Below are 144,179 nucleotides of genomic sequence, written 5' to 3' on the forward strand. Positions count from 1 at the left end.
CTTAAATTTGATTATTAAAATGTTGGACTAGGGAAATGACTCAGTGGTTAAGCACTCCTGGGTCCAATCCCTGGTACTAACAAATAAATTAATAAATAAATATTGGAAATTTCACACGTGGTAGAATGCAGAAGGCTTTCTAGTTAGCAGTTTTTATCAGCTTGTGAGAGCTTATTGGTCATTTTTCAAGAATTTTGCAATTTAATTGTTACACCCAGAATTTATTTAAACTAACTTTTTAAATTTGTTTTTGTAGTTGTGGATGGACAGAATGCCTTTATTTATTTGTTTATTTGTTTGTTTATTTATTTTTTTATGGTGCTAAGGTTCAAACCCAATGCCTCACACATGCTAGGCAAGCGCTGTGCCACTGAGCTATAGGCCCAGCTTTTAAACTAATTTCTATAATCTAAAATTGCATTAATTATATTAAAAGCAAGCTAATAAATAATCAAAACTCATCATTTCCTAATCATTGTACTTAACTTTATGATTATTTATACTCAGGTTATTCATATCTATCTATGGTATTTGAGTGGTAAACATCTCTTTCCAAATCTACATTCAATGAAGCCATATTGTACTTGGAATCACCTGTGGTGGGAACACTGAAACCACGGAAATTGGCACATGCTACAAAGCTGAATTTGATTTATTGTTTTGTGGATTGCCTAGATGTAATAAAGTCATGCAGAAAATGTTACAGATACAAGCTTTGAGAAAAATCCACTAAAACATTTTGTGAAAACCAATTAGTCATCTAACAGTGAGGCTTAATTTTCCTTCCTTTAAGTATGAGTTATACCTAATGACTCTAATTAATTGAATGTGGTAGAAGTAACAGACTTTCAAGACTAATATAAAAGGATATTATATATTTTATTGTCATTTGAAAATTGTGGGTTACACATTCTTTACATCAGTAAAATTTATGTACATGTACACACATCCTTACCATTTGTTTTCTAGAATTTCAAGTGTTAAATTTTAATGTGTACTACCCCCAGAGATAGTAATAGGCAGGCAAAAAGTTAAAAGAATTCAGGAAATGACATCCCAAAATATAAGGCCTTGAACTGAAGATGTTTGGATAACCAGATTCAGATGGAGACTCTCTCTGAGTGCCCCTTATCTGCCTAAAGAAGGATTTTCTGAAAGGAACTCAGCATTCCCGGATTCCTTCCCTAGAAATCTTATTAACCAGGGAACATTAACACAGATCACAGAAGAGAGGAGAGGTTGACATCATGCCCAAACAATTCTCTTCTTCCAAGGCTCCTCAGAGATAACTTTTATTACTCGACTGACTTTTTACCTGCATAACAAGACCACCCTTATTTACCATGTATTTCCTGTTCTTTCTGTTTCATAACTTGTTTTATTGCCACCTCCAGAAGCCCTAGGACTCTATTCCTGTCTGTAGCGTGGGATGGTATATAAGTTTTTATTACCCAATCCTTCTTTGAATCTCATATTTTGTGTTACTCCTGTGTATATGTACACAATTAAGTATGTTTTTCTCATAATCTGTCTCATGTTAACCAAAAAAATGTATTATAGTGGAGAGGAATGCCACTGGTTCCTCCCCAACACAGTCAATTCTGTGAAGCTTCTGGGGGAATCCCTGACTTAGTACCTGCCCATCCTTACGAGCAGTGCTGTGGTTTTAAAACAAGTCCACAAATTCTTTAATATATTTTCTGTCTAAAGGGAAGCCTAATTTTCTTCCTCCTCAATGTGGACTGTACCTAAAGACTCTAGTTAATAGAGTGTGGTGGAAGTGATGTTAGACTTCAAGGCTAATCCATGAAAACCTTGTAGCCTCTGACTTGCTTTCTCTTGGATTATTTACTTTGGGGGAAGCCAATGACCATGTCATGAGGAAACTCCAACATCCATGAAGAGGCCCCATGTGCTTTGGAACTGATGACTCTTGGGAAGCATATTCTCCAGTCACAGGCAAAGCTTCAAATGACTGTGACCCCAGCACACATCTTGACCTCAGCTTCATCAGAGACCTTGGGTGGGAACCTTTCAGCTAAGCAACTCCTAAATTCCTAAAGCACAGAAACTGTGATATAATAAATGTTTGTTGCTTTAAGCCACTAGCTTTGGGAGTAATTTATTAAATGGTAATAGATATCTACCATAATTAAGGAATGCTCATTGTTCTCACTAAATTTCCTGGGCTTTGGAACTCATAGTGCACATACCAACTTTGTTGAAGGGAGGTGTCTGTCCTGAGATCACTAAAACTAAACTCCAAACAGGGTTCAAGATGTTCAGAAGCCAACATTACTGTTCTTCCCTTGCTTTCTGAGTTCAGGGGAGAGAAAATCTTACCAAATTTCTCATACCAGGATCTCCAACACAGTGCAAAGTCTCATTTTCTAGTCACGTCCCCTAGGCCCTGGCCAGGACTTGCTCAAGATAGACACAGGAGTTGAAATTGTGAAGAAATGGAACAGAGTTATCTATAAGTTGTCATATTTCATGAATATCCTGTATGGTATATACTTAAGAAAAGATATTATTAATCTTTTATTGCCACAAAATAAAGTCATTAAAAGTTAGTTGAAAATGTTTCAAAGGCATACAGTAAATGAGAAAACAGAATAACAATTTTTTTTTCACTTTTTAGTTTATACATTTTTCAAAAACAAAGTATAAAGAGTGGCCAACGTTTCTTGTATTAATGCCTTTGGACCCTCAATAAATTTTAAAATACTCATTGCAACATTAAAATTATAGGAAAATATGCAAAAAAGAAAGAAGGAATGATGCAAAAGCTAGCTAAAACAGTGATCATGAAAATCCTTCAGCAGCCAGATGTAGAGTAGGAAGTATTCTCAGTCACTAGTAGCTTGGCAAATCCTTGCTTTCCATTTGTGTCAATCAGTAAATATATACTTGCATAGTCTTGAAACAAAACAAAAAAAAAAAAGAAAAGAAAGAAAGAAAGAAAAAAAGATCAAAGTCTTTGTGTTTTTTGCTTTTCGTAACTACCAAAATATACATTTGCCATTTGCATCCAGCATTAAAAGCATTCCTTTAAATTTTTTGTTACTATATATTCATATTTTCGTAGCTAAAATATTGAAGAAACTAATGCATAAATAGTAATGTGATTTGATCTTAATTTTGTAAGGCTAGGTTGTTTTTTTTTTTTAGTTCTTTTTTGAAGCATTGGGGATTGAACCCAGGGGCACTCTCCCACTGAGCAACACCCCCAGCACTTTTGATTTTTTATTTTGAGACAGGATGTAGCTAAATTGCTCAGGCTGGTCTCAAACTTGCAATTCTCCTGCGTTTGCCTCTGGAGTAGCTGGAATTTCAGGCATGCACTTAGTTTTTATTTTAATATTTTAAATGTGAGGCTAGTTTTTATTTTGACATTTTATTTCAGCCTATTTTCAATTAAATAGCAATTGCATTCTATTAATCAATAAATCCTGAATTGATTGTAGCTCTGGATCTTATAGTGAGTAACTTGTTCTTCTATCACTTTTTGAAGTGACCTTGGAAAAGTCATTCTACTTGACTTCTGTTAATTTTGTCTTCTGTAAATATGAAGATAATGATCTAGTTTGTCCCTAATCTCTGAAGCACTATATAAAATTTTAAATATTTATTGAGTGAATTGCTAATTATATGCAAGGATATAAAGAAATAGGAAACCCAATTCTTACCCTAAAACAGATTTAAATCTATTTTGCAAAAAAAAAATTCATGTTATTATAAGTACATGGTCATTTAAGTATTAGAAATGTTTGGAGGGAGAGGTAAATGGAGACTGTAGAAGTCATGGAAACTCAAAGGAAACATAACACAATATAAATCTAAAGAATCTGAACGTTAATGAAAAACCCCTCAAACCTTGTAAGTTCATTATTTCTTCATCATCTCCTAGTAAATCTTATACAATGGCAACTTGCATTAGTTTTGAGTATTGTTGTGTGCTTTTTGTGTTTTATGATTTAAACTTATCTTTTGAAGCTCCCACTCTAACTTAAATTAATATTTACTGTCTGAAAAATGATGTGCAAACATGGATTAATATATTAAAGGAAAAAAATCAATTTCATTCTTGTTAAAATATTGACTGTTTTAAAGTCACATCTTTTAGCATGCCAAATAATCTTCTAACTCATTTTGTAATAAATTCCTCTTTCTTGGTCAAAGAGACAGGCAAAGTCAATTAGATTCTCTATCCCCGTAAATTTGAGTCTTGAGCAGAGGTTCCCTGGGTGGGAGATTGTCACTGAATCATTTGAATGCAAGAGAATTCTACAGAAAAGTTCCATGAATAGATAAATTTTGGTTGCTATGATCCTTAGGGGTGTGTTGGTTCCTGTTGACTTGAAGTCTTGTTCAACATTTCCATTGAAATTATGAGTTACTTAAGTCGTGTTCAAAAGAAGAATCTTTTTATGGAACAAAATCAACTTGAGTATTTATTAAATTAATGATGGAGTGAAATTAAAAGCTGTGTCACAAGCCTCGGTCTGTGTTTTTTGGGCTATGTATCAATTAATGTGACTTAGTGACTTAAAAACATTTTATTACCTCTCACCATTCTGTGAGTTACTGGGGAGTTCTTTTGGTTTAGGCTGGCTGGGCAAGTTGGGGTTTTGGTTTGTCTCATTCACGTGACTGGTGATTGGCAGATTGGGTCTAGCTGGGACTCCTTCACATGGTAGATCTCCATTGAGCTCCTGAGATGACAAGCCCTAATGTGCAATCACTTTTTAAGATGTTGCTTGTATCACATTTCTTTTTATAACATCATATTTACTTTAATCTGATTAGCCAAAATATATCACTTTGCTAAGTCTAGAATCAGTGTGGGAGGAAACATCTCAAAGTCATGAGTATGGGAAATATAAACATATTTGGAGGCCATTAATGATAGTCATTTACCAGGGGCTTAGAAATATGAATATAGATAAGCTTTAAACTCCTTTACCTTTCTAGCCCCTTAAAATATAAATCAATTCAACAACAAACAAAAACTTTGTAATTCTTTTTAAAAACTAGGGTTTTTTTTGTTGTTCTTTGGAAAATGCCAAATATCAAAGGAAGGCTATTTTAAAAAAAAAATCTCTTTTCTAGACTAATGTTCTGCTTTGTGGCATCTTCAAAGACAGATGAGTGTCAAATAACATGAGCATCATTACTACTGCAGAAGAAAAGTGATAAATGACAATTTTAAAAACGACATATGTATTACAAGTTGGATTCTGGAAATAAAATTGTGTATGGAAAAAAAGCTTTTCCCTTCAAGGAATCTAATCTTTTCTAAAGTTTAAAAATTTTACTGATACATTATAATTAGTGGGATTTGTTATTACATATTAATAATGAACACAACAATAATTTAGTCAATTTTATTCCTCAGTACCTCCCCTTTCAAGGAAGTTAATGTGGTAGACAGACCAATATTAATAATCTGGTATGACATCATTATAATAAGGATAAACACTCTCAACTTGGGCCCCCTAGGAGAAGGTTTCCTGGGGAAAGTGATTTTGAAGATAAGTCTTGAAGGATCAAGAGTTAAGGGAAGAGTGTGATTGGTATGGTAAATGTTCTACACATATGGGTTACTTGTATAAAGAATGGAATGGAGGGGCTGAGATTGTAGCTCAGTGGTGGAGCACTTGTCTAGCATGTGTGAGGCACTAAGTTCCATCTTCAGCACCACATTAAAAATAAATAAATAAATAAATAGAATAGAATAGAATAGAATAGAATAGAATGGAGGATATCATGGACTGTTTATAGGAAGAGATTAAGGTTTTACAGGTCTTATACACCAAAATATTATATGGCTTTCCCACTTGAAATTGAAAACAAAAATAACACCAACTGTAAAATACAGGTAGGAAAGTCCTTCTGTCTGATTTTTGTCATGATTAGTTTGATATTTCAAAATATAAATTCTCTCTATATATTCATGCTCTGGTTTCTTCACAAGTGAGTGTTCATCTCCATGCAATAATTCATCTGCTAGTAAGTAGCCATCCTTATTTAGTATTTCACCAAAGGGAGACAGTGGTGTTCTCAGTATTGTCTGGTTGTCTTGCACATATTCTTCCCAACTTGAGTCTTGTCATACCTGAACTTTCCAAACTGAACAAAGGCCAATGGTGTTTTCAGCACTACTTTTATAGAAGGGGTCTAAAACATACCAAAGCAGTACATAGCAAGAGAACTAGGAATTGTGCTATTTGTACACTGAGTTCTTTATTTTATTCCAAAGGAGAGGAAAAAAATTCTTACATTTTAGAAAAACACTAACAAAAATGTATGTGAACCTCACATACAGTTTTAAATTTTCTATTGGTCACATTAAAAAAATAAAACCAAGGCACAAACAAAAAATAGGTAAAATTAATTTCATTAATATTGTATATTTTATTTAACTGAACATATTCAAAGTACTATCATTTTATTGTGTGAATGATATAAAAATTGAGATTTTTTACTTTATTGTTGCCATTATAGTTTCTAAGTGTTTGAAATCTGGTGCATATTTTACACTTAATACAAACTACAATTCAAACTAGTAACATTAAAAGTGCTCCATACTCACACAATGCTGGTGCAGCTTTAAAAATTTAGATAGTGTCTCAGCAGGGAATGGTGGTGCATACCTGTAATCCCAGCATCTCCGGAGGCTGACAGGATTGCCAGTTTGAGGCCAGCCTCAGTAACTTAACAGGACCCTATGCAACTTAATAAGACCCTATCTCAAAATACAAACTAAAAAGGGCTGGGGATGTAGCTCAGTGGTAAATTGCCCCTGGGTAAATCCCTGCTACCCCCAAATGAATAAACAAAACTCAAGAGAGTGTATCATAAGGACATTTAATTGTGCCTGATATTTGTTATTCCAATTTTATTGGATGTTTTTCTCTGTTCAGGTTCTGGTCCCCAAAAGAATGGATGTAAATTTCAAAAGCCCTAATACAGGTTCTACATCATTACCTTTGTACAGACAGTTTTGTCCTAAGGCTACTTAAGGAGCCAAAAAAAGCATGCAGAGGTGAAACTTCCTCAAATGAATATTTATTCCTTCTCCCACTCCAATTAGAGAATGAGAGGATAGGATATATACTTTGTGCTTTTAATTTTTTCTTCTGATTTTGGCGCACAGATTGAAGGCACTTTATACAATGAATGTTTGTTGAAATAAACAGGAATGAAATATGATAGAGACCTTATGAATAACTCTGTAGGGATCAATATATATGTATATGTATGTATGTATGTATACACACACACACACACACACACACACACACACACACACACTCATGTTAATACCTACTTGTTAGGGAACCCCAAGATGAAAGTTTGTGAATCGCCTTTCTCTTGGGTTTGGCTTTCTTGAAGTATTTATCCTTACAACAGCTAATAGAATACCATATGTTGTAGGATAGATGAATAAAGTCCAGAGTTCTTGCCCCTCAGTCTGAGATGTCAGACTCTCCTCCAGGATCACATTTTATTCTCCAGTGTTTATTAGTTCCATGTCTATTAAGAATATACTAAGTAATACAAATTTCTCTAGTCATTAGAGAAAGCTGTAAACAAGATAGGCGAAGTCTCTTCTCTCATGGTCTAGCCAGTCTGTTAGGCATTCCCAGATCTTTTTGTTTTTTCTAGGTCTCCCTGCCTTAATAAGTTTTTTAAATAAGTTTTTTAAACTTCAAACACATTTAAAAGCTAACAGAAGTGTAATCTCCCATTACCCGGTTTCACCAATAATGGACTTGTAGTCAATCCTGTTTCATTGATACTGTCTCCTCTTACTCCATTTTGAATTACTTTGATCATACACATCACATCATTTCACTGAAAGTTTTTATATTGCCTCTCTCACACTAAGATTTACACTTACCTCTATCATATTTCATTATTTGTGGCAATTTGTACAAGATTTTATATATAAATGGGTGTTTGTAATGAATCTGCAATATATGTACATATGAATCTTTATCCTTTTTATGTTTTGATTACTACTCATCATGGCCATATCCACATACAATATTTCCACAACAACTCTGCACTGGAGATGGAATCATTTTAATTAATTATGGATATGAATAGATCGCCCACTGAGGAGTTGGTGATTATCCCCAAACTCTTTGATACCAGAAGTGCTCTGGTTCTATGAGGGGAAAATGGCAGTAGGTCTTCTGATCCCAGTATGTATCAATGACAATTGCTAAAGCATCTCCTACCTATGACATACTGATGAACCCAGCCTAATTCCATCTTAAGTTTGGGAGCCATCTTGTCACAAAGTCATGAAAAGTTAATTTCTGTTTTACTATAAATTACTGTGATTTCTAAACTTGTTTGGAATTGCTGCCTGTGCCTTGCACTCACCCATGCCTGGCTTTCCCTGACCAGATAACAACCCTCCCTGAAACCTCAGTCGCGCCTCATAAATTCTGGTGTTGAGATCTAAATTTATTCCCTTCCTTGAAATGTTAAGCCACGTAGATCATTAACCTACTATCTGCCTTTGAATTATGCTTGTCAAAATCCTGTTATCTGTAAGTTCTCAAGACTCCCCTATTTTGCAACTTTTTGTGCTATAAAACTGTGTTCCTGGAGAGCTGGGGTACTGATCTCTAGCTCAGGGTTTTTGGGAGAGATAGCCCTGGCCAGCTCCAGTGCACAGCAATACAAGCTTGCTTTAATTTGCTTTAAAATTGGAGTTGGTGTTCTTTTCTTTGCGTAAGGGTTTAACAATACCTCACCCCAGCAAGCATTATTCTTCTTTGCATTCTCAGATTAGAAAATATATTTCCTTTGTAACATAACCTTGATATTATTTCTAGGGAAATAAAAATTCTGGGTTATTATATTAAAGGACAATTACCTCCTTTATGTTTTTATTTTTAAAATTTCAAATTTAATTAAGTTCTCTGTGTGGTGTGCTCATGTTTTTAATTGATTTTGTCACACTGAAAATCCTTCAGAGCCTATTTTATTTTAAATAAAATTCAGTACAAAAATCTTAACATGATCTTTTTCCCCCCTCTAACTTGACCTACAGCTGTCCCACTCCCCAACCTTGATACCTCCCACCTCTCGGACCTTCTTTAAGATTCTGGATCTTCTTTACCTCAGGAACATCCCACAAAACTATTATATGTGCCTGAAATGTTCTTGTCTCTCTCTTGCTTTATGTGGCTGAGTTTTAAAACAATATTCCAACAGCATTACAGAGAGTAATACTATATCATTTAGAACAGAAAACTGGAAGAAATAAGAAGGAGGTAAAATACCATAGAAAATACTCCTGGAATCAAGTTAAAAGATGAAGACAACTCATGGTAAAAAAAAAAAAAACATAGAGATACATGTATGCTAGATAATACATCATTATCTTACCAATCTAAATATTTTTTCCAGACTCTGTTTCCTTCCTATTTATAATGAAGCATGTATCCTTCAATAAACTTTTTTTCTTTTTCAGATATTGTGTTAAGTGCAGGAAGTACAAAGAAGAATAAGCTTGAGTCTGAGTCCTTAAGGAGCTGAGAAAGATGAGAAAACTAAATAAAATGTTTTAACTCATACAGCCAGGAACAAAGGGGGAAAATACCTTGGTATAGGTTATCAGTGAGGAAATGGCATTTGAGAAACAAGGAAAGTCATCCCAGACAGAAGGAATAGTATGAACAAACTCACAGGCCTTTCAAAGAGCATGATGTGTTGGAAATGATAATTGGTTAACTAAATACTGAACATTTCAAATGTTCATGTTACTGAAGAGAGAAAGTAGTCTATGGTGGTTGTTTTGTCTTCTTTGAGTAGTACCAATTATCACATTAGCTATTTTTCCATCTTTGAAATATCAAAGAAAATGAACCAGTGACATAATGTGGGATCAATAATTGATGTTTGAGGAACAGCATGCTAGAGAGCAACAATGACTAATGAGGGACTGGTAGCAAGCACTGTTCTTTGGATTTAGCTGAAGAGATTGCTATCACCTATAGTGGGCAGGAAAGATTTAATGGAAATGATAGGGTTTCCCTTGGTTGTTCAAAAAATATAGTTGAACCTTATTATTTGCAGATTCTGTATTTGTGAAATATTGGTGAAAAATTTGAGTCACCCAATGTTCATGTTCCCCGCTGAGGTTGAACAAGGGGATCCTCTGCCTTATTTTTTTAACTCTCATACTGGAGACAAGTGTCCCTTCTCAGTCTCTTTATTAGCATTTAAAAACAAAATTTTGTGCTTTTTTGTTGATAATTTTACTGTTTAAAATGATCCGCAAGTATAATTCTGGAGTGCTGTTTAATTATATGCAAGAAGCCTGTGATGTTTCTTATAGAGAAAAGTACATGCATTACATAAGCTTTGATTAGGCATGAGTTATAGTGTAATGAGTTCAATGTTAATGAATCACCAATATATATTAAATAAAATGCTTTAAACAGAAACACAGAAATCATGATTATTTGTTGACCAATTGACAAAAATGTGACTAGAGGCTCACAGGAATCTAACCCTGCATTTCCCCTAGGAGAAATGGTTCCATATTTGCTAATTCAGCATTTGCAGATGTTTATGGAACCCAACTACTGTGATTAAGAACTGACTCTATATATCAGGGGCTGATGTTGAAGTAGAGAATTAAAGTTATAGTCAAAAGAAACAGATAATAGGATAATTATTAAAACAATGAGGGCTTTATTCATAGAAGCAAGCACAGGCTGATGTGAGAAGGACTATAACTTTAAAGCTGGAAGGTCAGGGATGGATTTTTGAAGATGACTATATGCACTGAATTTTGACAGGTAAGTAGGAATCTTTCAAATGACAAAGAGAGGAACATTTTGCAATGGCTCAGTTTAGTGAGAGAACACAGTTCTTTCAAGGAACTTAAACTAGTTTAGGATGACTAGAAAAAAAGGCTGAAAGGTTTTGATAGAAGTTTCTAGGCAACTAGGAAGGAGTTTGATACAGGAAAGGCTTTATATAGGATGTTAAAAATTCTGTTTATCCTGAAGACAATGTGGAAGATGATGAAAATTTTAAGCTCTCTTTTTTGACATGATTAGAGCCAAGTTTTAGAATTATTGCTGTTAAAGGCAATGACGATGATGGCAATTGAAGGTGAACTAATAGGAGGGCAGCTTAAAACACAGAGATTAATAAACTATTGCTATTGTTTAGGAAGAGCCGGAAAAGACCTTAAAACATGACAGTAGCATTGGTCTTAGAGAAGGATGGGAAAAGTTTGAGCAGTTAGAAAAAGAAGTGGAGGCATTCTTTGTGGGAAATAACATGAGCAATCAATTTACTGGGACTCTCTGGTATTTGATAGACGTTTGAAAGGCTTGTGTGGAGAACCAGAGTTATGGAACAGTTAGTGACTAGTTTGAAAATATTGGTGAAGTCAGACAGTGGAAAGGCTATAAAACAAAATAAGATTTCATTCTCTCAACAACATTAAAATTATAAATTTTATTATAACATATGCAACATAACACTTATCATTTTAATTATACAATCCAATGGCATTTAATATATTCAAAATGTTGTGCAAACAGCAACACCATTCCTCTTTATAATAACTCTTATCATCCCAAACTGAAATGCTATCTCCAATGAAAAATAACTGATGTCCTTTTCTCCCTGCCTCCTTTTTCATGTCTCATTCTTGGGAACCACCTTTCTATTTTTCTCTCACTACAATAACTCTAGAAACCTCAAGTAAGTAAAATCATGAATGTTTGTACTTCTGTTTCTGGCTTATTTCATTTATCTAAATCACTTAACACCCCGGTTATTCAGTAGCTGGATTCTAATTTTCATTCTACTCTAGATTCTATATTTTAGAATAAATGTCTAGCTTTGTACTTGATATTTTTTTTTTCACTTAATGCTTAAGGGCATTTCATTCTAGGAAATTATAAACTCAGAGTTAAGAAGGACAATTTAGTCTACTACTGGGTCTCCCATACAGAACTTTATTGGTCTATTAAGTGTCTTCAGTTTGTGAATATTTTCATTTCAATTATAGTTCATGAATTTTAGACCCTTTGCAAAGTTCCATTTAGTCTTAACGGGAGCATAAAATAAATAGAACTCAGGAATCAAACTTAAAGGGAAGTTTACTTTCTGAGGATGTGATATGAAAGCTCTCTTTTTTGATACAAGGTAATTTCTCTTGAGATAGAGAATTCCGCTCTACTTTAAAAGAACACCCCACCGCTTATCATACTTTCTGGTGGTTGGAAAGTATCCAAGAGCTGTCAAAGTTACTTCAAGTTTTGTCTTGGGGGCTTCCCTAGGTCATTAGGGTTTTGTCTGTAACTCGAGTAATTTTGGAGAGGACACTAATCCTTTGGAGAGTTAGTGGTTTAGCTTAGGTTAGCCCGTGTTTTCCAATCTTGTCCACAGCGCGCAGTATAAGGTTTTGGTAGGATACTAAAGTAAACATGCGCAGCAGACCGCTCTCAAGGGGCTCTCCACCCCGCTTATTCTTTCCAGTTGACACGCGACAGCCCTCACACTGAGGGTGAGCTGAAGGTCTCGCAGATTCTGCCTTTCGGATCTCGTAATCAGGTTTCGTCTTTAGCCTTTAAGAGAGCCACAAGGTAAAACGGAACCAGGCACGCAAACCACGCAGACACGCACAAACCAAACCATCCTACTTGTTCAGGGCGCACTCCGCCGAATTTACGTCTCTTCCCGACAGTCTCCGGGAGTCACCGCGAGACTTCATTAATTCTCGCGAGATTTATCGGCAGCCATCTTCTTGGGGGTGCTGGGAGCCGGGAAGACCCCCCGAATCGTTCCCATTGAGCTGCCCTTCGTCTTCGCTTTTTTTACTTTTGCCTCTTGCGTTGCCAACAAGCACCTAGTCCCGAAGCTCAGAGGAAGCCCGGGTCTAAGCGCGTTTCGCGCTCCCGGTTCGGGAAGACTCGCTGGGGAGTAGGGAAGGGGGAGGGCCCGGGCAAACCGTTGCTGCCTCAGCCCAGGCCGGGGTCCGGGAAGGGGGAGCTCCTAGCACCCCGAGGACTCGCGGCCTGCGGCGATCCTCCGCGGAGCTGTTCGCCGATCGGGGCTCGCGGGAACCTGCCACCGGCGCCTCCCACCGCGGCCCGCGCGGGCGGCGCGCGGAGGAGGGGGCGGGGGCAGCGGCGGCCGTAGCGGCCGCGACCTGGGCGGGCGGAGGAGTGTGACGGGCCTCGGGGCCCCTGTGGATGGTTTCTAAAATGATCATTGAAAACTTCGAGGCACTCAAGTCCTGGCTCAGCAAGACTCTCGAACCCATGTGAGTATCCGGGGGATATCTCCTTGCAGGGATAGCTGTGGTGGATAGGCAGACACTTAGATCTGTGGTGTTTCCCCAAAGTGCCTGCGGTGGAGGCCGAAACGGTGATCAGAGGTCCCAGGGCGGTTTTCTCCTCGGCCACTCTCGCGTCCAAGGTCCTAGTATAACGCCGAGAGCCTGAGCTGAGCTTTATTTTATCAGGGAGCTGAATTTTGAACCGGTGTGTCTCTCGTTTTCCCGTTATGTGTAGACTGACCTCAACCTCCTGGCACACACGTTTTCTGAGGGCCTCAAAATCCGTTTCTTTTTCTTTTAGTGAATTCGAGCATAATTTCCTGCCCTAAGACTGTTTCACTTTTTAAAAAATGAAATGGATGGCCTCTATTAGGCATCAGGACAGTTCTAGTTAAACATCTCATGTTTCACCTAAATACAATCACTAAAAGAAAGGCCACGTCTCCCATGTGCTGTCTGGCTCATCTGCACCACTTCTCTTAACTGATTGAAGATGTAACAGGTGCTAGGGTTCCCAGTAAAATTCCCTTTTCCCGCCTACACGTTTGTTCACTTGGAGAGGTGGGAGAAAATTCAGTCTCCATCCATCTGGAATATTAGTTTTAAGTGGAATGCTGTAAGTGGCCTGGGCTTACGGGTGAGTTTAGAGTTCCGACATGTCTTCTGTTGGAAATTTTAAGGAGTGTTTCAAACACTTACCTGTTAATACAAAATAAATCATGGACTGAGTGCTTTATCGGATTTGGTTGGTTTACAGTCAACAAATTAAAATACAAAGGGGAAATTCATTTATTTAAGACATTTATTAAGCTCCTGTTATGAACTGTGAGAGGCTTTGGGAACAGAGCTTTTAAGTTTCAAAGCTACAGGGTGTAATAAATAAGTGAATAGGTCCATTTCAGATATTGATAGTATCAATAGTGTTATGACCATTGTAATAATAGAGGATCATGTAAAAGAGTGATTAGAATTGGGGCTACTTCACATAGGATGGTCAGACAGAAGGCCTTTGAATAGGTCACATTTTAGCAACATTTAAAGAGGGGAAGGAACCATTTGTGTGAAAGTCTGAGCAAGGACCATTCTTTGCAGAATGGAGAGCAGATGCAAAGGCCCAGTAGCAGACATGATCCTGTTGTGTTCCAAGGAAGAGAAAGGCCATTGTGGCTGTAAGGTATCTTGTGATGGGGAAGTGGAAAGACATGAAGTTGGAGAAGTAGCAGGGCCAAGTCATATAGAATTTTTTAGTCCGTGATGAGGAATCAGGATTTTATTTAAAGTGTAATACAAAGATATTAGAAGATATAAAGCAGGCAAGGACTGATTTAACTCTGCCTGCTTTGTTTAAAGAAGATTAAGGGGGAAAGAATGAGATGAAGGAACCTATTCTGACGGAGATGTGGTTGTTTGCATTAGATAGTGGAGACAGAAGTAACCAAATATATTTCTTAAGTAGATCTAATAGAATGTGCTGATAGATTGGCTGTGGGAGATGAGGGAAAGGGAAATCAAGGATGATGCCAAAGAAGTTAGTCTAAGCAACTGGATGGGTGATAGTAGGCTGAAAGAGAACAGGTTGCGGGAGGAGGGAAAAGTGATTGGCTTTGATTATTAAGAATGAGGTATTATACACCTAAATGAGATGTCAATTAGGAAGTTGGATATATGATTCTAGAACTCAGGTCAGCACTAGAGAAATTTGTAGTCATGCAGGTGATATATAAAGTCATAGTATTGTGGGAGATGTCCTAGGAATCGTGCTTAGGGAAGAGGAGAGGCCTAGAACTGAAGTAGAAAAACTGGGCTGTATGTTAATTAAAGAAAACAAATGTGTGACAGAAGAGAATCATTAACTTGATAGAAAACTGCAGAATGGATGAAAAAAGATAGAGGCCGATAAGTGGCCCTTAGAACTGGCATGGTGGAGGTCATTGGTAATCCTGGCAAAGTAGTTTCATTTGAGTGGAATAGTGCAGACGGAAGTTTTATTTCAGGGGGCTGGAATATACAGCCTAGTGATAGACCATGTTCTTAATGTGTTCAAGGCCCTAGGTTTAATCCCCAGAACCCCAAGAAAACCCCAAATCAACAAAGATAAAAAAAATAAAGTAGTTCTATTGCAGTGGAATGAAAAGAGCACAGCATAGGAGTTGAGAGGGAAGAACTCTAGGGCCTAATGGCTTGTATCTCTGCCACTTAACTAGCAGCTGTATCATATTCAATAAGTTAATGCCCGTGTTTCCTCGAACGGGGAGAATAATATATATAAAGAAAATCATAGAACACTGCCTGAAACGTGCTTAGCACTTGATAAGAAGTTAAAAGAAAATTTGGGAAAATGTTTTGGGTTGACATAACTTCCATTTTTTTGTAAGCATTCAGTTTTTAAATTTGAACAACTGAGTATTCAGTTTCTAATCAGCTGTACTGTCTGTTCCCCTTGTTTTCATTAACCTGAAAGAGATTATTTGCAACTACTTGTGTTGCTCTCTCTTTAGTTCCATTTCTTTTAGATGATGACTTAACTTATCTTAATTCTTTTTAAGACAAGTGGTTTCTAACTTTAGTTTGTTATCCAATGGGGTTTTTTTAAGTCAAAATATATAAATGATGTGAAAATACATGGGGAGGTAAGGAAAGGCCTTGCTAGCATGCGAACATTTGATCTCAACTTGGAAGGATGAAGAGCAGTTTGCTAGGGTAAAAGAATGGAAACAGAGATCCATGAAAGCATGCCATTCTCAAGGTTTGGGAGAACAGATTGTACAGAAGTCCTAAAAAGAGAAAAAAGGTGTCTTGGAGGGATTCAAAGAAATCGAAAAAAGAGCAAAATAAGAATAGTAGTACAGAGTTCCAGAGAGAGGAGCCAGATCACATAGTACTTTGTTGAGTCATGTTAAGAATTTAGGATGTTATTGAAGGATAGAGGGAAACCAATGAAAGGTTTTAGGGCAGATGAGTTTTCAGATTGACAGAGATGAGGTTGGGTGAATGCCTGGTTGCATTTTTAGCATGAAATAAAAAAGTTTGTAAGTCTGTATTTTATTTGGTTATGAGTTCTGTAGTTGGATCAGTGTTTTAAGTTTGTTTTTTAAATTATTGAAAATGTAGATATTAAAATGTCATTTGTCTCAAGCATTTGCTTAGTCATACTTGTTAATAATAATGTAAACCTCGATGTTAGTCTGTCCTCTAACATTCATGTGAAGTCCTTGGACAAAAAAATTAAACTCTTGTTCTTTTTTGTTTGTTTTTTAAATATAAAAGTTTTCTGCTCTATTTTAAAAGTTTTTTTATAGGCTTACAATCACTAAATGTCCACATTTTAATAATATTATAGACTTTTTTTAAAAATACACCTCAAGATGTAGTAATCAGATTCTTCAGTTTTTCAGAAAACAGCAGGATAGATTTAATGTTGTACTCGGATTCTGGAGTTTAGTTGGGAAGAATAGAATACCTCCTCTTTTGCTTTTGTGAGATGCTGTGGAGGTAGTATTGTGTAGTGGAAAGAGAAGAAGCCTTTTGTCTACATAGATCAATATTCAGATTTCACTTTTGCCATTTATTAGCTGAGTGCTAGGCAAATTAATTTGTCCTTTCTAGGGAGAATTATACTGGTTTCTGTCTGCAATTGCAAGGATTTAGTGAGACACATATTAAAGAACCTAACTTTTCCCTCTTTCTTACATACTGGTTCATTAAACACTAATAGGTTTCACTACTATTGTTATTGTTTGTATTGTCTCTCCTAATACTGCTGCCACTACCATCTTGACATTTGCATGCATTTTTAAATGTTTTGTATTCCAGGTTTTATTAGACATTGTTACCTGTGTTTTGCAGAAGATGACACTGAGGCACTGAAGCACAGTTGATACTTCTTCACAGTGGTTTGAACTCAAGCTTTTTAACTCTAGAAAAATGACTATTCTTAATTTACTACTACACAATAGTGTTTTTTTTCAATTTCTATATGTACTTTTTTACTTTTATATTTTCCTAGTAACTTTATTGAAAAAGACAAAATTCTAGCATAGTGGTTATTGATCCTTAGCAGAGATTAATCATGAAACTTCCTTGGAGTTTTTGTGGTGTTTTCCCCATTATTCACAATTGTTACTATCAAGTATACCTTTACCTTTCTCGCCACATTAAAGTTTATTTTGTTCCTAACTTAGAGGAATAAGTGTTCTTTGGAGTTTGCAAAATGATCTTTTTCTTTCTGAAATTTTGATCATGTTGACCTCTTTGTATCTTTCCCTTTCTACTGGCTCCTTTTGGCAAAGTGAGTCAGTTTTCTATTCCATAAGGAAGAAAGACTCAACAAGAGTAATAGCAAAAATAAAATTGTATTTTTCTTCTAGTCACTTTTTTGCTGGCTTCATTTTCCTTTCACTGTTAAATTGTGAAATCCAATACTTTTTGCTTATTTGCCCTATTTCTTAATCCCTTGTAATATAATTTCTTACCATGCATATTCAGCCAAAACTGCTTACCTCAGTGTTATCAATGAATTTATGTTTACCAAATGTAAAGACTAAAGTTTTAGGGGTTAGGGTGGTAGCTCAGTGGCAGAGTGCTTGCCTTACACATGTGAGGCACTGGGTTTAATCCTCAGTACCACATAAAAATAAACAAATAAAAAGGCATGCCGTCTATCTACAACTACAAAAAAAGACTGAAGTTTTTATATTCTTTGACCTATGTGTGTAACATCAGACAATGTTAATGATGATTTGAGGTACTGAGTATTGAATGTAGGGTTTTGTGTCTGAGGTATACCTGCAGCCCTTTGGTGCCTTTTTAACTTCATATTTAACTTCCTATTTTCTTGGATCCCTGATACTTTGGCTCTCTTTCTTTTAAATTAGTCTTATGGACTTTAATTCCTTTTTTTGACTCTGAATTGTATTTTTCAAAGTCATTACATTGATTTTTTTTCTTCTCATGTAATCATTTCATTTTTACTCTTGATGTCTTACTCATTTCTGCTGTGGTTTGAGTGTTTTGTCCCCTCCAAAACTCATGTTCAAATTTTAATGGTTCATATAACACATAAACATGTGGGACTTTTTTTTGGGGGGGGTGTGTCAGAAATTAAACCCAGAGGTGTTTCATTGAGCCACATCCCCAGCCTTTTTTTATATTTCATTTAGAGACATGGTCTCACTGAGTTTCTTAGGGCCTTGCTAAGCTGCTAAGGCTAGCTTTGAACTTGTGATCCTCCTGCCTCAGCCTCCCAAGCTGCTGGGATTACAGGTGTGTGCCACCCTGCCCAGCTAAATTAGGACCTTTTAAGAGGTGATTAGGCCATAAAGACTGTCTTCATGGGTAGGATTAATGCCTTTTTAACCCCCTTTTGCTTCTTTGCCATTCTGTGAGGAACAGTGTGTTCCTTTCTTCTAGGCTCTGCCTTGGGATCAGACTTGCCAAGCCTTCTAATGCCCTTATTTTTGACTTCACAGCATCCAGAACAGGGAGCTAAAAAGTCTGTGTTCATTAAACATTACCGTGTCTGGAATATTTTATTATTGCAGCCAGATGGACTAAGATAATTGCTATAGATGGTTTCTGTTTAATAATCTGCCATTGGTGCTTAAGATCCAAAGAATGATTAAAGACTCCCTTCCTGAGCATAAATATACTTAAAACATTTTCTTCAAATTTCAGAGCTTGTTAATGGACTCCACGTGAGAACTTCTACTGTGGGCGTTTATTTTTCACATAAATGTTTACTAAACTACTTCTCAAAACTTTAAGCTCTTATTTCCAATTGCCTGCATCTGTCACCTGAACATTCAGTTACATTTCTGAAAAGAAACATTCTCTAGGTTCACTTCATTTCATTTCATTTCTGCAGATTATCCAGGCTTGAAATTTTACATTTTGGCATCTCTTCCCTCCATTTCTTGTCCCCCTACTTAATCATCAGGTCCTATCTCATTCTTTTAACAATTCTTAGTGACATTGCTTAATAGGAAGCTCATATTCCTTATATCTCTACAAGCACAATTTGTTTCCTAACAAAATCTTCCTGTCTTTGGTCTTTCTCCCTTCCAGTTCTTTTGATATGGATACCCAACCTTTTTTATTTTATTTATTTTGGTAGAAGGGTTTAACCCAAGGATGTTTTATCATTGAACTACATTCCACAGTTTTTTTTTTTTTTGGAGACAGTCTCACCAGCTTGCTGAGGCTGGACTAGAACGTGTGATCCTCCTATCTCAGCTCAGCTTCCCAAGTTGCTTGGATTTTGGGCATATATCACAGCATCTGGCTCCAACCTTTTTAATATCCTTTTGTTTAATCCAGATTTTCAGCATTTCTAGATAATAAATTGCATTCTTTTTAGCTTGGCTTATAGAATCTAATGATCTGCTTAAATTGTCTTTCTACTTATATTCCTACTTTTGTTTTTCTTTTTATGTAATCATTTTTACTCTTGATGGAACTCAACTTCCATCCTCTGTCACGTTGAATTTTGCTTCAGAGAAATACTTATATGAGCAGTTTGCAGTTTAAATAATCTGTGGACCTATTTCTCTATTTTTACTTCATAGTACCTTCAAGAGGAGAAAATGTTTAAGCTTAAAGTTATTCAGGTAACTTAGTTTTTGTGGGGGGGAAGACATTGAAGAATATTAATATCTACTCAGTAAAGTATTATTACATGGTACAGTGTTCAGGATTGCTGCTTTCATAGAGCTGCACAAAAAAGAGTTGCTTTCAGTAATGTTAATCTGATAAATTTTACAGTTGGTAGAAGAGCTAATATTAATTATTGGCCAAAATGCTTTTTATTACCCATTCATTCCCTTAACTTTTGACAAGTTGAATCTTATGACCACATTTTACTTCTACATTCTTATTTGATTTTTCACTGTGAGTTCCTGACTAATTAAATTTAAATTTAGCATTTTTTTGTTTCAGTATTTTTATAGTACTTCTCAAAATCATTTTATATGTATAAATCAAGAGACGGTGATAGTATTATCAGTAAAGTGGAAAGAAAGATATTCTCATGTGTGATGTGAACATACTGAGAATGACATAACTCAAGCTTGAGCAAAATGACTTCCAGGAATATTTTTTTTTCTTCATAATACTTTCTTTATCCCCAAGAAAAGGGAATGAATAAAAGAAACAAGATACAGTAAACCCTTCCTACTAGGTTTATTACTCTCTTACTACCTTATTTATGTAAGAAAATGCTTTTCACTTTACAAACTGTTAAATGCCTTTTTTGGGGGGGGGTACTGGGGATTGAACTCGGGGGCACTTGACCACTGAACCACATCCCCAGATGTATTTTTCTTTTTTTAGTTGCAGATAGGTACGAAACTATTTATTTATTTATGTTTATTTTTTTAGATGCATGGACCTTTATTTTATTCATTTATTTTTATGTGGTGTTTAGGATCAAACCTAGTGCCTCACACTTGCTAGGCAAGCACTCTACCACTGAGCTACAATGCCTGCCCCCAGCCCTATTTTGTATTTTATTTAGAGACAGGGTCTCACTGAGTTGTTTAGCACTTCACTTTGAACTTGTGAACCTCCAGCCTCAGCCTCCCAAACTGCTGGGATTACAGGCATGTGTCACTGCGCCCGGCTAGAAGCTTATTTTTAATTTAGGATTATATTTAGTGTCTTTGGTTTGTATAAGTAGTGGGGTGTTTGAGATCTGTTACTTATGATTCTTTCTGAGAAATTTTACCAATATACGGGCAAATTTTATTCTTTTCTGTATCGAGGTCTTACAGATCTTCTGTTTTCTTTTTCCTCCCTGGTACATATTCTGCAAGTGGTATATTACCAGATTGAGGAAATTCTCTTTTAACTGCTGTTTTTGTCATGTAAGGGTATTGAATTTGTTAAATAATTATTATTTTTTTTTGCATCTGTTAAAATGAGCATATTGTGTTTTTTCCATTTTATCTGTTAGAGTGGTATATTTACATGGGTTGACTTTTAGATGTTAATCTAGCCTTGCGTTTACTGTGATAAATCCTCCTGATCATGGTGTATTATTTTTAAAAAAAACAATTGCTGGATTTGATTTGCTAATACTAAAAAAAAGTGGAGAATCATTCTGTCCTATTTTTCTGAAAAATTTTACAATTATTATTATTTTTTCTTAGTTATTTGTGTTCTTCACCAGTGAAGCCATCTAAGACTGAAGTTTTGGTTTGGGGAAGGTTGGTTGATTACACAAAATCAGTCTTTAATAGGTATTCTGTGTCTTTATGTGTCATTTTCAAGAATTTTCCTGTTTAGCAGTTAAAACTATTAACAAAGTTGCTTACATTGTAGTCATTCATTTAATGACTATAGGATTTACTGTGATTTACTTTTTTTGTTGATAATTTTGTTCTTTTATTTTCTTTTTCTTTTTTTTTTTAAAGTGAGAGAGGGGGACAGAGAGAGAGAGAGAATTTTAACATTTATTTATTTTTTTCTTAGTTCTCGGCGGACACAACATCTTTGTTGGTATGTGGTGCTGCTGAGGATCGAACCCGGGCCGCACGCATGCTAGGCGAGCGCGCTACCGCTTGAGCCACATCCCAGCCCCCTTTTATTTTCTTGTTCAATTTTTCTAATAGTTTGTCAATTTTCTTCATTCTAAAGAATGTTGTTAGGTTTTTTGTTGTTTCCTTTTTCTCTTTCACATTTTTATTTTTGTTTCTTTTTTAATCTATTTATTATATGTTTAGTTTATTGTCTTATTTCCCTCTTACGGGGGAACCTTGGTCACCAGTTTTTCACTTCTCAGCTGTTTTATAACATTGTCCATTGCCTCTGTCTTCTGTTGTTTTTGGTGAGAAGCAGACTTGTCATTTAAACCTTGTTCATTTGTGTAATGTGTCTATTTTTCCCCCTTTGGCTGCTTTTAAGATTTAGTTCGTTTTATTTGTCAGCAGTTTGACTGTGGTGACTCAGGAGTGTGTGTGTGTGTGTGTGTGTGTGTGTGTGTGTGTGTGTGTGTGTGTTTTCTTTCCTGGTTTGCTAATTTGGATCTGTTTTGGTGCCCTTAATCAGTTTTCATCAGTTCTTGGTCATATGTCTTCAAACTTTTTTTCTGCCTCATTTTTCTTTCCTCTTTTTCTGAGATTTCAGTTACTTGTGTGGTATATTCTTTGATATTGTCCTACAGATCTCAAAACTATGTTCTTAGGTGATCTCTTTTGGTTCTTCTTTACTACTCCTAGAACTACTGCAGAAGTTTTAGTTGGCAAGTGCTGATGAGTGGTTGTAGATGTAGTGATTGTGACTTAGGGATGTGGGGATTCTGGTCTATCAAATAGCCAATATGTATGTGACTTAAAAATAATTTAAAGTTTGGTTGATACCTCCATGTGTGGCAGATTTTTCTTGGCTTTTTATCAGGAATGAAAAAAAAAACGTGGTTTGGGTTTTCTTTGATGCAAGGTTTGTCGCTTTCTAGAGTTTAGTTCATTTGTTAGGTATATGTGTGTGTCCTCTCAGCTCTTGAGGCTTTAAAAAATATTGTAGTTTCCCATCTTGAGTGACTTGTTTTTGTAGTTAGGGTGAGAGGAATGGTATCTTTTGATTTTTCTGCATCTATCCAGAAGTGGAAAGTCTACTGTAGTTTTAATGTGAATTTGTTTTATGAATTATGTTGGGAGACATTTTTAATTGCTTCATCTATCTGTATGTTTTTTTCATGTCAGTTCCTCATACTCTATTTTTTTCTGTTACATTGTTGCTTTCCTAAAATTTTTATCTGTAGGGATTTTCATATATTAGAGAAATTACTATATGGATTGCAACTTCTCTTCCCCCTATTGACATTTATGTTGATTCTGCTTACAGTAATTTGTCTTTCTTTCCTTTTGGAGATGAAGTCTCACTCTGTTGCCCAGGCTGGCCTCAAACTCCTGGGCTGAGGCAACTTTTCTGTTCTTGTCTCTCAAGTAGCTGGGACTAAAAGTATGTACTACCATGCCTGGCTTGGAAATTGTTTTAATATAGAGAGTGGAGTTATTTCATGGAGTCTGGATTTGTTTATAAGCTACACAAAATCTTTCCTATTCTGAGATGAGGATATTGATGATGGTGGTAATGTATTGATAGCTGTCATTAATAGTGCTTACCAGGTTGCTCATTGTACCGACTGATTTATCACAGTGAATGAACTTTAATAAATGATAGGCATACTACACACATACTGAGCCAGAGATTAAATACAGTCTTTCAGAGAGTCCTAGTGGTATCATCCATGTGCTTTATAGTCTTTAAATTTTTTTGATACTGAGAATTGAACACAGGAGTGCTTAACCACTGAGCCACATTCCCAACCCTTTTTTATTTTTTTGTTTTGCAATCTTGATAAATTGTTTAGGGCCTAGTTGAGTTGCTGAGGCTGGCTTTGAACTTGTCATTCTCCTGTCTCAGCCTCCCAAGGTGCTGGGATTACAGTCATGCACCATCACCCCTGACAGTGAATACCTCAGTCTTATTTTGAATACCTCAGTCTTCTACCCACCTGAAATATATTTGGATCCAGTGCTCTTGATTTATTATATTCACATGTGTACAAATTTATCCTTATACAATTAACTGCATAATATATGTGTTTTCCTAATGATTTGGGAGACTACCTTAATTCTATAATAAATTTTTATGTACATTTGGGTTTTTTCTAACTTTCTATATGTGTTATTGATCTATGTCTATTATACCACAATTTTATTTTGGGGGGATTTATAATTACCTGTAAGATTAGTTCCCTGTTAATAATACTCATTTTCAGAATTTTCTGCCTATTTTTGCTTAACCCTCTCCCCCACAGGATTATAGTATATGAGAAGTCAAATATATAAGAAACATGTTTTGAATCTTACAGTGATACACCCATTGCTTAGATTCTGCCATTAACATTTTAGTGTACATGTTACTGTGTCCTCTTTGATTCATTTAAAAGTAAATTGTAGACATCAGTGCACTTTACCCCAAAGATGTATATCATTACAGTTCAGTATTGGTTTAGTTTTCTTTTTAAATTTTAGAGTTTATGTACAATCAAATATACAGATAGATATTAAGTGTACCATTTAATGAATTCAACAAATGCATCCATTGTTGTAACCCAGTCTCCCATCAAGGTAAAGAACATTGACATCACCCTGAAAAGTTTTCATCATTCTCCTTCTTATGACCACACTTGTCACTAGAAGAAAGCACTATTCTGATTTTTTTTTTGCCATTATATATTAGTATTGCCTGTAAACACTATTCTGATTTTTTTGCCACTATATATTAGTATTGCCTATTTTAGAACTTCTTACATATGGAATCATTGAGTATGTATTCTTTTGTGTAAGACTTCTTTTAAAAATAATGTTTAAAAAGTTTATACTGTCGCAAATACTTTGTTTCATTTTATTATTGAGTAGTATTTCATTGTTAGAGTAATGTATAATTATTATAATAATGTCAATACTATTTTTAGTTCAGATTAACACAGTTTCTTGTTAAATCTTTTACTTGATAATAATACATGCTTACTTTAATTAAAATAGTATAAAAATATAAACTAAAAGTGAGTCTTATGTCCCCTTTCTTATTCTCACATATACTTATAAACATGTAAAACTTAACACACACTTATTACATATTTATGTAAGTAGATAATTTTTAAAAATTTATTAGCTCATATTATGCCCATGCTACTGCAACTAATATTCCAGGTAACACTGCATATCCTGCCATAAGGGTATATTATTAAGTAGAATCCTATTCTTTCCAGTGTCTCCATAGTGTTACATTTAGTGAACATAATGCAATTTGTTTGAATAGTGTTGTATTTACAGTATGACCTGTGTGACCAGTCTTAGTCCATTTCTGTTGCTGCAACTCAGTAACACAAATTGGGTAATTTATAAAGAAAATAAACTTATTTCTCACAGTTCCAGAGACTGGAAAGTCTCAGGTTGAAGGACCATATCCGGTGAGAGCCTTCTTTCTTCTTCTTTCTGATGAGTATTGTCTGAAGTCTCAAGGCAGTTGGTATGGAGCAGCACATAGCAAGTCCAAATAGGCTCATTAATGCAATCATGAGAGCTCTACTCTCATGACTTCATCTAATTCTGATTACTTCCTGAAGACCTTGCCTGGTTCTACCTCATGATGGGGATACAATTTTAACGTGAGTTATGGTGGTGACATCCAAGTTATAGCAGATGCTAGCCTCTTAAATTAATTTTTCACAGTGTGAAAAGATAGCAAATATAGCAGAAGGGTTTGAAATGTCTTTTCTTTTGGACTTTTAGTATAACATATAGTTTTTATGTTTAAAATGCCTGAAATTTAGTGTCATTGTGTGGACATACTACACTTTGTATAACTATTTTGTTCCTGTCATTTAGGTTGTTTTCCTATTTTTTGACTCTATAAATATACATCTTTCTCTGTGTATTTTTCCATGTGTATATACACTTTGTTCTCATTAGTAGGAATTGATTGCCAGAAATCATCTAATGTTATTGTTGGAGGGTTTTTTAGGATTAAGAACTGGATGTTTGGCTGGGTGAGGTGGCTCAGGCCTATAATTCCAGCTGTTTGGGAGGCTGAGACAGGAGGATCACAAGTTCAACCCAACCTGGGCAACTTAACTAGACCCGTCTCAAAATAAAAAATAAGAAAGACTGGGGATGTGTAACTCAGTGGTAGAGTGCCCTGGGCTCAACCCTAAGCACCACAAAAAGAGGGGGAGATGAATGTTTGGAAGCTTGGCCAGGTATTTTCTTGTTTCTTTAAACCTATTAGTCCAGATAAACTTACTTAATTATGTCCTGTATTGCATTTTTAACCCCTCCCCATGGTTTTAAAGAACCATTTTTAACAAGTGACTGGACATAATGTAATGAATGTCATTATAAATTCTAGACTATTTTTGAGTTTTTTATAGTTTTTTGAATTCTCATATCCTATACACTCTATTGCTATACATATATTCTTCAGTTATTTATTTTCCATTGCTTGTTGGAAGTTTAAAAGTTGATATAAAAATTATGAAATTTAAATGAAGTCAGTTGTAAATAAAATTTTGTGTGACTATAAATTTCACATAAACATTAATATGCAGTTCAGGAGATGATTTATTTGTTGTTCCTTGTATGAGTTTAAAAGATAACAGGTACTTCATGGCCTGCTATCACTTATGACTGCTATACTTTGAATCTAGAGTGTTCCCAAAAGGCTGTGTGTTAAAGCTGTGGTCCTCAGACTTAGTGTTATTGGGAGGTCCTCCTGGAAGATTTTTAGGTCATTGAAGGTGCTGTGTTTTCTTGAAGGAGATAGTGGAACCCCATCCACTTCCTCACTCTTGTTCACTTCCTAGCCATGAAATGAATACTTTTGTTCTGCTTCCAGCTTCCAACATGATGTATGATAATAGGCCCAAACCTCTAAAATTAAGCTAAAACAAAACTGTTTGTAGTTGATTATCTCAGGTATTTGATTTAGCAGTGGAAAACTGACCTTTTAATGCTTATATTATGTTCTTTCATGATCTCAAGTACTTAAGTTACCATTTTAAATAGTTTAATTCCATAATAGAATATTGATTGGAAGAAGTAGATCTGATTTTGAAAACTGCTCTATATATTAACAGTAAATAAAGAGTGGGGTGTGTGTGTGTGTGTGTGTGTGTGTGTGTATTTTTCAGATTGAATTTTGTTAATTTTGGGGTGCCTCTGATGAGATTAAATAGGTCAAATTGAAATAAAAGTTAAGTTCTGTGAGGATACATGAGGTTTTGAGGAACCACCTGTATTCATTAGGGCTAAGAAGAGGCTTCTGAAGCCACATAGCCTTTATTGATTTCAGATTAAGAGGAGGTTTTACTGCCATGCTGGAATTTGGATATTTTGGAAAATTGGAGAAGATTGAAGTAGGAGCAACTCGATCAGATATTTTTTCAAGAATGCTGCTTATGGTGTGTAGATAATTTAATTTTAATTTGTATTGTGGAGACAATTTTAGCAAGCAGTTGATCATTCTAGTTTAGGAGTGAATTGTGAAATAACTAAACTTGGACTTTGTAGGTGGTACTTAGTCTAGGTGCTTAGCAAGAGAGAAGGTGGTAATCTTGGAAAATGTGTGCTAAATGTGCACAGGAGGTTAAGTCTGAGTAGTCAGGATATAGGAAGAAAAGACAACTTGTCAAAGGAAGAGGAACTTGTCAAAATGTTAGAGGCATTTTTATTTACATTTTTGTGTCTGTGACAGATTTATGAATTCATTAGTACACTTATACATTTGTCCTAATTGTGACATCAATTAAGACATGCTTTTTCTGAGTTTTGGTTGCTTTGCCTCTACTTCTATATGACCTTTTGTGTAATGTTGGTAATTAGTAGATACTTCTCAATACATTGTGGTTGGTTCTAGGAAAAAAGGCAGACATAGTTACCTAGAATCCCCTTGAGGGGAAACAGACAAACATAAAACAGTTACAATTTAGCAGTGGTAGAAATATGTATAGATCTTTAGGTCTTCAACTTAGGGGAAATATATAAAATGTTTCTATTTAGTAGAATTTAGTTGTTATGTATCCCTCCCAGAGCTTTAAAATTTGCTTGCATATGCTGAGAAAATGGCATCCCATGGTTCTTGAAAAAAGACATAAAGGGAAAAATTTCTTTTGCCCCTAAAGATTCTAACAGTATACTGAATTTTAAAGTTCAGTTAGCTAAAAGTTATTAGGAATGGGAAGAGCAGAAAACAGAAAAGGTGCATTGATGGGGAAAGCTTAACATTTTACTCCTTGAAATGACCCACTTTTTCAAATGTTGTAGTTTAGTGTTTTTATTTTAAAAATATGTAAACTGAAGCCTGGAGAAGTAAAATGCTAACCCAGGATTATATACTTAGTGAATAAGTAGAATTAATGCCGGATTAGAAATTTAAAAACCCCAGGTATTTTGGGATTCAGTCCATGCTTTTCTTTTCTTCTTAAACAATACCAGACTTCTTCAAAGAAAGGCCAGCAATATGGCTTAGGACTAAGTGGGTGAGCTCGAAAGCAAATATATTACTTAAAATGCAGCCAGAATTTAAAATAAAGCATATTCTTAGAAGTAAGTATAGACATTTTATAACTTTCAAATTTTTATTGTAATTTATTCTTCAGTAATTCTTGAACCTGTGTTATGATGTTTACCAGGTTAATGTCTTCTTGCTGGGCATGGTGGTGCATACTTGTAATCACAGAGATTTTTGGAAGGTTGAGGCTGGAGGATCTCAAGTTCAAGGCTAGCCTCAGCAACTTTAGTGAGGCCCTGAGCAACTTAGCTAGACCCGGTCTCAAAATAAAAGATAGAACTGGGTATGTAGCTTAGTGGTAAAGTGCCCCCAGGTTCATTCCCCAGTATAAAAAAAGAAAAAAAAAAAAAACCTTCCTTGAACACATTTACAATTATTTCTAATTTGACAAAACAGCTGTTTCCTCAGATGAAGAAACTAAAGATTAATTTCTTAGTCCTGAGATTTCTGAATCAAAAAAGGTCTATAATTACTCCTTTTAAAGGAAAATATTCAGCATCATTATCAGTATTAGAAAATTTTGTTGGCAATATTAAAAAAGACTTAGAAGTGAATGTGTATTAGGTGTAGCCTACCACACAACTTTAGCCAGTATGTTGTTTTATTTTTAAATATTTAAGAAATAGATGTTAATGGTTTAACTGACTTGGCCTAGTTTATACAATAGAATGATAGTTTATATTTGTAGTCCTTGGTACTCTTTCTCTTGGAAAATTCTGCCTTTGCTTGGTCATGAAAGAAAATATTACTAGCCTTTTATGTCATCTTTTAATAACAGAAGGGATGGATTACCTGAGATCTCTATTTTGTAACTAGGTAGAATGTAAATAAAATGATGACTATTGGAAACTATACTTTTTCCAGAAAACTCAAATACTTCTTCAACTATGAATTAGAATAAAAAATACCAACAAATATCTAAATGTGGAATTTTGTTGTGTGTTTCCATATTGCCATTCCAATTTTCTCTTAAGAGTTTTTTTGCTGGGCATCATGGCACATGCCTGTAATCCCAGCAGCTCAGGACGCTGAGGCAGGAGGATCACCAGTTCAAAGCTAGCCTCAGCAACTCAGCGAGACCCTGTCTCATTTTAAATAAGATATATTAAAAAAAAAAAAAGGCTGGGGCTGTGACTCAGTGGTTAAATGCCCCTAGGTTTAGTCCCCCCAGAAAAGAGAACTAAGAGAGGTATGATGTTATGCCCACGAGTATGTGTGCTTAATTTGCTATTTGGGTTACTGCTCTTTGCACTGAACAGTACAAACTTTTTCTTTGATTTTGTGATCTGATTATTGGGTCTTTGAGATTGTGAAGATATTAATTTGTCTTGAAATTAGACAAATGTCTTAATCACTTTTAAAGCAGTGATTCTCATGTGTGGTGTGAGGACTCCTAGAGTTTCCCTAAAACACTTTCACGTCACCCGTGAGGTTCCCATTTTTCTTTCTTTCTTTCTTTTTTTTTTTTTTTAAACTATAAATCTGTGTAGGACCAGATTTTCTTCATGTACTTCCAAACAGTGTCACAACAGATGGAATGCAGAAGTATTGATCTGCCTTCTATTAACAGGATATTTAAAGGTATTTGAACAAAACGTGAAATATTATAATTCTTGTAAAAAATCTTTTGTTTTATAAAATATAGGATTTCCCTCCACCCCTGTAAAAAGTACAGTATCTAGTTTAAGTGAGGTGGTCAGTCTTGGAATTCTATTTATCCCTGACCTTGCGGAGGGGATATGACCCAGACTGGGAGGTTGAGTCATTTTCAGTATGGGCCAGTACAGACCCTGAGGGAGAGAATGATAGGTTCCTTTCTCTGGCTATGAGAATAACATAGCTGTGGGTCTATTGTTGCTTCTCTGTGGTCTAAAAATGAGATGCTCTAAAGGGAAAGCAAAGTAGTATCCTGGTAATATCTCTTGAACTCCTATTTACAGCTATGCCTAAAGCTGGTGATGCTTTTGGATTTTTCATTTATTTGTAGCAATACTTCCTTTGATGACTTCAAGAAAATAATATTCATGCTAAGTTGTAATTGGTTGTTAGTTTAAAGGAATTAAAAACTTTCTCACTTTCATTATTAATATAATAAATATTGATAGTTATAGCCCTAAAAGCTCTTTGGAGTTCTAATTTTTACGTAAAGGGAATCTGAGAAAACATTGGAGATCCCCTCTTGTAAAGAAAGGTGGGAGGAAATTAAGTGGATTGTGTGAATCTTATGTTCAGATCATGTTTCAATATGTTTTGGTGGTAATTTTATTTTGTAGAATGAACTGAGCATATGATAATTCTTAATGAATAACATGTACTTTAACAGTTAACCACAATCAATCTGTTTTGCCTTACTTGCATTATATGAAACTGCACAATAAACTACAGCAATTAAAAATTTCAGTGTGTGTATCATATTTGTTGCTTGAAATTTGGGTTTTTAAAAGTAATCATAAGTACAGAATAAAGAATTATGACTGATGCAAATTAGGTATTCTTCACGAATATAAAATGAAAAATTGGTAGGAACAGATGTGGGTGTATATCCGTGTTCTTCAGTTACTGAGTTAACATATTTAAATTTAATTTTTAATTCCCACTACCACCTCCAGCTCCTTCTTTTCAAGATTACTGAAAATGGAAGCTGGGGTTAAATTCTATCAGTTATCTTCCACTGAATTTCTAAAGCCTCCAAGAAACTTGAGCAAAACAAACTCCTGAAATATTATTGTGGAGTGTTATAGTTTTCTTTGTTTCATTACTGTTTTGAAAAATTCTAAATCATAAACTAACACAATTATATGATGAGTATGTTAGGAAAAATTGCAACCCTTATTTCTAGGGGCACTTTGATTCATGTTATTTAAACAATATTAAGAAAGTCCAGTTCTTTGGGGGAGAATTTATTATAGCATTTGATATTCTGTATTACTTTGACTTATCAAATTTATTTAGTTTGTATACTTCCTCATATATAGCTGGAAGAAAAATAACCCTGTTAGATAGTCACCCCTATGCTTACTAAAATTATACAAGAAGGTGAACCTCCAAAATAAAAATGGCATTCTTATCTGTTGTATTCTTCACATGGCATATTCAAAGATAAAGTTTTATTTTTATGCCTTTAAATCATTATGTGAATGGTTTTAAGGTGATCTGGATGTTTAATTTGTCAAAATTCACTGAAGCAATTAATTTGAAATCCTTGAAGAGATGAAAGATTCGAAATTTATATGTTGGTGAATGCTCATTTTGCTCCATTTCACTGGAATCTCTTTCCTTGTATTATGTCAAATAGGCTTTTGCCTTAGACTCTCTTTCTCTTGGGTTCACTGGGTCTGGACTGTTCCCATAAAACATCTTGTTGTACTTCATTGCAATCCCTGCCTAGATTCAGATCTCTATTTAAAACAATTTGTCAAGAGTCAGTCCTGGATGATCTCATCTAAGATTGTAATTCTTCACTCATTTCCTCCCTCCCTGCTTCCCTCTCTCCTTTCTTCTCTCTAGTTTTTCCTCCTCCTCTATGCATTATCTTGCCCTGAATTAGTTTTCTATAGAGCACTTATCTATATGACAGTACATATTATTTACATAAATATGTGTGTGTATATGTGTGTCCTCTCAACCCTAATATAAATTCTGTGGGGACAGGTACTTTATTCTTTTCAAAGTTATATCCTCAGTATCTAGAATAATGTCTGCCATACTGAGTATATATTAAGTATTTGAGTATTGAATGCAATATTGGAAGATAACCACCAAGCCAAACATAATAAGTTATTTTATTTTATTCAAACTTTATGAAGATGAAGATGATCCATGATAGGCCCAGGTTCTAAGAGTTAAAAAAATTAGTTTTTGAATTTTTATTTTTTCAGTAAAACATCTTTTATGGTATGTGATTTATAGTGTAATTTTTTAAAGATATTTTTTATTTTTCACATACATATAGCTAGGTAGGTTGGTAATGAGAAGGGATGTTTCATATGTTTGCATGATATCTTGTGAACAAAATTAAATCTAATGATTATGCTCTTTCAGGTTTGTGGGGCATTTACTATCTAGTCCAGTGCTTATCTGCCAGGGATTTTTCAGTCTATACTTGAAATCATTCTAATAATGAAGAATTCTCTTTCAGGTAGTTTATTGTACTTTTAGGCAGTTTATTTTGCTTTGGGGAGGCCTTTTTTTTTTTTTTAAGTACATCTATTTTAAGACAAAAATCTGTTTTTATTTACTCTTTGTAATTATATCCCATGGAGGACATTTGAATAAATGTAATTCTTCTTTCTTGTGATAGCCGTCAGTTATTTGCAGGATTACTGAGTTCTCTGACATTTCTATTCTCTAGGCTGAGAATCCCTCATAAGCCATCTAATAATGACATCTATTTACCATCTTGAGCATTTTCTAAGAATCTGTTTTTTTAAAAAATATAAAACGTGACACCTAGAACTTCAAGCCGTAGCACTCTTCTACATGGGAGAGCCGCACTATTCTCTCTCTGTTTTATTGCATCATTATGAATTATGTTTCCCCCTTACCGTTTCACACTTTAATCTTATTTTAATATATTTTTCACTAAATAGTTAAGGTATTCCCCCTTTGCCTGCTTTCTACCAATGTGGTTGGTAAGTAAGGTCCTGCCTTCTTATTTTGTAGTTTCTGATTTTCTTTTTTTAAATTTTTGTTTTCTTTACTCTTCTTCTCCCACCTGTACCCCCAACAGGTGATGAGAGTTAAAGCAGTTTGGTCAGAATCATTCTTTAATGGCAGATTTTATGATTGTTTTGCAGGGGTGGTTAAAAAGTACACAGGGAAAATAAAACCGGTTTCCTAAATAGGAAGGAAGTATGTCACATTTTCAAAAATTGATTTTCCTTGCCCCCTTTCTTATGGTTTGTAAGAAGATTTTAGTCCCACTTTTAGTAGAGGAAATAATCTAGCTCTGATAATTTTGTGTCATTCACATCACAAACCTGTTAGTAGCAGTGGCAACTAGTATAGCAAAATATCTCCTTAACAGTCTTGCTTGCCATGGAGACTATTTTTTTTAATAACCCCTTACTATCTGAGTATGATTTTCTTTTGATTAGGTAAATTTAAATGCTTTCATTAGCTTTTCATAGCAGATTATCATTACTAGGTGTTCAGATAATGTAGTATTGGTACTTCTAATTAAGTAAAAAAAAGTAGGACATCTTTAGCCTTTCCATTCCTAATCAAACATTTTATTTTCTGCTCAAATTTGCCAAGTACATACCTTTTCTTTGTTTTCAGAATACAGAAATAATGATGGAATGACATATATAACTTGAAAAAAATTGCCTCCCAAGTGCAAGTTGTTTTGGTTTTAGATATGAAATTATAAACATTGATTCTAGTTTATATTTTGAATTCTTAACAGATTTTAAAAAGTAGTTAGCCAGCTGGGCATGGTGGCAGTTCTAGGTTGGGATTTCACCAAGCCCATGAGTTAGAAGGATGGTAAAAGGAAAAATATCGGAGATTGAGAAATTGGTTAGAGACTGTTTTAAATAATGGGCTTTGAAAATTAAACTGAAAAGGGGAGAATAAAAGAAGGAGGTAGGTGTCCTTCAACAGATGAATTGTTAAATAAAATGCAGTACATATACACAATAGAATATTACTCAGCCATAAAAAATGAAATTATGGCATTTGCCTGTAAATGGGTGGAAATGGAAAATATCATGCTAACTGAAATAAACCAACTAGATGTGAAAATTGGAGGTCTGGTTTCTGGGCAACTTTTTGTAAGAAGCAGTCTAGTGTTGTGGTTGTAAGTGTAGACTTTGGACAGTGAAATTTAGGGTTAAATCTTGAACATGATTCACTCATCAGAAACTTTCCTTCCTGTCCTTTCTGCTCTTGGATCTCACCATCACTCCCCTGACACAAATAACCATAGTTATTAGTTGTTTTTTTTAATCCTTCTATCCTTTGAATCATATATATATTATTCAAACGTAAGCAATCTGAATACCTGATTTCTCCTCCTCCCCAACAAATGGTAACAAACTGTATAAAGTTCTTCTCTACCCTTTTAACAAACTGATTTCTCTAAGATGAAAACTTTGTCATTTTTTATGTGTATCATTTCTTGTATGAATAATAGAATTTATGATATGTAAGGTGTTTTAACATAAGGAGAACATATTTCTTCAGTGCCTTGTATGAGGCAGTATTTTTACACATATTAATTTACAACTGTAATATCTTATAAGTCAGTTTGTACCTAAAATTTATAGGATGTGCTGTTATTTATAGCTAAATTTTCTTCAACATTTTTTTTTTTTTTAGAAATTTTTTTTCTTAGTTGTTGATGGACACAGTACCTTTATTTTTTTCATGTGGTGCTGAGGATTGAACCCAGTGACTCACACATGCTAGATGAGCACTCTACCACTGAGACGCAACCCCAGACCCCTCAACATTCTTTTTTTTTTTTTTTTTTTTTTTTTAGCTGTGACGCAGATCCATCAGCCCTAGCAAAATATGTTCTGGCTTTGGTAAAGAAAGACAAAAGTGAAAAAGAGTTAAAGGCATTATGTATTGATCAGCTGGATGTATTTCTTCAAAAAGGTAAGACCTTTGGTTTTAAAATTAGTATTTTGTTATTGTTTTAATAAATTATTTATAGTAAGATTATTCATAGAGCATTAAAGGAATTTAGTATGAGATAGGTTGTAATTGTAACAGTTAAACAGTGTTGTTTCTGATTATATCCATAGCTTTAAAATGGAAACTTCCTCATTAATATGCTCATTCCTTCTTTCTTTTTTTTTCTGGTACTAGGGATTGAACCCAGGAGCAATTAACCACTGAGACCTATCCTTATCCACCCCTTTTAAATATAGAACAATTTTGGGGGCTGGGGTTGTGACTCAGTGGTGGAGTGCTCGCCTAGTACGTGCGAGGCCCTGGGTTCGATCCTCAGCACCACATACAATAAATAAAAGTATTGTGTCCAACTACAACTAAAAAATGAATTAAAAAAATAAATAGAACAATTTTAATTCTTTGAGTTATACATGACAGCAGAATGTATTTTGACATCAACATACATGAAGTATAATTCCCGTTCTTGTGATTGTGCATGATGTGGAGTTAACGCTGGTTGTTTATTCATAAATGAATGTAGTAAAGTTATGTATGATTCATTGGGTTATCTTTCCTGTTCCCATTTCCCCCAATCCAGTGAACCTCCACCCTACTCTGCCCAATTGTGAGTCATCATCCACATATCACAGAGAACATTCAGTCTTTGGTTTTTTGGAACTGGTTTATTTCAGTTAGCATGATATTCTCCATTTCCACCCATTTACTGGCAAATGCCATAATTTCATTTTTCTTTATGGCTGAGTAATATTCCATTGTGTATATGTATCACATTTATTTATCCATTCATCTGTTGAAGGACACCTAGGTTGGTTCCATAGCTTAGCTGTTGTGAATTGAGCTGCTATTAACATTGATGTGGCCTTGTCACTATAGTATGCTAACTTTGGGTATATGCTGAGGAGTGGGATAATGGGGTCAAATGGTGGTTCCATTCCAAGTTTTTTCCTCAATCCTTTTTTATATTTTATTTAGAGACAGGATCTTGCTATTTGCTGAAATTTGCTTTGAGCTTGTGATCCTCTTGCCTCAGCCTCCTGAGCTTCTGGGATTACAGGAATATGCTCATGCATGCTGATGTTTTTTTCTGACATAGGTTAAAAGATTAAGAAAATGACTAAATGTTTATTCAAAACTAGTATCACTTAGGAAACCACTTTGATTCTTTTCTAGCTATGTTGCTTTTCAACTTTTACACTTTGTCAATATCTAGATAATAATAGTGTTTGTGTTACATAGTGGGTGGGCTATATCAAATAGACTATTCATGACTAGGAAGTGATTGGCCCAGAAGCTCTAGCCATTCCAGTCTCTCCTACCTTGAAAACAGATTAAACAAATCATTATTACCATGGCTATTATATAATGATTGGGAAGCTGTTGGTTTTAGTATAATTTCTAGATTTATATAAGTCAAGATATATTTTATCATATTGGAGGTCTGATGTGTAAGAGTGCAAAATTTTTGTCATGTCTTTTAATCTAGTTTATTTATTTATTTTTAGAGACACAGATATTTGTGGAAAAACTTTTTGATGCTGTGAATACAAAAAGTTATCTACCTCCTCCAGAGCAGCCATCATCAGGAAGCCTGAAGGTAGAGTTTTTTCAGCACCAAGAAAAAGATATAAAAAAAGAAGAGGTAAGAATTTGTGTTATCCTTTAAGCACAATAGTTTTCTTTTCTGTATCTTTGTGATACTAGTCCTCAAGATCCACCTCTGTTTGGTGATATTACCAGGAGCACCCATAGGATTCAGCATGCAGTCATACTTTTGGCTGTGACTTCTTAACAGAATACAAATCAAAAATCTGTAAAAGGAAAAGGTATATTAGGTGAAATCTGGTGGAATATAGACTAAAGTTTCCAAAGTCCTTAAAGTCACATGGGATATGTTAATTCCCCAAAATGAGTTGTGATGATGCAAGTGAATCAGGGAAGCTAGTTAGAGACTCTGTTCCCAGGGTTTTTATTTGTGGTAGGTGCCCTCTACCTAATATGTACCAAGATTCTATACTCCCAAAAGGAAAGTAGGTACTGGGCATAAATCATATTGTTACCACAAATAGACTTAGCTTTTTTTTTTTTAAACCACTAATTGACCACTAATTCCAGGAACCATTTAATTTTGGAGACAGAGTCTTGCTAAGCTGCTTATTTTGGAGACAAGGTCTTGCTAAGTTGCTGAGTGAGTCTGGCTTTGAACTCCTGCCTCAACCTCCTGAGCCATTGAGATTACATGTACCTGGCCAGTGAGTCATTCTTAATCAGTGAATGGTGGAAACCCTAACAAAATCGAGTGTTGCAGAAGCTAGTTATATTAGTCAGCTTTTCATTTCTGGATCAAAATATTTGAGAACAACAACTGAGAGGATGAAAGATTTATTTTGGCTAACAGTTTAAGAGGTGTCAAACCATTATTAATTTGGCTCCATTGCTTTGGGTCTGAGGCAAGGCAGAACATAATGGTGGAAGGATGTGGCAAAGGAAAGATACTGACCAAAGAAGAGACAACTGGAGGAAGGGACTGGGGGCAAATATGGTCCTTAAGCACATGCCCCCAAGGATCTACTTCCTTCAGTTAGTTCCCATCTCCTATAGTTTTTACCATCTCTTAACAGTCCAGTTGAAATCATGAGGCCAACAGTGGATTAATCCACTGAAGAGGTTAGAGCTCTTATGATCCCATCACTTTCTGAAAGTCTTAACCTCTGAATGCTTGCTACATTGGGAACCAGGCCTTCAACTTATGAACTTTTGAGGAACATTGCAGATCCAAAGCGTAACACCAGCCAAGGACCAGTCTTACAAGCATGCTCTCCTGAAAATAGCAGTCTAAACCTGCTTTTAACTCTTCTGTGCACAATGTCTTAAAAACATGGAGTCTCATCATTTATGTCCTATGAAAACAATTAGAATGACAATAGACTTTTTTACTTCTATCCTTTGTTTGTTTATTAGTAAGGAACTATTTAAATTTTTTTTTTTTTTTTTTTTTTAGTGTAGATGAACACAGTACTTATTTTAGTTATGCATTTATATGTGATGCTGAGGATTCAACCCAGTTCCTCACATGTGTGGGTGAGTGCTCTGCCACTGAGCCACAACTCAGCCCAGTAAGGAACTATTTTTAAGGTAGTCAAACACAAGGGAATTATGGTTGTGATTTTTATTATTTTTTCCTATTCTTTTCCTAGATGATATAAGCAGTATAGTTTATTATGTAATAATATGTACATATATTGTGTAATAATTCTCAAGTGTATTTTTGTCTTTCTGAATATATTTATATACATGTGTACATACAGAAGCTATTTACATGTATGTATAGTTTTATATATAGTTACACCTACACACAAACATTCCAGTCAATTCTATGTGCAGGGGAAGACAAGAATTTTAATTTTGTAACTGAGCATTTTCATACCTACCATTGTGTGGGATATATTAGGAAAAGACCTACATATTTTGTTGGCAATTTCTTGTTCCACATAAATATATATATATAAAATAATTTTTAAGCTTTTTTCATTGATACAAGTTTGGGTTGGTTTCAGATTTTTGCTGTCTCCAAAAAAAACTTGAGTAAATAATGGGCCCTTGGTTTAAGAAATAGTCTTTTCCCAAAGCAAGTTATCGATAAAGCTTAATCTTAAGTCTATTGATGCAGTAATACTTTTTACTTGGCCAGTTGTGGAGAATATTTATCCCTGATCTTTTAGAACTGTCATAATTCCAGGTGGCAATTTGGGTTTAAAATGCTGTGGTGTATTAAAAATTTTCAATTGAGCATGTGCTGTGGAATATGGCTGCCAACTTAAATTACTTGCAAGAGGACAATTGAGGCAAATAGAAAGGAAAAGTGCACCAGGACGGTTGTATTAGTTCACAGTTTTTTTTTGTCTGGGTTGAGAGGGGAGTTGGAGTAGGTGGGAAGAGAAAAGTACTTGATGAAGAATTAAACTATTGAAAGCATTATAAAATATTCACCTAGTTTAGTCTATTGGTAGAATTTCCATTTAATTTATTCAAATGGTACACTTTTGATAGACGTTTTTATCCAAAGGAATTCTGAAAAAGGTGGTATTAACTGGGATACCCTGCCTGTAGATTTCTTGAATCAGAATAGGGTTCTTTATGCAAATGAGTAATTTTAAGCCCTGACACATTTGTAGAAACTATGTTCAGTATTAATTCCTTTTTTTCTTATTATACATTAATATCCTATGAAACTAGTGTTCTGGGCTGTACAATCTGGAAAAAGTAGCACTAATCAAGGGAATGTTTCCTTATATAGTTGATAAGATGCAGTGAGAAACTATTTAGCTCTATACATATTTTTCTCAAATATTCTCTTCACCATTTCCCTCCTTTTATTTTTCCTGTGTTAGGGATGAACCAGGGCCTTGCACCCATTCCCAGTCCTCAAATATTTTCTTTTTTAATACTTGGTTAGTTTTTATGCATTCTGTTGTATTCTTTGATGTGTTTGGTATAAGACTAAATCTATGAAACCAAAACATAGCATGAATGTTAGATTTTTGAAAGAAATTGTAAAGTGTTTTTCTGTTAATTATATTAAAATGAGGACAATTAAATATTTGTTTTCTTACCACTATTATTTAAGATAAACATGAATTTTTTTACTCTATACTTTAAATTTGAGCAGACTCCATTATGGTTAAATGATTATATTTAATAGTGAAATTTATTTTGTTTGCATATCTGCATATTGTTTGCATATCTATTCATTTTAGCTTTTTTTTAACATAAAAGTGACCATATATCTCTGTAGAAGTCATGATGAGAGGAAAATATTGCTCCTATATTATATAAATTAATTTAAATATCATAAATTATTGAAATAGTAATATCGCAGTGAATAATTGTTGCTAAATTTGTACTTTTTAAAAAATATCAGATTACAAAAGAAGAAGAGCGAGAGAAGAAGTTTTCCAGAAGGCTAAATCACAGTCCTCCCCAGTCAAGTTCCCGATACAGAGAAAATAGGTGATTTCATTAAATCATACTCAATGTTTAGACTTTGAGATTGTCTTTTATAAGAATGTATAGTCTTTGATTATCTTTTACAAAAGGGCTATCCTGGAAAGTATAAGTAGGTCCTTCTCTACCAAGAAAATCTAGATCATATTTGTATAGCTTGGAAATATTGAGAATAATATTTGACATTTATTAGTTGTTGTTGATTATTTTTATTTCTAACTTCAGATTGCAGGGGAATCCAACTACTTTTTGCTTTAATGTAATTAAATTAATTTTTCCCTTATGGTTTCAGCAGTGTTAGTATATACATGTTGTACATGCCTGATTATATGTATAAGACTATTTGTACTGTATGTAATGTAAAGACAGGTATAGAGGCCTTTATGTACAGATGACTAATTGTGTAGATGTAGATGTGTATAAGATTAAGGTTATGCTGTTAAAAAGGTTTTTCCTTTTAAAACATTTTTAGAGTACTTAAAGTTTTCTGGTAGTTCCCATACTTGTATTCTGATGGTGAGATAAAAAATAATGATGTTACAAGAATTAAATGTAACTTTTTGCATGTAGAGATTTCTACCCTGTCCACTTTAGCTTTATTTACATAAAAGTGATCATATATCTCTAGAAGTCGTGATGAGAGGAAAAAAGATGATCGCTCTCGCAAAAGAGATTATGATCGAAACCCTCCTCGAAGAGATTCATACAGAGACCGGTACAATAGAAGACGAGGGCGAAGTCGCAGTTACAGCAGGAGCCGAAGTCGGAGTTGGAGTAAAGAAAGGCTTCGCGACAGAGATAGAGATAGAAGCAGGACTAGAAGCAGAAGCAGAACACGAAGCAGGGGTAAATAATACAAGTTTATATATTTTTTGGTTAGCATTTTTTTACTGTGAAAAAAATTCACATTATGGGTTTTTAAAAATTGTTCAACATTTTGCCAATTTTATCTTTATTTTTGTCTGTTATGATGCATTCTGTGGTCTAAGTGTATATTTTAAAACAGATTACTTTAAAAGTTTATTCCATGAAAGTTAAAACCATAATTATCACTGTACATTTAGCAGGATATCTACAGCAAAAGACTGTATTCATTCTTTGAATGTAGACTACTTAAGTGGCTATTTGGAAAACATTTTGGTGGAGTCTTAAAATGTTGAATGTGCATCTAATAAAGGACCCACCCATTCCACTCTTAGATATTTATCTAAAAGAAGTGAAAGCATATGTTCACACAGATTTGCATATAGATGTTCATGGCAGCTTCATTTGTAATAGCCAAAACTAGAAACAACCCCAGTGTCTATGAGTAGTTGGATAAACACATAGTTGTACCATAACATGGATAAAAAGGGGGGGAAAATATTGATACATTTAACAAAGTAGATCAATCTCAAAGTAGTTATGTTGAGTGAAAAAATACAGGTAAGTATATATACATATATGGTGTGTGCATGTGTATATATATATTTTAGAAAATACAAGCTTTGATGACAAAAAGCAAATCAATTATTGCCTAAGATGAAGTAGGGAAGAATGGATTACAGATTACCAGGGAATATGAGTGTATTTTGGAGGTAATGAGTATATTTAGTTTGATTATGGTGGTGGTTTGAGGTATATACATGAATCACAACTTTTTACATTGTATACTTTACATTTAGATTTTTATTTATCAGTTATACCTCAGAACTATAATAGTTTAAAAGTCTTATTTCAGATGTGTATATTTGCAAGAACCTGTCATTTCCAACTTGTGATCCCCCTCCCTACCCCCAGTATATACTATTGAAAGAGATATCTGAGTAAAACATCTTTGAATAAAATACTTTAACTCAAACTTAGATTTTTGTTACTTTTAATACTGTTAATGTGCTTTGTTTGAGCCCTGAACTTGTTTATTCTTTTCTTATAGCCTTTTCTTCTGTGAGTAGGTATACTAGGTTCTTCACACATTTTGCCATTTAACCTCTTTAATGTACTTTCTCTTGCTTGGCATCATATACAGCCTAGTTTTCTTTATATTTAGTATGAACTCCTTTGTTTTCCCTCTTTTGCTACCAGGAATTTAACCCAGGGGTACTTAACATTGAGCCACATTCCCAGCCCATTTTCCTTTTTATTTTGAGACAGGGTCTCACTAAGTTGCTCATAGTCTCTGTAAGTTGTTGATGCTAGTCTTTAACTTGTGATCCTCCTGTCTCAGCCTCCAGACTCATTGGGATTATAGGTGTATACTATCATCTCTGGCTCTATTATTTTATAAAATATTGTGCTCACTATAAAAAAGCCATATCTTTAGGTGGATAATAAGAAAATATTTATCACAGGAAAAATAGCCATACTTTTATACTTTGTTTTGTAGGCTGCAATTATACATACTAGGATTGCAATGAAGAAAATAACAAATTTCTCTTTTTCTATAAACAAAATGCATAGGAAAAACTCATTAAATAAAGCATCTTCATGTAGTTTTATAGTTTAGTTCATACTGAAATTACTTACCTTGGAACAGTGTGTATTAATTGAATAGTTTTTAAAATAAAACAAGGATTGTGCAAAATTTAAACTTTCTCTCTGTTTAGCAAAAATATTTATTATATCTTGTACAGTTTTTTTTTAATAGGGTGTAGTTTTATGAGTCATTTATATTTTGTTTGCAGAAAGGGATCTAGTAAAACCTAAATACGACCTGGATAGAGCAGATCCATTAGAAAATAATTATACTCCAGTGTCTTCGGTACCCAATATCTCTTCTGGCCACTATCCTGTACCTACTTTGAGCAGCACCATTACCGTAATTGCACCCACTCATCATGGTAATAACACTACTGAAAGTTGGTCTGAATTTCATGAAGACCAGGTGGACCATAACTCTTTTGTAAGACCACCAATGCCAAAGAAAAGGTGTAGAGACTATGATGGTAAGTGTTTTTCAACTGTTTTATAAAGTATTAAATTAATACTTCAGCTTCCTAACTTCTTTCAGTTGTATTGTTATTCAGACACTTAATTTCTAGTAGTAGAAATAGTCAGAAATTAGTTTTTATCATCTCTTAAGTTCCCTAATATTATTGTACTTTGATAGTCACCTCTGATAACTTTGTATCAGCTTAAAAATAATATTTATTTGTATGTAAGTCTTAATATATTGTTCAAGTTTACCAAATAAGAATAAATATCTACTGAGTAATTTTTAAAGAAATTGGCTACTAAAACATTTTTGGCAAAACTGACTTCTTTACATATGAGTGATTGCTGGAATGTAAAAAAGATCTTGACATGTGAGACTTTTATGAGAATTGAAGACTTATAAGGATTTGGTGTAAAAATTTTATGAGTGGGGCTAAAACCATAGTCACACTATTCTTTTAGTTTTAAACAAGAGATTTAAATGAAGAATATGTTTTTAATAAGAAAAACACTAGAAATTATATATCAGTTTTATGTTATTTGCTAACTGGGTATACTTATTTTAATTCTGGTGATTTTTTTTTTTTAAGTGTGTATGTTAGATGTATTTTCACTTGATTATATTACTGGAAAAGTGCAGATTATTCATGTGAAGTGGTTAATTAATTACATTTTTGCCCAATATTTAAAACAGTCACCTTGTAAGTATTTTAGTTTTCTTAATTTAGAGACAATTTATATTTCCAGTGTTTTTCACATTTCTTTTTAACTTTCCTCACAGAAAAGGGTTTTTGTATGAGAGGAGACATGTGCCCTTTTGATCATGGAAGTGACCCAGTAGTTGTAGAAGATGTCAATCTTCCTGGCATGTTGCCTTTCCCAGCACAGCCTCCTGTTGTTGAAGGACCACCTCCTCCTGGACTCCCCCCACCTCCACCAATTCTTACACCCCCGCCTGTGAATCTCAGACCCCCAGTGCCACCTCCAGGTCCATTACCACCCAGTCTCCCACCTGTAACAGGTCAGAAGATATGTTTGTTTGTCTGTGTTTATTATCTGTTTGTTTATACTCTTTTTATAAAGTCAATAGTTTGATACTTGCTTTTGGTAAAAGCATCTAAAGAATGTCCATAGATGCCTAACAGAAACTAAGCAATATATTCCTATTTGGAATATACCTACATCTTGCATCCTATGCCACTTTTCTGTGGTTTGGAATGACCTTGTGAATTATGTATGTCACTGATATATCCCATCTGCCTTTAGTCCTTTATAGTTTAAAGAAAACCTCTTTTGGAATACATTAAAAGGATGATGTGCCATAGAAAACTAGTTGTAAGATTTTGGTGTTTGTAGAAGATTACAGTTTGATAAATGAGAATATCATGTTTGGATATATAATAATTTATTTTATTTGTTTGCTTCCAGATGATATTTCTTATTCTTTGGTTTTGACAGGACCACCACCTCCACTTCCTCCTTTGCAGCCATCTGGCATGGATGCTCCCCCAAACTCTGCAACCAGTTCTGTTCCTACTGTAGTAACAACTGGCATTCATCACCAACCTCCTCCTGCTCCACCCTCTCTTTTTACTGCAGGTGCAGTTTTGGCCCTCTATTTTCATAGTGTAATATAGTTTTAAAGCAGAGTTTTTAGATGAGGAATTTAAAAATCTCTAGAAAGTTCAATGCTGTCTCAGGGCAGTTTTTCTTACTAAAATAAAATAGGATACAATGTAGTCTTCGTGAATATATATCAAATAATCCCTCAGTTATAATTATTAAGAAAATTGTCAGTTTTCTTCTTAGTAGCACTTTCTATAAAACTTTTCATTTTAATAATATAAAACATGTTAGTTAAGTTTTATGTTAGTAATGTTATCTGAGTTACTTTTTCTATTATCAGTATTTTAAAAATTACCACATAGAGTTTTATAATTGTTTTTTAATTACAGTTTTTGTATTACCAGATACATATGACACAGATGGCTACAATCCTGAAGCCCCAAGCATAACAAACACTTCCAGACCTATGTATAGACACAGAGTGCATGCACAAAGGCCTAACTTGATAGGACTAACATCAGGGGATATGGATTTACCACCAAGAGGTACTGAATCTTCTTATTTTTATGATATCAAAGTGGGAAATCATTTATAAAGAACAATTACTCCTGCACTTATTTGGGTTGAATTAGGGATGGTGATTTTGTTGCCTGAATCCTTTGGTCTCACGTGAGAAAAAAGGTAATGTGTACTTTTATATATGTATCATAGGAGCCTTTATTCTGTTAAAGAGGGAAATTTCCCAAAAGTATGTTTTTCTCAGGTAGCTTTTTTTGGGGGGAGTTTCTTATATTTTATTCAATTTGTAGTCTTAATTGGTTCATTTAAATTCCTGACAGTAATGCTTTAATTCCTTAATTCTGTCCTTGCTTGGATAATGAAATTATCTTTACAAACTTGGGCTGATGTATATTTTTATTTTTGTTCACTTTTGAAATGTTAAAATCCTGTATAGGTTTGCTTATGGTATTTTTAAGCAGCAGGAATTGTGTTAGGAAGTGACTGATTTTTAAAAACGTGTAAATAAAATTTCTAAAAATTAGACTGATACCATCACAGGCCAGGTCACCAAGAAAAGTGCTAAACTAGAGGTATAAATTATTAAGTAAGTTTAGAGGAAGGACAGAGTTCACACTAATTTGAAAGAAAAACATTTGCTACCGATAACATTCGATACAGGAAAACCAAGGAATTACCAGAAGTAATAGAGACTGTTTACCTGGAATTAACTTTAAAACCTCAAGTGTATTCCAGGCTTTTCTTCTGTCTTACTTAGCCAGACTAAACAAAATCAAAGCTCATTGGTTGTGAATAAAAGTTCAACCTAAGTAACAATCATTGCCTAATGTGGTTTAATAAACTGTAGTTACTTATACTTTGTGCTTTTTATTTGTTCATTGACAGCTATCAATCAGATTCTGAGCATCTTTCTTAAATTTGAAGAACCTCTTGTGATGGGAATGTGAGGAATATTTTAATTCAAATTTATATTCTCTTTGAGATGAGAGGATATTTAATATATATGCCTGTATTCTCACATCTGTCTTTAAAATTCACCTCAAGGCATTACAATAATTACCATTACCATTAACAACAGTAGAAAAAAGATTTTAAAGATAGTTTCTGTGTAGTAATATGTAAATTGTTATAATTGAAAAGTAGACATTTAAAATCGTAGCTATTTGTGATATTTACCCATCCTCTGCATGTCTATCCTGTCTGACTAGTTTATAGAAATCCCCTTTCCTTCCTTAGGTCACTATTTAACACTTACTTTCTTTTCTTCATATTAATATTCCTTGCCATCTTGTTACTTCAAATCATGTCTTTCTTACCTTGTTGATTTGGAATGGCATAAATATATGCCACTATAGACTGGGATATATATTAGACCCATTCCAATGACAGACTGATTTCTAATTGTGATTGAAAGAAGGAAGAGCCATTAAAACACTTGCATATAATTTTTACTATGTAGAATTTGGAGTTAATGGTAATTTCAACTCTTTCTTGTTTATTTCAACTCTTAATATAATTATGTTACAAGAAGTGATGGAGAGGTAAATGTCTTCCAGTCTGGCATCATTACTTTGAAACTTGAATGCCTTTTCTCATAGAAACATTGTAATTCATAGTGATTATTTTAGTGCTCTTTTTTACATTGTGCACTATTTTTGTGAGCTAATTTATGGATATATTCTACATTAATAACATTGATATTAATGTACCAAACAACTAACTTTGTAGCCCATTTAAATTGAGGGTTTCCTGTACTTCTGTTTTCATGTCTTTTTTCAGTATTCTCTTTCATCCATATGTTCTCATCTTTCTCCTATTTTGGTTTCAAATGTACTGTTCTGGATTATACACGTATTACTGACTATGTACCAAGAGGAACTTGCATCTTTGTTTTTTAACACCCTTCTTTTAAGTAAATATTAATGAAAGGGAATCTGAGTGAGAGAATAAAGGTGAATTGGCACAAACCCATCTCAGTTACTGGAAGGAAAACACTACCATCTCCTTTAGTGAGTTTTCAGATATAGAATATATTCAAATGAAAAAACAAATATTGGAGAGCTCAAAGATTGTTCAAAAGGGCCAGTGAGCCTGAGATAGGAAACAGGAATAAGACTAAAAATCTCACTGCAGAATTGGTCATGGCAGTGTTCTAGTGGGTGGAGAAACTGCTGCTTGCACCATGACCATCATTAATGCAAGTCAGAGATTTCTACCCCTTCTTCTGTGGAGATGGAAGATAATTCAACTAGAGTAAAGAAATAGATAAAGAATGTGCACTGTTTATATGATATTTTTGAGAAACTGAAACAATTTGTTTTTGGAATAGGAAGAAAGAGATATGGAGGGAGTCAAGAGGCCAGTTGAGGCATTTGAAGAATTCTGTAGTAGAGGTGATAGTACCTGGGTTAGGGTAATAACAGTGGGAATTGCTAAAATAGGTTTGATAGAATTGACATTTACAACTTGCTGACTTGTGTGTGGGGTATAACATAGAACAAATGGAAAGGATAAAATTAGGTACCTGATTTCTGCCCTGGATAATTAGGCAAATGATAATATCATTCACTGAGAAGAACGGATTTGATAGGAAGATAAATTTAGTTTTGGAAGTTTTTAATTATTGTGCCCATCAGTTATTTGAGTACAAATATCCAGTAGGAGGTAGGATTTAGAAGTATGAGGTCCATGAGAGATAGCTCACTAGAAGATAAAGATGTTTGAAGTCACAAATATGTAGTACATTGGCTTTTAATCTTTTCTTCTGTTATATTAGTAACAGTGTGACGGTAAGGGAAGATCAAAGAAGCTGTAACAAAGTTTGCCTGAATATAAGTTCTAAAACCCTTTTTTGTGCTTCTGATAACTATCCCCATGCCAGCTGCACATACACAGCCTACTCCCAGAATCATTGAAAAAGATGAATGAAGCCATGGTAATGGACACAAGATATCCTAGAGACTACATAGAGTGAGAGGAGAGAGACCAAATAAATAGGGGAAGATACATAAGGTACTGAAGAAAATGAAGCCCAAAGGGTACAAGATAAAAGCAGTGGGTAGGAATTTCTGAAAATACAGTGAGGATAATATCTAAGGAGAGGAAGGTGATCAACAACAGCAAGTGCTCCTTAAAAGTCAAGTAAGAGGAAGACTGAGAAGTATTCATAGACCAAGCAACAAGTTATGACATCATTGATCTTAGTATGAGCAAGTTAAGTGCAATAATGGAAGCAACTGTCAACATTGAGAGGATTAGTGAGTGAGAAAAGTAGGTAGTAAGGAAGTTAGCCAAGAGTAGAATTCTTAGGAAATGGCTGGGAATGAGATATGGAGGGACTAACAGAGAGAGAAGAGAAAGTAGCTGAAGGGGAGATTTGTTTTATAGGATTTTGTTTGTAAAAACGGAATAATTTGAGGTGTGGTGTTAAGAGTTTATTTGTTGATGAGAAGTGCCATGAGAAAGGTAGAAGATAAAAAGAAAAACAATCGGGCTCTAGAGTATTGATTTTGGGCCTCCTTCTGTATAGATTAGTTGACAGCCAGAAAAATCTAGAAACCAAAAGTCCACTTAGAACAGACCAGAAGAAAGTAAGACAGTTTTGTTCCAAGGCTCTTTTAGCAGGAAATGTGTAAAATATTGAAAATAGATGATATTTATAGCTCTTTTGCACTATATTTCAGTCTCAAATAATTTCCTTTTTAAGTGGGGACAACTTTCATTATATTAATGTTCCTCATTCACAGCTCTGCTAAAGGTCATTCAGTCAGTGGTCAATTAAAATCTTAGATTGTGCATTTGACTTTAATACTGAATTTCTGCTTCAAGGTGATTTATTTGTATATTTTTATATGGAATTGTGGTGAAAGTGATGGCAGATGGGAGTGGTGACATGGGTTTTACCGTTATTAAAGTGGCCTACAGACTAGTAGAGTAGAGAAGGGGAATAGAGGAAGGTGAGAGGAGGGAAAGAGGAAGCACTAGGGACTGAAATGGAGCAAAATATATTACATACATACATAATTATGCCAAAATGAACCCCACCCCACTATTATGTATACTATACGGCAGTAATAAAAACATTTAGGGAAAAAAGTAGCTTACAAATCACATTTTTATTTGGCTTTTGAGAATTATTGATTATGTTCTCGTGCATGTGCGTGCGCGCACACACACACACACACACATATACACACACAGACAAAAAGCCAGAACTTTTTAAATATAAATTTAAGGAAGTAGCTATAAAAAACTGAAATATTAATCTATACTTTCTTTTCTTTTGTTTTAACACAGAAAAGCCTCCTAATAAAAGCAGTATGAGGATAGTAGTGGATTCAGAATCAAGGAAAAGAACCATAGGTTCCGGAGAGCCTGGAGTTCCTACAAAGAAGACTTGGTTTGATAAGTAAGCTGATAGGAAAAATTGGAGAATTATATTGTACACAGATTTTTGGGATTATTACTATATCACAATATGTTACATTTTTTTCTGTTCTATAAGCAAATCCCCAAATAAAATTTAAAGTTTTTTTCTAGAAATTTTAAAGTTCATTGTTTGGTACTAGAAAGGCATTTTCTTGTAAAAGCAGTATAGTGGCTAAGAACCACATTGCTTTTTCTTCTGTCTACTTCCCCTTCCTCCAAGAGAGATTACTCTTTACTTGACATGTATTTTAATACTAGCTATATGAAGGGTGGTCATAATACCATATCATTAGGAAAAAAAGGTATGGATTAGATCTGGAAAGATCTTAGCATATAGGCCATTTCTCTTTAAGAGCTAGAAAGGATTGAAGAGGTAGGAAAGGTTCAGAGAAAGGTATAAGGAATCAGAATGTTGGGGAGGGTGTCATGAGTCAGTTATAAATTTTCATTTATGAACTGAGATGAGGACCATGCTTTTGAGCTTTAATATTTAAAAATACATAGTTTCTAGTTCTGGCTTTGTGATTATTTCTGTGATTTAAGGCCAACAGTACACTCTGGGTCACACTTTTGTCCCCTTTTCAGATGTCAAGTGTATTGTGTGTACATTAAAAAAACAAACCTGGAAAGAGGTTGAGGTGGTCATTATTTGTACCAATAACCAATAATAACCAAATTTAAAATTTAACTGAAATTTTTAAATAGGATACATTTCAATAAACTAGCTTTGGCAGAAATGGAACAAAAGTTATCTGTGAAAACTGACTAAATTGGGGTATGAGTTAAATGTTAAATAAGAGCATGTTAAATAAGAGCAGATCAGAAGTTTGAAAAAGTAACCAGTGTTATAATAGCAGAACCATGAAAGATGATAACACTATTAATTTAGAAGCTGTTTGGAAGATAATTATTTCAGTTTTTATTAATTTTTAGTTTTGGGGGAAAATTTGGACTTTTGTTTTATATTTAAAACTTTATTCTTTTGTACTTGATAGGGCTCGGGATTTATAAATGTGTTGATCAACTTGATTTTTGTTTATAGGCCAAATTTTAATAGAACAAACAGCCCAGGCTTCCAGAAGAAGGTTCAGTTTGGAAATGAAAATACCAAACTTGAACTTAGAAAAGTTCCTCCAGAATTAAATAATATCAGCAAACTTAATGAACATTTTAGTCGATTTGGAACATTGGTTAACTTACAGGTAAGAGCTGTAAAATGATTCTCTTGTCCCTGCTTAATTATTTAGGGACCTTAATAAAAAAACCACTTTTATAAAGCAATATTATGGAAATTTGTTAATATTCTAAAGTTGGGGCATTATAATAGTCTGTTTTCAGTTACTGTAGTGAAATACCTGATGCAGGCTAACAAAAGAAGCATATTTAGCTCTTAGTTTTGGGGGCCGAAAGATTAGGTAGTGCCATTGGCTTGTCCTCTAATGAGGGCCTAAGGGTGGATCGTATTATGAAATGGGAATACATGTGAGAAGTGATTACATCTCAAAACATGAAGTGATGCAGTCGTGCTTGCTATTGTGAGAGCTCAGAGATCTAAACAAATTCCTTAACCCTTCTAAGTGCTGTTCCCCTGATAACCTAAAGAACTCTCATAAGCACCACTTCTTAAAGGTTTACACTATATCCCAACGTCATTACACTAAGAATATAGGCTTCTAACACATGAATGCTTAAAGGGACACACTCATCCCATATCCATACCATAGCAGACATGAAATGAAACAACCTTTTAGGGAAAAAAAAATGATTGATTGATTGATAAGTTGTTGATTTATACACTGAGTTATATCTCCTGCCCTTTTGGCTTTTTATTTTGAGATATGGCTTCACTGAGTTAAGTTCCTCAGTCTCCTTCGTTGCTGGAGGGCAAGAGTTTTGATTGATAATATTAGTATAAATATTTTACCTAAAAAAGGATGACACAAAGTTAAATAATCACTCTAGTAAAATATAATATAGTATATATAATATGGTAGTTTTCAGTTCCTGAGTTTTTCAAGATCATATTGTCAGAATCATTTCAGTAAAATCATTTGAGCAGTCAAATACATTTCTGTAATTTCTGTGATTGGATGCACTTAACAGTTAATTTTGGGAACCAATGTCATATAATTTGTAACTAATTTAAACATTTACTTTTCTCTACCACTTTTGAACATTCTTTAAGAAAAACAACAATATAAGTTATGTTTGATGTCACTTAAAATTTGTCCTTGGGTATATAAAACTTGGGAGATTTTTAAGTATTATTTAAATTATGTGACATGTTGAAAGTGTTGTTTTCCCCTTTATGCCTACTTTTCAACTAAATTAATTGTTTTATAATCTAATAAAATAAATTTTAGAGGATATAGCTCATTCTGAGGTGATCTTTAGAAACTTTTATAAAGCGCAAGTATAAAAGTAATGGAGGGGAAAAATGCATGTTTAGAGTAGAGCAATAGAAATGAATGGAGAATTTTAAGGAAATGTTTTCTTTTCAACTTGATGTTTTCCACACATTTCTCTACCCATATAAAATAATTGTTATAATTTTTGCATGTACACAGCAATAAGTATATAAAAACAACCAAATGATAAATTATAACAAGAGGACACTGAGGCACAGAAAGATTAAGTGACTTCCTTGCTCTTATGTGAGAGTCAAGTCAGGATTTGAGCCAGGCAGTGAGATTCAGACCATGCTGTTAATCTCGATCCTTTACTGCTGTTGCCTGTGGCTTATATACCACACTTTGGAAAACACTTCTATTACGCAAGAATAGGAAATTGGGAGTGAAAATCTTGGATTTTTTTTTTTTATTAGTTGTATGAGTCTATCTCTAGAAACATTCTTTGAATCTGTTTCCTATGTGTCAAATGTGATTGATGGTGCTGTTATATAGGTCTTTTTATTTTCTTCTGATCTTAGAAATATTGTGAAAATTACAGATTTGAAATATTGTACAGATGTTTTTTTCTATGATATTTAGTTGGAAATCACCCCTTCCAAAGTAGTCTTTTCCATCACATTCATTGATGTACAGAAATTTTTTCTCTTGGTCTGTATTAAAATTTGAGGTAAAAAGAAATAGTTTAAAGGTCTGTATATAATATTTGTGCAGTCAGCTTTGTTGGTAAACAAGAGTCTCTTTTAATGCACTAACAATCCTTGGCTATTTACTATTTCTCCTGAAATAAAAGTAGACTAAGGTCATACTTTAAATATAAGGTAAACAAAGATGGGCATCTTACTTGGAAGGAAGAGTATGACATTTTTGCTGTATAAAGAAACAGATTCCTTTAGAAATTCACTTTTCTTATTTTAAATCATAGGTTGCATATAATGGTGATCCTGAAGGTGCCCTTATCCAATTTGCAACATATGAAGAAGCAAAGAAAGCAATATCGAGTACAGAAGCAGTTTTAAATAATCGCTTTATTAAGGTTTATTGGCACAGAGAAGGAAGCACCCAGCAGTTACAAACTACTTCTCCAAAGGTAACGAGAGAGATTTGTGTGAAATTGAATGCTTTTTTCCAAGAGTTCTTAGCATATTGTCTAAGAACAGAGGTATATATATGAATCAGGGGGGACTTGAGTTGAGATCCTGACTTTACTACTGTTAACTATATAGACTAAAGAAATTTACTTAATCACTCTAGCCTATTCTCTCATTTAATTGTGAAGTTAATTCCTAGTTTAGAGAACGAGATGGAACAGTCCTGGCAGATAGGTGGCACTAAGTAAATTGTAGCTATATATGTATTTCATAAATTTTCTTTCTGTAGTTTATAAGTCATTTCATGGAAAAAAAATGTGCATGCATAAAGAAAATTGAAAGGCATTTGAGTCTTGATTATAAGCTACATTTTTAAAACTTATTATGCATGGATAATCTAGTACAGTTTTATAACAAAGTTTTACTTTCCAAGCTCCTGAACTAATCAGCTTGTTTAAAATTTTTTTTCTCCTTCTGAGGTAATGCCACCTTTAGTCCAGCAGCCCATTTTGCCTGTTGTGAAGCAGTCAGTTAAAGAGCGACTGGGCCCGGTACCTTCAACTACTGTTGAACCAGCAGAAGCCCAGAGTGCTAGTTCAGACCTTCCTCAGGTAAATGAAGGTCTTATCTATCAAATATAAATCTATTATTTACTAATAAATTATCTATTATAATATTAGATTAACTAGTAAATTAGTTTCCCTCGGTGACTTGCATTATAGTTACTATATATGTTTTACACAGAAATGTGATCTTTACAGATTAGAATCCCACCTATAAGTTTTTACCATAACATTTTCACTGTCTTTATTTTTCTATTTGGTATTTGTATCTTAAATACTTCTCTTTATTTAACACTTGTTGATTAGAAAGATTTCTTTTTCACTTTGTGAAGGATATATTACTGCAAAACTGCCTGAAGAGTGAAATTTAGTACACTTAATCTTATTTTTTCCATCATCTTTTTACTTAATTAGAATCCTGTTCCAGAGATAATTGTATTGAACCGAAAACTTTTGGGAAGGGAAGGCTTTTAATACCTCAGGTTAAGTACGCTTGATATACTGTTTGACATACTAAAGCAGGTCACTCAAAACTTTGCATCACTTAATCCTGACTTTGGGATACTCTTCTCCGTATATCATTTCCTTGCCACTTCCTTAAGTGGAATTTTCTTGTTTCTGTATTCTCAGTCTATGAAACTTAGCTTTCCTTTTTCTCCATGTTTCAGGATTTGCTATATAAATAGAGTTAGGATGTGATATCCCACTTAGCTAATAGATGACATCTTTTAGCTAAGTATGGGACACACATTTTTAAGCTTTAGAAGCAGGCATACGTTTTCATTATCCAAATCTAATTTAAAATGTACTTTCTACTTGTTAACATAGGGAACCCTATCAGTGGAAGGGACTTCAATAACCACCTGGTTCAGACTTCATTATTTTACATCATAATTTTTCATGATTAATATTGTATACTGTTTACTTTTGTTTTTCTACACATATTTTTCCCTCTACCCTCCCCCTTTAAATAGGCCTCAGTTTCTATGATTAGTATCTGTATACTCATAGACTCAGTATGTATTAGAACCAGAATGTTCAAGATCCCAACAGACTTATATATGTTTGGGGAAACACTGAATATGTCCATTTTAATTTTTTTAGAATGTAACTAAGTTATCTGTGAAGGACAGGTTGGGTTTTGTATCAAAGCCATCTGTTTCAGCAACTGAAAAGGTAAGAAGAATAGCATGATGTGTTTGTCTTGGCTTTGTAAATGTTTTCAGGTGGCATCTTAATTTTTAATTTTTTCATAGTTCCAAACTGCTTCTTAATAGTATCTGTATCTTTTATTCCTACCTTTTTGCTTTCCATTTGCTGAAAATGAAAAATTAGCCTACTGTTTTTTTACTTTTTGCATCAGCATTTTAATACTTGCCTCTCTATTTCCATCTGCTCCATTCTTTTTGTTAGTTTTTTCTTTATATTTATTTTCTTTAGAGACACGATACATTTTAGTTAAACTCTGGCAGCCTTATAGTAAGAGCCATGAACTAGGAATTTTACCTGAGTTTGAACCCTGGCTCTTTACTTACTAACTGCATGATGTTGGGCAGTGCTTTTAACCTTTCTCAATCTTTTTACTCATTGGTAAAATGGTGATGGTAATATTCGTCTTGCTCACTGGGTTTTCTGAGGATTAAATAAAATCATTTATTTTAAAACTATTTTGTAAACAGGAAGGGATCGAGGGATGGCATAATTGTAATTTTTTAAAGTTTATTACGAACAGCTATTGATATAGCCTTGCAATACATTAGTTCTTTTTTTTTTTTTGAATGAGTTAAATGCAGATTATGTTAAGACCACTTATGGATCTGTCTGCTGTAGATATATATATTTTTTCTGTTTAGGTATGAGTGAATGCCCTGGTCTTTATTTTATTTGAGGTATGTGAAATCTTATAATATTAGAATTGAATAGTCCTAAGTCCCCAGTAGACCAAGGCACAATGGTTGTATAGTTTGATCTAGTTGCTGAGCCAGACTAGAATTTGTGTCTCCTATTTCTAGTCCATGGCTCTTTCCATTCTGAAGATTACAAAGGAAATTCACATCAAAGGTAAATAAAAACATCCAGTAAGGTAAACAAAACATCCAGTGAGATAGCTAACCTGCTGTCATCACTTATTCTTAAGTATACTATTTCCCTCATTTACTTTGTTAAACTTAAATCTGATTATCATTCTATACATCAGACTTTCCTCTTGGACATCTCACTGTTATTTCAGGTATAACATGCCTAAAATGAACTATTTCACATATAAATTAACTTCTCCTACTCCCTACTTAGGTGATACTTCCATTTTCTAAACTGTGTAGTCTAAACTCCTCAAAACTCATGTAATCATATTTGTAGTTTATTTCTTTTTCTCTTCTCTACAGAGTCCCTGACCTCTAATGGTAGTGTCTGAGCTGGCATCTTGAAATTTCCCTTCTTTATTTACATGTGTCACCATTCTGTTGTCAGACTTAATGTTAATTCATTATAGAAACTTTGAATTTCTCAGCAAAATTACTTTACTTGATTTACAGCTCATCCATATTTCAGTTATTGTGGTTCTATTTTGCTCCAGGGTTTCCTTTCTACACTGGGGAATACTTTTCTACTTACCTTGCCCTTTTCTGCCTCCCTGCTCCCCCATCCCCTTTTTGGTGGTAATTTTTCTGGATTACATTTCCACCTTTCTAATTAAGTTCTATTCGTTCTTTAGAGATTAAAAATCTCTTCTAACATTTTCTATGAAACCACTATGTGGTGTATCTCCTCTCCATTTTTGTGTATTTTAGTCTATGCTATTAATGTTTACTTTGATTAGATTTATCCTGCTTGATAATAAGTATATTAGGAATTGAAAAGAACACACTGTAAGATCTGCTATACTTGTTTATTGATGAGCAATTCTGGAGATATTTAAATGCCCAGTTGTATTCAGGATCTGTTTATATCAAGATTTAGACTCTGGAATTGAAGTTTATACTAAGCTTTCACAACATTTTAGTATTGTGCTTTGATGTGGTTTTCTTTATTTTTTTAAGGTCTTTCATTTAGCAGTAGAATAAAGTTTGGGTTTGAGAGTATATATTAATATATATTATACTAATATAGTAACCACTAATTGAATTTGTAAAAAAAAAACACTATTGAGAATAGGCTATTTGTGGAAAAAATTATTAATAACAAAAATCTTAAGGAAAACAATTACTTAAAAGAATGTAACATATATAGTCATCTTCAGTGAATGTATTTGCAGAATAACATTTTATTTTTACGTATTCTTGGTTGTTTCTGTTCTACCCAGTAGAGGGTTTTGGTTCAGAATCCTTAGAGGGCAAAGATCCAGAGAATCTTAGGAAGATGAAGAATGTTTCCCACCATCGAATATTATTTAAAAGGTTTTAATTTCTTTTTCCTAAATTGAAATCAGGAGAAAGTTCAAAGCTAGTATCTGTACAATATCCTCTTGTCATTGTTAAAGTGAATGAATATATAAATGAAACTTTTACAACTTTCTTGTAAATGATAACCATTAATCCTTTAATAATTGTTATTTATTCTAAAATTACATTTTTGTGAGAAGGCTGGGAGAGAGGAAACTTAAACCTAATAAAGATATTGCAATTGGTATTAAGTATTATTTGAGTAGATTTGATCATTGAAGTGATGTTTGAGTGTTTCTGCTTAGTCTACAGAGACTTATGAAGAATAAAGGTTGGTGGGTGTTTATACCATCCTTGTTAGTTTTTTTTTTTTAACTTAAAGTATTCAAATTAAAGTTTTAGATATTAAATTTATGATACCAAGTTTAGTAGTATATTTTTTAGTCAAAAAATAAGTCTTGATCCCTTTGTATTGTGATACATTAACTTTAGTATCAAGGAAAATTGTCTAGTATAATTGAAAGAACCTTGCAAGAGTTCAGCTGTTGATTTAGTAACTGGCACTATATGTGATGGTGAAAAAGTTTTATTCTGTATGCCTATCTATAAAATTCAGTTGTTTTCATGATCCTTCGATTTATTTATTCATTCATTCATTCATTTATTTTTTGTGCTGGGGATTGAACCCAGGTGTGCCTAACCATGGAGCCACATCCCCATCCCTTTTTAAATGTTTTTTTTTTTTTTAGAGACAGGGTTTTGCTGAGTTGCTAAGTGCCTTGCTAAATTGCTGAGGCTGTCTTTGAACTTGAGATCCTCCTGCCTCAGCCTCCTGAACCTCTGGGATTACAGGTGTGCGCCACTGTGCCTGGTGACCCTTTGATTTTTAAATTTGATTATTTTTAATATAGTTTTCCTACTCTAAGTGAAAAGATTAGGGTGATTTATGTTTTTTTTTTTCCTTTCATAACCACTACTGGCCATTTTTAATTTTAATTTTTTAGAGCATCATCCTTTTTAGGATAATTACCTGGATTATTTTTTCTTACAGGAAAATATGATTTATTTGGAAATATTTGCTGAACTTTCTGGGAAATAAGCTATTGTAGCAAAAATCGACTATTGACTATATACATTTTTTTTCTTTGATATTTATTAAAGTACTTCCTTGTAAAATTGTTAAGCCTTTTGCTTCTTTTAATCCTTTTGATATATGGGATATAAAATAGTTGAACTCAAAAAGGGTGGTGATTTACCTTGGAGTTGGGAGTTGGGGAGATGTTGGTCAAAGGATATAAAATGTCAGATAGGATGAGTAAGTTCAAAAGATAAGTATAACATAGTAATTGTAGTTAACTGTATTATATTCAAATTGCTGAGAATTAGATTTTAAGTGTTCTTATTGCAAAATATGTAAGCAATGCAATTAGCTCAATTGAGCCACTTTACAAGATACATATTTTTAAAAATGTACACAATATATGTATTCAGTGTTTGTCAATTAAAAATAACTTTAAAAATATTAAAGAAGAGTATTTGAGGAAAGCATCTGGGAACATGGCATCCAGGAAGCAGAGAGAGCTCCACTCTCCAAGGACAAAATATATACTCCAAAGGACACCCCCAGTGATCCAGCCTACTTGCTTGCAGTTACCACCCAGTTAATAGTTATTGGGATTAACACACTGATTGAGTTAAGGGTCTTGTAACCCAATTATTTCACTTCTATATGTCTCACACATGAGCTTTTAGGGCATACTTAATACTTTATGTCTAAACCATAACAGTGTGGTTGTTTGGAAAGGTCATTATTTATGATTTTATCTTTTGAAAATATAGATATCTTACTATCTAAACTCTAGATTCAAATAGATTCATTTAGGGAACCGTGTTTATAATCGTAATTCATTATTTCTATGCCACATATTTTACCTTTTAATATCTCTGCTATTGGGTTGCACTTTACAGTTTTTTAGTGATATATGACAGTAGAAAGCACTTTACCTTATATATCTTAGAGTGCTTGAGTCTTGTGCTCATTGAAATACATTTTCAGATATCATATTTTTAGAGAAGGAAGTTACTGGATGAAACAAAGCAGTTAGGACTGCTTCTAGGTAAATAAGAAGATTCCTTTATTAGTAGTCTTCTGGTTCTTGTCAGATACTTTTATTCACTTTGAAGCAACACTCTTTAGTCTGATATCATATGGTAAGGACACTTTGAAAAGAAGTATTTCCTGTTCACTGAAGTTAAAGAAATGCTTGATAAAATTTATTACATGGATTTCCTTGCTTTGAGGTTTCTCACTGGTTTTAGCATGAAGTGAACATTTGACCCTAGAAAATGAGGTTATGATATTCAATGTTTCCAATTTACTTAGAAATCTCTGGTCACAGCTTTTCAACTTGTTATGTATTCTTCATAAAGAAAGAAAGATATACTTGATTAGACTCTGTTTTCAGCATATTATCTTATGTTTCTCCTCTTACCAAGTTATTGTCTCTCCTTTGTATAATCAGGGAGTTTGGCATTGTTTGGTGTGGTAAGATAGCAGGGAAGAAATTTTTCTCCAAAGTTATAGAGAATGGTCATCAAAGTTAGACTACAAACTAAAGAGGTTAACTCTTTTTATGTTCTTTTGTAACATCTGAGTATTAGTTTTAATGATTGAAGAAAATTACCGATCAGATTTTGGTATATCAAACATTAAGAACTTTAATTGACAAAAATTATGCTATAGAGTTAGAGTAATTATATTTCATTTTTATTTGAGAGGCTTATTAGACTTTCTTATACACTTAGAATAGTGATGAGTTTCTAATCTTTATGATAAAAGATTAGAAAATAGTCTCCAGTTTGCTGCTACTCCTCTGATATACCCACATGTTAATGTTTTGGTAACTAAAAAGTAGAATGATTTTTCTCAGTGATACTTTTCCCTTTGAGTATATGGCTTAATCTTTTTTAGGTCATGAATTCCTTTAAGACTTTAAAATAAGCAATATTTTTTCCTCTGGAACTTACAGTGTTCACACACTTGGTTTTATGTTTATTTTTTGTAGCAGTTGTAGATCTACCTGAGGAGATCCCTAGGCTCTTTCCTTAGAACCACCCCAGGGAACTTTTAACTGTTTTGCTTTTGAAAGAAAGAAAAATGTATCCTAAACACTCTTATTATTTTGAATTAATCCTGTTGTGGAAAAGGTTGTGCTCTTTGACCTACGTCAGTTTAGTTGGGTGCAAAAATGTTTTTGAGTATTTACCATGTGCCCTGGCACTGTTGTGATAAAGTCTGTATCTAGAAGATATAGCAATATACCAAGAAAAAAATTCCTCTTCAAGGAGAAAATTTTGAGATTTGTAAAGACTTTAGATATGATCAAATTGAACCTTTTCATTTTATAAATGAGTGCACTAAGGCCCCAAAAGGTGTCTCATCTTAGCCATGGTCGGCCTCACCATTCATGAGTTGATGAGTAAGACATAGGTACTACAGGGACAAAGAGGAGAAAGACATGATATTTGTTTCAAGGCTTTTACAGTATAGACTAGAAGAAAGACACATCAACATATTATCAAGTCATTTTTACTGAGTCCAATGCTAGGTAAAAGTAGCTTGTAGTATTTTTACCTGATAGCTGGAGGTATAAAATTTCATATAAAGAGAAATGATCAGGACTTTTTGAATGTCTTGATTGCTGAACCTAAATTATGTTTAAAGAGAATAAGTTTAAGCAGAGAGAATATTGCTAGCAAAGAAATGGAGAATGAATACATTTATTTCAGAGCTGGAAATTGCAAATGATTGTGTTAAATTGTTGACGAACAACATAAGGTTTTTTCCTGTGCCATGCTTTTGTGTTATTTTTGCTTTAGTCACTATAGATAGTAGTTAATGTATTCTGCAATTAGTATTTTCTGAGCAATATGGTAATGGCAGTGGTTGTTCTTGATTTGATATTTTTGTATGTTTGTCTTGCCCTAGAAGTATTTGGTAATTTGAAAGTATTTTTATTTAGGGCTTATTCTTCATTCATACTCTTCCTTTCAGATCATCAAATGTGATATAGTTATTATAAGTATATAATGCATCTAGTTTAATTTTGTTACATTTTATTAGAAATTAAAGCTGAGTTTCATAGAGGGTAGAACCTAGGAAATTATTAAAGATTCATACTTTTTTTTTTTAAGAAATTGAATTTGTATCGGTAGGTATTGTCTACATCTACTGGCCTAACAAAAACGGTGTATAATCCAGCTGCTTTGAAGGCTGCACAAAAAGCCTTACTTGTTTCCACCCCTGCAGTTGATAATAATGAAGCACAGAAAAAAAAACAGGTAAGTACATCTAGTATAGTGAACAAAATTTGCATATAAGAAAAGTGTCACAAAATAATATTAAAAGATGTATGTTGGCTGTGGCTGAACTTCTGTGTTCTATAGTGTAGCAGTGAATATTAAATTGTCTCTTAATAGAAGGTTCCTGATTGATCTTTTTAATATATTTATTTTTTTTAGTCATAGTTGGACACAATACCTTCATTCCATTCATTTATTTATATGTGGTGCTGAGGATCGAACACAGGGCCTTGCGCATGCTAGGCGAGCACTCTACCGCTAAGCTACAATCTTTGAAATTTGCACATAGAAGTTTTACATAGCCAAATTTTGCATATAATTTTTGTTGCCAATCTTTTACAATTATAAACACTTTTCTCCTCTTGAATTGTTTTATCATATTAATAATATTCTAATGATATCTTTGATACCTGACTCTAGGAGGCACTGAAACTGCAACAGGACGTCAGGAAAAGGAAACAAGAAATTTTAGAAAAGCACATTGAAACACAGAAGGTAAAATGCTAAAGTTAGATTTGGTAAAATGTATTTACAAATGTTATGGGTTTTTTTTGAATTTTATCTTAATACTATTTAACTAGTCCTGAGAAACAGATTATAATTGTTAATGATAAAAATGAAATAGCTGTAATGATTTTGTCCTATCAATATTATTAATAGTTTGTGTTGAGGATGAAGAGTAGACATTGAAAGATGGGTGTGGGTTAAACAGAACTATGGTTATCAACATGAAGTTAAAACAATATAGTATTCATTCATTTGTGTTACTGCACAGTAGGTTGATCAAAAGTTAATGAAATGAAAGCTTTATTTCAGTGTTGATTTGTACCTCTTTTTACTGGCTTGGGATCTCTTAGTCCTGTGTTGTGTTGTGCAGTAGCCACATCTAACAATTGAGTGTAATCTAAGTGTAGAATACACATCAAATTTCAAAGATGTAGAAGAAAAAAATTTGATGATGTCTCTAAATTTTTACCGAAATTTACCATTTTGGATGTATTAGATTAAATGTTATTGAATTCATTTTGCTCATTTTGGGGGGCAATTTTTCTCTGATTTGTAACATTTAGTGTCAGTTCTTGATTATGTGTAGGTTGCTATAGGACATTTGAAAATATAGAAACCACATTTTAATTAGAAATGTATGTCTTTACTAATTTAAGTTTGAGTATACCTTATAAAGAGAAATCACAGTGCTTTACATTAAAAACTAAAGCCATCTTAACTCATAGAACTTGCAATACTATTCGGTTTCTTTCACCCCATGTTATTTTGCTTGTCTTCTTATTTCCTTTCCATGTTAAGGATATCATTCTCAGGGTAACTGATTATTGTTCCCTGTGGCAAAGAAAAGTAATTGTATGTTGTACCTAGTTTTTCTATATATGAAAGGGGCCATATTATACATTTTCTGCCCTCCCCCCAGCTCACCGACTATATTTAGAGTGAGAATATTTGAAGAAGCATAATAACAAATGAATGAGAAAATGAAATTTATACTATCTATTTCAAGTTGAAAACTTTTCCGGGATTTGAATTAAATTTTTTTTTTTTTTTTGGTTGTATGCTTTGAACATATGTTTTAAGAGTGCCAAACAGTAATAAATTTCTTTACAAGGTAAACCAGTAGTAAGACTTGAATGGAGATACAGTTAGCATCACCAAATCATTCTTTAGATACTTGGTAGTTGTTAGCTTAGTCATGAATACTAAATTAAGAATAGTAGTATTTATTTTTATATTTACTTTGCTGTATTTGTTTACAAATAGTAGTAGGAGCAAATATTCTAAGATTTTTCTGTTTAAAAATTTGGCAGATGTTAATTTCAAAGTTAGAGAAAAATAAAGCAATGAAGTCTGAAGATAAAGCAGAAATAATGAAGACTTTAGAGGTTTTGACAAAAAATATTACCAAGTTGAAAGATGAGGTGAAAGCTACTTCTCCTGGACGTTGTCTTCCAAAAAGTATAAAAACCAAGACTCAGGTATTTAATTTGTATGTACTATTCATATTACTGTTTATTAAAAAACATTAAACATATCAAGATTCTGTTTTATTTTTAGGTACTGTCCGTTGTTCAGAATCTATCTGATCATTATATGTAACATTCTCTCCCACCCCACCAATAATAAGTAAATAAATACAAATAAGTAAACTCAACTGATCTTTTGAATCCTTTGGCATTTTAGTTGGAAAGTCAGTAATTAGGAAAATAATTATGGAAAAGTTAGCTTGAGGACAAAATAATATATTTACTTGATTGATTGACTAAGGAGTTTGAGTTTTATATTATAAGTAGTTGGTGATATAAAAGGTTAATGACAGAGAAGTAACATTCTATCAGTATCATACAGAATGGATTGATTGGAAAGGGGAAAATTCAGTGAGCAAGATTTGATTAAAGTATTTATATTTGGTATGTGTGTAGTATATATATATATCTACAATCATCATACTGGTATTTCTAATCCAATACCACATGGTTCCCTTTTTCATTTTCTATATTTTATCCCCTATTTCTATAGTGATGACTTGGTGTTATTATACTAATTTAATGTTCATTGACAATTCTGAATCTGTAATATATTCAAAACAGTTCCAAAATTGTTACAACAATAATACTTCCAACAACTAACTAAATTAATATAAAATTTTGAATATGTTTGCTTTTTTTTGCAAAATCTATGTATTCTACTCAGGGTAGCATTAGAAGTATGGTCTAGTTTACTTTTCTTCCTTGTATATACTGTGTTGTGAATTTGACAGGTTTATTTCTGATTTTATTTAGTTTTGGATTCCTTCTCCCTGGCCCTATTCTTGTTGATTTAGTATTATTTTTTAACAAGTAAACGAGTGACAATATTCAGAAGCCAAACTGCATAGAAAGGTACACATAGAAGACCCATTCCTAGCAATATCATTCATTTCTGGTTTATTCTTCTAACACATAAAATACACACACACCTCTACCCCTACATGTATGTGTTTGTGTCTAAAACACCCAAACGTGTGTGTGTGTGTGTGTGTGTATTCTTACCTACATAAAAGCATACTATATATTGTTTATTAGCACCTTGACTTTTTTGTATGGATTAAATGGAAAATATGTAGAAGTTCATTGTTGTTGTTTTTTTTTTAAAGTTTAGTATACATGCAGGATATTAGTTATTATTAACTAAAAATATTTATTTTTTTTAGATGCAGAAAGAATTACTTGACACAGAATTGGATTTATATAAGAAGATGCAAGCTGGGGAAGAAGTCACTGAACTTAGGCGAAAGTATACAGAATTACAGCTGGAAGTATGTTTTATCACAGCTACACAGTGTACTTAAAATAAGCAGATGTAGTTGTAGTGGTTAACTGAAAATAATATGTCCTTCATCTAGTCAACAATTATTGACTGCCATATGTGTTGGTATATTAAAATGGAGAGGAAAGAGGACAACAGGTTTTTTCAAAACTATTATAGAAAAATGTTATTTAATGAGGTGAGGCAGTGGTTCTACCTATATGCTCAAATTTCTTCATTTCTAGTGAATTTTATTTCTTTTTCCCTAGGACTAAGAACTATTAAAGGCTTTTCAGACATTCTTGTGGAGATATTCTTTTATATATAGGCATATTAACTTGCTCTAAAGGTCCTACTTCTAGTGGTAGAACTGTACTGAAAAACATGCTTGCTTAAATTTTGCCTATAGATGGTGCTGTGGATGTTTTAAAAGAGAAAATAAACCACTTTCTTGTAATAAAGTTACATAGGGTTATTTTTTGGAGTGGGGGCTACTGGGGATTAAACCCAGGGCCTTGCACATGCTGGGCAAGCACTCTACCACTGAGCTACATCCTCAGCCCAATTATATGGTTTGTTTTGAAAAACCCCTAGCAAAATGATCACAATTATATGACATAATAAGTTTTAATATTTTCCCCAGAAATGTTTAAAAACTAGAATTACATTCTGATGTATGGAAAGAGTCATTAATATGTTATTTACAGGTTTATTTTTATCATTTGACAGTTTACATTTTTCTTGTTTTAGATTATTTTGATTAATCTGAGTATAATGCTGTTTTCAGTTTCTTGGCAATGTCGTCACTTTTGTTTTGTTTTTATATTTGTTTCAGTGTAGTAGAAATCTATTGAGTACTACTGTGTAGGTATTAAAGACTTACAGCAGCTACCAGAGTTGTCTTAAAAGCCATATTTTGTCAAGAGTTAGAGGAAACTATAGGATTGTTTTAAACATGCAGACATTTGCATTCTCTAGGGACTTGATCATGTCCTACCCAGGATAATTTTGAATAAGTTTTATGTTAAAAATATTATATGTTATAGAAATTGTGTTGTCCCCTTTCATGCTAGTGTTGGTGGCATGAATGTATTAACCTGACTATATGGTTTCTTAGAGGCTTTTAATTTGTGAATCTTGAAATACAATTAAAAATTCATGTTTACTCAAATTTATTTTTCAAGGAGCATCTTGAGATGTATTCCTTGGAGCATACTTTAGGATATTGCTGTAACATCTATCACCTCGCATACTTTTTTTAGGAAAATAGAACATTTAAAATCTGTTCTTAGAAGTATATAATACATTATCGTCAATTATAGTCACCATGCTGTGCAAGATACTCAAAACAACTTTTTCCTGTCTAACTGAAACTTTGTACTCTTTGATCAACATCTCCCCATTCTCCATGCCACTATAGGCTTTGGTTAACCATGGTTCTGCTTTTATGAGTTTGGGGGTTTTTTTTAGATGTTATATATAAATGAAATACACTATATTTGTCTTTCTATGCATGACTTATATCACTTAACATTATTATTGGATTTTAGATGATTATTTTGGCTAATGTTAAGATTAACTGCCTTGAGATGAAGAAACTAAAATATTTACACTAGTAGAGGTTTGACAGTTGTGCCTGCTTGTCATTTCCATTTGGATGTCTAATATCCTCATCAGTAAATTCAGAATTGTGCTTCTCTTGCTGCTAAACCCCATTTATACAGTTACCCAAATTAGAAGTATAGGAGTCTTTATTGATTCCTCCCTTTCCTTCAATGTCCATATCCATTTAATTATCTAAATTCACTTACTACTCTAAAAGTTTCAATTTAAAACCCTAATTTAAATTATGTGATCCTTTTATAGGATATTATTTGAATATGATGTCAAGTTACATAAAAGTTTGGCTCATCTGCCAGAGTATAATACTTGGCTTATGTTAAGACAGGTTGAGTGTTTCTAATCTGAAACCCCAAATGCTCCAAAATGGAAAGTTTTGGATTTGTGTTAGTCTATGCAAATATTTCAAAATTTGATAAACTCTGAAATCTGAAATGTTTTCGATCCCAGACATTTTAGATAAAATATATTCAATGTATTCCGACTGCATTGTTTAACCTGAACGTCTGATCTCTTGTAGGCTGCGAAACGAGGGATTCTTTCATCTGGTCGGGGTAGAGGAATTCACTCAAGAGGTCGAGGTGCCACTCATGGCCGAGGCAGGGGTCGAGGTCGTGGACGAGGTGTGCCTGGTCATGCTGTGGTGGATCATCGTCCAAGAGCATTGGAGATTTCAGCATTTACAGAGAGTGATAGAGAAGATCTTCTTCCTCATTTTGCGGTACTATTTTACTACCCAAGAGAACAGTTACTAATAATCATCATTATAGATAATCGATAAAATTAAATAAAAAATTATGAAAATGACATGACTAATTTAAACTAGTTGATCTGAACAAGGATTTGATTAAATCCATAATACTTTTGTTAATTATTTATAAAATGGGAACTCTAGTATTTTTAAATTATCTTGAAGGAATGTTAAAATTCTTACATTAGAAGGACTTCAGGTATTATGAAATGAATGATTTAAACTTTGTTGTTTTAGACAAAGACATCCTATAGTTTGTTTTGTTTATTTAATTATTATTCATGTTCTGCCATACCAGGCCCTGTAATTTAGTTTTTATATTTACTTATAAGGAAAATTTAACATATTACATGGGCCATAGCAAATTTTTTTCTGAATGGAATTTTCTTTGTTAATATTGTATTCTTGATCAAACTAGTAAGAATTGAAAGAGGCAAAATTTTGATATGATCTTAAATTTCCTTAGTTACTTAAAAGAGTTTTGTACAATGGTAATAGATAAATTAAAAGAAAGGAAAAGGAGATTCTAGTCCCTGCTAATCCTTTATTTAACTTAAACTTTCTGGAATTCATTAATCTCATGTGTAGAATGGAGATTTTACCCACCTTTGTGCTGCTTAATCTTAAATATTGTGATTCTTAGTGGTATCCCAATAATTATTTACTAAACATCAGTTTTACTAAGCATTATAGGGTAACCAGTGCTTATCCTCAAGGATTTTATATGTATTGATTAATATAAACCACTTAAAGTGTGAACATAATATAGATTCAGGCAATTTATTAAACACTGTAAGTACTTTAGTAACTTAGCGAAGTATCTTTGTCACTGGAATATGATGGAAAATAATGTAAAGTTAATCAAGGGGTTGGGATTGTGGCTCAGTGGTAGAACACTTGACTAGCACAACAAGGCACTGGGTTTGATCCTGAGCACCACATAAAGATAAATTTAAAAAAAAAATTGAAAAAAAAAAAATCAGGTAGTAGAACTGAAGCTTAGATATTGAAGGATAGGTCAACTTACATATAGTTATACTATGATTTTTTTTTAACCTTTTGAAAATTTAGATTTAAGTATTGATAGTCATGTTCCTGCCTTGAAGCAACTAACATATTTTGTCATGACATAAAAGAAATGGTGTATGTTTAAGAAATATCTGGGATGATTAATATTTAAGGATGAGGAGTCTGGAAAGTTCTGTGCTTGATGGAGTCAAAGGGATAAGGAAAGGAATCAGAGAACTAGAAAGGAATTTGGAGATAATATAACCCAATTTTTCCTGGCTATGTACATCACTTTCATACCCTCCACAAGGGAAATGAGATCCAGATAACTTAAGTGTCTTGCATATAGTTATATAGCTAATTAGGAAACTAGCAATGAATATGCTAAAATAATCCAAACAAGCAAGTTCAGTTTATTATGATTGTGTTTTGCTGAGACTAAGATGATTTTGCTTTGAGAAATATTCAAAATCCCTAAATGGAAATTTTTTCATATCCTTGGAGACTTGAATTCTACTCAAAAGTTAGTGATATTTCACATTACAAATTACCAATCTTACATAGAAATACAGGTCTAAAGTTGAACTTTTTCATCATAACTTGTGTAACTGAAACACATGAGCTATATCAGAAGAAAAAAAAAGCCAACATTAATCAAAGGACCATTGGCTATTGCACATTTTGATTTTGACTAACAGACAACTTTCTTTAATTTATCTGCTGAGACCAGTAATAATGGAGATAAAAATCATTGCTAAAACTTAGAGCATTTATTTTATAGCATGTATTATTCTGTATGCTTTAAAAAACAATTCATTATATTAGGAGTTATTTGAATCACCCTTTGTTATGCTCATTTTTGAGATGAAGAAGGTGAAACATGAAGAGATGAAGTAACTTGTTCAGGTTTACACAGTAACTAGCAGAACTGGTTTTTGAGTAGCTCTACTGTCCATTCTCTTATGCTCTACAGAATTTGTGTGTGTGTGTGTGTGTATGTGTGCACGCGCATGAACACGTGTATGATTAATGAAATTATGATTATAGTTTTAGTTAGGGGTGAGAATTTAATATATAAGGGACCTAAATTTTATATGATAAAAGTTACTCCTATATATGGTAAAAAAAAAAAAATTCCACAAACCAAAAATAGGCAGAATATAGTGTGCTTAATTTTTAAATGTCTTGTAAGAGGGTGTGGGATAACAGAATGTATAGTAAGTGAAAACATGGTTAGTTGGAGTGTTAAACTTTCTAATCAAAAGACCAGGATTCGCATCTTTGTATTTGACTTAATTACTTTCAGAAGATTACTTAAATTCTCTGAATCTTTTTTACCCCCATTTATTGGGATTTATACCAAAAATTCATAGTATTTTGATTATCCAGTATGCTGTTTTAAGAACAAATATAGCGTGTTCTGGGCTTGGAGTAGTAAGTATAAGAGGAAGGTCAGTTAGGGAACTCAGACTTTGACCATTGTTACTTCATTTAAAGAATAATATCCCTCAAGTCTGTTCACAAATTCTGGAAAGTATGGAATTGGAAGTGAGATTGGAAGATAGGGCTACCCTTTATCTTACTAAAATAAATTATTCACCATTCTTTTCTATTAACCAGTATGAATTGTTATGTATTCTGGGTGATATATATGTTTTTAATGTCATTGGGATTGTGGATGCTCCAGAATATTTATTTGGTGAAAATACTTTTTTCTTTTTAATTTAAAGCAATATGGTGAAATTGAAGATTGTCAGATTGATGACTCTTCACTTCATGCAGTAATTACATTCAAGACAAGAGCAGAAGCAGAAGCAGTAAGTATTAAAAGTAATTTATCAAAAATTTAGATATAAATGATTAATAATTTTTAAGGTTTAATATAATGAATGTTTAAATTTAATGAATAAATATGTTTGACAATAGGTAGAATATTTGAAGTGGAACTCATGCTGTAAGAAATGTCCTAAAGCAGTTAGGCAAGTCTGCCTGTAGCGTTATACAATTAGAAGATATATACATACACGTACATGCATACATATATGTAGAGAGAGTGAAAGAGTGTGTAATAGTCACCAAGTTGAATGTTAAGTTATGTTTTTTTAGACATCATGAAATCTTTTCAAATATTTTTTAAGGATACAGATCCTACCCTACTTTCCATTATTATTCTTTCTTAACTCTCCCAGAATAAAGTCTGCTTTGACAGAAAATGAGTTGTAAGGGTTAAGATAGAAGCCCAGAGAATATAATCCTGATGTCTTCCCTTCTTTTTTTTTTTTAAATTTTATTTTTAGTTATAGATGGACACAATACCTTTATTTGTCGAACCCAGTGCCTTGTGTGTGCTAGGCAAGTGCTCTATCACTGAACCACAAGCCCAGTCTATGTCTTCCGTTTGTATTTATCTCTCATCTGTTGCTTCCTAGTTTCCAGCAGGCTGAATTCTAAAGTGCCTCTAGCTTAGCATATCCCCAAATAGACTAGTACTTCTTGCTCAAGATATGATATGTAGCTCTAGTTTTTAGAGTACTCTTAGTATAGTCGTTAATGTTGAGTGGTCTTTTCAGAGACTGACCAGAAGTTATCTTCACCTGTGGGAGATTCATAATAGCCTTTTTAGCCCTGTATATTCTTTATGTGGAAGACAATGTAACTATTTTGTCTTTGGCATTACTGAAAACACAAGATAGTTTTCCAGACAGTAAGATGCCTTTTAAAAGTTTTAGGTTGATGGTGATCTAAATAATCAGTTTTGAAAAACCTTCTAACTTGTTTTATTCTGTTTGTATCCCCTGTTAGCACAATGGAACATTACTGAGGGTTAACCTGGTAGGAGTTACTCTCTGGGCATTATAGCAAGTGTTAAGATTGTGAGTCTGCTAAGTCTTAGAAATGCATTTACTGGAACCCTAGAATAATCTAGTTTCTGGTGGGGTGTGTAGGGGTGGTTAAGTTAGGGTATTATTTCATAGAATAGGAATCCCTGATCCTTGAGTTTTTATCCTTTAAAATCTAGGGAACTCTCAGGTAGGTTTTGTTTTTGGTTTTGTGGTACTGCAGATTGACCTGTCTGTCATCTATGCTAAGCACACAGTCTACCACTAAGTTACACCTAACACTTAAAAATCTAGTTTTGAGTCTTATATCATGTAAAGACCTTTTGTCCAAGTAAAAAGTCATTTATTTATAATTGTGAGAGTTTAAAATTTTCTTTCAAATTTATGTTTTATTGAAAAATGTAGAACTTTAATCAAGTTTTCTCTGAAAGATATTGGTATGTACAAGCCATGTAATAAGCTTCCCTTTCAAAGTCAGTTTTGGTGACAATTTTAAGTCCATTTATAGGTTGTTTGAGTAACATTTCTTTGTTTTTTTTATTTTCTAGAAAATAGCGATATTATAAAACAATGATAATTGTTATTGGACAAGAGGTTAAAAATGATATTACCAAGTTTGTAGATTTAGTAAGAACCTGTATAAAAATACCACAATGAATCCTGATAGTCAAAATAATAATGATGATGATGATGATGATAAAGGGAGATCAGTAGAGTAGAACATATAATAATAATTTAAAAGGGAGATCAGTAAAGGAGAGCAAGTAGATCAGAGGAAGGGAAGGGGGTAAAGAAAGGGAAGGTATTATGGAATGAAACATGAAAAAATTGTTATGTGTGTGTATGAATATGACATAATGAATCCTATTATTATGTATAATTAGAATGCACAAATAAAAAATATATATATGTACTAATCACTGAATATTTGCATGGATAAGAAAAAAACTAAAAACCTTTTAAAATAATTTCTGGAAGTTTTGCTCTTGGTAAGCCCTATTGACATACTCCTTTCTTGGATATCACCTTTTCTACCTTAGATGTTTATTTTTTAAAATTTAATTTATTTTTTTTATTAGCTACACATGACATTACAATGATCTTGGCAATTCATACATTTGAATCATTGGGGTATTTTTATTTTCCAAACTGAATAACAATTTAAAAGCCAAGAATTAATATATAAGAAAGACTTAAGGAGTTACATATGTCTAGAGAGTGTTACCTGTTCAGTGTAAATACCATTTTAGTTGGATTTTTTAATAGGCTAGAAGAAATAACTCCCACTGCTATGATAAATATTTGGTATTAAGTTATAAAAGTTGTGAAACCATAAACATTTCTTAAGCCAAAAAGTTTCTTAAAAATTTATAACACTCTTTGAAAAGAATAAAAAGGTTGAAGCTGATCGTATATAAACAAAATACAGATGAGAAAAGTAATTTTGAAATTTCTTGATATTAGGGAACAAAAGTGGTTAGGAATTTGAAAATTGGTACTTTTGAGTTAGGGGATGCCTTTTTTTTTTTGGCCAGGGAAGAATGCTTAAAAAATTAAAAAAGATTGTTATGTACTATTGCCATTATATATGTAAGAAATTCTAATACCAAAAATATAAGCGGATGTAAATTCAATATGAAAGATAGGACTTTCCAGGAAAAGAAAATTGTCAGCTTTTGCTAGTGTTTATTTCTAACTGATATTCTTTTCTTATTTCTGGACCATTGTTGTTGATGAGCAAATGAATTTTTCTTTGTTTTTCAATAAGCCAATAGGTACATAATAGTTCTAGGTGAAAGTACAGGTATAATATAATTGAGTCATTCAGGCATACCTGAAGAGAAAAATTCTCCCCAGGAAAAAAATTGAAGTATTTTAAAGAATATAAGCAGAATACTTTAAATTTTAAGTTTAGGTAGTTATTATGCTTCGATTCTGGTTAGTAAGAGAGTGATTACTATTATTTTTTATTTTACTTTCTACTTATCACTGTGCCAGTGTATTCAAGATGAGTAAGTACCCAAATAGAATTTAGAAAAAAGAAGTCTCTATTAGCCATCATTGTATTATTGTGCTTTTTTTTTTTTTTAATATGAGGAGTGATTGGAAAATTAGTGGAACAGGATAAAGGCAGGATGGAGTAAATGTTATCAAAACTCTTATTCTGTAGAACTTCTAAAATTAGAAGTACAGAATTGGATTTGTAGAGAATACAGTATCAATAGTCAGAAGTTGATGAAATTTATTAAGTAAATGCTAAATTTATAGCGAGAACAATGTTAGTAGATAAGAAATGAAATTATATATTTTTCATGTGTGCTTTTATTGTCTTAACAATTATGAATGGTAAATGAAGGGCACTGTGCTTGCAGAATTAATTAACATTAGGTTTGAAGCTTGGGAGAAAGTAGCTATGTGCCTTGAGTTCCAGAGTTGAAGGAATGGAATTCATCAAGGTCATTTAAAGTAACTCCTGCCCCTAAGCACCTATACCTTAGAACAGTTTTTGCCAGTTTCCATAGAACTCTGCTTTGGCACAGTCTCCCATAACAAAGAATTTTCTTGTCAGATAAGCTTGAGAAAGGCTCATTTTGTATAATCCATGTGGAACCACAATCTAAAGGACTTGAGAATTGAGAAAGTAAACAAACTTGTCTAATTTTGCATAATCTACCTTTTTTTAAAATTTCATTCAAAAAATTGTTTTCCAGAAACTTTTCCATGTAAGACTTGGAACTCATAACTACTTTTCATAGTTATTTCTTTCTCCTTTGTCAGATATTCAGCCTTTTTTCTTTCTGTTGTGTGTATGCTTGCTTTCCTTTCTACATTGCAATAAGCCTCAAATGAATGTGTGTATGAATAAATGGTCAAAGGACTGGAGGTAAGCCTATGAATAAAATGCTTTAGCTTGAAGACACTTTTTTTAGTAGGTCCTAGTGTAGAAATTAGAATTGTAAAATGAGTTCCCATAGGCTCATCATTGAGCTTCAGCAGTTATCCACTACAGCCAATCTTACATCTCATTCACTACAACATTTCCCTCCCTATATTGGAGCTATGTCATTTCATCTGTTCATATTTCAGTGTGTACATCTCAATAATAGAACTGTAAAAAAAATAGAACAATATAATGCTTAAATATGTTATTTCTTAAATATCAAATATCCAGTGAGAACTTAACTTTCCTTGATATTTTAATAATAATTTTTAAGCATTTCATGGTTATTGATCCATTATTCTCAGTTATTAATGTTTAAATTGTCCCATTTTTGCCCAATAAACTGTATAAATTGGTTCTTGAATCTTTTTGACAGGATTCTAGTGGTCTAAATAGTGTCCTTGTTTTCTAATTTTAAAATGGTATTCTTGGCTCACTTTATACTTTTTCTCTTCAAGCATGGAATTTGTTATTTTTCTAAGGAACTTTTCTTTTTTTAATTAAACAAAGAAACCACAGTCTGAGTACTAGGGATGCTAAGTATGTTATAGTCACTAATCTTTTTCAGTGATCAAAACTGGGAATAAAAAAAATATATACATATTATACATACACGTGTGTACATACATATATGCATACGTTAACTTTTAATGCTCTTGCCATAGTGTGTATATTACATAATGATTTTACCACTTGTCAAAGACAAAACAAAACAGAAAATCATGGTTATGTAGTTTTGTCTTCATTATTGATACATCGAGGTGTCAAACAGTTTTATCTTGTAAAATGGGAACTCATTCAGTTTGTTTTTTGTTTTGAATAAAGACAGTGTCTCACTGTGTTGTATAGGCTGGCCTCAAATATTGGATTGTCCTGCTTCTTCCTCTTGAGAACCTGAGACTACAGGGTTATGATACCATGCCCAGTTTTCATTTCAGTTTTGATTCACTTTCCTCCTATGATTGAAGTTGAGCTGTTTTCACATGCTTAAATGCTATTTATTTCTGTTAACTTAATGCCATTTGCCTATTATTTTCCTGAGTGGTCTACTGATTTCTCATAATTGATTTTTGTGTATTCTTTATGTGTTTGTCCCTCTCTTATCAAAGCATACCTCTCAATGTCTTCCTTCCCTAGTAGATACCTGAGACTTCAGACAGTGCCAAACCTTATTTATACTGTACTCCGCCCCCCAAACATGAGATAGCTACTGTAGGAGATTTACAATAGTAATTAGAAATAAAACAAGTTATGTAAATGTGATTTTTCTTGGAGCAAGTAGTGTATATAGTGTGGATGCTTTGTGGACAAAGGTATAATTCACTTTCCGTGTAGAATTGAGATTTCATCATAGTACTCTGAATGGCAATGAATTGTTTATTATCAAGAATTTTCCATTAATATTTTTGGATCAAGTTTGACTGAAACTTTGGAAAGTAAAACCACCGTAAGGTGGGACTGTGTTAGGAAATCAGCTCATAAATTACTATAATAGTGCTTAGAGAGCAAATTCAGGGCCAGACACATTCTAGGCAAATGTACTACCACTGAGCTATACCACCATCCCATAAGTTAGATTTTTCTATGTATATATATGGGAGGAGAGAGACAGTGTATAGTGCATAGTATTTGTAAAATTTTCTACCATTAATGCATCTTTTTATTGCTGTTTTGTATGTGGGAAGATTGGTCATCTCTCATTAGCTATATAAATACCATCTTAATAAATTATATTTTGATATTTTTGTTTTTTCAATACTGTGAGTGAGGCTGGATTTTTTTTTTATTTTTTTAGAGAGAGAGAATTTTTTAATATTTATTTTTTAGTTTTCGGCAGTCACAACATCTTTATTTGTATGTGGTGCTGGGGATTGAACCCAGTGCTGCGTGCATGCCAGGCAAGCGTGCTACCGCTTGAGCCACGTCCCCAGCCCAATGATGCTGGATTTTTATCTTAAGACAGAATATAAACTTTGCATGTTTTATTAAAAGCTGTAGAGGTTTTTAATCAGAAATGGATTTTTACCATGCCTTTTTTATTTATTAAACTATAAAGGTCCCCCTCCCTTCCATTTGTATTGCTCCCTAACATTGAACTAACCATTTCTGGTATAAATCTCATTTTTATTTTTCTTTGCTAAATCATTGAAATCTGCTCTTCTCTCTTCCTTTCTCCTCCTCCTTCTACCTCTTTCCCCCCTTTTCTTAGGGAGGTATTAAGGATTGTACTCAGGGGACCTCAGCCACTGAGCCACATCCCAGCCCTGTTTTGTATTTTATTTAGAAACAGGGTCTCACTGAGTTGCTTAGCACTTCACTTTTGCTGAGTCTGGCTTTAAATTAGTGATCTTCCTGCCTCATACTCTGGGATGGGTGTGTGCCACCGCGCCTGGCTCTTGCTCTTCCCTTTTTAAATCAAGTTTTAAAAGTAGGATTGGATTGCAAATTTTAGGAGAAGCATTATTTTTGTCAGGAATCTGTATTACCGGTCTTTATAAAAGTAATTGGAAAGTTTCCATCTTTTTTTGTGCTCTGAGATTTAGGTAGATGTTTCTTAAAAGTTTATTAGAATTCATCTGTGAAACTTAGGACCTAGAAAACTTTATAGCATATCTTTTAAAAATTCTGTAGAAATGATTGCTTTAGGGGGCTGGGGATATAGCTCAGTTGGTAGAGTGCTTGCCTCACATATAGAAGGCCCTGGGTTCAATCCCCAGCACCACCAAAAAGAAAAGAAATAATTGCTTTAGATTTTTAAAATATCTTTTCTGACTTTAGCTTGGTACTTTGGTAGTTTATTTCAAAGAAATGTTATCTTTATATAGATTGGCTGTATTTGCATTGGGATGAGGAAATGTAATTTTATCTTAAATCAGAAGTTATTTGCACTGTGTAACTTTTAAAAAAATTCTAATTCTGTAACATTTTTATGAGGCCATGAACTAAAAAACTTGCAGCTGGATTTTAATAGGCACAAAATCTTTTAAATTTATCATAAATTTATATGTGCAGATTTAAAATTTATACTTGGGGACTTTAATATTACACAACTCTGTTCACAAGTCACAGAACATGTAATTGTTTCTACATTTCACATTATCCTGTACTTTTGAGATTGTACTATAAATCTTGTGACTATGAGTTATTTCAATATGCTGCTAACATTGATTTATGTTCATTCATGTTACTTTAATTTGAATGTCCTGTTTCCAAACCAGTCACTTTATGTAGCAAGTACTTAGTCTTGACTATTTCCTTAGTTCAAATTTTATAATATTCAGTTCTAAAAGCTTTGTAGGAAATACTGTTCTTTCCAGTAGAACAGCTCAGGGTTTTCACTTCATTTATTGATGTTTATATTTATATCAGTTATACATCAAACATTTTTATGGTAGTCGTGATTATTTAATGTAATTTGATGATAATATACATGCAAACTTTTTCTTTATTTGTAGTTACTATACATGTCATTTTTAAATTAACAATTGAAATGCAATAAAATTCACTTAGCCTATTAATTCTAATTTAGACATTGATTCAGAAACTACAGCCAAGAATTTGAAATTGAAGTGCCTTGGGATTGTTGTTTTATATAGTAGCTATTATTGTATTGTAAATATATTTCTTCTGGTCAAATATTGGTCAGTAGTAAAATAGCTTTACTCAGTTATGAAAAATTATTGTTGTATTCTTTTGTAAAGTTTATTAAATCACAAGTCTGGTGATTTTTAGAAATAAATAACCATAAAAAGTAAATTGCAAATTATAATAATAAATAGTAAAACCAAAAAAGCAAATGAGTAGATAGTCATCTACAGTTGAATTTGGCTATTTTGATTTAAATATTAGGCACTACAAAATTTATCTTTTTCAGAAATTATTAATGTTCTATATACCAATGTTCTTAATTTTTTAGGCTGCAGTTCATGGAGCTCGTTTTAAAGGGCAGGATCTAAAACTGGCATGGAATAAACCAATAACTAATATTTCAGCTGTGGAAACAGAAGATGTTGAACCTGATGAAGAGGAAGTATGTTTTTCTTTTCCACTTGTTTTTGCCCTTTATTATTCGTAGTATATATATAAAGTGTGATTTTTTTTTTTTTTAAAATGGCCGTGATCTCCTCATAAAGCTTTTGTTCTTGAGCCATATTCCAGACAGGGGATATCAGAAAAATGCAGATGACTTTAAATTTTCTGGATTCATGACAAGGATTATTGATTACTAATCCAAAGAGAGAATATATGAAAGTCTTATTTTAAATTTATGTGTATGTGTGCACACATATATTTAAATATCTATGTGTGCACACACACATACACTTAGTTTTCATTTACTCTTAGAAGACAATAATTATTCATTAGTTTTTATCCACAGGAAATTTGTGATATTTTAAGTTTTAGGACATCTATTCTATTCAATTGCTGTATTAACGTTTCAGCTTTCTTGTAATTCATATCGTTTTAGTTCATTAGTGAATGCCTACTATATGCTAGATTCTGTGATGGGCACAAGAATGAATAAGACACGGTCCCTATCAAGGAGCTTATAATCTGGAAAGGGGGGTGGTGGCAGATACATGAGAAACTAATTACAATAATAGGCAGTCTATTATGCTGAATAAAGATTTGAACAACGTGCTGTGAAAACCCTGAGGGAGGAGAGATTGTTTCTGTCCAAAAGAATATACAAGGGTGGTATTGACAGTGGAGCTGGACCCTGAGTGATAACATAGCTTTCCATAACCAGATTCTGGAGCTGGAAATATAGTGAGAAACGTATTTTAGGCAGAACCACAAACTTCAGAATAGATATGGAAAAGTGCATTTTTCTTGGGTAATAGTGATTAATATGATGACTGAAAGGTGTGGGCATCTTAAACAGTGAAGTGAGAGAACACTTTGAAACCAAAAATTTTAAAAGTAAACAACTCTGTTTTGCCTAGTCATAAAGGAAACTTTAGGGAAAAGTAAGAGGTTAAGAAATAAAGGTAAGGTGAGGAGACTAAATGATTCTTTTTTTTTATCTTTGTTAGATTTTCATAATGGCACTTCATTTTGTTAGAAGAGCATTTCAAGGCTGTTATACATATCCATAGTCAAATGAAAGAATAAAATGTATACTTTGAAACTCATATACATGATTTGTCATTTTATGTTTTAGATTATACCTTTGTCCTTCCATGAGTTTGAATTGAATGGGGAGAAAAGCAGGAGAGCTCCTGGTATTAGGTATTTTGAAAAGTCTGGAACAGCAGTCTGAGAAACTTTTATGAAGGGATTGGGGAAAAGAAAAGAATGCTATAAAATGTTTGTTACCTATAGCAGAAAAGAAATAGATAATTTAGTCAAATTTTTACAACCATTAGTTAATTTAGTGTTCAGAGTTAGAATCAAAAGCCTAATGTTTTCTTTTTTTAAAAAGTATTAAGTAGTACTATTTTGAAGGTACATATGGTGGTTTAATTTGTTAGATGCAGGAGAAATGGCATATACAAAGTCTTAACTTGGTATTGCTTTGATGCTTGTTTCTTGCAAGCAACAGAATAGAAATAATTGAGTGGATAACGGTTACTTTTGTTTCTTTAATGTTCTAGCTTTAAAAATACCTATTGTATTCGACTCAGAGAGATCAGTGTTTAAAAGTGTCACCTTTTTTTTTTCTTTTCTTTTCTTTTTTTTTTTGTTGGGTAAATTCCTAAATACATTTTAACCTAAAGTTTCAGGAAGAGTCTTTGGTGGATGACTCATTACTTCAAGATGATGATGAAGAAGAAGAGGACAATGAATCTCGTTCTTGGAGAAGATGATTTGACTGATCATTGATCGGCATATGCTAGAACTCTACCTGTGTTTCATTAGTATTATCTAATGTACTTTTACATATTTGTAAAAACAATTTTTTGGTAAAATGTGATGAAGATGGATTTCACAAATAGACAAAAGAGAAGAAAACTACCTTCTGATCCTGTATTTTGAAAGATTGATGTTTGCATTTTATTTCAGTAAACAATTGCTAAAGACATCACACTAGAACATATGCAATGTTTTTATTACATACTTCTACTGAACATTACAGAATTCTTTGGGTTCTTTGTAATTTAATGAATAGGTCTGAAAAAATATGACCCAATACTTGTTATAATTTAGAGGATTTTGTTTTACTCCAAATAAGGAATGAATTTGCATTTAAAATCTTAATGAATGTTTTCAAAATGAATAGATAACATAGTACTCTAACTAAAGTCTCCAAGTTATGTATTCATAATATTACATAGTAGTATGCTTAGGCTTTACTATGTATTAGCCTTTTGTTGGACTTGTGTATGTATTTTATCACATGGGTTTTAATGATAATGGTGTATGACTGCTTTACATATGAGTCCTTATGCATCTGGATGTTAAAAATAAAGTGGAATGGTCTCTTAAAAAGAAAAGAAAAGAAAAAAGTGACAAAAAGAAAAAAAAGTCCAAGACAATGTTCCTTGATTTAAAAAAAAAAAAAGAAAAAAAAGAAAAAAGAAAAGAAAGAAAAAGAACAAAGGAAAAAAAAGAAAAGAAAAATAAATAGACCATTCCAGATGGTGATCTACCCTTCCCCCCAATTATCACAAAAGAAGCTATAATCACTTATTCTTAATGATTAATGATACCTTTACAATAATGTACAATCCAATGTTTAAAATTCTACCACTTCAGTTTGGTTTCATCCTATAAATTTTCAACAGATGTCTTAAAATTTAAAAGCAGGCTGATTAGTTTGGAGCCAGACTTCAAGTAGAGCTAACATTTGGTGAATAAGAAAGCATCATTTTACATTTTGGATGTATGAAAGAAAACTTGACCATTTGAAGATGTATGAATAAAGAAATGTACTATAGATACTACTTTAGGAAAACACTGTTTGGTAAGTGTTCCAGTCTGATACTTTAAGTGTGCATTTCCTATACTTGTATAAAAATCTTTGAAATTTGCAACAATATTGTGATTTTTAAGTGGATTTCTCTGGCAAGTGAACATGATTATTGAAAGTTGATACAGCAGTTTTCAGGAAATAAATATATTCTTTGTAGAATGAGGGGGTAGGAGATTATTATATTTATTTTTAAAATCCATCATTTCAATTACAAGTGTTTCTGCCTCTCTTAAGATTATAGAGATAATATTAAAAATCACATTTAAAAAAATCACTTTCTTTCATTTTGGAGACCTTATAATCAAAAACTAATTCCACCACTACCATAGTCTGCTGCCAGTGAAGTTATTTATGGATGCTGTTTTTTTTTTTTTTTTTTTAACTTCCCCATATACTTTGGGTTGAAGTTGTACTTTCTTGATGTTAATACTATTTTGTAGGAATGTTTTGACTTGCAGTTGCTTATATTTAAAATTACACACTCAGATTTCAGTTGTCAAAAATACTTACTTTACCAAAAACTTTACTTATATCTATTATATACTTTTATGTAGTCTTTTGTATGTTGACTATGTGCTATTTTGATTCATTAGGTAAGTTTCTTTTCTTTTCTTTTTAGTAGTCGTGAAAGGTGCCAAATTGGCAGAGGCTCACGTTTCTTCTCTTTACACCAAACAGGTATTATAAAGAAAGTAAATCTTTCAAAGGCCAGTTAAATCTCCATGCTGATTTTTGGCTTTATAATTTGATTAGTAAATTTTCACCCAATGTTTAAAAAATTACTGTAAAATTCCCTTATAATGTACCTGAAAGTACCTGCTTTGTTTATTTCAGCCCATAAACAGCTAACCAGAAACACCTAGCCTAAATTTCCTAGTAACCTAGAATTTTAAATGTTTTAACCATGTTGCTTTAAATGAATCAGAAGACAAGTGTGTTTCAGTTTGATCTGATAGTATGAGGATTAAATATTACCAACATTCATTAGGTTCAGAAATTATACTTTTATAGACATTAGTATGGTTTTAATTATAAATATTACTTATTATGGATTTTTATGGGTATGTTTCTAAATACTCATTCTCTGTGTTGTACTTTTTACATGTTCTTTTATTTAAAGTATTCATTAATTTTAAGTAGTCATTAATTCCCATTTTACAGATAAGGAAACTTAGGCTAATAGAAATGGAGTGATTTACCCAAAGTCATGGCTCATGAGTGGAAGGACTAGATTTGAATATAAGCATTCTGATTCAGTGCCAACTTTTTGTGTTTTGTTTTTGGTACTGGGGATTGAACCCAGGAGTGCTTCACCACTGAGCTACATCCCCAGATTCCTCCCAACCCCCACCCCCTACCTTTTTTGTTGTTGTTTTGTTTTGTTTTTGAGACTAGCTCTAAGTTGCTGAAGGCCAAACTAAGTTGCTGAAACTGGCCTTAAACTTGGGATCCTTCTGCCTCAGCCTCACGAGTAACTGGGATTACAGGCTTCCCCACCTGTGCCAGCCCCCCAAAAATTTAAACTACATTACTACTTCTTTCCTAATTATTGATAAGTCATGAGATTGTGTTTATAGTAAATGTGGTAGTTCTTGTCTCAGAGATACTGCACAAAATTAATATTTATTTGTCATCAGGAAGTTCATACTTTTACCCTCCCTTTTAATGCAGCACTTTGTTCATATCTTTGTTACAATACTTATGTTGTAATATAATTTATCTGGTTTATATGTTACAAGCTCCTCTAGGAAGGGGACCATGTCTTATTCATCTTTTTATCTCTACTGCTTATCATAAAGCCTGGCTCATGTGGGCACTCAAATGTTTGTTGGATAATATAGTGAATGAATGCATATTTAAATCTCCAGTAATGGGGTGACAATTACCTCCCTTGTTAATTCTTATCAATTTTACAAAAATTTCTTTTGATGGTCTTTTCAGTCACTGAGACCATTTTGCTAAACAGTGGATACAGTTAAACTTCTCTTTAGAGGGTCTATACTTATAGTCTTAGTGAAATTTCCACAATAATTAGTAAGGCATTAATATTTGGGAGTGTTAAATGTTATAATTTCAGAGGTAATATAGCCTTTGAGTTTCTATTAGAGAATGTGATTGCAAATACTGAGAATCACCAATCTAGTCCATCCCACTAATTTTTTATATCCAAAGGTGACCTAGTATAGAAAATTGGACAAGTGTTAAGAGATAACAGTTTCTGGTCTCAGCTCTGCAACTAACTGTGGCCTTAGACAAGTCTCTTACCTTATCCAGAGTTGTTTCCTTGTCTGTAAAATGAAAGGGGTTGGACTAGATGAACTCTAAGATCCCTTTCAAACGTGTAGTTTCTTTGGTGCTATTTTAGTGTTCCAAAACAATTTAATATACATAAATCAGTTCTTTATGTCTGTTGTTGCTGTTGTTTCTATCATCAGTGGAAACAACTTAGATGTCATTTTGATAATACATATAATATCTGTTGGTACAGTTTTATATGTAGACTTCCCAAATTCCATTCAACCTACTAATAAGTAAAAATTAACTTCTCTATTCACTAGCAACTTCCATTTCCCTATTATAACTTTTCTTTTTGTTTCTAAACTCAAGGTTTAAAAATAAAAATATCTGCCTGTAATGCAAAAAGTCTCTTCATATGCAAATATGGATTTAAATCCTCTATTCATTTCAGTTTACTTTCTTTTTTTACAATATGCTACCTAAAAGTAGAAACATTTTTAAATTCTATAATTCAACTAACAAATTTTTTGCTTTACTGTACATATATGAGCTGTTGCAGGCAGAGTTGGGGATGGGAAAGGATTAAGGGCAATGTAGGTTATCTGCTTATAAGAAAAAACAGGAAAATTATATATTACTGGTTAAAAGATTGATTAGGATTACCTCAAGGGATGGTTGAGTTGTCATTTTACATATTTCAGTATTTTATGTCTCTAAGCAGTTGTTGTTTTAAGTGTTATTGGATAATTGTAACATTTTAAAAATTAAGTATTTAATTGATGCCCATACATTTAATGAAACTATGATGCAGGAATGGAGAATATTCCATAACTTTTGTTTTATCGTCATATAATCCGATGTAACAACCAGTAGTGTAAAGACAAGGCTTCACTGTTTTAGCTGATTACTTATAACAAGTATAGCTGAACTTAATAGAAGAAAATATCTTGTTACTAAAACTGGTTTTGGGGCACTGTATTTCCAGTCTTATTTGGAACACTAACTATTGGGCATAAAGGTCTTAAAAAAAAAAAAAGCAGTTGCTTGTTTGGTATGTTGAAATATTAATGATTGTTTCAGAGTATCATACAGATTTAATCCATCCATATTTTCTTTTTCCCCTTACACATAAAACAGACTAGTTACAGAAAATTAGATTTAGTTCTCCTAGAATTTACCTAAGTATTTATGAGCCTCTCCCCCTTTTATAAAAAGTTTGCTAGCCTTTTAAAACAGATGTCCTGTATGATTGTTAAATTAGTTCACTTTTTTGAGCTTTCTTTCAGAACTTCTAAAATCCTATAAATTAAAAATGGAAATTTAATGTAGAATTAAATCACCACTGTAAAATATTTGTAAGGCAGAAGGAAAATTTCTTTTTCCCATGTATTAGAAACTTATTTTTGTTAACATCTTGAACTGGCTAGTTCTAAGGTATGTATACGATTTTTAGAAAAGAATAGTTCTATTTTTTTCTCTTTGACATTATATACTTATCAAATGAAACAGTCTTCTAAGATAGCTACCTAAAAGTCGTAGGAAGAAAGAAATTTTGGTGAACATTACTCTCATTGTCAATAATTTCAAATGAAAACATCATACTTCTTTAGTAGAAAAACACCTAATATCTTGCACTTTGTTAGTATTTTGTGCTCATTACTTAATTAATTGAAAGCACTTTTAATTTCATATCCCATTTTTATATTTACTCCTTCCTAAGTCTCTCTCTTCCTGTTTCTTTATTTCATCCATTCACTTTTCTTCTCATCATCCAGTTAGCCTTTCTTGGTATACCAGACATTGTCTCATTTTGATGCATTTCTTTTTGACCTTAGTACTTAGTATAGAATTTTATATCATACAGAGTGTTTAAAGAATGAAATGGTAATTGAATGGAATTTAAAGAAATTAGTTATACCTTGCAATTACTTTTAAGAACATTTTTATTTTTATTTAAAATACCTTGGAGTTCATATTTTTTAAATTTTTCTCTGCCTACCCACACCTCTATGAATATATAACCTGATAAGGATCTAGATTTCCTAACTGAAAATTTCAGTCAGAACCATGTTATAGTGCTGTGAGTTTTGGAAGCTTGATGTTTCAAAGAAGCATGATGCAGAGAAGTTTTGTTAAAATCACTTTAGTCCAAAGCTAGTCCTTTGTGTAATTTGTCTGCAACTTTGATTATGATTCCTTTCTCAAAAAGATTATTTTAATGTTTAGAAAAGTTGGAGATCAATTTATGGTGTGACTCAATTTTTAGAATTATTTGCTTCTTGCAAAGTTTTTTTTTAATAGTCTTCTCTTTTTTCAGCAGAGAGAGATCATCATTGCCTGAATTTAGTTTTGTGACTACAAGAGCAAGACCTGTTCCTGTCCGGAGACGACTGTTAATGATAATATCATCCTATCATTTTGTTGCCCTTTATCAGTTGAATAGATGTTTACATGTACTATAATTAGCATTTTATCTTTACAGTACACCCGAGTCCAGAAGTATCTGAATGTGTGTTCTGTGTGACCTTATTCATAAAGGTTTTTTCCCCTTACATTATAGCCACTATTTTTTTAAACACCTTAAAGAAGCAACAAGGCCTCTTATTTTCCTAATATGAGTACATCAACCTCAGCCAAATTGAGAATTGTGTCTGGGAAATCTATAAAGCCATGATACTGTGTGTGTTCATAGCATGAACAATTTATAATGAAGAAAATGAATTAAAAAGTTAAGCATAGTTTGGTTTTAATTTTTTCTTGGTTTTAAGATATATTTCTGAGATTACAATAGTCACTTAAAATAATTTTGAACAAATGAGATATTTTTACACACTGTAATGCTTGCCCATTTCTTAATGAATATACTTCATTGCCAGCACCACTTACCCGAATATTTTTTTTTAATTCTTAGCTCTTCAAAATCAACAAGGAGAATAATTTTCTTTTTGAGTAATAAATGATGATCTGTGGATTATAAATATTGAAAGAGATCTATTAAATGTCCAATTTACACAGCTTTTCCTGTTTTCTTCACTTGTAATCAAACATCAAAAGATGATCAAAGATGAGCAAGAGGAAATAGTATAATGTGTCTAACATTGTTAAAGACTATATAGTTTCAGCTGCTTTAAAAAGTGCATAGTGCTTGGTTCGGTAGCACATATACTAAAATTGGAATGATACAGAGAAGATTAGCATGGCCCATACTCAAGGATAACACAAATTCGTGAAGCATTTCATATTTTTAAAAATGTGTGTACAAATTATTTATAAACAGTGGCTTAGAATTACCAAGACTATGATTAAATCTCAGTACACTTAATATTCTTTTTAAAAAATTTTCTCAGTATTCCTTCATAGATTCTTAGGCATTTGAGCATTCAAGTCTTTATTAGAAAAGTCAAGTTACACTGATTCTATTCACCATTTTTTTTTAAGTTCATCCAGACATACTTTTTTTGTGTGCAAAGCTGACTATTCTACATTATTTTCCCCTTGAATATGCATCGTGATTGTCTTCATAAAAAATGAAAAGAATGTAATAAATACATAATATTATCTGTTTTGATCCACATTGGTTACACAGGCATGGTTAAGGGAAAAGTCATATTGTGAAAGTCTTCTGATAGTTATTAACAAGGCATTTGTTTTTTTAAACTTGACTTTTTTGAGGGGGCCGGGGGCATTCGCATTTACAAACTAGCAGGTAGCTAGCTACCGGGAATTCAAAAACATTTTCCCAGATTAGTTTGGTACTTTTGATTTTCAAGGAAGGACTCTCTGCCCCTAAAGTAGTAGTTCAGCTGCTAGATTAGAATCCAAAGAACATCTTCTGAAGAGACCCTACTTGCTCTTAAGTTTTGTTTTTTTAATGGATGTGGACCATCTACTACCACCTTCAACTTTGTCATGGTTTTTCCCTTTGCTTTTAAATTAAAGCAAATTGAATATGCCAGTGGGAATCAAAAGTCAAGATGATTTGATTCTCATTAAGATCATTGTGTTTTTTGAAAATTGCTGTGAGATCCAATTGGTCAGTTATGTATTTAAATCCTCATATGTTGATTAAAGATAGGTTCTCAATTTTTTAATTTTCTTAAATAGGATTCTCATGGAGCTATGTGTAGATAACTGTACAGAATCACTTTTATGTAATGAATGAAGTGGTTTACCTCTGCATGATTGCATTATGGAAGCCTTTTATATATCTTTATATTTTTCAATATACTTAGATTTTACACTATTAGTCACTCTAGTCATGCTATATTTGTTTTTTAATAGAGTTTATAAATATTTATGCTCAAAGTACAGATCAACTGAATATTTTTGGTCTTGTTTACAAGATAATACTTTAAAGTGATACAGGCCCCTCAAGTGTCTTAGGAAAAAGTCGTTGGTGCTACAAAACCTTTCATTAATCATTTTGAACCTGTTGTCTAGACTTTGCTAGGCTTTAATCTATGATTGCTTATGATTTATTCTAATCTAGCAGCATAATTATAAAAGTGGTTCACGCTGAGTCAAGTAAAGAGCCAGGCCTGTTTGAAACACCTCATAATTTAAGGAAATGGTACAGAATGACTGTACACTTATTTGTGCCCAGCTTCCCCTAAAAGATTATTTTGATAAGAGGTTATTAATTTGACTAAAACTTAAAAAAAAATGTATTCAGCATGGCTGTTTTCTCATACGTCAATTGGAAAACTTCTCTAGTACTAAAATATTATGTAATCTTACTCTGCTTCAAGTTGCCTTCTTTCACTCAACAGTAGGCAGAGTAATTCTTGACTATTTGCAGAATACTTGATGAGTTATTAAGAGATGTATTATTACATTGTACAAGTTTTGCATTGATGTGTAGAGTTTTTGTTTTGTCCCCAAATTTTATTCCAGCACCTTAGTGAATGTTCTTAAGATACTATTGTTAAGTATCAGCAAAGCATTCATATATGTTTACTTTTGATTCTCAGAATCCTGAACTTGTTTTGAGTGGTACTACTTCAGAACATATTGTCTGGCACAAGATTTCCTTTAAAACGTGGTTTGTTTTAACTTAGTTTCTGTGGACTGCTGAATCTAAAAACACCAAAGGAGTTTTTTCTTGTCTGAAGACTGGATTGTTCCAGTGTTTAATACCTGTGCCCATAAGTATCCCATTTCATGAATGTGTGTTGGCATGGGGAAAAATATTCCCTGCTCTTTGAGTGGAGCGAAAGTAATTGGTTAAGCTGTAGCAGCTTTTTGTTTATTTTTAAAGTGATAATAAAACTTGAACTTAAAAAGGCAAAACTTGAACTAGAAACTACTCTTGTATGCTTAGAATGTTTATAGTATTACATGGTTTATGTGGGGTTGTCAACATTTTTATTATTTATAGTTGAATTATGTTTTGTTTGTTAAATATCCATAATGTTTATTATTTTTATATTTCAAAAATTTTAAAATAAAATAGTCTTACTAAAAACAGTTGTTAACGTTTAGAATTGTCCTACATCTTGCATCAGCTATATTATTATAAACTAGAAAGATATGTACCCAATGGGCATTATCAGTTGAGAATTCTGAAAATTGTCTGTACAAAGAAATGGCTCCACATTTTCTCTTGCCTCTTCACCCCTCATTCTTGTTTTTTTAATTTAATTTTGGTTCTGATGTGTTGATAGCTTAATAACTCCTCTCACATATGCATACATAAATTTTCATTACCCTTTTCCTCTCTAGTTTCTGCCTCTTCACTGGTGGAAGTTTTCTCTATTTATTTGTGGCCACCAATTTAGGAGTGATAAGTATAGAAATACTATTATGATGTCAAAGGAGGAATTCCATGGATTTCTAAAAGTGAAGTATCAATCCCCAAGGCCATTGAAAGCTTTCAAATTTCTCTAACTGAATTTTCACCTGAAGTTTTTTTCCCTTCTGATCTGATTTGGCCTACTTTCCCAGCATTTAGTATGTTCATTTCATATTTAATTTTATCAAGTGGATTTTATAAAAACTTGCAAAAACGCATTTTCATCTCACTGTTTCAATAAAAAAATCTAAAGAGATAACGGTTGTGAAATGGAGAACTTTTGTTAATCTTGGTAAAATTATTTTAACAGTATAGTCATTTTATATATACACACATATTTGCAGATGTATGTGTATATATTCATGCCTTTAGAGTATTTGAAGATTGTGTTAGCCTTCATTTAAACCCAAATATATTTTTTTCCACAAAGAACACACTTGTCCTTTTTAGTTCTTTTTAAAGATCATATGTAGTATGTGTCATTGTAGAGAAGCTAGAAATGTTAAAAGGCCAAGATGTAGTATAATAGCCTTTCATCTATAAATGATCACTAGACGTTTTTAAAATGTGACTATGCAGTTTATTTTGTAGCCTATTGCAGAGTTAATACCATCTTTAAGAGTCCATCATTTGTAGATGAATCATGTAATGAATCAATTCTTAGTTTGTGTAGATAGGCCTTGAATGTATGAATATATCCTTGAAAATCTGTACCTTTGATTATTTGTAATACATCCTCAGAATTGCTTAGTCAGAGCATACTGATTTTTAAAACTTTTGATAAATTTTGCATTTTATCATTTACAAAGCTGATAATACATGCAAATATCTAGGTAGGTACTTATCATAATTTAACTTTGAAAATAGCATATGTTGAGTTTGCACATTTTAGAACTCAATTGAATTTATTCCATGTTTATATTATGGCAAATCATATTATGCTTATTAGTAAAATAATTAAGCTGTGATATAGTATTGAAACTGTACTAATGTTTTCCACAACATATAGTCTCCAGGATTTTATGAACAACAGCAGTCCTTTCTTGGAACTACATATTTTTAAATAATTTTTATGACATTTTTAAGAAAATATTTTTGGAGTAGTCTATGTTGAAGGTATGGCATATCTTAATAGATAAAATAGTGGGAGTATCAGGATTGTAATTCCCATTTCTAATACCATATTATAAGAATTTGGTCACCAATTAAGAATTCATAACCAGAAAATCTCTATACTTTAATCTTCGAACTGCTTTTTTTTTCCTGAAAAATGTGTGTTTTCTTCATACTTGTGCACATAAATATGAAATGGAGTATAAAAGACAATCAGATAATGGGAAGATAATTGTTCCACCTAGTTTTCCTTTTTTGTTTTTTTCTTTCCTTTCATTAAAAAAGGTTTTGAAAAGAAAATCCACCCTATTGGAAAGAAAATTTTCTTGCAAACCATATTTTTCTTTTTTTATAACTTCTTTTTAGATATACATGACAATAGAGTGCATTTTGGTATATTATACATACATGGAGCATAACATACTAACTAGAATCCTATTATGGTCATACGTGATGCAGAATTAACCTGATAGTGTATTCAAATACAAGGATAGAAAAATTATATCCAGCAAACTATATTTTTCAAGCTGTTCTTATGATAGTAATGCTTTTATTTAAATGGGAATGGGCATATTTTGGATATAATATACAATATATGAAATGAATTCCAGTATTTGAGGTATTGTATACAGTGATGACAGCAATTTCTTCAATTCACAGTTTGATTCACTTTTTATAAGTCTAACCTGATATTAAAGTGTCACACAGTATTATATTTTATATTCAGTGCTCTGAGAACCATGATTCTTAGAGTATACAGTGTGTTTGAGGATTTTTTTTTATTTTAGGACATGGAGTTAATGAGATCAACTGATACTTCTGATTTCAGGGAGATAATGTACAGATCACACACAAAAAAGTAAGCCTTTCAAGTATCTGATATTTTTGAAGCATTTTTGATATTAAAATGCTTTTATTTATCACAAAGATGTCATTAGTTTTTCAGTGTGTCTGGAAATGCAGGTAGATATTTGTAGTGTCAGGGACATTACCAAACCTAATTTTTGAAAAATGATATTAGAAGTGTCTAGAAGTAATACTTAGAAATTATAAGAAGTATTTGCAGTTTGGGAGTCAGAAAACTGTCAAAAGTAAGTCTAGTGGGTAATGTGCCAATTTTACACTTTCTTACCAACTTAATATTTAGTTAATAAACTAAGGAATGATAGGTCAATTTCTGGCATTTGGCAATGGTTATGTCTGAAGTAATTTAATAAAAATCAAAAGTAATTTTTGACAAAAATATTGATTATTTGCTTATTAATGTGGCAGTCCTCAAGCCATATTCATAGCATCTAAATGAATTAAAACTACATATACTAAACATTTTATAGAAACTTACCCATTTTTTGTTAACCTAAAGAGGTTTTTTTTGTCAAGATGTTCACTGGAGAGAACCTCCAACCTTATAAAGTGCTTACAAAAGAACAGCTTTCTAAGGTGCCAAGGATGAGAGGAAGGGATTGATTGTGTAGGTTCTATTTAGATTGTGAAGGTTCTATTTAGATTGAAGGCTAACTGGATGTAAGCAGCACAATTTGTCTTTTTTTTTTTTCCCAACTGATAAACTTTATTAACCAGTAGGAGACATGAAAACTTCATAGAAAAAGGTGCATTCAAGAGCTTATCTTTAGGATCTCCTGTTCATGGGGAAGCACTAAAGGGAGAGGTGATCAGCAATCTGAGTTCCAAGATACTATTGTTTGTTTTACAGAGACAGGTCTCATTTGTTACTCTCTCAAATGGTGAGCTGAAGTGATTTTCTTGCCTCAGAAACTAGAACTACAGGCAAGCACCACTGCCTAGCTCTAAGTTTACAGGCAAGCACCACTGCCTAGCTCTAAGTTTACAGGCAAGCACCACTGGGCCCAGCTCCAAGTTGCCTTTTTATCTTCCCAGCTACAAGAGTACTTTAACACAAGTTATTTTGTTGCACAAAGGTATAAACCATATTGTCAAGATTCAGTGTCCTCTAAGAATTTTGCTTATGCTTAAACATAACTTTCTTGTCACTGCTTTTGCCAGTTGGACCTGGGAACTTTCCAAATTTGTACACTTTGGGCTGCCTTGTGAGTAATGGCCTACCACAACATCCTTCCAGATTCTGTGCTGAACAAGGGGTTGAGCAGTTAACCAGAGCAGCTAGTATGCACTAGTGTTCTCTTTCAGGTTGCATTCAATAGAAGAGATACACAGCTGTTTTTATTATATTTTGTTATTGGGCTCCTCTCTTCACCCTCAGACTATACTTAATTGTTATTTTTAAAAAGTAAAAGATGGTTAGTCTCGGCATCATTAAGGAAATTGAATTTGTAATTTAAAAACTCCCTCCCCTCCCCGCAAAAAAGTTTATATCCAGATTGTTTAACTGGAGAATTCTACCAAAGACTTGAAGAAAAGTTAACAATTCTATACAATCTCAGAAAAAAAAAATAGAAGATGAATGAATGAATACTACACAGTTCATTATATGAATCTTATACTGAAATCAAAACGAGACAGTAAAAGGTGCAAAGCTGGTTTAATATTTAATCAACCACCATATTAACAGGCTAAAGAAGAAGAATCGTTCCAATCAAAGAAAAAATGTTGGACAAAATTTAGTATCCATGATTTGAAAAAAAATGGGAATAGCGGATAAATCCTTTAACTTCAAAAAGAACACACAAAACTGCAGCTAATATTCTACTTAATGATGAATGACTATTTACCCCAAGACTAAAAACAAAGGAAAGATGTCTGCTCTCAGCTGGTTAATTTAGCATAGTGCTAAAAATTCTAGGTAATGCAATAAGGAAAAGAAAAACCACAGAGATTGGAAAGGAAGAATTAAAACTTTCCCTATTTAGAGCTAACATCATCTGTTTACAAAATCCTAGATAGCAAATGAGTTTAGTAAGATTCCAAGATAAAAAATAAACATACTAAAACAATTGTGTTTTATGTACTAGCAATAAACAAAATTACAATAAAAAAATTGATATTGGTATAAATATAATGAACCATGTATGACTTGTAGAAACTACAAATTGCTGATAAAAGAAATGGAAAGATGCGTTATTATGGATTGAAGACCCAACATTTTGTCCCCAAAATGTACAAGTCTAACAAAATACCTAATGGAAACTCCACGTGGGTTTCTGTAGACACAAGTGGAAAGGCAAAAGAATTAGAATAGCAGCTAAAGCAAAAGAAAGTAGGAGGGATCAATACGTTAAATTTCAAAACAGATTATAATCCAGAGTGTGTTCTTTGTTGATGGAGGAATAGATGCACAGGTATACAACAACACAGAGCCCAGAAATGAACATATAAATTCCTAGCTGACTTTTGTTCAGTTTTTTAAAATTTGTACTAATTAGTTATACATGATAGTACAATGCATTTTGACACATCACAAATGGAGTATAATTTCTCATTCTCCAGCTGACTTGATGAGGGTACAAAAATAACCAAAAGAAGAGCCTCTTCAACAAATGGTGCTGGAGTAATTGGGCACCCTAAGCGAAAAACAAAATAGACCAAAGTCTCACCTTATTCAACAATTAAAATGAATCATTTAAAACTGTAAAACTTTTAGTGAAAAAGAAAACTCTTTGGTATCTAGAAATAAGCAACAAATTCTTAAGACTTGAGACAAAAGCATGATTCTTAAAAGCATGATAAAATGAATTTAATCAAAATTAGGGAAAAACCTTTGTTCAATTAAACTGTTTAAAAAGTAGTTAAAGAATTGGAGATTATATTTTCAAGCCACATATCTAGTATATGTTAAAATACTAGTATCTAAGTAGAACATGCATACAAAACATAAAGAGATCTTTCACTAAAGAATATATACAAATGGAAAATAAGCAAGTAAAAAGATGTTCAACACCATTAGTATTAAGGAAATAGAAGTTGAGAACACAATAAGAGCTTCTACACACCCATCAGAACGGCTAAAGGAAAAATAGTGACAATACCAAATGCTGACAAGGATGCAGGGAAACTAGATTGCTTGTGAAAATGTTTTATACATCTATTCTGGAAAATAATATGCCTAGTTCTTAAACTAAACATGCAACTGGCGTATGAATCAGAACTTGCACTCCTGGGCATTTACTTATTTCTATACACAATTGTTCATTGGAGCTTTACTTATAGTAGTAAAACACTGAAGATAATCTTTTAGTGGGTGAATGTTTAAACCACTTTATCCATTCATGAAATAATACTCTTCAGTAAAAATAAACCACTGATACTCTGGAAGAAACTCCAGAAATAATAATGAGTGAAAAAAACCTATTTCAAATGGTTCTTGTGCAATTGCATTCATATAACATCCTTGAAATGCCGAAATTATAGAAGTGATAATTTAGGGGGTTATGGAGGTGATAGAGAATGGAGGGAAGAAGGCATGATTATGAAAGAGTAATGAGATTTTTATGAGGATAGAGGTATTCTGTGTCTTGACTGTTACCACTGACAATATTCTGGATGTGGTAATGGTACTACAGTTTTGCAAGATAATACCATCAGAGGGAACTTGGTAAAGGGAACATGGGATATCTATTGTATCTTAAAACCACATGTGAATTTAAAATGATCTCAAAATTAGTTTAATTTAGAAAAACGAAAATCAAAAGATACACAAAGCCAGAATGACATCTAAGTAGTTACAAAGGAGTTATAGAATCTAGAGTATTGCCTTGGAAGGAAGTGTACTCCCTGAAAAGAATGTGGTCTTGAGAGTAAGAATTTCAAATATATACAAGGAATAAACTGAGTTTGCATACCTGAGAATTTCTGAAGTTACCGCAGACTCATTTATTCCACTGGTTACACTATAACTATGGCCAGTAAATGAAACAGTCCCACAAACCTGCTGCCTAAAAAAGACTCAGACTGGAAAATGGCAAATGGGGGTGTAAAGCAAATTAACATGACCTAAAATGATGTAAGGAAAGACTTTTCATAACAAGTTTATTTGAGATATGAAAGTTGAGCTAGAGTTTAGTATGAGGGAAGTGTATTCTTGATGGATAATTTGTGCAAAAGTAAAGAGGGATCAAATGTGATGTGTTTGGAGCACTGAAAGAAGGCCAGTATGGCTGTAGTGTGGAGACATAAAGCTTGAGATGTATTCGTATGGAAATCTTAATCTATGGGTAAGGATGAGAGTCTCTGGAGGTCAAGTATAGAGTTTGAAACTCTGTTTAATCTAGTGTAAGCCTATTTTGCACAGGAAAATTAGAAGGGGCAGCCAAAGAAGTAGGAGGAAGAGCAGGAAAGAGGAGTTTACAGAACAAAGTCAACAAAAAAAAAAAAAGATTTTGGAATGAGAATGATAAACAGTGTCAACTGTTGCAAGGTAGGTAAGATAAGATGAAATGTCAAAAATATCCTCTAGATTTTAGGATAAGAAATTGATTTTAGTTATTATTTATGTTTTGCTTTTTTAAAATATTTATTTTTTTTAGTTTTCGGTGGACACATCTTTGTTTGTATGTGATGCTGAGGACTGAACCCGGGCTGCATGCATGCCAGGCGAGCACACTAATGCTTGAGCCACATCCCTAGCTCTCACTAGTTTGTTTTTAAAATGATGGCTATGGGGGCCAAAAGAAGTTAAGGTTATAGAGACAGAATATAGGCAAGGTGTTTTATTTTGGGAGGATTTTTTCCCCTCATTTTTTTTATTGGTGCATTATAGTTGTAATATAGATGGGATTTGTTGTTGCATATTTGTACTTGCACACAATATAACAATACAATTTGGCCAATATTACTCTTTAGCATTTTACCCACCCTTTCCCCTCCCCTTGGTCTCTTTTTTTTTTTTACTGATTTCCCCTATATTTGTTTTCCATTTTCTTTCTAGCTTTCGCTTGTGAGAGAAAACATATGACCTTACCTTCTGAGTTTGACTTATTTTGCTTAACATGGTGGTATTTAATTTCATCCATTTTTCTGCAAATGCTATAATTTCATTTTTATTTATGATTGAATAAAACTCCATTGTGTATATATGCCACATTTTCTTTATCCATTCTCCTGTTGGTGGACACCTAGGCTGGTTCCATAGTTGGCTATTGAGAATTGTTCTGCTATAAACATGGGCATATTGTCACTGTAGTAAGATGCCTTTAATTCTTTTGTTAAAAAGTTTTTTAGTTGAAGATAGACACAATACTTTTATTTAATTTATTTATTTTCATGTGGTGCTGAGGATTGAACCCACCGCCTCACACATGCTAAGCAGGCACTCTTCCACTGAGCTACAACCTCAGCCCCAGCTACCCTAAAGAATTAATTACCCTTAATTCTTTTTTTTAATATCTATTTTTATCTTTATTTTATTTTTATGTGGTGCTGAGGGTCAAACCCAGGGCCTTGCACATGCTAGGTGAGCGCTCACCGCTGAGCTACAACCACAGCCCTACCCTTAATTCTTTAGGGTAAATATGGAGAAGTAGTATAGCTGAGTCTATGGTGGTTCCATGTCAGTTATACTAATTTACAGTTCCACCAATGGTGTAAAACTGTTTCTTTTTCTCCACATTCTCTTCAGCATTTTTGATGACTGCCATTCTGATCGGTGTGAGACGAAATCTCAGTGTAGCTTTGATTGGCATTTCCCTGATTGCTAATGATGTTGAACACTTTTTGATGTATTTGTTGACCATTTGTATTTCTTCTTTTAAGAAATATCTTTAGTTAATTTGCCTATTTATTTATTTATTTATTGGTGTAAAGTTTTTGAGCTCTTTACATATTTTAGCTAATAATCTTCTGGGATATTAATCCTATCCTAGAAGAGATGGTAGCAAAGATTTTCTCCCATTCTGTGTGTTCTTTCGTCACATTACTAATTGTTTCCTTTGCTGTGTGGAAGCTTTTTAATTTGATGCCGTCCCACTTATTAATTCTTGGCATTATTTCCTGAGCTTTAGGGGTCCTATTAAGAAAGTCATTGCCACGCCTTAAAAGCTGGAGTGTTGATCCTTCTAGGAGTTGCATAGTTTCTAATTCCTAGTTCTTTGATCCATTTTGAGTTGATTTTGTGTGTGTGTGTGTGTGTGTGTGTGTGTGTGTGTGCGCGTGCGCCAGATGAGAGAAACTAAGGGTCTAGTCTCATTCTTCTACATATAGATAACCAGTTGTCCCAGCACATTTATTCAAAAGACTGTCTTTCCTCCAATGTATGTTTTTGGCACCTTTGTCAAGGATCAGATTACTGTATTTGTTTGGGTTTGTCTCTGTATCTTATTTTCTGTACTATTGGTCTATATGTTTGTTTTTATGCCAGTACCATGCAGTTTTTGTTACTATAGCTCTGTAGTATAATATGAAGTCAGATATTGTGATGCCTCCAGAATTGCTTTTTTGGCTTAAAATTGCTTTGGCTATTCTAGGTCTCTTATTCTTTCAAATGAATTTTAGGACTATATTTTCTCGTTCTGTGAAGAATGTCATTGGTATTTTGATGGGGATTGCATTGAATTTGTATATTGCTTTTTGTAATATAGCCATTTTAACAATATTAATTCTGCCTATCCATGAACATGGGAAGTGTTTTCATCATCTGAGGTATTCTTCAGTTTATTTCTTTAATGTTATATAGTTTTTATGGTAGAGGTCTTTCACTTCCTAGGTTAGATCTGTTCTTAGTTATGTATGTATATATGTATGTATGTATTTATTGGGGCTGTTGTGAATGGGATTATTTTCCTGATTTCTATTTCAGCAGATTCATTGTTGATATATCGGAAAGTTATTGTTTGATTTTTGTATGTTGATTTTGTAACTTGCTACTTTGCCAAATTTGTTTATTGGCTTTAGCAGTCTTTTGATGGAGTTTTTTTTAATCTTTTAGATATAGGATTATATTACCTGAAAACAGTGATAATTTGACTTCTTCCTTTCCTATTTTTATCCCTTTTATTTCCTGTGTTTGAGAAGGTTTTTAAGGGTAGTAGAGAGAGAGGGTAGTAGTTTGTAAGTCAGGTAGGGTAAAGAGAGACCAGCCTTAATCATGTTTGTGTCTCCCATCTGAAATGTGTGCCAGTAGGAAGAGTGGACAATATTTATAGTTTAAAGTACCCAAAAAGATGAATGAGAAAAGACTCAAAGTACAATTAGTGGGATTGCCCTTAGATAGGACTGAAGACAAATCCTCCATTGTAACTAGAGGCAAGACAAGGAAAAACATTTTCTTCTATTTTTAATTTTGACAATTGCAGCAAGACAGTTTTCATCAGAGTGTTTCAGTTTTCTATTCAACTAGTGAGAATATAATTTGCTGCATAATCTTCATCTGCATAAGTCCTGAATATCACCTACCTTTTACCATTTTTCCAAGTTTTACTTGGAATTCCCTAGAATATCTAGTTTCAAGGATACCCCTAACATTCTTCTTTCCAATCTCATCAGGATCCTTCTTTTGGCCTTTCTGGCCAATCATAGTGGCCTTAGTATGAACACTACTTTACTGAGTACACCCAGTCCTTCTGGTGCCTACATTTCTTCCTAGCCTACATTTTCTGTTCACCAAAGCTGTACTGTAATCTGAGAAGTTAATGACCTATTCCCAGCTCTGTGAATCTTTGTTTCTTGTTTCTAGGGTCCAATTGATAGCATCTGTTCAGAATCTGTCTTTTGAACACAACTCTATTTTTCTGCCTAAATTTCTGAAGCTCATGGGTAGATAAACATCTTGCCGTCTCTTCCATAATTTTCCTTTTCTGCTCTATTCCATTCTCTTTTCTACTATCTTATTTAGGAAAAACATTTCTCATGAATACTAATTTATGCAAATAATTATTCAGAGGAGTGGCAAAGGAGCATGAAGAGATCAGAACGTAAAGTGTTTTAAAAAACACAAGAAACTAAGAGTCTGGAAAGAAGGTTCAGAGCATGGCTAAATGTTTGAACTTTATCTTGAAGTATTGGGAAATCATTGAAAGTTTAGAAGGAGAAAGGGAATGGAATGGCAGAAGGATAGGAATAAGAGTGAGGAAGTAAGGACTGATTATATTTTCAGGTTTTAACAATCATTGTGATGATAAAGAATATGAATTGGTAGCAGGGAGGACATTGGGTATTTTAAAAGTGCTAGGTCTTTGTGATGAACAATCAAGTTGATGGACATGTAATAGATATCCTGAAATCAGGGTTAGGAAAGGATTTGTAGAATAAGAGGATGAGTTGAATTTATTTCTGAAATGTTGATCTTCAAGGCCTTTTGGGATATCAAAGTGGAAATATCCTTCAGGTAGATGTGTGCTTTCTGAAGCCCGGGGAGATGTCTAGGCTGCAGATACAGATCTGGGAACTATATGTATAGATGAGATTCCACACTAAGCACATGTAGCTTGCAAAGAGCAAAAGCCAAGGATGGAATTCAGATGACTTCTCATATTTACAAGGGCTGGAGGAGGATGTGGTTAAGAATTGCAAATAATCATCCAAACTTTGTTCCAGACCAACTGCAATCTACAGATCCCTCAACTCACCTCTATTCTTTGGCTGTATATCCTTGAACAAAGGCAGTTGAGTAGAGTAGCCCACAAGTAAAAAACAAATGGGTCAATGGTCATGACTGACTTAGTGAGTACCAACAAAGGTGTAAAGGAAAGAGAGAAACAGAGGGGAACATATTTCTCTTCTTATTTGGAAATCTTTTTTTAGATTTTTTTTAGTTGTAGATGGACTCAATACCTTTATTTAATTAATTTATTTATTTTATGTGATGCTGAGAATCAAACCCAGTGCCTCACACATGCTAGGCAAGCACTCTACAACTGAGCCACAGCCCCAGCCCTTGAAAATTTTTATTATGAGTTTGTTTAAAAAAGGAAAAGATTCATCAGGTCTATCTGGAGATGCATTTGTTGAAAGAAATGAATTATGATTCAAAAGGAAATTTTGAACCCCCAAATAGTTGAGTCAATAGAAGTAAATATGGGCAGTCCTTGCATTACACTGTTGTGATTTTGTGAATTTTAGTTACCATAGTTTCCTTACTTAACACCAGCACTCCAATACCATGGTTCAAAAATTAGTTGCCAAATAAATCAACTGTGATTAATTGTGTAAAGAACACTCTTCTCTGTAGCTCTTTAGTTGAAAAACCACTGTGTAAATAAGAGATGTGCATCAGCCTCTGTGAACAATTTCATTTCTTCTTTCAGTCTGTCAGTGATTGGTTGTTGTACATGTTTTATTCAGTTTATGCACATACAACAAAGCATGTAGATGTGTTACTTTCTTGTCTCCCAGTGATAAATTCATGTAACATTTTACCTAAATGGATAATAAGTGTTACTTACAACAGCTTAGAAGTAATTGAGGGAGGTTGCTGCTTTCTCAAAATCTAAGACTAGAAAACAGCTGTCATAGAAAAGGGACCTATTCACAACTGGTACCTGGACTTCTAAGGGGACAAAACGTGGTTGTTCTGAAAGTGATAAAAGATGCTGGAAGGATACACACAAGAGCTGGAAGTAGGAGCATCTTTCCTCCCTTTCTTCCCTGTCCCACCTTAAGATCTCCCAATATTGCTTTCCATTGGCAGAAGTTAATTGGAAGCTAGCTGTCAAGTTAGTCTGGGAAATATAGTTTGCAGACACCTACTGGGTGTGAGAGATACTAGATAAATAATTTCTTTGGCTGCCATCATCATTTCTCTCAGGGATTGTTGCCAAAAGAGGATTGTTAATGCCTTGCTCTAGTACCCCTGTCTCCATCTACAGTGCCGCTGTTGTGAGTCTACTACCCTTGTAAACCATGCAGTGATACAAATGAACACAACTAGCCCAAATATAAACCAGAGGTCAGTGGCAACTATTTTTTCTTGGTCCACAGAAATCAGACATCTTTTCTCAAAGTCTGTTATTGTTATTTGCTAATAGTTCATTTTATTTTTTATCCTCAAATGGCTAAACTTTGTGTGATTCCATGTCCAAGGCCTTTGCTTGTCTTCTTTTATCTATTTTCAGACTGTGGGGTTGCTTTCTCTTTACTCTTTTTCTCATTTGCCTGTCTATTTCTGGTAATGAGGTATCCTGGGTGTTGATTCTTTGAGAATATCTTTCAGTTTCTCTTCTCAAAGAAAAGGAGGCTAAGGAATCTGAGACTTTAATTTATTTCAACTTTCTCTGTTTCTTTCTCATACCCCAGCTGGAAGAAACAAGTCCATCTCTTTGGAGAATTTTAAGCTCATGGTCTGAAAAGGAAAACAGTAGCTTACACTTACTTCTTAATATAACTCTTGTTTTCTTTTACAGATATTCTTTTATACATCAACATTGTGAATGATAGAGATAACTATCTATAGCATTTGAGCAGTCTAAAAAATTCCACCATTATATTCTGAATCCTCCCTGACTGTTTCTTTTGTACTGGTGTGGTGGCAGTACTGCTTCAGTGGAGGAATATGATTTTAACCTATACAGTGAAAATTTATAAAAATTAGTCAATAGCCAAGTTACAAAAATAATATAGAAAACGAGTCTTGCTTATATTCTAATTACCATGACTTATTTTTTTTAGACATGACTTGGTTATGCTAAGAAGCTAAATGAAAGATATAATTTACAAGAGCCAGTGCTTAGTTTTCATATTTTTGTAAACCATGTAAACCCTTGTAAACCACGCAATGATATAAATGAACACAACTAGCCCAAATAGAAACCAGAAGTCAGTGGCAACTGTTTTTATTTGGTCCACAGAAATCAGACATTTTTTCTCAAAGTCTGTCATTGTTATTTGCTAATAGTTCATTTTATTTCTTATCCTCAAATGGCTAAACTTTGTGTGATTTCATGTCCAAGGTCTTTGCTTGTCTTCTTTTGTCTATTTTCAAGCTGTTTTTTTTTTCTGTAATTTACTATTTTTTATGACACACTTTCAGAAGTATGTCACTTTGACTTAAAAATACATATGTATATATTATATAACACACAAAAAATATTACACAGGGATATATCTATAATAACCTATAGATGGTTAAAAGGAATGAATATTTCATATAAAGTATGATTTTTATTATATGTATGTTTATATAAATATATTTACAATATAAATATAGTAAATTATGTTTACATATAATAACAACATATTCATTTATGTATAAATTCATATAATGAACAAAAAACATAAATACATATAATGAACAAAACTAGTGTTTTCCCTAAAGTATTCATTCCTATTAGCCAGCTGTAAAATTAAAGTGTTTTCTGGTGGAAGGAATCTTAGGTGATCTTGTAATGCTGGATTTGTGGGACCCCAATAGACCTCCAGGAGCCGAATCTGAGGCAATCACACAAGAGTCTTTATTGCAAGCTCAAGCCTGGACTCACAACTGTTCCTGTCGTCACACTGGTCCCAGGGAGGGAGCCTCGGTCCTTTGTTCAGTGAGATTTTATAGGTTTTGGGGGGATGCTCTATGCATCACAATGAAGCCAGATTTAAAGTTAGGTAGTCAGTGTAGTTAGATCGGGTCTAACATCGAGTGAAATCTAAAATGGAGGCCATGCTGAGAATGACTCAGGGAAAACACAGGACAACTCATGGAATGTTAATAAAGTCCTGAAAAGGCCCTAGGCCAAAGTCCACCTCAAAGAAGTATTAATGAACAGCCTCCAACAGATTTGGAGATAGCCCATCCCAGAGAAGTGATAAGCCCATCCCAAAAGTCCTTCCTGCCCGTTTGGCCCACCTGTGTCCCACCCCTCGGGCCTTCCCACCTACATTCCATCACTGAAAGAACTATAAAAAAGGGAGACAACAGCCCTTCCACGAATTCCACCTCTTGGGTCCCCTTCTTCCTCCGGGAGAAGTCTTTTCTGCTGTCCTTTAATAAACTTCTAATTTCTACTCTGACCTTGCCTCGGCGTGCTTCTTTGGTGTTATTCTTCAACATCGGGGAAGCAAGGACTCATCACCAGTCAACTGTGGTAACAATAACATCACACAGCAAATCATTCCATACCTGAGGAAAATCAAACAACAACTCTTAACATTGATTAGCACATTCACTGGGTAGGGGTGATTGGTTAGTGCAAGAGGGGGATGTCTTTGAACTGATTGGTTTAAGCCACGAGGGGTGTATGTGCTAAACTACATGGTTCCACAACATGTTATCAACCATCGTAAACTACTGGGGGGTCATCTGGCATCCCAGGTATTTTCCTTGTCTCATGCTGATTGGTGGTTGCTAGGGGGTTGCTCTGGGTCCTCACCTAGCCTAACAGAGTCAGGACACCTGGCACTACAGATCTCTCCTGTTATTTGCAGACAACAACTCAGCAGGGTGCTGATGTACCTAGGTGTGCTCTGTGGGCTTTTCCAAGGACAAGGGTCACGCCCCCTTCCTTAGAAGCTGCTGTTATTTATTTTCAAAAATGGAGTTATATCAGTTTCTCAATCTGGTACTAATTAGCTCTGTCACGTAAGCAAGGTCATTAAAACACTCAGAATCTTACTTTGCTTATCTGCAATAAAAGAGAACAAACCAGATCAAGGTTGGTAAGCAGAATTCATCTTTATCAGCAACTCCTGAAAGCAGCCTGTTGAGTGCTGAGGATTGTAAAGCTGAGGTGGGGACAAATGAGAAAGAACACCATGATCGTCTAGTGCTGTCTGGTATGGGGGCCGGAGGTAGAGAGGAGGCTACATGTGCCGTATATTATAGATAGAATAGAGATAGACTTCTCTGAAGAGAAGGGGCCCCAGAACTGGGTGTCCAAAGAAGTGGAGGTCCTGCCCCTTTTGTACATTTTAGATTCCCTTTGTTCTCATGCTCTCTCCTCCTCCATTCTGCCTATGTGACTAGTGACCAAAAGGTGGACCAAAAATGGAGTGATCCAAGGGCAGGAATAAAGTCACCCAGGGGTACAGTTAGGAAGGGAGCAGCCCAGGAGGTGTTCATTTATTAAAAAACCGCTTGCAGGGGGTAAGATTCCCTGGAGGCAGGTAATCTTGACAAAAGGGTAGAAGAAGAGAGGGAAGGGCTCTGGAGGTTATTAGCATTTTATTTCTTCTTGAATCAGCCCTATCTTCCTGAACCAAACATTCATTACCTACCTTACTGCTCTTTTGTCCCTTCCCACCATGCTTCAGCCCCTCTCCTCCAACCTCACCCCCCCACCCCCACCCCAAAGGAAATCCTTACTGCTGTAGGAGCAAATGGATGATTATGATTACTGTTCTTGCTGTTTTGAGCTGAGAGGGGGCCATGTGGGGCAAGCAGTTTGGGTTTCTCTCTCAGAAATGTTTTGGGTCAGACAAGGGGTCTTGGCAAAAGTCTGGTTTGAAAAGAACAGATTGTAAAGTCATTTGAGATGTCAGTGCTTCTATGAGAGAAACAAAAAGACACAAATACCGGAATAAGATTAATTTAAAATAAATGTTACAGCATCTGAAACATATTAATGAATATCAGTAATCTCTCACCAGGAAATGCAAGAGCTAAGAAGTTGTATCCATAATAAGGTCAGGAGGATGTGGCCTGGATTTGGGACTGTAAACCTTTAAGGCTATTAGTTACATTGCCAGAGTTATCAGAAATGTAAACCTATCATTTAGTTTTTATAATATCACAGATGTCCCCATAATGTAAGGGTCTGGTGGAGCGTCGGAGACCACACAAGAGACTGGCTCCATGCAATTGGCAAAAGGGGATTTATTGGGGATCCATTCCAGCGCGCTGGGGCTCTGTGCTCACTCAAGAAGGGAGAGCAGCCCAGAGCCCAGAGCAGAGGTCAAGCAGAGCTTAAGTACACTTTTTGGAGAGGGCGTGGGCTTTGCATACATCAGAACAAATCATCATGAGGCGCGGGAAAATTGAACAACAACTCTGAGACATGATTAGCACATTCATTGGCGGGAACAGGTCGGGCTGGGGTGATTGGTCATTCCTAAGCGGGTTACACATTCAAACTGATTGGTTTGGGCCCTGTGACAAACTGCACAGGGCCCTAGGCTAAATGGCCAGTAGGGCTTTGTCTTAACTATCTCAGGAATCTGGGTGTAGCAGAGGAACTTTGCGATGCCCGGGTCTTTTACATTTTAATTTTGCAGTTTAGAATCAGCTTAGAAATTTTACCCTTACAATAAGATGTAATTAAGATATCTAATGTCATCTGATTTTTGTAAAATATCTTTTTATTGGCATAACCTCTATGTTTAGTAAAGATCTCTTTATTTTTGTCACATAGGACTAGATCATACTAGCAAGCAAAGATCAAGTCTATGTGTGTAGGAAGTTAGGAAGATTTGTAGGCCTTAAATTGACTAAAATAAAAAACAAAAACAAAAACAAAACCCTTCTGACTCTGATAGTCTCTTTTGATAGTTATCTGGCACTCTCATCTAGAAATCTCTCTTTTGTAGCCTCCAATCTTACTTATCTTGGTGGGCCTAACACAAGTGTGTATCTTAAGTTACATTAAAAGAATTATTGTCTTTTTCTCTTTTTCTTTTAAAAGTCCAGATATGGCTGTACTTTGATTTTATATATATATATATATATATATATATATATATTGCTTTTATAACAATTGACCTTGTACCTATCTACTGTTAAGAGTTGCTGAGTTCCTTCAGGGCGGTCACTTTTGGGAACTTGAGAGCAGTCTCTTAGCTCCTTTAGTGTCATCTGCCAGGGTGAGCCAACATCTCCTTGACCATGTGGCTTCCCTTGGAAGCATCAGAGATATCTCCCTTCTCCAATATCCAATATCTCCTCCTTTTTTGCAACATATTCATTGGTTGGCTTTTTGCAGTACAGGGTCTCAGTGACCCCTCTGATTGGAAGGTCATGTGCCCCAGAGTCACAGAACCCTTAGAAGAGTTCCCTTGTTCCCTGGGTTCAAGCTGACTCAGAGTGAAAGAACCAAATATTGGCTATTTTCTTCTTGGCCCTATACTTCCTTAACTTTAGTCTCTAAGCTTTCGTCTTAAACATCCAGCAAGCCAGTTTCACCAGTCTTAAAGTAAGAGTACTGGGTTTTAACTTCAATGTCTACAACATTACATTTACTTACCCCCTCTATTTAATTGGGGTCTGTATTAGTACTGGCATTTAGCCTTACATCTTCTCTGTCCTACAGATGATGGCCTATTATCTTAAATTAACTCAGCTGTTATATTAGAAGTTGTACTTCTGTAATACAGCACGTAAAATTTACAAGGAAAATACAAAATTAAATTAACAAGAATAAAAACATATTGAGTTTTTATAATAGCTATGAACCAAGAAATATAATCCCAAACCTTTACTTTAAACCTTAGTTTATAGAACACTAGCTTGGTAAAATGTTCTTCTAAATCTTATAGTTTAAAGACTTGTATACTTTGAAGATATGAATACATTTATTATACCAAGAAGCCAGTAGTAGCACTACAATTACACTGATGTTTTTATATTTACCAAGTTTAGCTTTTAAAGAAAAATTCAGACTCAGTAATGTAGTGTAACACTCTAAAATAAAAGTTGTTGTTTAACCAGTTATACAAACCCTAATTCCTTCAAGACTAGTTTCTCTAAAGAATAAAACTTAACAGACATAAGAGATTATCTTGATAGATAAGAGCAGGTTAATATTTTAAGATATCTTTGTTACTTTAACCCATAGAGAATTAAGATTTTTTTATCAGTACATTAATATTCAACATTAGGGAAAAATCTTGAATAACTTTAACCAATTATGCTAATTATAAATAACCAATTTAGTCACACACTGATTGAAATTTTCCCTCCACAAACCTTCTGTAACTTGCTTAGATTTTCTACAACTTTTTACTTTATCACATAAAAGACTTTCTCATCCAGAAACATTTATTTTTTCTTCTACTTTTCATATTAAAATATATTTCCTTACTTAGAACCTTCTTGTGTCTCTTTCCTAGCTGTTGACCCTTTTTAAAATCACATTCTGAAACAATCCTTATGAAATGGATAAATTTAGACAAATTACTCCACTTTAATATTATAGAATACTTTGTTTTTGCAGTACTTTAATGGAATCCCAACTGAAACTGAAAGGGTAAAGTTTCTTTCTTTTTTTTTTAAAGAGGGGGGGGGAGAGAGAGAGAGAATTTTAATATTTATTTTTTAGTTATCGGTGGACACAACATCTTTGTTTGTATGTGGTGCTGAGGATCGAACCTGGGCCGAACGCATGCCAGGCGAGCGCACTGCCACTTGAGCCACATCCCCAGCCCATGAAAGGGTAAAGTTTCTAAGCTGGAAAACTTGAATGTAAAAGATTAGGTATTATTAAGTTCCTCTGTTACACCCAGAACCTGAAATTCCTGAGATAGTTAAAACAACGCCCTACTGGCCATTTAGCCTAGGGCCCTGTGCAGTTTGTCACAGGGCCCAAACCAATCAGTTTGAATGTGTAACCCGCTTAGGAATGACCAATCACCCCAGCCCGACCTGTTCCCGCCAATGAATGTGCTAATCATGTCTCAGAGTTGTTGTTCAATTTTCCCGCGCCTCATGATGATTTGTTCTGATGTATGCAAAGCCCACGCCCTCTCCAAAAAGTGTACTTAAGCTCTGCTTGACCTCTGCTCTGGGCTCTGGGCTGCTCTCCCTTCTTGAGTGAGCACAGAGCCCCAGCGCGCTGGAATGGATCCCCAATAAATCCCCTTTTGCCAATTGCATGGAACCAGTCTCTTGTGTGGTCTCCGACGCTCCGCCAGACCCTTACAAAACCTCTTATACTCTTTGTATATAAATTATACCTGATAGAATCTTAACTCTCAGTAACCTTGTTTTAGTGAAGATGTAGACACAAAACAATCTCAAATCTTTTTCCATTTACCAATTTATGAAAACACATTTAATGTTTAAATATATTATCTTGTGGAATTTAAGAAGTTAAGATACTTGATTTTATACTTAGCAGTTGATGTTTTAGCACTTTAACTTTGTAAATTAATCAGATGTCTCTAACACATACATAATTCCGTTGATGTTAAATCTAATTTACTCATTTTTAACTATAAAAAACAAGATATCAGACAAGTGTAGTTAACAGTACTAGCCATCTTTTCCTTGTTGAAGAAAAATCCTGGAAACAATGGATATTATATTCAAGATAGTTTATAGAAACCAACACTCTATTAAATTATCTGACCACAGAGAAAAACTTGTGAGTTAGTAATTTTAAAGTCATCTTTATTCTCATCTGTTATCTAATTGAACCCCTTTTTAAAAGTCACATTAACTGAAAGGTATTTGTATCCATGTCTTATTTAAATTTTAATTTATGGTTGCTGATTGATCTATAAGTCTCCATGAATCCAAAGGCAGACCTGGTTTAGAGGCACTATGTTCTCACACCAAATGTACTCCAAGCCTGGATAAGACAGTGAGAAACAGTGTTGGCGGAACTCAACATGTCTGAGCCACCAGGACAGGTGATTTGGAACTGCCTAGGCTGTGAATCCTCTCACCTGTGTCTTGTAAATAGTGGCTTGCACTAATTGCATTTAACTAGCTGACAGGTACCCATTATTGTCCTTCAGAAAGAAAGAGAAAGATGCACCTCAGAAAGATGTGGGGTGTGTTTTGTGAAGGAGCTTGCCTCAGCAACAGTCTTGGTGGGACATCCAAATATGATATCTGGGATAAGAATCAGAGCCAAGTCCCATATCTCTATGTGAAAATTGAACATCCGAGAAATGCTGAAGCAAGCATAGAAAGCAAGTTTTATTTAAATGAGTAGAACAGAGACAGACTTCACTGACTAGAAGGGGCCCCAGAGCTCGGTGTCCCTGGAAGTATCTTCAGATAATGTAAATTTATCTTCTTTGGTACTTTCATTCTACATGAAATATTTACTAAGTGGTAACTTTAAAATTAACACAGTGCTGAGTGTTGAATATTTGCTGAATTGAATTGAAATAGGGGATTGAAAGGTGAGTAAGTTATAGTCCTTGCTCTTGTGGAGTTCATGGCCAGTGGGGAAGGAAGACATTGTGGGCAGGTAATTATAATACAACCTGTTAAATGCTACTATGCTTTGTGAAACCCAGAAAATGAAATGACTAACTTGTCTCAAGGAGTTTGCTGCAGATTCCTCAGAGGAGGTGACAGCTGAGCTGTGTTAGAGTCTGTAAACAAGTCTGGATGGCGCCTGGCAAAATGCCAGAGGGAGTGGTTTGTGAAGTAATGCCAGCGAGCCATTAAGTGTGGAGATTCCTTATTGGTTGACTGCTGTATCTACTTTATGCTAATTAAGATAAGCTGTGTGGAATGTATATATACCCCTCCTGTTCTACAATAAACGGCTTTCACTCCTGCTGTATCAATCTACACAAGTTGCTCATCACCTCCCCCCTCCCAGAATGATTATTCTGATATTTGTTTGAGAAACTGTGGTCACATGATGTGAGTCTGGAAATGTGAGTTGACTGCCTGGGACAGGAGATGAGACATTTCAAATGGAAACTTATATGTCCCGGGATGTTGTCCTCAGGGGAGAGTTTTGAAGGAAAGTGGCTGAACTATGCTGACCAAAAGTGGAATATCAGAGGGAGAGAAGGAGGGTGTACTGACTGAGACAGGGGTGCTAGAAGGCCCATTTTGGAATTCATGTGAGGCTTTGGAAAGGGGTCCAGAAGTCAGGAGTCTTTCAGGAGAGGACCTAGCTTCTCCAGGGATATAGAGATTGAAACAAAAATCTCATGCTGGATGTACCCAAAGGATTTAAGATCAGCACACTATAGTGACTTGACTACATCAATGTTTATAGCAGCTCAACTCACAACAGCTAAACTATGGAACCAGCTAGGTACCCTTCAACAGATAAATGGATAAAGAAAATGTAGTACGTGTACACAAAGGAATATTACTCAGACATAAAGAAGAATGAAATTATGGCATTTGCTGTAAATGGATGGAACTGGAGATTATCATGCTAAGTGAAATAAGCCATTCCCAAAAAACTAAAGGCCAAATATTTTCTCTGATATGTGGATGCTAACCCACAACAAGGGGTTGGGGAGGGAAGAATAGAAGCTCAGTGGATTAGACAAAGGGGAATGAAGGGAAGGGAGGGAGGATGGGAATAGGAAAGACAGAATGAATCAGACATAACTTTCCTAAGTTCATATATATACATGACCATAGAAACTCCATATCATATACAACCACAAGAATGAGAAGTTATACTCCATGTATGTATGTCAAAATATATTCTACTGTTGTGTATGACTAAAAAGTACAAATAAAAATTAAAAAAAAAAGAAATTTTATGCTGGAAAATGACAGGAAGCTGCCATGAGAGGGGCCTGCGAGAGTCAAAGTAGCATGAGGAGCCTGTCACCAGAAGAAAGGTCATATGGAAGCCACTGAGTGACAAGGTGACTGTGTGCTAGTCATTTGAAACACTGCTAATTAATGTGTGTGATGAAATAATGAAAGGAAAAAAAATGAGAAAACAAAAAACCCTTCCTGTGTATAACGCGTGGATTTCTGGAGAGAAGTAGGAAAATTCTCAGAACCGGGACCTTTTTGGAGGGAAGAGATCCACAGCTAACCCCTTTTTCCCGTGAGCTCTTAAAAGATATTGGGGACCAGGAGCAGTCACTGCTCTGATTTTGTCTCCATGTATTAGTTTCATCTATTCTAGCATTTCATAAAAATGGATGTATACAGCTTTTATTTGTACTGACTGATATTAAGTGGTTAATTATATTAAATTAAACTACCAATACGAATATGGACACATGATAATGGATATAATCCTAATTTGCTTATTAAAAAGTTATCATAGCCTATTAAGAAAGTAATACTATAATAATACATAAGTTGTTTTGTTTGACATATTAATTGTGCTTTGAAACAATATCCCCAAACTTTATAGTTATTATGTACTGTACCTTTGTATTCCCACATATGACTAAATATATACATATAAAAACATTAATAAATTCTATAACTCCAAATTATTATATGAATAATGTAAAAAAAGAAATATAATTAGAATTTAGGTCCTTTTTCTGTAAAATGGCTAGATTATTCTCTTCCCAGATTAGTGTATGTTTCCTTTTGTCGCTCTAATAATCTGTTAACTTCAGTGCTTTTAAATATATTCTTAGATAATTTTTGAAAAGAGTCCTTTTTAAAAAATGTTGTTTCAATGCTGTGCTATTTGGCAACGCTGTGTCTTTTGTGTGTGTGTGTGTGTGTGTGTGTGTGTGTGTGTGTTTACATAGGTATGACAGATATTGTTTGCTCTAACAACTGTTTTTATTTTTGCTTTTCTCAAATTCAGGATAATAAAACTGGTAAATTTTCAAAAAAGAAAGAAAGAGAGGGAAGGAAGGAAGGAAGAAAGGAAAGAAGGAAGGAAGGAAGGAAGGGAGGGAGGAAGGGAGGAAGGGAGGGAGGGAGGGAAGGGAAGGGAAGGGAAGGGAAGGAGGGAGGAAGGAAAAGGAATAAAAGGAAGGAGTGGGATGGACTTAATTGCAAATCTCTTTGGCCTAGACCTGGACATCCCGCAGAGAGTTTTGTTGCTCTATGTGTTGGCATGTCTATAGATAAAGAGTTGCAGCTGAATTTTTTTCTAAAACTGTGTATATCTATTTGGCAGCAGATGAGTCAGAGGGCAATGATTAGCTTATAGAACAGCCTGGACCATCTTTTGGCTAAGCAGTGAAGTATCTGTCCATTTATTTCACGGGAAAATCACAGTTACAAACTAGAAGCTCAATCAGTCTTCTCTCCTAAACACAGACATACACACTCACACACACACAAACAAACACACACCCCAGATGTGTTAGAGGAATAAAAACATGACTCATATCCTGAATAAAAATGTATCTCATATTCTGAGTGATATAGCATGAGTGCTGTGTCTGCCAAATAAGGTTAGGATTTGTGGGTGGATGTATCTAGTTTTAGTCTGACACTCTTTTTAAGAAGTCATTAAATAAAGTGATTATTTTCCAGTACGATTAATGAACTCCTTCAGCAGGTTGCATCAGAGTCCACAGTTAAAACCTCCACTTCTTTCTTTTCATATACAATGGGGCAGGGCTAGGGTACATAAATTTTCAATTTAACCACAGTTTTTTTTTTTTTGCTTACAGTTATGTGTGTAGTATATATATTTAATTTTGGCCATTTTTTTCCTTGCTGGTTTCTTTTCTTTCTTTCTTTTGTATTCTAAAAGGTAAATTTATAGGGAATAGTGAGACTCCTTTACTATATAAAAAGCAATTTGTTCACTTTAGAAGACTGTTAAGGAGGATCTACTGATCATGTTCATTAAAATTTGCATTAATATATATATATATATATATATATATATATATATATATATATATATATATACACATGTATATCCAAAGACTCAGAAATGCCACTCATAGGTATATAAATATTCCATAGATATGAAAATATATTTACAGCAAAGGAAATGTACAAGATTATTTGTAACAGCATTTGTAATAGTCCCAAACTGAAAGAAACCCAAGTGTACATCAATGGTAGAACATTCTGTATACACTATGAACTATCATGCAATGAAAAAGAAGAAACTACTACTTATGCAACAATAAAGATAAAGGCTCAGTATTATTGAGTAAAGAAATCAGACATGCCTCTCCAAAACAATTCAGACAATAGAATATAGATTTTGTGAGTCAACTGGTATGAATCTTAAAAAATTAGGCAGAGCCATACTGCTGTGATGAAACTTGGAACGATGCTTACAATTGGAGGGCTCAGTTCCTGGGAAGGGGCCTGTCACAGACTTGTGTGGTGTTGGTCACACTCCATTTCTTCATAAGGATAATGGTTACACAGGTTGGTTTACATTATAAACTTTCAACAGTGTTCACACTTATGGTTTGTGCACTTTTTTGTATAAAATGGGTGTATATAACACACACACGCACACACATACATGTATATTTCTATAAAACAAGAATGATTTAGTAGTAGACATTTTATTTATAATATTCTAGTCTGGTAAGGATGAGTTTGGTTATTTCTTACATATCAGCACATTAAGGTCAAATATCTTTCATTAGGAATTCATATTTTTCTTTTTATTTATATACATATTTACACTAATAAGTATTTTGTGAATTTTATGACAGTCTCTCTAGTGGTTAATATTGTGGTAAACAATTATGAATTTTAAGAGATGGTCTACAGTAGCAAATCTTGTCAAATAGAATGAAAAAAAATTCTATTAACTTATAGCATCAGCTACTGGGAAAATTATCTTAACATTAATGTCTTTATTTTATTGAATGTGAGTACAACACAATAATTCAAAATGCATGGTTTGCCTTTGCTACCACCTTTGTTTTCTGCCTCTCCTCCTATTGTATTGTACTGTTTGGTATCCTGCCTTTACTAAAACGGATTTAAGATTATATTCTCTCTTTTATGTATATCAATTTATATGTGTGTGTGTGTTGTGTATATATATGTATATATATATTTATATTTATATATGGGCCTTTTCTTTTTGTCTAATATCACTGATGTTTTCTCAGAAAGCCACATGCATATGTGCGTACATAGTGATAACAAAGAAATTGTAAAGTCATATTGAAAAGAACTGAGAATAGTTTAGATATCTGTTTTCAGAAGGAGACTCCAGTAAGAAATCTAGCACTGTAAAGCATTCTATTAAGAAATTGTTGCAATAATAGAATCATAAGACCTAGGTGAAGCAAACAAGATAACAGGGTCCAGCATGTTTTGACACTTTGCATTTGATTCAATTACAGAATGTTAGAGGTGGGTGGAACAGGGGGCAAATTCATAGAAATGGTCCCTCTGGTCTCTTAGGTACTGGTGATTGTATTTCAAGACTCTGTGATCAAAGGAGCCACTCCTTTGTATCTGTTTCTTGTTATAGAGGCTTCTTAATACAGTGGAGTAAAGATACTTTTGACAATGAACTCACTGTGCCAACTTTGCAGAGGGGATGTCTGTCTTATTGGAGATGGCACCCTTTAAAAAGAGGCCTGTGGTGACTTGAATTCCTTTCTATTGTGCTTGCTTGTAAATGTTTAAACTTTCCTTCGGTTCTAAGGCCTGTGGTGTAAGGACACGGCTTTGCAATCTTATCTATTTTCCAATGTAGGATAAACATATTGGGTTTGGCTAAATTATGAATGCTGATAATATTCACTTGGTACAATTTATATTCTTCTTTTATCTTTTTATTTTTGACAGTTTAGGCTGGAGCATAAAGCATAATTATATTCTTAGCATCCTCCCTTAGAAGTTTTAAATCAGTTCATGAGGCTTTCAGCGCGGCTCATGTCATTTATCCATCAGCATTCAGTCCATTTAATCCCAGCCTCTCAGCCGAGCAGCCCTAGCCCCTGTTGTGAGTGATTGGCCTGCTCCAGTGCTCCCAGCTTCTCCTGTCACATCGCATTTGCATAAAAGAGGACAGATAACCAAATTTGAGCACACAAATGAAAATGCTAAGCGCTAAACCTGTCACAGTTGTTGTTCAACTAATTGTGAAAAATTTGATTTGCTCGCCCTTCACTGTTTGTCATGTGGACCCCCTTCTCAAATGTGCCTTGGCTCCTGCCTCTGTCTATGTAGCTTTTAAACTCTTGAGCACAAGCAGCCCACCCTGGGGATTACTTACCTCTCCTACCAGCTTTTAATGTTGGCTCATCTTCTGGACTAAATTAGGCCACCATGGCAAACAAACACATAATTAAAAACCCAGGAAAGACAACTGTAGTTGCACTTCTTAAATTGATTTTCATAATGCTGGTGTATGCCTCCATGTGCTCTTGCATTTTTTTTCATAATATTATTTCTTTATATAACCTTTTGGTAGAAGAAATTTAAGGATAGGTATTGTGGCAAGCTTTATGTCATATTAAAACCTATGAGCTATTTTGTTTCTTACCTTCTCTTTCTTAAATAACAAAAATTGCATAATGGGTCATAAAACGCATATTCCTATTACTTAATACCTGACCTGACATACTGGTATACATTTTTAATCAAGGTTTCAAATGATTTCATTTGAAATAGTATTAGAAACAATGGATAAAATTTTGTTGCTTACAATACTCCATCACAGAAGCTCTGTTTAAATAGTATGTAATATGAATGTTTTGAAAATTTGTATGTGTAATATGCACAACCCAGGCCAGTGTTTGTTATAAAGACACCTAAACTATTTTATTTTTAAAGGCATTAGCTTGGTACTTTCTTGATGCCCATTACTGCAATAATGTAGCATGTCCATAGACAAAAGTCAGTTTTTAGAAGTCACACAAGAAAATGTCTTTTGTTTAAAACAATACCTTTGGCTGCTCTGCTGCATTAATTCATTTCTAATATTTTAGGTATGTGATGTTCAAGCATCAACCAAGTTGGCATTAACTAAGGTTGAAACCTTTTAAGGATGAATATGGCTTAAATCACCTTTGAGAATTGAGGATGATAATCTTGAAATTGGGTTAAAATGAAATGTGACATTACAGTGACAGTCTGTGGTTTGCAAAAGTTGGAAGTGGCATCATTTATTGCCTTATTCCTTTGGGATTTGTTTTTAGTAGGTCATATGAAGTGGATTAATGGGAAAATATGTGAATGTGTATACACGCAAATATGTAGCAAGTATATACTTAAGTTTCATTTTCTACATTCATATCCTAAAGAAAACAATGTGTCTTTTTGTCACAACCCACTAAGATGCTGAGGAACTAAATCTAACTTGAAAATTTGAGTGTCCACAAGTCTCTTAAAATGTTTAATCCCATTTTAGTCCACAGAGGTTAGATTATGGAATGAATTGCTTACTACTTTGAAACATATGTGATGAATTTAAGAGTTGAATTTTTTTGTTTTTCAACACCCAGGGGGATAATTTTACTACCACTATATGGTGTTTATGCTTCACTACTTTTATGTCATTTAAATTTCTTAGTTTGTGAATGATGGTCTCTATGAGCCTATGGTACAAATTTCAATTTTTACATATGAATAATAGTGGTTGGGTAAATATTAATTATCTTTGTGTCTCTAACCAAAAATCTAGAATTGAATGAAACCATTATCAGAGAATTACTTAATAAAACTCTTAGTACAGAGCCTTATATAGAGTAAGAACAAAATTAATTAATATTCTAGTCTACTTTCATTACGCTTACAAATTGTGGTAATTCCTCTTCGGGAAGATTTCTTATTCTTATTCACATACATTTCATTGTTGTATTGGTTATGTATGGATTTTATAATCATGGCTGTAGCATCACCACTGAAGCTAATAATTTGGGTTTTTGAGCAGGAGTCTATGGGTTCAAGTCCTGCCTAATGTCTGTAGTAGTAGCTGTGTGACCTTGGGCATCTGTGCTGTGAGCTCCATCAAATTTCTCTTCTACATAAAGACGATGATAAGGATACCTCACAGAGTAGCTCTAAATTAGTTAGCACATGTTTTTTAGATCAGAATTTGCTCAAAACTAGTAGTATTACTATTGTGTTTTCAGGATTAATGTATTACTTTGAAAATTTTAAAGATTTTCTTAATTTTTAATTAATACATAAAATTGTGCTTATTTATAGTGTACTGTGTGATGTTTTGGTCCATGTATGCATAGTGTAATGTTCAAAAAGCTTCCTTCCTAGCTACCCCTACCCTTTGTAGTCCTCTGAGTTAGGTTTTGGAGGCGAGGTTCCTGTGTTGCATGGCCTAGACACTGTATGGATTTTAAATTATATTGTAGAATCATCATCCCAAAAGACTGAGCTGCCCTACAACATCAACTGTGGCCACGGCCCTCTCCAGTGTTGCTCATGCTAGCTAGCATTTCCTGCCTTTGTGGTATCATCTCAAGTCAGGACTCAGGTTCAAAATTCTACCACAGTCTTGCAGTTCTCAGCCTGACACTCATCCCTCTTCTTGTTCATTTCACATTAGAATAATTCCACTCTGTTTGTTTCGTGACATGGTTAGAATTGTTCTATTTCTCAAAGTTACAAGTCTTTATTAATTAAAGCATGATACCAATTGTCATCTACCAAGAATACTATTTTATTGTATTCTGTTAAGCTTAGTTAGGCTAGTTCCAAGGATATAGATTTTACACTCAGATGGGAGTTTGAATCCCGATGCTATTGTTTACAAGCTGTGTAACCTCAGGTACATTCCATAAACTTTGCTTCCTATCTTTCAGATAAGAACAACTGTATCAGCCTCACATAGTTCCTGTGATGTAAGGTGCATAAAATTTTGGCTGGCAGTCAGCACCCAATAATAGTATTTCATTTATTCATTCAATCAATCACTTCTATGTTCCTATTCCTTCTATTTTCTCAAAATATACTGGCATTTTTCCTCTCCCATCTCCAAACCATTATAAACAACTGAAATTCTTTTTTGTGTCCTCTACTGAGTTTGGTATTTTTTCTTTAAAACCATCATTCCTCATTTTTCTCTATTGAACCTACCTATTTCAACTACTTTTTTTTTCTTTAAGAGAGAGAGAGAAAGAGAGAGAGAGAGAGAGAGAGAGAGAGAGAGAGAGAGAGAGAGAGAGAGAGAGAGAGTTAGTTTTTTTTTAAAAATATTTATTTTTTAGTTTTCGGCGGACACAGCATCTTTGTATGTGGTGCTGAGTATCAAACCCGGGCCTCAAGCATGCCAGGCGAGCATGCTACCGCTTGAGCCACATCCCCAGCCCTCAACTACTTCTTTTATTTAGGATTTGAAGATCTTTCAAATGCATGCTTTTGCATATAGAATTTTTTTGTTTGACTATTCAAATTAAGTTGAGGTAAAAAACCGAAGGAATCCATCAATTAATATGAAAATAAAAGCTGTCCATTTGGTGGAAGTGGGGGAAAAAGAGGACAAAAAATGTTTATAAATTTTCTCCAGTGAATAAAACCATTTCTGTACCTGAGTTGCTTTAAGATATCTTCCTGCTCTTGGTGCTGGCAGGACTTGGGGGGAAAAGACACATGACTTTCAAAATTCTGTGGCTAATTATACTTACAAAGTGTTTTCCACTCTTCCTTCCCTATTTAAATTTTTAATTGTATGTAACATTTTACTGACCTTAGGAAATTTACAAGTTAGTTGAAAAAATAAACAAAACACATTTGTTAAAAAAAATATAGGTAAAGATTATGAGACAAACTATGTCATCAGCAAGCTATGTCACAGAGTGGGGTTTTCAAGCTCAAGTGCTAAAGGAAGTAAAGAGTATATGTGGCCCCTAAAAGCTCTGAAGTTTAGTTTCAACAGTTCAAAAGTACCATGATATTGACTGTAAAAATACATCTGGGCCAGGTTCAGTGGCACATTCCTTTACTCCCAATGACTTGGGAGGCTGAGACAGGAGGATTGCAAGATCAAGGCCAGCATCAGTAAACTTAGCAAGACCCAATTTCAAAATAATAAAAGATCTGGGAATGTAGTTCAGTCGTAGGGTACCCCAGGGTTCAATCCCTAGTACCACAAAAACAACAACAAGCATCCAAACAAAACAACCATAAAAAATAACCCAAACATGAATGTCATTTTTGTGGAACCCTGTTTTGTGAGTACTTACACACAAATATTATTGTATTTACAGAGCCAGGCATGGTTCTGAGGATTTTGGAGGTACTGATAAGAGGCTGCAAATGGCAGATGGGATTTATCTAAAATAAAACCAGAGGCCATGTACCAGGTAGAGGCAACGGATGGGGAAAGAAAGAGAAAGCAGATGATCTTTCTTAAAATCAATGACTAAAACCTGGTTTTATCTAGGAGGAAGTTCATGCAAAAGATAAAAGTTCTAATGAGTAAAAGGAATTTGTGTTGATGCTGTATGGTCCTAGTGGCAAGCTGTAACAGACTAACACAATAAAAGTTGTATTTTAGAATGATTATACAGGTGGCATGCTGAAACTGTAAGATGCAGAAAAACCTAAAGAAAGGGAGTCCAGTTAGAAGATAGTGTCAGTGGTCCAGGTGTGAGGTTCTAAACATAACACCAAACATGATAGTGATGAAAATTTGAAAAAAAGAACACACAAAAGGAACATTTCATAAAAATAATTAAAAGAACTTGAAGTCAGATAAAATTTGGGCCTAGGAGAAAAGAAGATTTCAAAGTTCAATGGTGTTTTAAATGCGGGCAAAATATTAACTAAGCTATGGAACATAATTGGCTTGGGGGAATTATAATATGTGAATAATAATATGCAGTTTTGATATGTGAAGTAAGAAATTCAAATAATTCAGTGTGTCTGTAGCGGGGGTCAGTGAGATGGGAGGTACAGATTTAGAGATGAGATATGAAAGTCACATGGAAGGAGGAATTAGAAAATGATCAAAAAGACTCAGGGGTTGGAATTCATTCCAATAGTTTGACGGCGAAAGAAGAAACAAGCTATAAAGTAGCTTAAGCAGTAGGAAAATTAAGGAGAGTTTTTATTTTTCAAGAAAAGGGAGGAAAGTTGGAAGGAATCAGTAAAATAGGGACACCTATTTCCTGTGGGGAAGGCGATTTCCTGTGGGGAAGGCGATTCCTATTGGGTTGTTCCATTGCCTAAAACAAGCCATATGATCATATCAATTAGAGTTTAAATCCCACATTGATCAGTTTCTTTTTAAAAAATTTTTCTGGGCACAGAGATTTAGGATGGAAGGAAGAGAGCTGTAGAGATGAGGGGAAGAAGCCTCCATAAATCCCTGAAATTGTGGGTAAATTAAAAATGTTTTTGAGTCTGGGGCTTTAGACAAGTGACAGAGCACTTGCCTAGCAGGTGTGAAGCACTGGGTTTGATCCTTAGCACCACATATAAATAAGCAAATAAAATAAAGGCATTCTGTCCATCTACAACTAATTTTTTTTTGTTTCTACATTCATCTTTTTTAAATTATTATTTGCTCATGACAATACAATGATCTTGACATATCATCCATTTGAATCAAATGGGGTATAATTTCTAATTTTTCCAAGTGTACAGGTTGCAGCATCACATTGGTTATACAGCCACGTATATACATACAGCAATACTAGTGTCTATTTTATTCTACTGCCCTTCCTATCCTCCCTTCACCTCCCCTCCCCTCCCATCACCTCTGCTACCCAATCTAATGTGACACATTTCTCTTTTTTTTTTTCTCCACCTCACATCATCATACATGTATTTTGTATAACGATGAGGGTCTCCTTCTATCTTTGGTGCAATTCCCCTTCTCTCTCCCATTCCCTCCCACCTCTCTTCCCTATTTAGTGGTAATCTTCCTCTCATGCTCTTCCTCCCTCCTCTATTTTGAGTCACCCCCCCCTTATATCAGAGAAGACATTCGGCATTTGTTTTTTAGGGACTGGCTAACTTCACTTAGCATAATCTGCTCTAATGCCATCCATTTCCCTGCAAATGCCATGATCTTGTACAACTAAATTAAAAAAATATATATTTTTGTAGGATTCTTCTCTTAAGACATTTAGCACCTACTAAGGGTTTTTGTATGTGTGCTCTATTGATTTGTAATGCAATGACAGCTTTTTTTGCATTTTTTTTTTTTTGTGGTTCTGAGGATCAAATCCAAGGCCTCTTGCATGCTAAGGCAAGTGCTTCACCATTGAGCTACATTTCTAGTTCCCTGATGAAAGCTTCTTATTAAGAGTTTTGAAAAATTATAACTTGAAAGACCCAGTCCCAGCATGAGTGATTATTACGATAATTTACTATTGGGTCAGACATTGCTTTTTCTCCTCAATGTCTATATCCCTCCTCTTCTAGCAGATGAGTGGGCTGCTTTCCCCACTTGTGGGCCCTAAGTGGGGCATGCTTTGCAATATACTTTGGCCATGGTGACTGAGTGAAATACTACATAGTAGTGATGATTCAATACTCTATCTTCTTCTTCCCATGGTAATTGACTGTGGACATGTCACCTGGGGGTTCCCTGAAACTGAAGCAGGTGAGGGAGAAGCCAGCATGTGGAGATCAGCTGCCCTGCTGTCTGTTATCTGGACCCACAACAGACCTGGGAGAGTGAGAAATTGTTACTAAAGTTAGGGCAAAAGTCCTGGGTCTGGGGGTCCCAATGGACCAACTATGACTACTTGCCCCAACAGCCAATGGAAGGTATGAAGAGTGGCCAAAGTAGGAAAAGATCTACCAGAAAAATTAGAGAGGTTTAGTGACCTAAGATCTCTCTTCTAGGGTTTGACAAGAACTTTGTTGTTTTATAGAAAGGGGAACAAAGGCCAGGATGCCTGGGGCTCTGAATAGCTGGCAAGGTGGGCATCTTGGTCAGGCCCTGGTCTGGTTGATCATTATCTCAGATCTGGTTCTTGTCACTTCTGCTGGCTCTGGAAAAGTTGCTATTGCTTGAGGGCAATTTGATTCCCCATCATGAGATGATCTTCATCTGCAGAGCAACCTATTTACTGTTGTAGTGCAAACTGGTCCTATTTTGGGTTGGGTGGCAGTTTCATCATGGAACAATCTGCCAGCAAGGCTCACTGTCCCTAGAACCTCAGTTAACTGCAGGGGAGAAAGACTCAGAAAAAGAGGAAAAATGGAAATCTAAGTTCAAGTTCCTTTAGGTTTAGGGAAATGACGGGAGACTTCTAGGTTCCCGTGGTCTGTGACAGGACATGTAAGTGCTGGTAGTTGACAATCTGTTGATTAAGATGTCCCTGTCAATCATGAAAACATATTAATTACTCTTGTGTTCATGCCTTTAGCTTGAAGGGAAAAAATTATCAGCTTTAGATGTCTATGTACAGAGTTGAGCAGGAATCTGCCCCAAAGTTTAAAGTAAAAAGGTGACAGATATAAAATAAAGGCAGAGGTAGAGTTTTTCCACCTGCTTTTCGTTACCCATTGGATGTCTGTAGGATCAAGTGAAGAGTCAGTGTTTTTAACAAAAGCAGCATGTAAGTCCTATTACAAAACTTTTGTTGGACTTTCTTTTCTTTCTTTTTTTTTTTTTAACCACAGCAAAATTTTGCTTATCCTGGGTAGTCAAAAAATTGAATTGAAATAATAAAATGTAAAAAGAGGTACTTATAGAATGCCTAAAGATTTCTCTTTTGTTTTTTGATTTGTCTTTTTTTTTTGTTTATAGTAATTCAAAGTATGAATCTTTATACTTAGAATGTACATGTTTATAATCACAATTATTAGATGTACAAAGTAGAAATAATAGCTAACATTTCTACTTATTATATTAAGTTCTTCTTGTATGTCAGGGCCTCTTCTAAACCCACCTAAGCTCTGTTCATTCTCTCATTTAGCCTTATGACAATCCTAAGTAGAGACTGCCATTAACAAGGTCATGTTACAGATGAGCAAACAAAGGACTAAAGAGATTTAGTAACTTGTCCATTGGGGATTTAAGGTTGAAACCATGTTGGCTTGATTTTAGATTTTTCAGTGCTTAAACACCTCAAAATAGTTTCCTAATGGATTCACAAATAGTGAGCTATAATTCACACTGTATGATCTTGTGGTTTCTGAGAACAAAACCTAGAGTTTTCTTCTAATTACATTCATCAAACCTTCAAATTTGAGATTCAGCTAATCATTAGTAAATTTTCAAGCTAAAAGAAAAGATATGTATTCCTTTTGTTTTGAAGAAAGACAGCAGTGGGTAAAGATTAGCCTATGAGTTGGAAGCAGACCAAAGTCTAGTCACAGTGGATTTATAGCAGAACCATGACAACCAACAAATTGGTTGATTATATGCAATTGGGGATGGAAATAAACTCTACAGATAAGGTGAGAAACTTTTGATAATGCAGAACATTTAAATGAGCATCTACTTCACTTCTGTTGTACAAAGGACCACAATGGAAGATACAGGTATTCACAGATGAATACACACAATTCCTTAGGGAGCTCACAATCTAGTGATACTTTGGCATCAATAATAACAACATCTAATATCTCTGAACATTAAAAGTGTGTCAGGATACTAAAATCCACAGAATTATGCACTTAAAAATATGTGCCAGGCATTTCATATCCATTTATCATTTAATAATCAAATTCTTTTTATGTAATAGTTTTCCATTATATAAAATAGATATTTGAGGCTCAAAGAGTTTAGGTAACTTACATGAGGACATAAATTAGGTGATACAGCTGAAACTCAAACTGAATTTTATTGGACTTCAAAGCCCAGGCCTTTCTTTTTTGTACTTGTATTTCTAAAATTGCATTAGATCAATACTGGTGGTATAGTAAAGAATGTGTATATAAAGAAACACCTTGTGCTAAGAGTTATAGCTTTGCAGTTATTTTCTACTTATTGGAAATGAGTTGTGTAGTTTCTTCAAAATCAATACACTTATTTTAAATAAATTAAATGAATTAAAATTAGATTGTGAAGATGATATTTGAATGCTCAAGTGTGTCTAGAGCAAGGAAATATTGCTCTAGACAACATTGTACTGAGGCTGATGGAAGGTTAAGCTATGCTGCTGTAACAAGAAGCGCAAATCTAGGGACTTAAGAAAATTATTGACTTATAGGCTCACATTATATGTTCCACACAACTAGAGGGGGCTGTGAGTGCTCAGTGTTTCTGTTCCATGTAGTTACTCAGGAGCCAGGATGACAGATTAAGCAGGGATCAGATCCATAAAAGGTTGCACCAGATCCCAAGGGCAAGAGGGATTAGTGCTTTTAATGGCTTTTGTTCTAATCATGCTAGCACATGCAATCAGGGCCTACAAAGACAATTCATGTTGCTTAAGGACCTATCACTAAGGTTTTGCTATTCAAATCTAATATATGAAAATCCAGGAATACGCTATAAGTAAATATGGATATTGTATTGACTACAAGTTTCTTTATTTAAATAAAGGATTGAATGTAGTATTCTCCTTAAGAGTAAATATCTCCTAGGATGGGTTATTTGAAATTAATATTTATTTAATTCTGTTTATACTGAACTTTTTAGAAAGTGCTCTATGATTTTGAATTTTGCTTGTTTTAAATTGAATGTAAGATTCTATTTAAAATGTGAATATTGATCTCATTAACATTAACAGCAGATGGATTTTCTTTTTTCCCAAAGAATGCAATGAAAGCAAATATAATTATATTTTAAGCATTGTTAATAGGTAAAATTTTGAGAGAGAAGGACACTTCTTACAGTGATTATTTAAGCTCCCAAATTCTTGGTTTGTTTCCATATCAGTGCCTACCATGTTTTATTACCTGCTTGTCAAAATGTTTTCTCTTGTAACTCCTAGAGGGCGAGGCTTGTTATCTTTGTGTTTGTAGAATTTGACACGGGGCCTGGCTCTTAGTAGATGCTCAATCAATGTTTGCTGAGTTACTAAATAAACACATTCTTACAGTTTTCATACCAAATTCTGATGCAAAAGGTGAATTCTGCCTCCATCATCCAGGACTTTCTTAATTCATCGCTCCTCTTTTGTTGAATCTTTGCTAGATCTAACAGTTAATCTTAGATAAATAAGAAATACACTTAAAGAGAGCCAATACATTCTTAAATTGTTGATTCCTGTGACTCAGTGAGAAAAATGAGTATATTTGTGCAGTCAAGAAATAAATTCTAGGCAACCTTACCATAGTTGTCTAGTTTTGAAACATTAAGAACAATTTATCAGCCATTACACTTTAGTTAGGTACTAATCAAGTTTTGCTTCTCTTCATGGTAAGTAGAAGAGAAGAACTCTGGTGGCAAAAAATCATCTATTAAATGATCTTGAAATGCTTCAGACTTTAATTTCTATAAAAAGCATGTGCTTATTGTATTTAAATGCCCATTTTTATAAAAGCCAGACATCCCAACCAGGACGATTGAGTAAGAAAATAATTTGCAAAAAATTAGATTCTTCCTATATCTTCCCACTTTCTATGCATTTTTTTAAAGATAAATTTCTATTATATTCACTTGTATCCTTAAGGGTACAGATTAATGCAGATTCCAAATTCTGCATTACTTGTGCCATTGGGAGTACTGGCTCCCAAATGATCCACATTCCCTCTATTCAAGCTTAGGCATCATTCCTCATCCTTGAAATTTATGTGACAAGCCAGAATTGTGGCCATGTTTGCATTTGCTTCTGAGAGTGCAAAACTTACAAAGAAGTAGAAAGCAGATGCACTCAGGGCTCAGATTAGCACTTGAGCTCAGTAATAAAGGACCTGCCAGTAATTAAACCACATCAGAATAATGAAATGATTGCACACAGTATTGAGGGAGGCCCACTCCAGCTAAAGGAAAGGAGGACCTGGGCTGGGAGGGAAGCATTTACCTGCCAGATGTTTTCTTTTGATACTTGTGAAAAATGACATTTTTCAGAGGCATCTGAATCATACATCTTTGTTTAGATGAAAAATAAAGCTGGGCTCACAATATACTTTATATGTTTATACCTTCTGTGTTTTAGAGATTTACATCTAAGAGCCAAATTTTTTTTTTTGGAGTTCTTTATTAATCAGAGAGGCTCTACGTAAACCAGAAGGAATATCCTGGGGGTGGGGTAGAGGTGAGGGGGAGCCATTGTCTAGCAAACAGGCTCGTCGTGAATCTTCCTCCCCAGCCCATGTTATTATTGTAGTTTTGTTTCCGAAAACAACACTTAAAGCTATTTAGATGGAGGGGAGTGAATAGGGATGAAGAGACCAATTAACCAATTTTTCTTGGCCTTTCCTCACACATAGACACATTCTGTACAACACCCCAGTTTTGATGTATTATTTTAATTAATCCCAGTCTTTTGATTCCTGCGAAAAGAAGGTTAGCAAATGTAACAATGCTCGGGAGTTTCTTTATCGTAAAAGACACATAATTTCAAGCATTTAATAAGGTAGATTTATTCTGGGTAGTTTAGCTTGCACATTCACTCAAACAGCCCTCCCCAAAGACAACATTAAAAATGTGATTAGTTAGCTGCCATCAATAACACAAAATAGGAAAATGCTCTCTGAAGGGACAGCTTTGTGGAGGGCACTGCACAGTGTGTAGTAAAAATATATGGCCTAATAAGTTTACATTTGCAGGCTCATTTGTTAAAACTCTTGAATTTCTAATTTGTGTCGGAAAGATAAATGGATGGAGCCAAGGTAAAGTGTGAGATTAATACTGATGGATGGGGATTCAGTTTTTTGCTAGCCTCTGAGTTCCACACAACCCAGTAGGCAGTTTATAGGAAAACCAAATGTAAATAAAAAGAAGGACATTATTTACTCTGGCTGAAACCAATTACCAGCTATTTTGCTCTGTTCATCCCCACAGTTAAGAAAATTTCTATATAATCTAATTATTATACTTCAGTAATCAAAAGGTTGACAATTTATCTTTTGATGTTTCTAAGATGGGACCTCCGAAGCTCCCTATGGAAGGAGCAGTTCCGCTCGTCTGAGTCTCTGTATTTCACAAAGTATGTCCTCAGTCAAATGGTCCCTGAAACAATATGTCTGGACACAGTGTGGGTTCTGAGAAAATGACAAAAGAATAGTGGATTTTTTTCTATACCCAAGGATTTAGGAAAACAAACTGAGAGTTACATAGGAAATAGATAGCAAAAGGTGGATTGAATGCTTCTTTTCTTTGCCATCCTACCCCACTTCCTGCCCCTTATCACTTCTACAAGGGCACCAGGGCACAACACACTAGGCCTTAATAACTCCTCGGGCATGCAGTTTCCTGAGTGCCTCTATTACTGATGGACGCCAGATCAGAAGGGGCAATGTTCAAGGCAGAGGAGGAGGGAAATCAATACATGAAACACTTAGTTTGGCCAAAGTCACTCTCAAATCACAAGATGAGTCTCCAACACATTTGTAAACTATAGCTCCTTTGAATGAATCCAGACATTCTACTTATAAAATAAGCTCAGAATTTTGTGCAGATAAATCATAAGATTTGCTTGGAGAGGTGGAAACTAGGAAGCTAAATTCTCCTTCCTTCCTCTTCCCTTTGCTCCTCTCCCCTTCTCTCTTCCTCTCATTCCCTTGCTCTCATTCCCTTTGTCTGTCTTCCCCCCATCCTCATATACCTGGAATAGTCTCCAGAAGGAAATCTCCGGTCATCCCTGAGTTCTCACCAGCTCCACTGTCTTGTCTCAGCACAGAGGAAAGAGCTTCGGCCAAGGGAACAGGAGACATCTAGGATTGGCTCTGGTTTTGTGGCTTAAAAGCTATGAGATGAGCAAGTTCCTTACCGTCCCAGAATCTCTTATCCTCATCTCCAGAGTGGTGAAAATACGATTCATTGTGAAGACATGTGAAGATGGGATGGGATAAGACAAACATTATAATACTTTAGAAAGTTGTTCCGTTCCTTATCTAGCCTTCATTGAAATAGAAACTAACTGAAAAATGTTAAAAATTGCAAAGGGAAATTTAAGAAACAATCCCTGCTGAGTAACTGTGTGGCCTTGCCGTAGGTGTTGATGTTAACCATGGCACCTCCATCAGCATGATACCCTCCCTGGGTTGTTGTTAACATGGGTTGGCTGACGGAGGGGTTGCAAGGGTAGGTGTGGGCTTCTCATCCTACTGCTTCTCTACAATATGAGAAACCCAAGCTGTCACTGTGGTGTGCCCTGGCCCCAGGCCAGTGGCTTTCTGGCCTCTCCTGAGACTCAGTAGCAACATTTAACCTGGGGCTCTCTACAGAGATTTCTGAATAAAGTACATCTGTTGGCTTGGCACTGTAGGGCTAGGCTCTTCAAAGAACCATCTCCAACCATAGTGTAGCTAAGGCTGATTTTAATGCTGATTGATTTCTTGTGCTGTGGCTCAGGTGGGTCCTGGAAAGTGGCCCTCTTTGGAGTTGTTGCTCCCCTGGTCTGTTTAGGAATATCAGGAGGTGTTCACAGGCAGTCAGGAACTATTTATTGAGCTCTTACTATGTTTCTTAAAAAGATCTCTTCTCATAGAGATGCAAGAAAATTATCTTTACAAGCTTATGATGTGACCAAGGTCAAGGGTCTGCAACATGAATGCAAAGGAGAGGAGGCATTGCCTCACTCGGTGATAGTGATCAGATAGTGAAAGGACTAAAGATCCAAACATATTGAAAATTTTCATTAGGAGACATCTGCCCTAAAAAAGGAAGCAATATGTAGAATAAAGCAGAGGGGCTTCTGAACATTTTCTTTGGTTAACATTATTTGTCGAGAACTGAAAGCTACAGATTACTTTAGGAAATTCTAGAAATAGATTTAGTATGCACTTAAGGCCCCTTGCTTAGGGCTAGGAGGAATTAGAGGGGGTATAAAACACATAGAATAAAGGTATTCTCTCCTTTTATGGGCCTTTGATCTAAGGCCAACAGAGGAATTTGTGTTGGTTGGTGAATACCCCCATAAACTCTAAAATAGAGAAAAGAGCTTTTCCAGAGTTTGAGGTGAGTATGTGGTAAAACATCAAGAAACAGATTAAGTTCAAAACTTCTAATACTATATTCTTTTACTTTAAAATTCTGAGGAGCTAGGGGTGTCCCTTAGTGGCAGAGCACATGCGTAGTGTACACAAGACCCCGGGTTCCATTCCAAGCTTCCCCAAACCTCAAAACAGCCTTTATAGTTTTCTGTTACACACAGATAAAACCCCAAGTTCCTCAGTGTGGCATATGAGACCCTTAATAATATAGCCCCCAGATTTGTCTTTGTCTCCTTACATTCCCTGCTAATGCATTCCCGCCTTGGTGACATAAAACATATTTATAGGTTCTCCGAAGCCCTGCCCTTCTAGACGTTGGACTGGAAAGTCGCCCTGGGTCTCTGCTGACTCTTGCTCCCCAGTCTTCAAGGCTTTGCTCAAATGCTGCCTCAGGTGGAACAACCTGAGCGCCTTCCTTCTCTCTGCAGCTCCCTTGGGTGTATTTCTCTTGCTGTCCTCATATGTTACCTGTTTGGCTGCTGTTTCCATAGGTGAACTAAGAGCCCCTCGAAGAGAGAAATCTGTGCTGTTGTCCCCACACAGAGTGTAAGGACTGTGAAGGAATGAGAGCCACTGATCACAATAATTTTTCAATGTTTTGTGATGGGGAGCAGGATAAGATGAATTGAGGGGATTTGCCACAGTTGTTTGTTGTGTGTCATGGCTGAACATACACTCTGGGCGTGGCTAAGGCAGTCTGGGAAGAGACTGGGGGTGGCTACACAAGAAAGCAAAGGCAAATGTAAGTGTTTTGGATAAGAAACTGGCATCACACCTGTGATAACATTTTTCCCATTGTTATTGCAAAACGTCTATATTTTCAAGGGGCAGTTAGACTCATTAATAAGCATGCTTGTGGCTTTTTGCTCTTTAATAAAAAGGAATACAGTGTTTTAGGTGACAGATCCCAGACTGTATTGGGTCCAAAGTGAGTAAACAACACTGATTTGAATAAAGCACATGAGAAATGAATTCCTGTATTTGGAAGCCACAAACTTTGAAACCCCAAATTTCATTTGCTCAAACATTCAGAAGCTGCAGTTCTTATGTCAATAATCAATAACCCGAATCCCCCAGAATCAAGCAACCTGTCAGTCCCCCGTTTAATCAGAATTTTAGGAAGGATTAAATTTGTAATGAATCCTTGTAAAATTTGCTTTCAGTCTTCTCCAGGTTAATGACAACCTTGCATCTGTAGATCCACATTTGCCTCTCAGTGGGAGTGCGTATTTGACATTTCAAAGACTACAAAATATGATCTGGAAAATAAACACTGCTGTAGTAATTTTGATGGTTGATCATCTGTTTAATGTAATGTCAGTTAACTTTGAGACTGTAAATTAAGCTGACTTGATTTGTTATCAATTTTCAGTGCTGTTTAGCATCCTGAACAAAAAAGCAAAACAACGCCCCCATAAGTTTCAAGTATAAGGGTAGATCTTTATCTTTATGAGAAGAACTGTCAAGTGTTTTCCAGCATCTAAATGTAGGTTGCTTTGATTAATTCTAAGACACAAAAGGCATTTTATGTTTTTAGATTTAAGAAAAGGATATTCTGGATGAAGGATCTATTGCTTTATTCTTTACCTTATTTCATAATATTGTCGAACCCCCACCCATGGAGAAAAGGCTTCTCTTTTAGGTGATACTGATTCATAAAAGGAAATTCCTTTGGAATTCTGTAAGTTGGTGTTTAATGAATTTTTTGGTTATATTACAATATTGCTTTTGTTAAAATTTCAGGTTTTTCTTTAACAGATTGATTTAATGTCATAGAGGCCTGATTTGGGGATTGAAGTTGTTATTATATTTTAGAGCCTGGTGATGTAGGCAACTTATTGGGAATACAGAAATTTTATGTCCCAAATTCCATCTTATGAAAGAAAAGAGATAAATTTCAGAATCTCATAAGTGACACAAATCTAAAAAGTGCTGGTAATCTTCTAACTCAACAAATAGTTGGAGATTGCTATAGAAATAACCACTTTGATCATTGCCTTCCTGTCTGATGTTTGTGGGTATTTAGCATTTAAGGAAAGGAGGAAGGAGTGGGATGGTAAAGAAAATTAATTTCTAAAAATGATTTTCTACTTATATCAAAACAACACACATAATTTAAAACATCAAGCATTTTGTAAAGCTATACAATGAATGACTACATTCTCTTCCCTGTTCTTCCCTACACTTCTGTCCTGGTCCCCAGAGACATTTATCTTCTAGTTTTTCAGTTGGTTCTTGTGGTATTCACCTCAGTATTTCTAGATAAGATGCTTCTGTGGCTATTTGTTTAACTTTATTTAATCAACTTGCAATTTATTTGTCAACATGGGAAATACCTACTGAATTGCCATCATGGTAGATAAGGATATAGTTCTCTTAAATCTTCTCTTTTCCCAGATCAATAGTTTTATCATTATGTTTCAATATAGTTATGCCCTAATTTTTTTTTTCCAGTCATGCCATGACTTGCACATCTGATATTAGATACCAGTTGAGGGGGGATGGGGAATGAAGACAAATAGACACACATGGAGAAAAAAGTGGGGCCAGGTGGTTCATCATCCCCTGATGAGGGATGAATGACACAGAGTTAGCTCAGCATGTTTATTATATAGGTTTTATCAAACCGTTATTTGTGGGAAAGTTTCAGCAAAGAAGCAACATGAAGGATGCAGAACTGGTGGAACAGTGTCATCTTGTTTTGCTCAGAATTTTCTGTTCCTGAGAGTTGGTGTCTGAACTCAAGGCTTCTGAGCCTTTGCATAGACTTTCTTCCACCAGTGTCACCATAGCAACTGGGCCATCTTGACCTGCACTTTTGCACAGGAAGTTCCCAGTGGAATGTAGCCATGAGAGAGTCGGACCATGTTTCAAATCACCAGTCTCCACAAGTCACATAAGGCTTTTATTTAAAGGCAAAGGATACAGTACTTTGAGAGAAAGAGAGTAAAGGCTGGTGTGGAAGGTTTGAGAGACATCCAGACTCAAGATCTCTAGGAGCTCATGCTTTATTGGAACCACCAAGATATATGCTATAGGAGTTTCCAGAAGGGCCTTTTGATGTCACAACTTTTATTGAAACTCTTTTTGTGTTTCCATTATTCAGACAATGTAAAATATTTTTTTAAACTGATAACCAAAACAGGGTACTACAATTAAATGTCCTTTCCAATAGAAGTTATTTTCTTGGTATTAAAAAATTCCAATGTTTTTCTTTTGGTTAAGCTTTCTATTGTTTTCACAAATCTTTCTTGATCCTGTGAACAATACCTCATTGCAATTTTTAAAGTGATCAAATGTATCTGATCATCTGGCAGGTCTTCACCTTCTTGCTTCACCCTTGACATTCTTTTTGGTGTCTTTCATCTACCTACTCCACTCTGTGGATCACTGTACACTGGTTAATGCTATTATCTGGCATCCTCCCTTCATTATCACCCTGTAATTCTTTTTTGTTCTTCTGTGTTTGATCTCCTGAGTCCTGGATCCCATGACTTCCTCTTTCTTAATTTACTTTTTCTCAGTTTAGGAAAAAAAAAAAGAATTGTAATGCAAAAAAAAAAAAATAAGGAAATGTATAATGGCATAAATTGGCATGAACATATTTTATATACAGAGATATGAAAAATTGTGCCTTATATATGTAATAAGAATTGTAATGCTTTCCACTGCTATTGTGTAGTTAAAAAATTAAAAAAAAAATAAAATTATATACACATACACAAAAAAAGAAAAAAATAAAATGATAGAGCTTTCTTATTTTAAACTATGATGGTGTAAAAGTGATATACATTCAAGAAAAACTATTTTGAATTTTGAATTTTGATTTTTTTTCCTGAACTAGCAATGTGTTATGATACTACAGTTCCCGGTTGGCCACAGGATCACAGGAGTAAACAACCAATTCACTACAATTTACTACATTGCTAATGTTAGGATAGTCCATTAGGTACATCAGTAAAATGCTCAGTTAAATGCATTTTTGGCATAATATTTTCAACTTATTATGGATTTATTGGGTTGTGACTCTACCATAAGTTAAGGAGTATCTATATATATATATCAATAATTTATAAGAAAGAGTGCATAGGAAATAAATGATTTAGGAAGTTGTATGGCTGAAAGTATTTTTGTTTCAACCTCATAGTCAATTGAAAATTTGGCTGGGCATAAAATTTGAATTTGAAATTATTTATTCCTTAGAACATGAGTCCTTTTCATTTGCTGTGCTGGATTCTTGTTGGCCCTTTCCATCTGAAGACTTGTTTTTCATTCTGAGAAGTATCCTTTCATTATTTCTTTGCTAATGTTTCTTTATTATCTCCATTCACAACTTCATTGTTCATTTGTGGTACCTCCTAGATGGATACTTCTTCTGTTGAAAGACATTCTGTTGAGTCTTCATCTTAGCACATCTGCAGGATTCAACAGTGATATTTTAACTACTTCTCAGGAAGCAGAGTTAAAGTTCTCTCCTTAGGCAACTACTTAATGGATTTGAGCATTGAAGCCATCCCTGCTTCTTGATCTGGTTTTCAGGTAGCTTCCCTGTGCCTCACTCGTCTTCTCTATGGGGCTCTCTTTATGGTATCACAGTCTGTTTCATTCCCAGTCTCTATCACTTCTCTTCCTGGATACCATTCTTATTCACAGATTTCATTTTTCTAGATGATTATTTTGCACTTATTCTATTCTCCTCTAACACTAACACTCTTTTTCCTACTCATGCTCAACTAACGACCTCATTTCTTTTATCTCAGGACAAGTCAAAACTATAAGAAAGGAATTTCTGTTTTCTCCTTTGACCAAATCTACCAACTTGTATCCATACCAAGCACCCTGTATTCTCTCTTGTTGCACTGGGTGAATTATCCCTTCTTTTAACTTAAGCCAACTCCAGCTAGGGCCCTAAATCAAAGAAATTTTTGCCTACCTGAGTACTACAGTATCATCATTTCCGTCCCCCATCTGTTGGAGTATTTCTATAAATATATATCGCAGTATAATATCTTCCATTTTAAAAATGGCTGCCCTGAATCTTATTTATTTATTTATTTTGGTGGTTCTGGGGATTGAACCCAGGGCCTTATGCATGCTAGACAAGCACTCTACCAATTGAGCTATACCCATAGCCCCTGCCTTGACTCTTGATACCCCTTATAACCATCTTTCCATCTCTCACCTTTCTTTTAAAGAAAAGTCCTGGGGTTGCCTATATTCGCTTTTTTCACTTTTCTTCTCTCATTAGTTCTCAAATCTTCTCACATTGGGGTTTTACACTTAGCCTGCACTGAAACTATTTTCATCAAGAACAGCAAGGATTTCCCCACTGCCAAGTTCACCACGTGAGTCTGAGTGCTCACTTACTCATTTACCAGTGGAGTTTGGCCCTGTTGTGTCCCCCACCCCCTTCTTATGGAAACACCAACTGCATTCAGCTGTGCCTTGCTAGAGATTTGCCTTTCAAGGTCATCCATTCCAGACTCCTTTCCCAGATCTTCCTCTTCTTCCTGAATGCTACATAATAAAATGTTTAAGTGTTCTATTTCTAGATTTTTCCTTATTTTGGACACTGATTTCTTAGTTGATACATCCATTCCTGATGCTTTAATACAACTGATGTGCTCATGACACCAGCATTTGTTTCTTCAGCTTGCAATTTCCTCTTAATTTCTACTTTGCATATTCAACTACCTCCTTCATATCTTCACTCAGTTGTTTAACAGACTTCTGAAATTCCACATGCTCAGTGAAACTATGGAGTCCATCCCCCATACCTGTTTCTCCCTCAGTGTTCCTCAGTTCTGTAAATGTTTCCAATTTCATCCAAAATTTTTTAGTCTCCAAACCTCAAGATCATCCTTGACATCTTTCTTTCTCTCACACTCCACATCCAATTCATTAGCAAGTGTTGATGCCTTTACCTTCAAAACAGATTCCACACATAATCTCTTCTTATCACTTTGATGAGTAACACTCTAACTCAAGCTGTCCTTATTTCTCCTCTTGTGTGAGACAATTGCATCCTAACTAATCCTGCTTCAATAGGTCCTTTTCCATCGTTTATTTTTCACACAGCAGCTTGATATTGTAAGAGTGTAAACCAGATTATACCATACCCTGCCTCACATTGCTTTGCTCTTTTCTTCCTAGCCTTTCATGGACATTATACCACTATTTGATAAATTCACTTTCTTCATTGCAAACATAGACTGTAAGTTCTATGATAGCAGGGACATTGTTGGTCTTGTTCACCTTCATATCATCAGTGTCAAGGAGAGGAGTCTAATATAGGAGATGGAAATATCGAATGAATGAATGAACAGATGAATGAATGATCTCAGAAGTGGCCTCCCCCTGGGATCATACAATTGTTTCTTTATTTCCACTGCTTTCTCTGTCTTCTTGCTTATAGGAACTTTCCCACAGATCTCTTAAATACATAAAAATTTAATGTTATGCAATTTGTTCTATTGCTCTATTCAATTTATTTAAATATAGTTTAGAATGCTGAGTAATGGAATAAAGTAAAAAATAAGTAGACAATTAAATGACTTAATTTGTTTAGGAACAAACTATCATCACAGCTTTGCTGAGGAAAATAAATTTGAGTTAATTTCATCTTTCAGAAAATTTCTTTGAACATGAACTATGGGAAATACACAGGTACTTGCTTGTACTGTACTTGTGTGTGCGTGCGTGTGTGTGTGTGTGTGTGTGTGTGTGTGTATACGCATAAGTGTATTTTGGAGCTGAGTCACATAATCAAAGACATATTCTCTGACACCAGGACCCGTGTGATCTGGTATGGTTTGCGTAAGGGTCTCTGAAGAGCTCACATGTTAAAAGACTTGGTTCCCAGTCTGTGGCCCATTGGGAGGTGGTGGAACCTTTAAGAGTGGAACCTAGTGGGAGGTCTTCTCATCATAGGATGGGGTATGCCATTGAAGGAGATATTGGAACTCCATTCCTGTTTTAGTCAGCTTTTCATCACTGTGACCGAAAGACCCAACAAGAACATCTTAAAGGAGGAACAGTTTATTTTGGTTCATGTATTCAGAAGTCTCAGTCCATAGATGGCTGACTCCATAGCTCTGGGCCCAAGGTGAGGAAGAACATCATGGTGGCATGATGTGGCAGAGGAAACCAACTCAGGACATGGCACATGGAAGCAGAGGGAGAGAGTGGGGAAGGGAGGAAAGAGAGAGAGAGAGAGAGAGAGAGAGAGAGAGAGAGAGAGAGAGAGAGAGAGAGAGAATATAAACCCCAAAGACATGCCCCCAGTGACCTACTTCTTCTATCCACACCCTCCCTAACTACAGTTATCACCCAGTTAATCCATATCAGTGGATTGGGGAGACACCTCATATTTAAATCATAACAAGCCCCTTCCTTTTCTCTGTCACATTCCAGCTGTGAGGTGAATGGGTTTGTCAGGTGCTGCCACCACCAAGTGCTGCCTTATCATGGATCTAAAAGTAATGGGACCAACCAATCAAGGATTGAAACCCCCAAAACTTATGAACCAAATATAAAACTTTTTCTCCTTCTAAGCTGCTTATTTCAGATACTTTTACAGTAATGGAAAGCTGACTAGCACATGGCCTGTGTTTAATCTCTAAATTTTCTAATAAAGAGTAATGTTTCACTACCTAATGTCTTTCATTTAAAACGGAGAACATGTTCATTGTGAGAACATAATCAAAGGCAATCACAAAATATAAATCATGACCCAGTTGCATTGGGCACAATGTTTGCTTGTTACTTTCATGTGTCACTTTCCCTTCTTTTTCTTGGAACTGTTTGTGCAATGGGTTGTTATACACATTTACAACAAAGTGATGACTTTTTCACAGACCGAATTCTATTGGTTTAACTTAAGAACATACGGCAATTTACATATAAACTGCTTTATGTTTGGAATAATAAAAATGTCAGAACAAATAGAAAATGTTAAACATGGTGATATTTTTATACCATGTTAATTTATTGCCCCATTTAAAAATTAAAATTATAAAGGAATGTGATTGATATTGCACAATGCAGCTGCCAGAGAGACTCTGCAACACCACTGGAACCGTACGTTCACTTTCTGGCTGACTGCTGTTTTATTTGGTAAATAATTAGACTGCTGCAATGCATTCTTTCGTCTTGTAACCCCACATGAAGCCTACCTAGAAGGCTGAAGAATGTTCTGGACGTATTGACTTATGTGTAAACATGTTTCCTTTGCAGCCTTCCTCATAGGAATGGAGTGAAATATTGGCTAGCTTCTTCAGTCTGTCTTGCTTCTCTCTGCAGAGTTTCCTAAGGTTTGGTGCTTCTGAGGTCCCCAAAGAGGGCTCATTTTCAGATCACTTTCCCAGGTTATACAACAAGAGTACAAGGTCCTTTGAGTGCAGACTGGGGAGACTTACACCGGCCTCTTCAAATGGAATAAAATAGACTATGCCAAGAAAGAGATGCGGCAAGCCGACGTGTCTCAACAAAGAATGCGTCAGACAGGCAGTAGATCTTGTATGATTTACTCAAGGCTCGTGTTTTTATTCCTTCTAAATTTTGAAAGAGGTGAAAGATATGTGTGAACACCTAGGAGTATATATAAAAACAAATGTGTGCATAAAATTTTGTATCTGAACCACCTGAAATAACTCAGGCCTGTCAGCTGGATTCCCTTGAAAAAAGAATTGGGGAAGAGAATTTCTTTAAAGTAGTTATAGTCTCTTTTGGGATAAGAGAATGAATTTTGACTTGCGTTTAGAGACTACATTAATACGAGCAGTACAAAGATCTAGATAACATATCCCAGCCATAAAAAAAGAGATAAAACCAGAAAAATGGAAATTTTTGCATCAACTCAAAACTTGGACAGAGGTCAACAGGGAGTCGTTGAGCTGTGCTTTCCAGGCACAGGGGTGCCTGCTGCTCTTCTTGATGAAATTCTGGTGTGGAAGTAAATCATTTGCATTTCATACCTTTGGAGCAGACAGATAGGTGTCTAGTTCTGTTGCTAATTATAAGTAGTACCCTCCTGGAGTGGCTCAGCACTTAAGTCTGGGCAATTACTCACAAGTGTGCTGTCCCTCGCAGTCCAGCTAGGCAGGGTTCAGATTCTGCACCCCATTGCTGGGAGATTGCTCAGGATGTCAAGTAGGAAATTCCTTCCTGCAGCTCTTAGTTTCCTTTAAAACCTTTTTAACAAAAGATGGGGGCTCAGCCAGCTGTTGTGGTTTAGATGAGGTGCCCCCAAACACTCCTGTATGAGACGATGCAAGCATTATCAGAGGTGAAATGATTATATTATGAGAGGCGTAACCTAATCAGGGGTTAGGGATTAATCCACTCATATGCATTGACTGGGTGGCAACTGCAGGCAGGGGAATTGTGGCTGGAGGAGGTAGATCACTGGGGACGTGGCTTTAGGGTTTATATTTTGTCAGGATCTATGAATTTAAACTTCTCCTCTCTTCTTCCTCCTCTTCTCCACTGCTACGGGCAACTGGCTGCTTAATTCCATATTAGGGATTTAACCGAAAGTCAGTATAAAATCAATTTCATGGCTGTCTTTCAAGAGAGAAAGAAAGGCAGATGGACCAAAAGCATACAAGCAAGCACTGATCCTTTGGTGCTTTCCCCCTTTCCTATCATGCCTGCATGGCTGACATCCTCAGCTATGGCTTAATAGGGTAACTGTATGACAGGGAGTGAGAAGCACATGTCTTGGGACTGGGACAAGGTGCTGTCAGGTTGTACCTGTGTGAAGCTGGTTGGAGCTCATGTAGAAACTGTCACTGCCACAGAAGCAGAAGTGTGGGACAGGTAGGGCAAGAGACTCAGAGCTGATATATAAGTTCAATACCATGAAATAACAAATAAGTAAACAAAAACAAAATAAAATAAATCCCCCAAAGTCTAGAAGCATTAAAAATGGGAGGATTAAAAATAAAGAAGATATACCAACCGTCCAAGTATCAAATATCACATGTTCTCACTCTTTAATGAAAGCTAAAAATGTTGATCACATAGAAGCAGGAAGTAGAACAGAGGTCACTAGAAGCTGGAAAGTCTAGGGGGAGGGTGGGTAGGAAGATGGATAGTGGGTACAAGAGTATGGTCAGAGGAGAGAGTAGTTCTCATGTTCTGTAGCACAGTAGCTTACCTATAGTCTACAACAATCATCTATACATTCCAAAGTGACTAGAGAAGAGTTTGAAGGCTTCCAGCACAGAACTAATCATCACTGAACACATAGAAATGCTAATTAGGTTGATTTGATCAGTATACATTATATACACATTTCCAATTATAATATTGTAACCCACAAAGAAGTTTAATATTAGCCAAGTTTGGTGGCACATGCCTGTAATCCCACCGACTCAGGAGACTGAGGCAGGATGATCACGAGTTCAAAGCCAGCTTCAGCAATGGCAAGGTGCTGAGCAACTCAGTGAGACCAGGTCGCTCAATGAAATATGAAATAGGCCTTGGGATGTGGCTCAGTGGTTGAGTGCCCCTGAGTTCAATCCCCAGTACCAATAATAAATACAATATTATGTCAATTTAAAATTCCAACTATATCAAGTTGGATGCAATGGCACATCCCTGTAATCCCAGGGACTCGGGAGGCTGAGGCAGAAGGATCACAAATTTGAGGTCAGCCTCAGCAACTTATCCATATCTGTCTCAAAATAAAATAACAATAATAATAAAAGGGGCTAGAGATGTGGCTCAGTGGTTAAGCACCTCTGCATTCAATCCCTAGTACTCCTTCTTTATCTATCTATGTATCTAAAGTATATGTATTAAACCTTCTAACTAAAGATATGGATGATCAGATTACATTTAAAATATTTCAGTTCACATTTAAAATATAAAGGCATGGTCTAGTTTAAAAAAATGGGAAAATATATATCAAACAAACATTAAGCAAAACAAAAGAGATAAATGTATTATTATCACACAAAATACTTGAATAAAAAATTAGTAGAAATACAGAAGAACTCTAAATAATAATAAGATACTGAAACCATCTGGAAGATAATATCAACTTTAAGCTCATGTGTTTCTAACAAAATATTTTAAATATATAAAGCAAAAATTGATAGAATCACAGGAAGCTAAAGACCATCATAAGTAATGAAAAATTCATCACATCTATCTCAATTATTATTATGTCCAGGACAAAAAAAATTACTAAAGGTATACAAATTTTAGCAACACAGCAAACAACTTTGACCTAATAGAAACCACCACCAGACTCTGAAAGAAGACACATTTTTCTTAAGCTGCAAGGGACACTTACAAAGAAAAATTATGAACTAAATTAAAAAGCAAATTTCAACAAATCTCAAATAATTGTGGTTGAAAATAAATACACTGACATTTTTATTTCCTCCTTCTTTCTTTCTTTTTTGTAGTTCTAAGGATTGAACCCAGAGTTTTGTGCATGCTAGGAAAACATCACGGAACCACATCCACAACCCTATGTACACTGATTTGTAATACGTCTTCACAAGTTCTGGAGCCTTGTGGCAAACCCCTGAGCAAAAACAACTGCTGGTTACTTCACATGGAGCAGCTGTGGTAGTGCCTGAATGAATGAATCTACAGTCTTGGGTTGATGGAGTAGGCAAAAGAGATAGATAGTGTTTGCCACAAGCTCTCTTATGACAATCTACTTCCACAATGTCTAGGTATAAACACGTTAACTTCTTTTGCAGAAAATGCGAAGGAATTAAAATTGGAACATGTAGGCAAGGGCTGGAAAGCATTCAGTTAATCACCAGCTTTGGGTGCCCAGCTTCTAACAAGAAGAATTATTGGAAATCTAACTGAGCCAATATGAAGAGATATTTAGTTTATTAGAGAGGAATGAAAAATTTTTAGGTGTTGAACTGTGTCAGAGAAGGTCAGATTGTATGAGTTAATGTGAAACTAACCAACTCTGCAATGACTGTTTCATGCTGTGTCTACAATTTAGGGCCATTTCTTCCAGGTGGTATATGCTGTATGTACAGCCACATACAATTTTAATTTTCTGGATAATATTCTCATTTTGGTTATTTTCACTGCTTTTTCTTGCTGTCCAATCTGTATTGTTGATGCAACCCTTTAATTCTTACTCCTTTACATTTCAGTTTTTACCTAGACAGTATAAGTAGATTGACAGACATATACATCATGAACCTTCCTTGATTACTCTTCCTTCAGGAGGGTTGATAGTTCTGAAGGCAGGGAATATTAAGTGCTGGCTGGGCACTAAACTTTACTACTGACATTACCTGTTAAGTATCTGTAAAGGAAATAATAAAAATGGCAGCTTTTTAGAGCCCATTTGTGACTCATAAAATATGGGTTAAAACCTCCCATTTTATTACACTTTTACTTCTGTAATTATTACTGTAAGTGATAGAACAGAGCAGGGCAATCAAGAAATCAACTCTCTCAACTCCTGCAAAGAGCTGTGGATTCTCTGAGAAGGATACAGGTCTTACATTTGAAGACTATCTATGAATGTGTAAAGAATAGGTTGTGGAAATAAAAAAGTAAACAGAGCTAACGAGAAACTGTGAACTAAAGATAAACTCTGAATAAAGTGAAGTCATAAAAATAATGCTAAAATCAAAGATCTGCCAAAGTCCTCAGCCCACGCAACCTGCTCAATCCCTGCTTCACACTTCGGGGTAACCCCAGGAGATTTGCTCAAGTGTCTCCACACCTTAATTTGCTCATTCACAAAACAGGGATAATCATTGTACATCACAAAGTTTGGGCTGTGAGGATTAAGTGATCTGATGTATGTAAATAGATAACCACCAGTTACCGACAGATATAGTGAGTGGTCAATAAATGCTAGTTAGCATCAATTATTCTTATGGTTTTACTATAGTTAATACTGATAATTGTTTTCTTATATGTGATCCATTAGATTGTCTTGTGGGGATGTCTAATGTGATATTTATAGAACTATTTTGATAGTCTTTCTGTTTTTCCCCTCAAGTATCTATATATACTTGAACGAGTAATCACAACTGTCTCTTCATAGTAAAAGCCTGTTTTCTCTCACTTTATCTGGGAGTAGATGGGAAGACAGTAAATCTAACTATTAGTTCTTACGAGTACTGTGTGAATGCCTGCTAACTTCTAAGCTTTGTCTTTTCGTTGTAAGAATAAGCCATGGGCTCTGATTTCAAGAATTTATGGTGTAATATGGTACACACATATAGATACATATATTGTCAAACAATAGAGAGAGTTACAAAGAGGTTGCATGGGGAGGGGAAGTGCCTAGATTAAGATTCAGATTTAAATTAAACCAATATTTAACCAATAAGCTACTGGATTTCAGGCACTTTTCTCAGCATTCACTGCTGTTTTGTATTGAACCAATCACCCACAGCTTTAAATTGGAACATTAGTTATTGTGATATGCAGTAATCACTTTAAAATCCCATTGCAGCAGTGTTATTTAAAATAGTTCTGTCTGTGTTTCAAGTCAAGAGAAGAGATAAAAGAGATTTAAAAAAAAAAAAGTTTGCATTGCTGCTTAGTAGAAGTTACCTTTCTTGGCTCCTCCCAGGTCTTGCATTATAATTCATTTATTCATCTACTTTGTTAACTCATTCAACAAATGTTTATGAAGCTCCTTTTATGTGCCAAAATCTTCTAGACTTTGAGGAGTTAAAGAGGAACGAATTACATTCCCTCCACTCAGAGGCTCACAATTTAGTGAAAACAACAGTATATCAACAGATACGTTACTATGGCATGTGATTAATTCTGCAACTGACAAAGGAAGCAGTGATGTGCACATATATGGTTTTCTTTAAATGGGTTCTCATTTTCCCTTGGGGGAAATGGAGAGTTGGGGAAACACGTTTGGGTCCCCGATGCCTGGGTGTCTTTGTAATTCTTAATTTTCTATTGACACACTCCGGGGCTCCTACACTAAATATCCCCAACCAGGATGTGGGTTCTCTTTTCGTTGATCATCTCATCCATTTCCCCCAAAGTAATTACTGCTAGTTTGAGATCGCTCTTCTTTCAGGGTCAGAATTTCACTTGAAGAAGTGACCACTTAAGTATGAAATGAGGAATGAATGTGCCGTCAGCTTTAGTTAGGGTACCTGCCTGGGCTCGACCTGTTGCACCTCAGAAGATCTGGGCCCAGATGGTGAAAACAAACGGATCTTGGAAATGGACAGAACTATTTGATCTCTTGCTTCTGCCTACCCTGGTAGCCTTGGGCAAGTTGCTTAGCCTCCTTTTGTCTGTTTTCTTATTATTACAAAGGAATAAGAATGGCCATTTTAGATAGTCATTGCGTAAGTCAAAGGAAGTCAACATATACCTGTGGTATCATGTTGACGCTCAAAAGGTTTCAGATTTTGGGACATTTTGGGTTTTCAGCTTGGGGAGGCTCAAGCTGTATAATCAAATGTAATGGCAGAATCTAGGTTGGAGATACAAAAAATTCAATGCTGGTTCTTTTCAAACTTACATTTGAAAATTTTGTAATAGAAGTTGGGGGAAATTCATTCTGGTTGCTGATCTTCAGAAGGGGTCAAAGGCAGAGCAGGGAGAGAAGTTAGAGGCTACTATTGTAGTGTGTGTGTGTGTGGGAAAGGTGGTTTCTTGAAGAGAGAGGGGATTCTAAGGTGGGAACAGAGTCTTGAATCTGTCTGTTGTTTGGAGGGAGAGCCACGGGAATTTAGTAGCAGATTGGTTGCAGGGGATGAGAAAGAGAGGAGTCAAGTTTGACATCATATTCTTCAACCTGAGCAACTGGACAGAGGCAGTTACAGACAGCAGACAATAGCCAGGCTGCTGTATTACAAGCTTTAATTTCAGAAGAGCCCTTCCCCCCACTGTAAAGCAGGTGAATTTATTTGTCTGTGTGTTCTCCTTTCCCAAGGATCTTCCTTATCTTCCTCAGCCCCAGGAATCTGGACACCCTGTCTGGCCTTTCCCAAGACTTGATATTGTTATGGAGTAGAAATAGCACTGAACTTGGAGTCCGAAAACCACAGTCCTCTGCCTTAGATACAAGCTGAACTTTTCTGATCCTCAGTTTTCTTATTCATAAAATGAGGGTAGAGATGCACGCATCAGTAGGTGTGGGAACTGAGAAAATAAGCGAGAGAACGTTTAATTTAACAGTCTTATGTGTAATAGAGTTATTCTTTGCTTCTCTGTGTTCCTCATATTTCACTCCCCATTGGAACTTGCCCATTCTCTCTCTTATTACTCTCAAGTCCTTGATTTGTTGGAAAGTTGCATGGAATTCCCAAAGTGTGCAGCACTGGTCTAGGAGCTACGATGTGTGTTCAAACCTTTCTTCTTCCCATCCTGGGCTGAATGATTTTCACAAGTTCCTCACACCTTCTGCAAGTGAATTATTATCCTGAGAGTCTCCAAGGTGCCTCCCTTGCAGATATTGCCTATTAGGTGCTTACCTGCAGAAATCACATTTAATTCTCACAATGACACTATGGCTTTCCAATTGGAAGGCTCTATTCTTTTTATTTATTTATTTTTATTAATATATGATAGTGGAATGCATTACAATTCTTATTTCACATAGAGAGCACAATTTTTCACATCTCTGGTTGTACACAAAGTATATTCACACCAATTTGTGTCTTCATACCTGTACTTTGGATAATAATGATCATCACATTCCACCATCATTCCTAACCCCATGCCCACTCCCTTCTCCTCCAACCCCTTTGCCCTATCTAGAGTTCATCTACGCCTCCCATGCCCCCTATCCATATCCCACTGTGAATCAGCCTCCTTATATATATATATAAAAATTCAGCACTTGTTTTTTTGGGATTGGCTAACTTCACTTAGCATTATATTCTCTAACTCCATTCATTTACCTGCAAATGCCATGATTTTATTGTCTTTTACTGCTGAGTAATATTCCATTGTGTATATATGCCACATCTTGGGAGCAAATCTTTATCCCTCACACATCAGATAGAGCACTAATCTCTAG

General features: G+C 34.4%; 1 protein-coding gene and 1 non-coding gene across 14 annotated transcripts; both read left to right on the plus strand.

The window, feature by feature from the left end:
• The first annotated feature begins 12,760 nt into the window (after positions 1–12,760).
• On the plus strand, positions 12,761–85,621 carry Rbm26 (RNA binding motif protein 26). 13 transcript variants are annotated; one of them, XR_013423293.1, is made up of 24 exons: positions 12,762–13,315; positions 34,887–35,005; positions 36,547–36,683; positions 39,963–40,051; positions 40,674–40,891; positions 42,709–42,969; positions 43,740–43,979; positions 44,387–44,557; positions 44,914–45,069; positions 49,340–49,451; positions 50,514–50,673; positions 52,805–52,969; positions 53,450–53,581; positions 54,638–54,709; positions 61,129–61,254; positions 61,696–61,770; positions 63,093–63,260; positions 64,475–64,579; positions 66,710–66,910; positions 69,679–69,765; positions 77,646–77,759; positions 79,450–80,636; positions 81,265–81,323; positions 85,201–85,621. XR_013423293.1 is itself a non-coding variant. In XM_021726074.3 (22 exons), exons 1-22 carry the CDS (start codon positions 13,245–13,247, stop codon positions 85,222–85,224), a joined length of 3,003 nt encoding a protein of 1,000 aa, XP_021581749.1. In that variant the 5' UTR covers positions 12,761–13,244; the 3' UTR covers positions 85,225–85,621. The 13 variants fall into 13 exon arrangements, 3 of the variants coding, with proteins under 3 accessions (XP_021581749.1, XP_021581750.1, XP_013213821.1); XR_013423295.1 differs by having other exon boundaries at positions 85,204–85,621; XR_013423294.1 differs by having other exon boundaries at positions 81,268–81,323.
• Positions 85,622–86,024: 403 nt separating this feature from the next.
• On the plus strand, positions 86,025–86,129 carry LOC120888838 (U6 spliceosomal RNA). Its single transcript, XR_005732509.1, has one exon. It is a non-coding gene; the product is annotated as a U6 spliceosomal RNA (small nuclear RNA).
• The last annotated feature ends 58,050 nt before the right edge of the window (positions 86,130–144,179 follow it).

This window comes from Ictidomys tridecemlineatus, chromosome 6 (assembly GCF_052094955.1).
Source record: "Ictidomys tridecemlineatus isolate mIctTri1 chromosome 6, mIctTri1.hap1, whole genome shotgun sequence".
NCBI lineage: Eukaryota > Metazoa > Chordata > Mammalia > Rodentia > Sciuridae > Ictidomys > Ictidomys tridecemlineatus.

Bases quoted from the DNA above. Each gene is read 5' to 3' on its own strand.
- Rbm26 (XM_013358367.4), top strand. From the start codon at position 13,245: ATGGTTTCTAAAATGATCATTGAAAACTTCGAGGCACTCAAGTCCTGG. The intron at 49,452-50,513 runs GTAAGCTGATAG...TTTTGTTTATAG, and splicing joins AAGAAGACTTGGTTTGATAA to GCCAAATTTTAATAGAACAA. The intron at 63,261-64,474 runs GTATTTAATTTG...TATTTTTTTTAG, and splicing joins GTATAAAAACCAAGACTCAG to ATGCAGAAAGAATTACTTGA.